Consider the following 144,179-nt stretch of genomic DNA (forward strand, 5'->3'; position numbering starts at 1 on the left):
CGAGATAATCTTTTAAGGTGCGCTGTTAAGGTGGAACCTAAATGTTGCTGTTTCAATTATCTCTCTCTCTCTCTCTCTCTCTCTCTCTCACTCACTCACACACACACACACACCGCAATTATATAAACCAGCCAGTATTGGATGGATCACCTTGAGTGCAACCCTGATTTTTTAAAACCAAAAAAGGAGTAACAACGCGGAGGATTAATGTATTGAAAAGGCAGCATTGTCTGCTTCAGTTTCCAGAAAAGGCGGGTTTTACTTTTGTTTTTCTTGAGGGGGGAGTTGTTGTTGTTGTTTATGTTTGGATCGGGAAGGGTTGCTCTTAAGGTTGGAGTGGAAAAATTGGCAGCTTAATGATGGAGAACATCTAATGAAGGGAAATGTCAAAAAGTCTGGTATCAAAATGTGCGGAAAAGGAAGGAAGGTGGTGAAAGGGGGGGGGTATTTGTCCCAAATCCAGTGTGTTTTGGGAATCAGCAAGATTATCATCCTTTTAAAAATTGATTTATTTTTACTTGTGAGAGTGGAGGTTGAAATTTTGTGGGGCTGTTTCACCCTCTTCTTTTTCTTTTTTTAAGGTTTAGCTTAATTTATACATATTGAAATGATTGCACAGGTAAGATATATTCTCTCTCTCTCTGTCTCTCTCTCTCTCTCTCTCTCTCATCTGAGGTGGAGGAGGAAGAGGACTTGATAACCACCCAAATTAATTTTTTATCATGATTATACAATTATGTCATGTCATCATTTATATCCTCCTATCTGCCTGGCCTCCCTGGGCAGGGGAGGGAGGGTGAGTAGCAGGGCCATTAACACTCCAATCCCACACCTCGCCCCCACTACACAAACACACACACACACACACACACGGGAATCCACTTCTCCGCCCCCCCCCCTCTTCAGCACATAACTCCACAAAGCTCAGGTCTGAAAGCCTGTGTACAGGGAATGGTGCTTCATGCTCTTTTATTCTCCCTCTCTCCCTCTCTCCCTCTCCCTCTCCCTCTCTCCTTCTCCGCACCCTTTGTTTTCAGTTCAATGCGCAGAGGAAGCTGTTTCAGTTCAATGCACAGAAGGTGCGGCATATAAAAGCAATAACTTGCGCAGATCTCTCTCTCTCCCTGCCTCCCCCCCCCCCGCCACCCCCAGCGCTTTATTGGGAGGAAAGGAGGGAGGTAATCACTAATCCGTGCATACTTTTATCTGGCTTTTTATAAGCAGCAAAGCTGAGTTGAAATCCCTGCTAGCGATGACATGTAGAGAGCCGTCGCGCACACGCACACACACAGAGGATGGGTGGTGTTGTATTTTTTCTCTCTCCCCCCCTTCCCCCGGCCACATTTGGCTCCCTTGCCCTTGTGAGGTTGTCACCCGACCGGAGGTTGATTTGGCACACAGCCCTATAGATTTCCGTTCCCTTCCCCCACCCCACACACACCTCCATCCTCCAGCTCCTCTTTCTACACACTTCACTTAGCACATCACAGTCCACCTGACAACTCTCCGAAATCCCCTTGACTGCTTGTCTGCCCTTATCTGGTGTGTGTGTGTGTGTGTGCGTGCGTGCGTGCGTGTGTAGGCTATTATCAAGGATGTGGTAAGCTAAGGGCAAAAGGGCTTGAGGGGAGGAATAGCTGAAGATGTATGGCATAAGACAAACAGAAAGTTTTTCAGAACGGGGTGCTTTGCGTCGTAATTTCAGTTCAGTCAAACTGAAATTTAAAGCACTGCTCTGCTGGGCTTTCCTATTTAACCCCCACCCACCACCCCCACACAATCCTAAGCACATTGACTTGGAAGTGAAGACCCATCAATTCCCATGAAACTCACTACTCAAGGGTAAGTGACTAGGTTCACATGCTGGTTCCACAGTTCTTCTCATATATTACTGCAGGGCTGAGGAGCCTTTTCGGGGGCGGGGAGCAAGGGATGAATTGGTTCAAGGAAGCACGTTGGGGTTTGCAGTGGGTGGGGCCACATCCCATATTTGGAGGATATTGGCCTCGTAGCTAGAAATTAATCAAATACCTGGTGGAGATGAAATGGTGAAGACAAGGGAATCTTTCACTCTCTGCTCCTCTTCCTACATACCTCAAATAACTTCAAGAATTGTCTGGGAGGCCCTTTTGCAGTTGTTGTCTGGTTGGTTTAAGGAATGCTTTAAGGTGGATTCCTGCATTGAGCAAGGGGTTGGACGCAATGGCCTTATACGCCCCTTCCAACTCTACTATTCTATGACTCTATGGCCATAGCTAGATGGGACAAAATCCCAGGGCAATCCTCGGGATTGTCCCTGTGTGCCCACATGATGCACAGGGGATCCCCAGATGATCCCTCCCTTGCCCCAGGATCTCACCCTCCCTTTTGAGCCTGCTTTTTCCATGGTCTCAGGATCCCAAGACCACAGAGCGTGTGTGTGGGTGTCGCGGTTTGTCCCAGTTCCTCGTGGTTAGTCGTGAGGAGCCAGGACCCGCGCACGGCGGATTCCTGGCCCCGCAGCTAGAAATTAATGAAATACCTGGTGGAATTCGGGGGTGGGGTGGGGGGAGTGGGGAAATTAATTTAAAATTTAAAAAAACACTGACTTTTTGCACATGACAGTTCGTGCGCTATTCTTCGTTAACAAACAAAAATGGCGGCCACGACATCCTCTCCCTCCGAGGCCATCGTGCGCCGCATGTAAACAGAGGGGGAGATCTCACGATAAAAAAATATTGTGAGATCCTCACCCCTCTGTCGTGCTAGGTCCAGTAGGTCTAGCTGAGGCCTACAGTTCAGTTAGGATGCTGTCAGTACTGGGGCTGATTTCAGACATGATGTTTAAATTGCTTCTGAGCCTCTCTCCCAGTGTTTGAGTGCATGTGTGAAATAAAGTTTTAAAGGAATTTAAATCTCTCTCTCTCTCTATCTCGTGTGTGTGTGTGTGTGTGTGTGTGTGTGTGTGTGTGTGTGTTTAGTCACATGATGCCCATAAAGGAAGGTGGATTTACACTTGCATTTCAAATTACAAATTGGATTGCCTGTAAGCAGGTGCATTCTGTCACCCAGTTCTCAATCCACCATTTTTTTCCATAGAGCTATAGATATTTTGATTTTTTTTAATGTTTTGACCACTACTAAAGGTACACAGTAGCCCCCTTACCTGATTCCTTCTTCTTGTCCATTAATCTATAAAGCCTTACATGGCTTGGGACCACAATACCTGACGAAACACCTCTCCCGACATGAACCTACCCGTACACTGCATTCAACATCTAAGGTTGATAAAACACTCATCTGTTGAAGCCCTAAGAGAAGTATTGGTGAAATTGGTGATGCTTTTACCATCCTCATTCAGTTTCCTGGGGATGGAGAACAGTGAAGGATATGATGATGGACAGGTGGACATGGAGTGCCAAAGTTGGGATTACTCTCTGCCAGACTGCTCCTAACTATAAACAACTAACACCAACTATCACGATGGAATTGTATTTCTATTTAGCCATGGGGTAGTATGGGCCAGGATCCAGGATAGGCTAGTGAGGAGGGCAGGAGTTTCTTTCAGCTATTGGGTGGTATAGAAATGCAATAAATAAATAATAAATAAATCAATAGTTGGAAGTTGCACAGTGAAAGAAAAGCGTAACTTGAAAATTGTGATATACTGTATATGAACTGAAAGATGGAAACATTCCCAAGTGATCCTTAAAGTGGTTAGAAAAGTTTTCAGACTGGGAGAAAAGTTGGGAACCAGGTTCCTTTCCTGCCTTTTGCAATTTGTGTTTTGAAGAATCACTTTGAAGTCTAGGCTTTGTTTTCACTGAGATAGTAGAACAGTGTTTAGGCTATACCATTTTAGCTTGCTAGTGCGAACTCATGTGAATGAATGCTCCTCAATGCCCACAGAAAGCTGGACTGCCAGGGAGAAGGCCAGGCTAGAAATTTTCTCCATGACATTCAGAGCTCCATCAGACCAGCATTTTATTGCATTCTTGTTCTCAGGCACTCACAGATTTTCAAGGGTCCTTCTCACAACGTTGTCTGCCTCCCAAATGCCTCCCACTTCTTCTGGCCTTCTTCACATGGCAAAAAACAACAACACCCCAGTAAGTCTGACTTATATTTAAAGGCAGAAGTTGCTGCTATCTCCTGCTGTGTGCAGGAGAAGCAGCGGGATCAAAACGGCCCACTGAATGGGCCACGTGCACGTTGTTTACTTCCTCTGTTGAAAGAGGAAGTAATGAGGGACAAATGCATGGGCAGAGAAGTGACAGTAAGCAAGCGTGATTTTCCTCCACGTGAGGACGCTCTTAGTTTTCTGTGCAGAGGCTTTAAACAATGGAGGTAGTATGGAGGTACATTCAAGCATGTGACCCTACCTACAGCTGGAAATGATGCAGTCAAGATACAGGTTTACTACTTCCTCTTTTGTTTGTGGAAAACAGGCCTCAGACTCTCAATTATCTCCTCGGCTACAACCCCTGTTCCAGCTCTTAAAAAATTAGTTACTTCTCCTAGTCTGCATGATGCTTCCTGGATCATAGTCCTCATCCTCACCCAAAGTTTGCCCCAGAGATCAGAGTAGTGGCACTGACTCAGATAACATGAACCTCAAGCTTTGCTTCTGCACGAGAGCCTTCAGGATACTAGCATGGCCTTGAAACAGTGCTGGTGATAGTATAGCTATAGATATGATTAATCTTCACTGGTGTCTTCCAGTCCACAGAAAATTGACTGCACAGACCTCTATCATGACTGGAGCATGCCAAATGGCTTATTCTGCTCCTACTCCATTTTATCCACACAAGAACCCATCAATATATCTTGGGTTGAAAGAGTATAATTGGCCCAAGATCACCCATTTATTTATTTATTTATTTCTTAAGATGTATATACTGCCTCATTTGCTAAAAAGCTATCAAGGTAGTCCACAACAATTTCAGTAAGCTTTGTGGCTGAGTGGAGATTTGAATCCAGGTCGATCTGGGTGGAGATTTAAACCCAGGTCTTAGTCCAATACTCTAAATCAGATGGAGATAACCAGGTACCAAATATCACATGAGTCATTGTGGTGAAGTTGTTAAGAGTCTGGTCTGGGACTTGGGAGATCTGGATTCTAGTCCCTACTTGGCCATGAAGCTCACTGGATGACGTTGCGCCAGTCAGTGATTCTCGGCCTCTCCTACCTCACAGGGTTGCTGTGAGAATAAAATAAAGAGGAAGAGTATCATGTAAGCCACAAAGGCGGGGGGAGCGGAATATAAATGTAATAATATTAACAATAAATAACCCCTGACTACTGACCATGCTGGTTGGGGCTTGTGGGAATTGTATTCCAAAACATCTGAAGGCCACCAGGATGCCTATCCCTGTTCTAAATATTATACCAAACTGGCCCTTATGGGAGAAAATGACAAGAAATCCTGGCATTCCCGTGTCACATCTTGTTTGGCTCTCAGTGTTAGCATCACCTATGTCATATTTTAAAGAGAAATGTATACATGTGTGAAAGCACTCATCACCCTAGTGCAGCTGCTGTGGAAAAGGCAAATTCCATGCTAGGGATCATTAGGAAAGGAACTGAAAACAAAACTGCAAGGTTGTAATGCCTTTATGCAATTCTATGGCGCAACCACACTCAGAATATTGTAGACAGACAGTTTTGGTTGCTGCAGCTCAAAAACGATATTGAAGAGCTGGGGGGTGGGGGGAGCAAAAAATAAGGTAATCAAAATCATCAGGGGAGTGGAGCAACTCCCTATGAGAAAAGGTGTCCTCCATTTGTGTGTGTGTTTATTTTGGTTTTAGGATATTATGGGGTTACATTTTTGTATGTGTGCTAGTCAGTTTCAGCCAAAAGGTTATAACAGTTTAGAGGTCAAAGAATTTAGTTTGAATTAGGGTGACCATATGGGAAGGAGGACAGGGATCCTGTATCCTTAACAGTTGAATAGAAAAGGGAATTCCAGCAGGTGACATTTGTATGCATGCAGCACCTGGTGAAATTCCCTCTTCTTCACAACAGTTAAAGCTGCAGGAGCTATACTAGAGTGACCAGATACAAAAGAGGGCAGGGTTTCAGCTCAGGCAACAGGAACTTGGTTGACAGAAATGAACAAGGAAGTGCCCTCCCGTTGGTTGGAACTGGAGAGAGAGACAGAGAAGAATAATTTTGTAAGATACAAGGCAAAAGCGGAGAAGCAGAGAAGAAGGCCATGAGCAATTCTCCTAGCTATGCTTTCTTTCCCTCAACCACCAATCATATGGTAGTTGCTCAGCCTTTGTGCAGTTTTTCCCCTATTCTAAAAGATTGGCATGCCCCTCCTAAGGCAGAAAAAAAATGCTTTAAGCTAAAATATACTGGTATTTTTGGTGTTTTGATCTTGTCCTTTTTCCCTGCCCACCACTGGAAAGAGTTTCTGCCTTCCTACTGGGCTGGATTGAAGGGAAGAGGTGCAAAAGGGCTCCTCCAGTCAAGGAAGCTTCCAATGTATGGCTCACCATCCACAGTGGTCTTAGATTGGCCCATCAGAAAGCGTCAGCTCTGAAACACCATGCAGCAAAAGTCAACATCGCCATTGAGTTCAGGCTTTCAAGTGGACGACTAGCGGTTGTCCATGAGCATTGTTTTGTATGCAGGACCTGTATCCTGCCTCATCATAAGCAGCCATCTTGTAATTTGGTTCTGCCAGCTGAGGAAAAAGATACTGAACCACCCAGAGAGCTCCGGCTATTGGGCGGTATAGAAATGTAATAAATAAATAAATAAATAATAAATAATACTGCAGGAAGTGCCACGCTAGATTCATCCTATCTTGGAGTTGCTCTTGCTCTATTGCCAGTACCAAAACAACCTACAAAAGAAAAATAATGCAATTTATCTCTCAATCCTCCTACCCAAAAGTTTACAAAAGCTTCAAAATCTATCTCTCTCTCGACAAAATGTGAAATGATTCCTGTTATTTCTGAGCTGTTATTTCTGAGTTTACTATTGGAAGCAGCTGTAGGAACCATTACACATATCTGGCCCTATCTAGTTGACGTCACCTCCCAATTTATGTGCCTTATGCTTGTTTGTGCTCCTTTAGCTGCAGCAGGGAAGTGATAGGCCTCCACTTTTAATCCCGATCAAGCCCATGTTTATTAACCTGTAAAATTCTGCATCTGCAAACTAATCACACAACATGAATAATGTTTATGGGATGCAGCAGAAAAATACACCAAGTTAGCAGGAGGCTGGAGTTTTATAGCATGCAAAAACAAGTAATCATAGAATCATAGAGTCAGAAGGACCTCAAATGCCATTTAGTCCAACCTTCCGCTGATGCATGGAATTCATGCCTTCTGAATCCCTAATATACGACCATTGTGCCTCTGCTTAAAAACCTCTACCACAAAAGCCCCCTAATGATCTGGACTAGGACTAAAGCTCTGCTTTTCTTGAAACCTTTGTATAACTCTCTCCCTTTTGGGGTGGGGAGGGAACGGTACATAAGATGGAAATGATGATAATTCTATATATACAATATGGGTTTGTTGTTGTTTTCATTTTCACGATGTATTTTCTGTTCTGTTTGTTGATATTCACAAATATATATATATATATATATATATATATATTTAAAAAAGGGGACTGAAGATCTGTTTTAAAATTTACTAGGGCTGTGCACCTGATTCAACTGGAGGTGCTTAGAGCCCAGGCTAACCTGCTTCAGATCCAGATCCAAAGCGAGATCCGGACACCAAAAGTGGGTCGGCCATTGTAGGTTCCCAGGCACCCACTGAACAGTTCCTTAGTGGGTGCCCAGCAAAGCCATCAGACTCTCCACCTCCCCACTTGCCCCCTCAAACCCAAAGCCACTGCCCCCACCCACAGGATGGGCAGCCACCCATCCTCGATGAGAGCTGCCATTTTAAAAGAAGATAGGAGCTCTGTCATCAGACTATAAACTATGGTGGCCATAAAAGGTCATTTGCAGAAATGGCTCGTACTGAATTTTAGTCTTTTTCCTGTCTGCATCAGATCTTCAACTTTGGTCAGTTTTAGAATCTTCTTGTCTGGTTCCTCTCTCTAAATGGATGGCATTAGGTTCTAGACATACAAGAATACAAAGGCTTCATCTCATAGTTTCTACAGTTAGAGATGACAATGTCACACAATTACACTTTGATCCATTTTCTCCTGCTAAATTGGCTTTATGGGGCATTCCCGATCTCAAATTTAGTAAGCAAATGTTTTTGTGGCAGCCACAGACAGATGAGGTGATTTTTTTACTTTAGATCCACAGGCGGGTGCCAATGATGAGTTCTTGTCATTTTCTACCATATTTCTTCAATTCTAAGATGCCATCGATTGTAAGACGCACACTAATTTCAGTAGCACCAACAGAAAAAAAGTTTTGATTTGAAGAAATAATAAATGCACCCACAATTCTAAGACACACCCCATTTTTAGAGATGTTTATATGGGGGGGAATGCATCTTAGAATTGAAGAAATACGGTATTCTGCTTGGCAAATATGACTTGCCCACTATGGCTGAATGGCAATACTTGCAATTGCAGCATTTATTAGTATTTAGGTCTCCCCCCCCGCCCCGCCCCCCACTTTTGCAGCATCAGACTGCAACAAAAGTAGTCAGGGATATTCCGGGATAAATGAGAGGTTGAGCAGAGATCATCACGAGAGCAGGGGAATGTCAAGTGTCCTGTTAGTGATAACTAACAGAACCACCCAGAGAGCTTTGGCTATTGGGCGGTATAAAAATGTAATAAATAAAATAAAAATAAAATAAACTGCAAAACAGTCCTGCAATAAACGGCTGGTGTAGACTCCCCCTCAGTATAAGGCAGATTCCTGTGTTCACAGCCATAACTTCCCATTGCGAATATATGCAGGAAAGGAGACACAAGGGCTTTCATCACCCATCACAATCTACACGTGTGTGTGTGTGTGTGTGTGTGTGTGTGTGTGTGTGTGTGTGCGCGCGCGCTGTATGCTTTTCCCAACATCGATATGTTTCCTACGTAGGAAGTCTGGTCTTTCTATATATTTTCAGGCCTTTCCATGGTGCATCTGGTGGGGAAAGATGGCTGAACCGGACCATTAATACGGATTAGTGTCAGGTGGTTTGGATGAAGAACAGAGCTCTCTGGCTTGTGAAGAAAATATCTGAGCTTTCATTCAATGTGAAACGTCTCTCCCACAAATGCACCAGTTCTGTTTCTTCCTGTTGTTCTCTAGAAGAGCTGCTACGTATGAAAGATCTGAAACTGATTTTAAAAGAACAGGGGTGGGGAAAGTGGAGGTGGGGGTGGGGGGAAGGGGGAGGAGGGAGGATATAGAGGTCAAAACTCTCTTCTCCTCTGGAATGTTTATACTGCACAAGCTAAACCAGGCAGGCCCATGCCAAATAATTAATCGTGGCTTTGTTTAACCTCGCAACATCTGCACAATTTTACGGTGAAATTGTTTGGAATTCCATTCTAAGCGAAAGATCCATGGCTTTTGAGAGCCAGAGCAGGTCTGGATAGGTCCTGCTGTTGGATTTCTCTCACCCCTGACAGGAAAATAAAATAAATAATAAATAAAGCTTCAGACTGGCTGTTCAGGAAGTTTATATGGCCAGCGTTTTAGTGAGGAGAGGGAGGGAAGGCTGTTGTTAACACAGCCATTCCATCCTTCTGAAGAAAAAGAAAACTATTGCATGCAAAAGAACGTTGGTTTTGTCTTAATTATTGCCTGAAACATCAGGAAGAGTAATGGCAAAGCTGCATTTTGAAACAATGAAACTATTTTAGGAATGTTAATTTGGTCCCGGAAGTATTCCATGCTTTTGACAAGTTTCCTCATGTCTCCGGTGTCGCATACCAACCAGGGTTGCTGCTACTTTTCAGAGATATTTGCCGGAACCCTCTTAACAACAGGATCTATTCTCAGGCCTCACGTGGCAGTCTGTTGCCAAGTGTCCCACACATGCACCAGCCGAAGAGCAGAATAACAGAACCGCTGTGAAATCATGGCTTCCTTGGCTAGGGAAGTTGGGAGGTTTAAGCCTCATGCCCTCAAGTCATTCTCTCTCAAGATTAGAGAAGTTCCTTCCCTTTTAATGGAAGGAACTTAAGTTAGTCAAGACTAACTTAAATCACATTCATTCCACTGGGTGTACTCTAAATAGGACTTGCTTTTGGTTTTACCTAGTCTCATCTACCTTATAAGGTTGTTGTGAGGATGAAATGACACCGGAGCAGCTGGGAGGAAGAATGGGATACAAATAAAGCACAGGAAAGGCCTTTGAAGGAGAGATTTTGGTGCATATCATCAGGGGTGACTCGGAAATTACATTTGTCACAAGGAGCTGCTGCATGGTGGTGGCTAAGAGTCTCATGTTTTCCCACCATTTCTTTTATCTTTAAAAAAAAAGGAGGGGAAAACGAAGTAGGTGCACAATGCTTTTTGACTGGGAGCACTAGGAGATGTCCATTTGGAAACACCCTCTGTCTCTTTTAATGGCTTATCACGTATTGGCAAATCACTTAATCATTGCCTCCCCTCCCAAGCAGTGCTTATCCTCCCTTTAAAAAAAAGTACAGCAAGGTTTTTAGAGCATGAATGACCTCCAAAGGGCCAGATCTTAGTTGGGTTGATTTCAGTACTTCCTTCCTCCTTATCCAAATAATTATACTAATAATTGTCTTTTAAGGAAGAGTTATGCATATAATTAGAACCTGATTAGTTTGCAAGTGAGAATTTAATGATGATCACTATCTCTGGGCAGGCATGTGGAACTTTGCAGGATCGTGCCATTAATAATTGCAGAGCAATCCCTTGGAGAAATGCTTCAGAAGGGGAACTGGCTAGTGGTTAAAACAACATAGCGGCTCAGTTCTTATAATAAGGCTATCTATGCAGCCATGCTGAGTCTGTGAATCCATTGAGTTTTCCCCTTACGCGTGGCTCTGAAGAATAATATTTTCTTTCTGAGAAAAATGAGATTAAACGGAGAGCTGGTCTGGTCCAATGAATAGCGCGTTGGACTCAGGGAGCATTAATTCAAATCACGGCAAAGCCAACACTAACTGGGTGGCCTTGGGCAATTCACTGCCTGGCAATCCCAATTCTGTCCTCCTGTCAGCTGGGAAAAATGGGGATCTACCTCACACAGTTATTGAGGATGCCTAAAATAAAGGCTATAGAGGCTAGAGGCTACAGCAGGAAAAGACCCATCTAAATTATCAACAAGAGACAAAGATCTGTACAACTAGATCTGTGTACCTAGACGGATTTGGAACTTGTGGTGCTTGAAGAGGTCCAATGGCCAGGGCAGTGTCAAGGGTAGGCGTATTTGGGCACCTGCCCAGGGCTCGCACCCCAGTGCCAACCCCAACCCCCCCCCCCCCCGGAGTTCCTTCTTCTTTTCACCTTTGCAACTTGCTTGTTCATTTGCCTCTTGCCCTCACCTGGACAAGTGTGGCAGTGAGAAGGAGAAGCCAGTGTGGTGTAGTGGCTAGCGTGTCGGACTGGGAATTGGGAGATCCAGGTTCTAGTCCCCACTCAGCCATGGAAACCCACTGGGTGACTTTGGGCCAGTCACAGACTCTCAGCCAAACCCACCTCACAGGGTTCTTCTTGTGAGGATAAACTGGAGAGGAGGAGGAGATGTACACTGCCTTGTGTTCCTTGCAGGCAAAAAGGTGCAATATAAAAGCAATAATAAATAAATGCCACTGCTTACTCTTTCATTCTCTAGCAAGCAAGTGGTAGCAATGATGAGAAAGAAGATAAGGGGGCAATAAGTGCTGATAATGTAGAGTCACAGAGTGAGAGGGGCATTGAAGGGGAATTGCCCAAGGGCCCTGAAAAACCTGGAGCCAGCACTGCTAATGGGAAATTACTTTTGGAACAGAGGAGGTACAGACACAGTGTATGATTGAACATAGTGGTGCCTTTCAAAAGAATAAGTCCTACTGGGCAGGTTCCAGCCTTCAGCATGCATAAAACAGTTGGTTAGATTCTAACACATGTATTTAAGAATAGATGACTAAAAGAATACAGAAGCTTAGCACCAGGTAGGGCCAAAATATTCCATTTCTGGCTACTAGCTGCAAAGGTAGAAGTTACATTTGTTGGTGAGGTTGCAAATCATCCAGGAGATGCACATTCTAACAGACAAATGGAGCCAATGTCTCATTGAGTTCAATGGGATGCCTCATGAGTACATGTACACTGTTGTATCTTTAAGCTGCAAAATTGGTCAAACTTGGGATGGTCATCAAACATGTCTTTCCAAAGGATCTTTGCTTTATAGGCTAAATAGATCTCATTACAGAAGGCATGGTTTTTACACATATCATTTATGGCATTATGAATATGTCATTCAGTTATAGCACAATCTCTGCCAAATATATTCTGACAAAAACTTGGGATGAATGCAGGAAGTATGGAACATAAGAAGGACCGTGTTAGATCAGACCAATGTCCATCTAGTCCAGCATTCTGTTCACATAGTGGACAGCTTGTGGGAAGCCTACAAGTAGGACATAAAATAGAACCTAGTGTTAGTTGAGAAATAAGTTTCAGTTCAGTTTTAATGAGAATTGATCGAAATTCACGAAGTTCTCCATAGTTGGGACAAAAACAACTTGAAATTGGGGGAAAAAATTGAACGTGGGAGAAAGCGAAATTGTCAGATTTGTGCATCCAGCTGAATGCGTGCTTAGCTCTTCAAAGTCTGGGTTTTATTCCATGTGTATGTTAGTTCCTAATCAGGATTGCCACCTCTTTTTTTCAGTCTTTAATAACTATATGGCAGACAAGAATGTCATGGTCCTCTCCATGCTGGGAACATCTATTGAGTTTGGCTTGTGCAGTGGGTGGGTGAGAGAATTTCATTTTAGTTTATTTTTGATAAGAATTTATCAAAATTCACAACACTCTTCATATTCAGGAAAGAAAGAACTTGAGATTGAGAAAAAGAAAAAACTGATTGTGGGTGAAAGTGAAATTGACAGATCCATCCCTAATGGCGCCCTTGCTTTCCCAGGAACTGGTATACAGAAGCATACTGTCTCCAATACTGGAGGTTGTTCTTTAAGACATTTTTTATTAATGTTGGGACTTATTCTGCCAGCACAGGGTGGCCTAAAGTGATGTAGCCCACCTGGAGGGTATAATTCAAGGATAGGGTTGTTCTGCTAGTGCAGCAGCTAAGTGCAAAAGTATTTAACCTCTGGCTACAAGCTGCATATTACAGGCAGACATATGCATTTGAAACGTTGTACATCCAGAGATGCAGGATGCTTTCACACAGATGGCTTCTAGCTATTCCATCTTTCCCTCCTTGATGGTTTTTTTTCCCAATAAGGAAAAATATGGAAGAGAAAACATGGGAGGGTTATGAGCAGAATATGACATCTGAACTGTGCATAATATTTTGCAAACAAACCTGGTTAAATGCCTAATAAAAGCCTCATCTGGCAGTACCCATTTTCTCAGGCCAAGGTGGTAAATCCAGTATCAACGAAATGTGCCTGAAAAAGCAACTTTTGACATTCATCTCAGGAGAGAGAAGTTGTGCTATATTTAAAGGACATGTCCATTATGTATGCTGTCAGAGTTCTTTCTGTGTCCTGGACCCCCTGAGTGATCTCTGCCTCCTTAAGTGTTTCACCTTCCTTCTTCTCACCTTCACCTTCCCAGTAATGTGGGGTTTAGGCTGTAGACGTGGGATGAGTGACACTCCAGATACTTGCAGCTTAATGCAACAGTTTACTAGCAAAGTAAAACAACCAAATTACAATACAGGTATTTAGAGCTGAGTGATACAAAAGGCATTAAAAATGATAAAAGTTGCCAAACTGCAAGTTGTAGCATTTGGCTTTCCCAGTTGTTTCTTCCTTATGCTCTGGTCTTCCCTGGCTCTCTGTGTCACTCTATTATTATTATTATTATTATTATTATTATTATTATTATTATTATTATAGCACCATCAATGTACATGGTGCTGTACAGAGTAAAACAGTAAATAGCAAGACCCTGCCGCATAGGCTTACAATCTAATACCCTCTTCCCCCAAAACATTGTTCCAACTTTGAAGAAATTAAACTTCACGGGAGAAATGAAACTTAACCAGGGAAACAAAACTAATTCTCTCAATGATACCCCCTCCCAACAGAAAGCCCAAGGCCTCTAAGGCCTGACCTTATTACTTTGCCTAAGTAGGCCTCAAACCTTCACACCAGCCATACCTGTTCCCTGGGAAAATCAGGCCCGGGCAGGGAAAATCCTTTGCAACTACACATTTGACAAACATTCCCAAATTCCCATGCTGCCATGCTAAGGCCCCACCCCTCTCTTCAAAACTGTTTCAGGTGTTGAATCATGTCCCCTGAAATGCCTCCCTCCAAAATTGCCACCTATGAATAGCACGGTGGTGGCAGCCATTTTGGTTCAGCCCTAGGTTTCAGCTCCTCTTCTTCATGCTCCCCATGCCTTTCTTATCTCTCCAGGCTTCCAGTTAGTCCTCCAACATTCATGGAGGCAATGATATTCCCCACTGGCATGCTATGCAGATCACTCCTAGAATAGGAGTAGCAAACAATTGGGAAGCTACCTGTGAAATTGCCATCTTCATCCTCCCTGTTGTAGGATTCTTCAGACAGCTTTAACAGCACCCAGTGGGAGGATGCAATTGCTACTCTGTCAGATTGGGACCACCTACTTTGTTACATGATTCTGTGGTCTTCCTAATGGGGCACTCACACTGGGAGAGCAAGAACAGCAGCAGGTTCTCCACCACAATAACCCCAGCAAGACTGGATGTCTGCATCACTGCCAGCAACTTGATTCTTGGAGCATGTGCATGAGGAAGTAGAAGGTCATAGTATAAGGTCATAGCGCCCCTTCTCAATTGCTATTGCTTTGATATTAACCAAGCAGTATTTCTACCATTATCTCATCCCATTCTGTGGTGAACAATATGGTAACATACCAGAAACTGGTAACAATATGAAGGCAGAATAGCAGATTAAGGCAAGAAGAAAATAGGACCTTGGATAGCTCCAAATGGATCCTGTTGTTTGGAATGCTTGCCTACCAAGACAACAGGAAAATGTTGTCTCAGCAGATAGCTAAAGTAATCTGAAGCCTTGTGTAAGTGACAAGATCTGTAGTGTGGGCAGCACCACCTCTCCTGCAGGAGCTGACTGGATTGTTAAAGAGTGATACCTCACCTGATTTTGTAGCATGAGACTTCTGCAAGTATGGGGATATGGAGGTTCTGTCATGGGTTAAGCCACTGGGAGATTACCACAAACTGATCATACTTTCTCCCAAATTCAAATCAATTTTTAAAAATCCTTTCTATCCTGTTTGTGAGAAACAAAATCTGGATTTTGACAAGTCCTTGTCAAAAACCGAACCAAACAAAATTCTCACTCAACTGCAAAGGCAAAATTCAATAGATACTGCTTTTCCCAGTAGGGAGAGGCCCATGATGCACCTGCCTGCCATATAGTGGTTAAAGATGAGGCGCCTGTCAGAATAAAGAGATGGTTCAGCACCACAATCATGGATGAATATACACAGAAATGTGCACTTTCCCCATTTTAAGAGACAAGTACTCAAAGCTTGGGCCTGGATGGACCCCCTCTCTCAAGAAAAATACCTTCTTCCTATCCTCTCTATGAAGAAATCTGTAAGTTTTGATAAGTTCTTATAAAAACTGAACTAAACAACGTCACCCATCCCTTCCCCACAATAAGCCTGCTCCTGTGACGGTGTATTACAGATAGTTGCAATGAAAAGTAGGAGGCTTAGATTCCATTCCTGTTGCCCTGGTATTCCCCTCCCCACCATACACACAAACCCCAAATCGTTGTTGCTTTGGGATTTTTTAACCAGTAATTTCAGAAAGTTTCGAGCTTGTCAAAATTCTCTAAAATGCCGTTTTCGCCTTGCTCCCGTCTCCACTTTTGATCTATTTTTCAGCTCATTCAAATGGGAAGCGTGCACAATTCTGTTCATATTTTTCAAAAGTGCTCTCCCCCGCATCACATTGCCTGAAAATGTAAGAATGGACGTTTTTTCCCGAACGCAACTGCAATTTTTGTGAATTTGCGATTATTCCCTCCTCCCCAAAATGCTACTTCTTGTGCTTGCATTCAGGATTGTGAACATGACATTTTTGCATGATTTGCAACCTTAAACAAAATTCTTGTACATTCCTGCTGTTACTGGCAAAGCCTCCAAAGGTAAGCTTTGCCCTACCTGTATCAGTAAATTCAACATCTCCCCATGATAAGACTTGAACAGTCATCACCTCTTCTGAATTAATTAATTAAGTACGGTAAGTAATGTATTTATTGATAATACAAATATAATTTGATATAAAACATTTCCAAGTGGTTGATATATAAATATTAAAAAATAAAAACATATACATATTAAAAATACATTTAATACACTATTAAAAACTATTTCAATTATTTCAATTAAAGTAACATACAAATACATTTAAAATACAGGATTAAAACCATTTAAAACTACAATAATGATACAAAACAGTACCAGAGCAGTAAAATAGAGCAGCGTATGATTAACTGCAACTATTTACAAGCGAGAGAAGGCCTTGGTGAAGAAGTGCATTTTCAGGAGATGTTGAAACATACCACATTTTTTCCTTCCTGAACTGCACAGTATTTGTGACTGAATGTTGGAGTTGTGGGACTTTTTTCTGTCTAAACGAGCAAAGGATTGCTTCAAGTGCCTTGCAAACTTGTCACCGCATCGCAGTGTTCTTTCATGGGCAGGATCTACACTACTGCTTATAACGGTTTATAAGGGTTACTACAACTGTTCAGGCCCAGGACACAATACATATACAGTTTTCATACTGTTTTAAAGGTGTTATATTGTGCTTGGTGTAGATCGGCCCATCGGCTGTTTTTCATTTTTACATTTGCCCCTCACCCTTGCAATACAACCAGAGTATTCTGAGGAGCATCTGTGTGAGAACATTGTTCTCACGATGTGACTGAAGCACCTTTTCCTGGGGAGCCCACAGGTGTTCAGTGCATGTCTTCTCACTGGGTTATGGAGCCGACTGGTTATTGTGATTCGAATAGCACTCCTGCCTTCCCTGTGTGGTTCCAGATGCAGTGATGGCTGTTGCTGGTATCATACTGTGGGGATGTTACTTCTGAGGTCCATAAGTGGTATAGCAGTGCAGCTACACCATGTGTGACATTGTGCTGGAGCAGCAGTTGCAACCCATCTTAAATATTTATCTGCAAGTCCCACAGAGCTCCAAGGGACATGTTCTTAACTTACTATCCCACATGACAGCTAAGAAGTGGCTCTAAACAGACACCCTCGCATTTGGTGTTACAGTTCGTGCAACAACAGCAGCAACAACAGGGAACTTTGTAGGATGCTTATCATCAGTATCAGTATTTTCTCTTTCTTAAACTGAAAACAGTAAGAATTTAAGGACAGGAATGGAGGAACCTTTCTTTGCTTCCACCTCAACCTTCCTCCCAAAATGGGGCACTTAATAGCAGTATAGTCTCTCCCAATATTTGAAGTAATCTGCAATCCGCTTGATGCTTTGAAAGGATAATCAGTATTTCACCCTCTGTATTGTTTAGTTGCAAAATTCTCCAGCCATATAAAGACCTGAATGACGATCTGGGCCATCAGATTAGTTTGGCTTCAAATACTTTCAACTTTTTTCTGTATTTTTAACAAAGTAAACATCCCCATTTAAAAAAATGCTAGGTATTGGAGAGGGAAAAAACAACAAAATTATCTTCTCAAACTTTTAACAAATAGCATTTGATGCAGTAGTCTAGCTATTATGATTTCCTAGTAAGCCTCGTAAGGTAGTGTAAGGCTTATTACTGAAGATCTACCAGACCGATTTTGCTCATTTTTGTTTTGAATTGAAGCTTAAGCAGTGTAGATGTGCAGAAAATTTGGAAATTTGGAAAAAAAGTTCAAAGCTCGCGCTTCAATGGCAATTAATTTCATCCACGTCAAATGGGCAGGGCAGCACCTCCACCAGTGGGATGATGGTTAGCCCTGCTCAGCCAATAAGGTGGGTCCCAGGTGAAGCTGTGTGGTTAGGCTTTTGCCGCCAGTGGGGAAGGGGCCTAAGGCACACGAGGGAGGGTGTGTGGCCATGCCACATGTAAATTTAAAGAGGGGATTCACTATGCATGAGGAACATTTGCATTATTCATGAGTCCCTCTGTGGCATGAGGACTGAGGGGCAAAAAAGCAGGAAGGGAGCAGTACTAGCCCCCACGGTGACATGGGCTTCACGCTAGTTTCCACAGAAGATGATTCCAAACTTCATAAAAACAGAAAGGCATGCGTTGTCCTTGGATTCTGTAGTCAGTGGCTACAATCCAAGAGAAAGTGAAGCATGCTCAAGCGCATTGATATCAATGGAGCTTAGTGCACTCAGCACTGTGTTGGATTGTGGCCAAAAATGTTTAAGCTGTTTGAAGCTATTCCAGGTGTTGGTAACCACACTATGGTTTTATAAGGTGAAGGAACCTGTTTTTCTTACCTCTTGGAGTTTACAAGCCATCTAGTGAATAGGACTTTGAACAAAGAAGCAGTAAAATAGGGGTAAACTGCTAATGTAGATATTAAAACAGCGCCATAATAGAAACGGTTAAATTCACCTGAGGGAAAATATCAGTTGAGGTTGTAGCTGTTTGGAATGTAATGCCAGCTTTCTATACCTTTCTCCATGCAGATGACTCCAATAATTATTAACTTTCCATTATCCAAACAGGCCAAGTATTGAGGAATTAATTGTAAGGCAGGTCTTTACATCCCCTTGATTCATGCTACTGGATCAATAACTATTTTTAATTATCCAAAGATTTATGTCAGACTTTTGTTTTGTTTTTAAGATGCATTTATAATGGAGCTGAAATGTACACAATTCAGGAGATGTCTGTCAAAGGCTAATAAAGGACAAGAACATTATGTATATCCAAAACTTCATCGTATTTATTGGAGTAAGTATGAATTAAAAATTTGAATCTTTTTGATCATTCTGAATGATTAATAACTTTTATTAATTAAGATCCCTCAAACAAAATCTGTCCATGGAAAAAGAGAGATCTTTAGAGTACTAAATTCCTTTATTCAACAACACAGAAATATCACAAAAACAACTTTACTGGGCAAATTGAATGGTTTTATACAGTTTTGTACATGCCCCATAAGTGATTTGAAATAAATACACCATTTTCCAAAACTGCTTTTTTTTCATAATTGCACAAGCATACATACACTTTACACAAAGATCTATTAGAAAATGTAATAGATAACTGCACAGTTCAGAAATAGGAGAACAGTGTGAAAGGAGTACATTTTTGTGGTCCATGTTTCTGAGGGGGGGGGGAAGTAATCCTAGCTCCCTGCAATTGTGAAAATGGAATACTTTCTCACATTTGAGCTGTCTGTTATTTGCCAGGAATCAGCAGATCTCAGTGTGAAACTGCCAAATTTAATAAAAACAAAATCTGAAACATTTAGCTGCTACATGAGAACCAACTGTTTGATATCACTATGCATCCAACCATGATCAAAGACCCACCACTGTTTTTTGCTGGATGTATTCGACCCTGGATGGTATGTTCATTTAATTACTTTCTTCTTCTTCTTTTTTCATTATTTGATTACAGACATAGCCAGTTTAAAGACTTCATATGCTTTAGTGTTAATTGTATGACTTACATACCAGGGGGTTTTAAACAAAAGGGAATATTTCTTTTCTCTTATAGAGTTGATTATTATTAATTCTTATAATGCCTATGTGCGCTTAGCTTGCAATATTATAACTGAACAGGTTTATCTGGGCTATGGTAAAAGAATTGTATTCAGTTTGGCATACTTAGGGCTCATCTACACCAAGCAGGATATTGCACTATGAAAGCAGTATATAAAAGGCAGGAGCCACACCAAGCAAGATATAGCACTATGAAAGCAGTAAATGGTATGTGTCAATGGGCCCAACAGTTGTCAGTGCACTTCAATACCACTATAAAGCAGTAGTGTGGCTCCTGCCTTTTATATACTGCTTTCATAGTGGAATATCCTGCTTGGTGTAGATGTGCCCTTAGTGCTCAGTTCTAAAAGTCCTAATCCTGAGCTTTACGTATATTGTGAGGCATGCACAGAACTCTTGCATGAGGCATGCTTGGCTTCCCCATTCACTTCAATGAAGCAGGGATCTCTGCAATTGCATCCACTGGTTCATACAGAGACACCCTTTTACCAAAAGTAAAAGTACTTTGGCAAGAATCAGTTCATACTATAAATTTTAAATTATTTACAGCACAATCTTATACATGCCTACTTAGAAGTAAGCCCCACTGAGTTCAATATGGCTTACTCTCAAGTAAGTATATAAAGGATTTCAGCTTTAAAGAGCTTTTGGGGAACACAAATAAGATTCAAAACCCTAACAATACTCTATGTTACAAATAATTTGATACCACACTGAGGAGAAAAGAGGAGAAAAAGCCAGAATACAGATTTCCTTCTTCAAAACACCCATAACCAAAACACTCTAAATATATGCACTACATCATACAAATATTGTGTCAGTGAAATGAAAAATGATGCCGTAAAATTATACTAAAACTTACAAAATAATTAATAATAATTGGGGGAATGAAAGTAAATATATTCATGTTCTTTAAAAAAAAAACAATTAACAGGCTTGGTATTTTTAACAGTTCGGATTTGACATGTAAAACAGCACAATTACAATATACAAATTCATCAGTTCTTTTAAAATCAATCAAAAGAAAAAACAAAAAAAACAGAAATGAAAGCACATTGACACATGCAACATCAGGGTATAAGACAGTTAGTACATTGCTATGAATCATTATACACCTAATGTAGCCTGGACTGAATTCTTCTGTCCCTACTTTTGTTAACAGAGATCACAAAATTCCTCCCAAACAAGGCAAATTCAACAGCCAGACGGGCAAGTAAGGCTTCAAACATTTAATATATGAATAATCAATGATTAGGTTGTTAGTTTTTTTTATTTTGTTTTTTTCTTGGAAAGAAAAAAAAGGCCATGTACAGTGCTCCACTGTTCAACAATTAAGGTAGAGAAGCCCTAAAGGATTCATTCAGGATGGTGCACAACCAGGAGTATAGGAGGGTTCCCCAGGGGCAGGCACCTTTTCCCATGGAATGTCCTCATGAACATCTTGGGAAGCTACTCTACCTACTGCAAAGGTAGAGTACCTACTGTTGTCTAAGGCCCTTTCTACACCCAAGGATTATCCCAGAAAAATGGAGGGATCGTCCCTGCCTCCTCCTGGGACCCCCTGTGTGTCATTTGGATATCTCGGGATGATCCCGGGGAAAAAGGCAGGTGTAGAAATGGCCTAACACTCCCAGTTTCAACCACATGTCACCTATGAAGTGCTAGTGGGAAGCATGACATGTAGCCCAAGGGTCACCACTTTGCTAAAAGTAAAAGATCTTCAAGATCTCTTGTGATGTCACAGGAGATGCTGGGGCACACCTTTTAGATCATTTATAGCAACCACTTTGGGCAGCAAAATCTTGGACCATGTCGTGGGAGGCATCACCTTGGGTAAAACACTCCATGGACCCAGATTCTAGGAATCGGCAATTTCCAGTTTCTACCCTTGATACTGTCTAGGACCAGAAAATCTCAAAAGAAAATAACATCAGGTGCCCCAATCTTTATTGTATTAATGACCTTATACTGAATATTAGAGTGTGGGTTCTTTCCTGCAATTATGGATGTGATACCTCATTGCATGCAGCTCAGTTTTATATACCATCTGAAATGATCAGCAATGTATCAGCCTTCCACCCTGTACAAGTTTGGTACTGTTTCTGCTTCGCCACACTCTTCCTGTCCTTTCTGCCCCAAACAATCCTAAGTTGTTAATTATCTCTTGCCTGCTTGTTTCATGGTTCTTGACCATTTCCACAATACCTGACATAATGGTGTACATAAAAAATGGGGGGGGGGGGAAATACATCAAAGTGCAGCCCATCTGAGAGGTAAACATCTCCTACTAGACATGGGAACATTCGCTCAAACACTTCTCATATATTAGAATTAGCCCTTTCTTTATATTGTTGCAACTCTTCATAGAAAGAATGTACTCTTCCATGTAGGCTTTCTGGTAGAAAACCACACAGAAAATGTTCGAAAAATGTACCACGTTGAGCAGTGCAAAGAATCTGGAATCGCACAAGCTTCATCCATAGAATGTTACACCCACATAGCTCATAGAGACCCTTCTGTTTTAAAAGCACCTTCTAAACACTTAAATTCCACCGATTTCAATGGGATTTAAGTAAGCATCACTTTTTTCGGGATTACACATCATGTCCATTGTCTAAGTGGTGAGAGAGAACCAATTTACACTCCAGGTGTTACCTTACAAATGTTACTTTCAAGGATTAAACAGTCACAAAAATGATACAAAAATAATAATCTAATAATAAAACTCCTGGTTTTAAAGGCAGCTGAAAACAAGTCAGAAACCGGAAATGATTCACAGTGGTGGCCTTCAGCCTTCCCAATCTGGTACCCTCCAGGTGTGTTGGCTATGCTGGCTGGGGATGATGAGAGTTGTAGTTTAACACATCTGGAGGATACTGGAGAAGGCTGCATCATAATACTTTCCTGTTCTCTGAAAGACCTAGAACTCTTCAAGCTTGCAGATTTGCCCTATGGTAAAATGAAAAGAAAACAACCCCATTGCTAACATTTAGAAAGAAAATGCTATGCGGACATATTTTCCTAATAGCGTGTCTGTGTGCGCATTCGAATTCTGTACTGAAAATCCCATATCCTGCATTCTGCAGTAAGAATACATTATACAAAATAGCCAGCTAGGCATATATTTGAATTTTTCTTCCCGATGCAAAATGATGTGTTTTTAATTTGTGGAGGGGGAGGAATTAGGCAACGGAAGGTCTCATGAAACCCTTTGTGTCCAAGATCACATCTAGTTGCTTTAACTTGCTTGGCCAGGAATATCTACCACCCCTTGGTTCTGTACTCACAATTGCAAATGTAGATCAGTCTTCAACTTAAATAAGCATTGCAAAAGTGAGAAAACAAGGGTAGTTAAAAGTATGTTAAGGAGTGACCCATGGATGCTGAACTATCTCATCCTTGTAAGGGAGAGCAATACAGGAGTGTGAGCTGCACGGAATATAAACCTTACAACACCCATTCCCATGATAAGCGCTAGAAACCGCATATAAGCAACCTCCAGCAATCTGCCAGTATTTTTCAAGGTTTTCTTTTCCCTCTGCAATCAGAAGAGCAATATTCTTTTTAAAAGAGGTAAGTGTAATTATTTGTCTGAGATTTTCAGGGGTTTAAGAGAATTCCCACACTTCGCACTCTAGCCGTCTTTAGCACCATTGAAGCCTTCAGCATTCCAAAACACTCCCCACCCCCACCCCCAATCCAAATACTATCGATTGTAAAATTTTAATAACACAAAGCACTGATTTTGACGAGATGGTTACAGTGATGAAGTAATCTGGATGCGGTTAGAAACCCTATGTCCTGTTGTTTTATTTCTGAATGATTTAACTCATCAACAAATCAAATGTATTATAAGGACATCTGAAATTCCATGTTGAAGAATTCCAGTGACTGCCACAGAGGCCAGTGTGGGGAAAATTGGGCAGGGGAAAGTGGGCTGGCAGGCAGGCAGGCAATCACTCATTTTTCAGTTTTAATTTTATTAAAAGTGCTAACATTTGTGAACACCTTGAAAATATTCAGACCCGCATGCCCTGCAGAGACTTCAGCAAAGACTGTCTAAATTTACAAACTAGTCTAAAAACTAAATGCTGCGCACAGAACAAAAATAGTTTCAGATACTTTATAAAGTGTCTCCCTCCACCTCCGTTGCGTGATCTGTAAAGCAACTTCCAGCAGGAAGGTATATATATTGAGTGATAGATCTCTGCTCCTCCCAATATATGGTACTCTTTTCATTTTGTATCCTAAAACAACTTTGATATAACTCTTTGTAAAATGGATTCTGACTGTCCACTTTTCCCAAAACGTTGTGGTGCTGGACAAAATCAGTCGACTTGACAGTGTATACTTTGGAGGGATCCCTATTCTGAAGAGCTCTTTCCAAAGCAATGCAAGTGTGTAATTGCTACTCTAATATAGTGCTCATGAAGATTAACTTTTACAATTTAATGTCTTCCCTTTCATACAACACTCAGTATGACCTGAAGGTACCGGGTGGATGCATCATAAACTTTACTCTTGCACAACTTCACATTGGGTATCAATGGAAGGAGGCATGGTAAAAACAGTGCTGCCGCTCCCACTGCTGCTGCTACTGGATGACTGGCAAAAATAATAATACTTAAAGCTTGAATTTATTGCTCCGGATTTAATTTGCAGAACCACACTGTTGTGTACAAACAGTTAATCTCCATAGACGCTCAGACATGATTGTCTCCTTGTGCCTAAACACACAAAATACAAGCTGCTATCTGTACAGTTTACAGTACTGAAACACATATATTGGAAAATGAAGTATAGATATGGTACTTTGTAAAGATACATTATTTTATAGCAGGGGTTTACCCAAACTTTTTTTTTTACAGCCACTTTAAAAATAGACAACAACTTCACTAATATAGCTAAATTACATCAACGAAAGAATTGGTGTACTGAATGTGAGGAAGCTAGCCAATTCCACAGAGTCCCAGATATGGTGGTCTCCTGATAAGAGAGTGGTCCTCACAATAGCTGGTTAATGTTCTCTTATATTGAGTGTTCTCTTTTTCAGAGAAGAAAGCATGTGGCAGTAGTTAAGATGGGAGCCAGTTGCAAATAATGCAACTGCGTCATTTTGGGAGGGGGGTGAGTTAAGTGACTGCAAGAGGGTTGTCTGAACAGCATGAAAACACAAGACAGTGAACAATGATGCACAGAGAGGGCATATCATTCAGATAAAGTCAGACTGTGAGAATGACGGGACAGGAGCTAAAACAGTACTATCTTATGTTCAGGCATTTCAGTGGGGGCAGTTCTGTTTAACTGCAGAGATGTTCTCCAAAGCTGTTTCCCCACACACCACCCCTCTTACCTGGAGACCACTCTACATCATAATTTGCTGTTTGTTTGCTTTTGAGGAAACCCCTATACATAAATGAAAATAGGATCTGAATATATTCTTCAGTGGTGGACTAAGCAGTTTCTTAAAACAAGACTTTAGCTTGCCATTCATTGCAGGCTGCCTTGAAAATAAGATATACTACTGCTTAAAAGAACCATCGGAATGCTTCAGCGCTGGGAACAGGTGTTCTCTATAAAAAAAAGCAAGAAAACAAGTTAAGCTTTCTTTCCATTGCATTGTAAGATTTGTTCTTTGTTTCTATTAATCTGTTTTGTTTTGCTCTTCCTTTACATGTCGACCATACTTTTGCAGCACAATCCTATCCATATCTTCTCAGAAGTAAGTCTCATTGAGTTCAATGAAGCTTACTCACAGGCAAGTGTGTATAGGATTGAAGCCTTAATTATCTTAGTATTATACAAAACCTCGTGGTGCTTGATAGTTATAAGAAAAATACTCCAATCTCAAAGCTGTGTCGTTTTAGCCATTTTTTAAAAATAAATTCCGTCACCATGTATTTCAAAACAGCTATTGGATGAACCATTGGAAATCAAAGCAAATTCCACCAATGGAACCAAAATATCGCCCCTCTGGTGAATGTGCACATAACTGAGTTGAATTTTTTTAGCCATGAAGCACATATTTCATAATAGGATGTTTTGTTAAGATAAAGAAATAATATAGATATTTGTCAAAGATATCAAAATGTAAATTAAATCAATCAAAAGTCCAATGGCACTTAAAGACCAATATACAGTGCAATCTTATGCATGTCTACTCAGAAGTAAGCACACTGTTTTCAGTGGGATTTGGTTCCGCATACATGCAACTAGAATTCTTGCAAAGAAATTACTGCAGCATGAGCTTCCATGGGGTAGAGCAGGGTTGAGCAGACTACACGTTTGTGGGATCTATCTTGTTTCTTATTAGAATGCAAAGGTTCATCCAATCATGTCGGAAATAATGACCTTGTTCACATGTAATGACAACACAGATTACAGATTGAGTATGGCTTGTCATTGAATTGTGGGTTATTATTGAATCGTGGGTTATCGTTACATGCACTATGATTTCACTATGTGTTGTTTACCATGAGCAACCCAGAGTTTACAACCCAACAACAAACCATGGTTTATTTTACTGGGTTGTTCATAGTTAAACCATAGCGCAGGTTTTGCACATAACAACAAGCACAATTTAACAACAACCAATACTCAACCTATATTCTGGGCTATCATTATGTGAGAACCAGGCCAATGACTTGGGGTCCAACAGCCAGTTGCAACATGGTGATTCAGAAGGTGGGTCTAATTACCCCATGAGCCATACATTAGAATAATCTGAACATTCAAACAAAATAATAATAAACAAGGTAAGAGATACTACAAAATAAAAATTAAAAGTAGATAGTAGAGCTGCTCAATCACCTAGCCAAAGGTAATCAACTAATATTTTATAGGTGTAAAACATGGAGTCTATGAGATAAGGAATTAACACAAGCCCAACCTTGGCAGACACTTTTTTCAATTGTAATTATTACTCAATAGTTGAACTTTTTATGAAGTTTTAACTATTGCCAATTGACGGTAAATAATCTAGATATCTACAAGCAGATCCCAATATACCTCCTGCCTCCTCTCGTCTGTAACATACTTTGTTAAATAAGTTAGAGACAGTTCATGCCATGAAAAAGAAGAAGTTCATTTTTGAGGTGCATAGGACACTTTGTTGTTTTTGCAATTACAGACTAACACAGCAACACTTCTACAAAGGAAATTGTGAAATCACTACCACTGTCTTTCTTGTAATGCTTTCACACATTAGCCCATAACTAGGCTTCCAGGAAGTGCTTCTAAAGGCTGTTGTAAAAGTGAGGAAGCGTGTACTGGGCCACCTTAAACACTGGTGTGGAGAACAGCCAAAGACCTCACAGCCTGTCCCCTTTAAGGATCCTTTGAACATCCATGATCTGCCTACCCCATTTCCCCAAGCCACAGCAGTCACATATGAAGGGAAAACCTTTCCAAATTCACACCTTTCTTTTCCCTGTTATCCTATGGCTGTCAAGTGAAAAGAACCTGCCATCTATTGACACCCCCTACACTCTTACTGGCTCCTGATGGTTGATTCCTAGGGTTCCGCTCCTGATCACATCAGGTAAAGGAGGGTGGGCTGTTTCATATTATTTTGTCAAGGACCCCTTCCTTCAGCAAGCTCATTGCTGTTATTATGTGACTGTGTCTATAGGATTATTTGTTTTATATAGATTGATTTCATTTCTATATCACCCAATAACCAAAGCTCCCACAAATATAAGACAATACAACCCACAAATATAAGATAATAAAAACATAATATAAAATCTTTCACATGCAAAATTAAAAAAGGAAAATTAAACAGCTAAAAAACAGCTATAATAAGATACTAGACCTGATAAAATAACTGACAAATGCCCCGTCATATACTGTCAAATGCCTTAGAATAGAGGAAAATCTTAACCTGGCACCAAAAAGATGACAATGTTGTCACCAGGCAGACCTCAGTGGGCAGAGCATTCCATAACTGTGGGGTGGGGTAGCCCTCAAGAACATCCTCTCCCTTAATTGATACATGCTAGGCAAAATGGAAATCCATGCTATACGAGAAAATGCAAAGTGCGGATTTCTCACCAATGACCTAGCAGCTCTTGGTTATGAAAAAGCTAGAATAACAATCAAATAATGTATTTGGGATGTGGAATTACAACATCATTAGAGTCTGGCTTTAATGTACCCCAAATTTAGAGTCAATGGGATGACATTTGTGTACGCATTTAGAAGTATGTCCTACCAAGAATGCATATGCCCCTGTGAGATAGAGACATAGGGCATGTCTACACCAATCATATATCCTAGGGTTGTCTCTAGATCATCCCTGTGCATCCATGATGCCCAGGGGATCCCAGGGTCAACCAGGGATGACCAGAGACTTTCCCCAGGATAATTGCAACTGGGGATGACCTGTTTTTTCCATGTTCCTGGAACAACCCCGAGGTCTGCAGCTGGTATAATGCAGGCTTCCGAGTCCTCAAACGGGCATGGAGTTGCACCGGGTGGCTCCGTGCCCATGGGGGTGGGGTGGGGGCAGCAATTTCACCATCCCAGGGATGGCGTTGGGGCATTGGGTGCAGAGTTTGGTGGGGGGTGTTACTTAGTTTTTCCAGTGGATCAGGGCCGCATGACCGGGCTCCTCTTCTGGAAAAAGAATGGCATCCACAACATCCCTCTTCCCTTCCGGGATATCGTGCGGCTGTATACACGCTGGGAGAGGATCATGGAAGGATTTAAGTCTGCAATCCTCCCCCCTCCCTCCCGCCACACCCTTAGGTGTAGATGAGCCCATGGAAACAGTAAGCCATGTTTTGTTGTATTGTTCCTTTTATCTGAATTTGTGCCAAACATTTATTATCTCTATCTTACAGTGAACTCCTGGTAATCTGACGAAGAATTTACAGTTGGATGTTGAACATAGTGTCTAGATAGCTTCATATTGGGAAAGGCACTCCATGAGGCACTGCAGTCTTGTGCCACGTAAATGTTTAAAGCCAGCATTTTGAATTGGGCTTGGAAACATACATACATTACAAGCAGGCCAGGATATATGTAATATGCTCAGACTTTATGGTTCCAGTTATTAATCTGGCTGACACATTTTGCACAAGCTGCAGCTTCTGAACAGTCTTCAAGGGCAGCTCAACATAGAATGCATTTCAGCAATCTAACTACTGAAGCCAGGTTATCCCTATCCAGGTAGGTGTGCAGCTAGATCATCAGCAAACCAGTAGAAGTCACTCTGTGCCACTGAGGCCACCTGAGCTTCAAGTGTGGTGTAGTGGCTAAAGTGTTGGACTGGGAGTCAGGAGATCCAAGTTCAAGTCCCCACTCAGCCATGGAAATCCACTGGGTGATTTTGGGCCAGTCATAGCCTCTCAGCCCAACCTACCTCACAGGGTTGTTGTTGCGAGGATAAAATGGGAGGAGGAGGATTATGTATGCCGCCTTGGGTTTCTTGGAGGAAAAAAGGTGGGATATAAATGCAATAATAAAATAAATAAAATAAGTAACAAAGATGGCTCCAGGAGAATCTGCAAGCTATGAACCTGCTCCTTCAAGGGGAGCATAACCGTATCCAGAACAGGATGAACACCCTTCATCATGACAGAAGGATCAGCCACTAACAGCACCTCAGTCTTGTCTTGATTGTGCACATTTTCCAATTCACCTCTCTGGAGGGAGGAATTGTGTATGTACATTTAGAATATATATAACCAAAAGACAGCAGAACTCATGTTCCTTCAATATTTGTGTAAAAGAAAGTATTTTTGCAGAATGAAACTTAATGCTACAGGGAAAAGCTGTGCCTGCTGAAAATAAAAATCCATCTTCTGCTCAGCTTTTAACAGTACAGGAGTCGCTGCAACCTTGACAGGCACAATAGGAGGTCCAGTGGCATTACAACACACACCGTCCAAGACTATGAGCTGGTGAAAAGATGGCTGAATTCCCTCAGTCCCCAGATCCACGTCACTGGGTATTCTGTCAATCATTCCTTTCAGTCTTATCTTGGCTTAGCTACCCCGGAGCTTGCCTACATCCCGCTCCCAATCATAGTGAGAAATCAAGTAAGCAATAAGATTCCGTGGAATGAAAACAAAAATCACAGCTGGGCATCATTAAGGTACTGCTATTCCTTCACTAGAAACTGGAAGGTGGAAACAACCAAAACTCAGATCTAGGGCCCACATTGACATGCAGAAAGTCCCAGGTTCCACCCCCAACATCTCCAGATCCCAAACATTGCTCGTTTGCCCATCCGTACTCCTGGGGAGAACAAATGGTCAAAGGTTCCTAGGATAGGATGGAATCATTTCAGTACTTATTTCCATCACCATGAAAGACCATCAAAAGAAGTTCCAGATTCAATTCCAAAGGGCACTGGGTTGCGAATGTTGCCTCATGTACCTTCTCTATATCTCACAACAGCAAAGCTAAGTCACCATGTGAAAGTGCCTTGGGACAGGTGCCCATGTATCTCAACAGCTTCTCTTTATCACCTCCGGCAGCAGTGAGGGCCCCAACCATGTCTGCTGCCCCTTGCACCTAACCTAGTTTAAATCATCATAAGTAGATTGGTCCAAAAAGAGGAAATGCATCACCCCAAAAGAGGACACCAATGTGCGTATGCTGGTTTTTATATACAGATGCCAATTTAGAAATAATTACTGTGATTTAAATAGAAATGTGATACATCTCATCATAGTGGGGACCACTGACTTAGGCCTTAGCTAGACCTAAGGTTTATCCTGGGATCATCCCGGGGTCATCCCTGTTCATGTAAATGACACACAGGGGATCCCGGGAGCAGGCAGGGACGACCCCGGGACAATCCTGGGATAAACCTTAGGTCTAGCTAAGGCCTTAGTGGAGCAGAGAAAACCTGCCCCATCTCCAGCCAGCCATCCTCTCTGACCCATGGGAGACTTAGGCCCAGTCTGCATGTACAACAAAACAAAATGATACAGTGCAGAGATGGTAGCATGAACTGCACCACATCAGTTTGCAGGTGGTAGTCGGAGTCACTTTTTAAAATGTACTTCTGCATTGAAAAAAAATCCCTGCCAACAGAAAACCAAGCAGAGGTCTGGGACAGAGCCTTTCTACCTGATGTGATAGTTTTCTGTTTACAGAGTGTTTTTATGCTGTGGCATACTCAAACTCAGGCCCTTTCTACACCGAAGGATTATCCCAGGAAAATGGAGGGATCGTCCCTGCCTGCTCCCGGGATCCCCTGTGTGTCATTTGCATGCACAGGGATGATCCCTGGAAAAAAGGCAGGTGTAGAAATGGCCGCAGTATCTTCCATCGGAATAAGTATCCGCTCATTCTACCATCTATTTATTTATGTATCTACTTACTTGCTAGTATTTATAAGATGCGTACATCTACAGATTGCAAAGCGGTGCACACAAATCATAAAAACATCAACACATAAAACCAATACATGGAATATATTGTATCTACATATGCATAAGTTGGTAGGCTAAAATACACAGGGAAAGCTTGCATAAAGAGGCATGTCTCCAACATGTGCCTAAAAATAAGAAATGTCAGCTCATGTCTAATCTCAGGGAGAACATAATCCCACATCGTGTGCCCCACCAAGCTAAATACCCTGCTCCAAAGAATTGCTCCAAAGAACCAGATCTCAAGGATTGAATGGGTCTATAGGGGAGAAGGCAGTATCTGTGGTATGTGTAAACCCAGCCTCACTTGCATGAGACTGGCAAAAAACAAAACAAAACAAAAACCAACAACTAGAGACTGCAACCAAATTTAGGGCTGCACTAAGGAGTACTGAATTCTCATATAACTACAAATGACCATAGAAAAGTCCTTGTACTTTGTAGCGGTATGACCTGATGGGATCTGAGATAGCGGTGACTGACCAAGAGGGAGATCTTGGGGTTGTGGTGGACAGTTCAATGGAACTGTAAACCAGTGTGAGGGCTGGGGTAAAGAAGGCAAACTCCATGTTAGGCATAATTAGAAAAGAATTGAGAATATAATTGCATACTGCCTTTATACATATTTATGGTGTGACCACGCTTCTTGCATGTCTAGTAGCACTGCCAGGAAGCAAAGCTTCTGGTTCCTTCTCGTAGGCCAAGATAGTTTAAAGCACAGCTGATCGCTCACATGCCTTTGGTGGGAAATATCATTTGATATTATTTGAAACAGATCCAGAGAAAACCACGCAAACCTTGAATTCTAACTCTTTTTTGTGGTGCCAAATTGGACAATTTAGGCTGCAATCCCGTCTAGATTTACCTGGGAGTAAATGCCATTGAATCCAAAGGTGCTTACTTCCAATTAGACATAAATAGGATTGCACAGTTGATTGTTTATTGACTATATAATGATGGGGTTGGTTTGGCAACTGGGCCTGAACTGTCAAGAGAGAGGTCTCTTCCTCCATGGCCTAATCTACACCAAGCAGGGTACTGCACTATGAAAGCGGTATGTAAAAGGCAGGAGCCACACCAAGCAGGTATGAAGGAGGTATATGGTATATGTCATGGGCCCCAACAGTTGTCAGTGCACTTCAATACTGCTATAAAGCAATAGTGTGGCTCCTGCCTTTTACATACCGCTTTCATTACTGCTTCCATAGTGCAATATCCTACTTGGTATAGATTAGGCCCATGACAGAATCAGTGAGCAGAAAGGGCAAGAGCACAGCCTCACTGACTATTAGGAGAGTAGGCTGTTTGCCTGAAAGGGAGGGAGGGAGGGAGGGAGGGAGAGAGAGAGAGAGAGAGAGAGAGAGAGAGAGAGAGAGAGAGAGAGAGAGAGAGATGGTAGATTTGATCTAAAACCTGTCCTTGCCCAGTACTACTGTCCTTTAAATGGGGAACATGTGTGGGAGGGTGCTGTTGTACCATGTCCTGCTTGCTGGACCCTGGCTGGCAGCTGGTTGGCCACTGTGTGAACAGAGTGCTGGACTAGATGGACCCTCGGCCAGATCCAGCATGGCTCTTCTTATGTTATTATGTTCTTAAATGACTTCTGGGTTAGGGTTAGTATTGCCAGAGACTGAAACAGGTTTATTTCTTTGGCTGTAAACTGCTCTGTATGCTGAACCTCCTTTTAAATTACATTTCCCTGTAATGTGGGAACTAACAGATAGACAGTGAAAGGGGTGGATTCTGAGAGCTGCAAAGATACTATGGGTGCAATCCTATGCATACTGACTGGAGAATTCTAGGAGTTGTAGGACTTATTTCTGTCTAAACGTGCTCAGGATTGCACCCTTCTTCTGCAAGCTTGGAAGCATAAACGCCCACGATCTAGATTTCAATGGTCTTTGTGTCCTACTGCTCTCTCTACCTTTTGAACATATATCTTTTAGCCATCAATATCATTTGGATGTCTATTCAGATATATAGACTGCTTATATTAATTCATATGTTAAAGATACGAGGGCCAAATCTCTGCTAATGTTATTGCAAACTGACAGTGTCTTTTTGTTACTTCTTTTTCTGTTATAGTTGCAAATATTAAAATTAAAATAATGAAATTCAAATGAAAAAGAAGAAGAAGAAACCCCCTCTGTAATAGCCTATGGCTATTATAGATAAATATGGGGCAGGGGGAGGGAGAGAAATCTTAATAATGTTCTTTCCAAAAACTTAAGGATTTCTTTCTTTCAACAAAGATATTTAGGATTCTCTTTGGTACTTGTGGGTTCCAGGGTGGGAATTTATTTCCTATAACTGTCCCTGTTCTATGCTGATGCACACAGATGTTGCAAGGTAAGTTACTTGTACTAAAGCAAAGTAAACATGCTTTTTCAAAGCGTACCAAGAGCACAGCGCATATTGCTGCCAGACCTTTCACACAGCACCGCGCAGGCTGTAAGATGGCTGCTGATAGTAAACAAGGTACACGGATGTATAATTTATAAAGAATTTGAGAATAAAAGGAGATTGAGTTCAGAACGATGCCAAGCAACTCACATGTGTCCAAATCAAATACAAGGGAACATAAAGGGTGGGGGGAGGGTTTACATGCAAATAACACCTTTGGTTGAGCGTGGTATTTCAAACAAGGAAACATCCCCCCCCCAAATGACAGGATTTAGGAAAGCTTCCCCCAACCCCCGTTGCCATAGAGTCTCTAGTCAGACACGGGGTATCAATTGGGAGTAAGTAAAGGTCAATCAGACCGTGGCTCTGAAAATGCAAAATACCATTTGGAGAGACAAAGGGGCTGTCTATACATCTCCTTTGGCTGCAAATTGGTGCTGCGTTGGTTGTATGATGCAGCCATCAATTTGCAGCATCCATGGGGCTTTTCCCAGAAGCTGTGCATTAGAAAAGTTGGGGGCTGTTCCCTTTGAAGTGAGGTAACCACGGCCCTTTTGCAATGTGACCAAACCCCAGCTTTGAGTGGGGAGGCATTCCAGGACAAACGGCAACCAATGATTAGCTGCTGGAAGTCAGGCAGAGGGCAGGGCCAGTGAGTCAAATGGCCACCAGAAAGCCAGCAATTTAGATTATCTGCCGCCACCCTGCAAAAGTAAAACCGTATGGTTTACTGGCAAAGCAGCATCAAAGCAGCACCATGAAGGCAGAGCCAAAGCTTTTGCTTAATATTTGCGGTGTTAAAAAACTAGATGCAGTAAATTTTGATGCAGGAAGGAGCACAAGGAACTCACTCACCTTTGACCATTTGTTTTCCCCAGGAGTAGGGATGGGCAAACAAGCAATGTTTGGGATCGCTATGATTCTGTGAACATGGTCTCACTGCTCGTCTCGTGCCAGATTCCCAATCACATTTGCTGCTCACTTTGCATGGACAGGAAAACTGCACAAAGTGGACAGCGATCAAATGTGAAATTTGTGCAGATTTCCTCCATAGACTAATGTGGAAGTGACTCAGTCTGCAGGGGGGAATTTGTGCAAGTTAGAGAATTTGTGCAAAATCGAACTGGGAAGTATCATAAATCAAACACGAACACATACCCGGCAATCTGTGAACTTTTGGGGGACCCGTGCTCACAACTGTGATTGAGTTTGGGGCTTTGAACAGGGCATGCTCACATCTTTCCAAGCAAAACCAAATTCTCATACATCCTTAGGAGCAAGGCAGGAAAAGCGTCATCCTGTCAGGCCCTCTGCATGGTAAATTGTCAACTCTCCTCCTCTTTTGCCTTATTTCTCCAACAGGAAATGATGGGGGCACAGCATGGTCTTCTGCGACTCTTGTTAATGGACTGATCTTATCCATTAGATCCAACCCACAATCATACTTAGCTGTGGTTTGGAGATCACAAGCAAGAGCTGAAAACTTCTCATGGGTGTTTTCGTTTAAGCTCCGAGATATAGTGCTCTAAATGAGGAGCCATACAAAGTATAGGCTTAAAGTCAACAGTAGAAATTATAAACACCTGCATTACCCCAAGCTAAATTATGAGCCAGTTGATGTAGTGCAACTATTCCCAACCTGGCGCCTTCCAGATGTTTTGGACTATAGTATTCCTGATGATTGGTCATGCTAGGTGGGGTTGCTGGGAGTCCTAAACATCCAGAGGGCACCAGGTTGAGGAAGGCTAGGGGGATGTGGGTCCAAATGACCACGGATCTTTCTCTCTCTCTCTCTCTCTCTCTCTCTCTCTCTCTCTCTCTCTCTCTCACACACACACACACACACACACACACACACACACACACATACACACATATGCTAACCTACCTCAACAGGATTCGGTGAGGATAAAGAGCAGGAATAATGTGTGTTGCCCTGAACACTTCAGAGGAATGTTAGAATAAAAATGAAACTCTTTTTAAAAACATACACCAGATATCACTGTGGTGACTCTGGGGAGATTCAGCCACTTATTTATTTTAAATATTTCTGGGCTGCCTTTCAGGGCAAAAGCCCTCCCAATTCACTGGCTGGGATTTGGTAAATATAGATCAGTTCGGACATTAAAATTGTCACATGGAAGCTACTTTAAATTGTTCCTAGGCATGTATGAGAAATTTGTTTCGGTTCATTTTTGATCAGGATTTACCCAGTTCGCACCTTTTGGACTGAACACAGACTCAGACCTAATCTCTGATGGTTCTGTGCTATCTCCAGTATTCAAGGCAGTAAGCCGTTGTGCACCAGTTGCTGGGGAACATGGGTGGGAGGGTGCTGTTGCACCATGTCCTGCCTTGTTGGTCCCTGGCTGATGGCTGGTTGTCCACTGTGTGAACAGAGTGCTGGACTAGATGGACCCTTGGTCTGATCCAGCATGGCTCTTCTTATGTCCTTATAATCTGCTGTCAAAGTCCATATATTTCTGAGCTTGCAATGTGATTCACAGATTTCCCCCACCCCCCCAAAAAATTGCATTCAACAGCATAGTCCTGTTCAGATGACACTGAGGAGTCTGTGGTTAGCTTAACCATGTTCCTCTGTGGTTAGCACTAATCACAAGCAGTACTCTCGCACACAACACCATTAACCCCATCCGGTTCCTGGTTTCCTTAACCCAGAGCTAACCACAAAGCAGTTAAATGAGCACCTAAGTCCTCCAAATGCTCCACCCTGTGTCCCATCAGCCCTTGTGCTAAGAGAGCCAGCAGTTGCACGATTTATGCTATTTAGGCTGCTCTATACTGCTAGCTCTATGATTTCAGCCCCTTAACCACAGCTGCATCTCATAAGACACCTTAAACCCAAACTAGTGCTGCTAACCTTGCTGCAGAACTGGGTTAGTGATGCCGACCACAATGTAGTTAGCGGAGGCACCTGGTTAAGGAAAATGAATGTCAGATGACACCGTTAACAGCAGGCTTAACGGTGTCGTCTGAACGGGGGCCATATGTGCATTTGGAAAATACACATGAAACAAATACTTACTTTTGAAAAAGTGTGCACAAATATGCTTTAATCAATAGGAGAAGATGCGTGCACTTCACAGATGTGGAAAATAGATGCATACGTTTGGAAAAATATGTGCAAAATATGCATGTATTTTCATGCAAAAAGAGAAAAACAAAGCTGGCAATCTGATTCAGGCAGGATCTACACTACTGCTTATAACAGTTTATAATGGTTATGACAACTGTTCAGGCCCAGGACTCATTACATATACTGTTTTCATGCCATTTGTGTTATATCCTGCTTGGTGTAGATCGGGCCAAAGACTCAAGTCAGAACGAACTTTGAGATGCAATTCGGAGAACTTTGGCGAGCTCAAGTTTTGCTGATTTGCACATCCTTAACTGGGACAGAGTTGGGACTATTTTTTCAAGCCAGTCGTACACACACACCCAGAGAGAGAGAGTGGCCCAACCTTAAGGTACATCACTGCATACAAACAGCCTACCACTTGACAACAACTGCCACACATTGCAATTTAAAATGGCTTATACATGGCAGCTTGCTATGTATAGACTGACTAGCCTAATTCATTCTTTCTCAGCCACAGTCCATTCTCAAAATGGCAACCACATTGATCTGTCTTACAGATTGCCATTGGAATGAATGACTTAAAGGTTGCATTCCTAAGGTCACTTATAAAGCGGTACGTTTCACTGGAGTAGAGAGGACCTGGTTCCCAGTAAAGATGGTTGGAATCTTGGAACCAGTTAAATGCAAACCAGTCTCATTTATCTCAACAGGATTTGCCCACACACAATTTGTAATAAGTTTACAGGTTCACAAAAGTGCTACATAAAATATTAACGATAACAACAGACTCCTCATTCTGAGATGGGGCATTGCTCTTTGTTTTAAAGTCACAGTCAAAAGTAACAACAACAAAACAGAGGATCGAAACAAATTGAACAAGGTCAATTAAACCCTCTTCTTGAAGTGAAATCCTTTGGTTTTGCCACCATAAATGGACAGAGTTAAAAAGCTGGAAGGAAATCTGCCCAATTCGGTAGCTGAGCGCACCGACGTGGGAAGCTAAAGTCCCCCAACCTGCTGGTTGTATAAATTCAACCGTCCCTGCTGGGGAATCAAAGTCTTGATGAGATTACAGTGAGTTTCTGGATTCTCAGCTATGCTTGCAGCGGGATCATTATCCTGAGTGACAGGAAAGACAGATCCTTCTGGAAGTCGGGGGAGGGGAAGTCAGGAATAAAATTGGAATTGATCAGCATTGTTTAAGGCAGCCTTCGCTGTTCATGCAGGTGCAAATACTGACAAACAGCAGCCTTGTTCCCCAGAGAAAACTCCAAAACCCTGCTGTTTTGGCTTCTGCTAAAAGGTAATGCTGTAAAGCTTTGGCATTCTAGAGAATTTACCACAACATAAGCCTCCAAGCCTACAACTCGCCATTCTCTCTCTTTATTGATTTTAATGGGAAAGGGTATTATTTTCCAAACTAAAATCAAATGAGATAGTGTAAAAACCAAACAGTTTTACATTCTAATTATATTGGCTGTGATGCTTACAAGGTGACTTTGGGCCTAACCCACCTCTCAGAGTTATTGTGAGGGTAAAATAGGACACACCCAAGGTATATCACCCTCATCCCCTTGGGAAAAGGGTGTGGTGCAATTGCAATATCATAATATAACAGCAACATAATACATCATACTTATACATCGGTTCCATATAGCTTTAAGCAGAAGGCAGATTTCGGTTGAACATCAGAAAAAACTTCCTAATGGTCAGAGCAGTCAGACAACTGCCTAAGGAGGTGGTGGGCTCACCGTCGGTGGAGATGTCTAAGCAGACACTGGACAGCCATCCATCAGGGATGCTTTAAACTGGATTCCCTCACTGAGGGGGTGGGGTTGTAACTGATGGCCTGAATGGCCCCTCCCAACTCTACAATTCCCACAAGCCCTGGCCAGCATGGCCAAGTATCCAAATGTCTGGATGGTAATCAGGCTGCCTATCCCTGTTTTAAGAGTCTAGTTAATTACATTTGGCGTCTGCAGTTTCAAGTTGTAAGAATGACAATGAAATGTTATTTACTAGGAAAAATGTGATTTTTAAGCAATACGGTTCTTGCTCATAAATGTCCCAGAACAAGGACACATCTGGATGTGCCCAAGAATAATCTAGAAGTGGGCGTTCTTTGCGGACATATATATATATATTCAGTTAAAACACTGCATTTCTGTATTGACCCAGGGCAAATCACAACATGCCCAATTCAAATATAGAAGCATGCTGTTAAATCTCCAAATCTGTTCCCAAACCATTCTCTCTTCTGCATCATATATAATTGAGCCTACATTTTGAGGATCTTCTGTAACACACACACACACACACACACACACACACACACACACACACCACCCTAACCTGTCTCATATATCAAACAAAATGATTTGCTGTCATGAGTGTTATTCTTCCTCTACTTAAACTACACAATAGTTTTGCTGTAAAAAATGGAGGTTTTTTTTTTTTTTATAAAAAAGTGCTTATTTTATGCTGCTGAGATAGGCGCAGCTCAAAAGCAGAGTTGTTATCTCAGCCCATGGCAACTGCTAATTGCCTTTTTAGAAATAATTATCCATGGAACCAGGGCAAAAAGTTCTATATTTCAAAGGGATTATAATAGCATATGGGGCTCTTTCACGCAAAAGGGGTCAGGGAAAACCTACGTTGTGATGGGATTATTATTATTTTACAATAAACTTTCACTATGTTGCACTTTGCAGTTTAATTTCCACAAAAAATAAAATTTTAAGTCCTTGTTTGTCCACACATCTCTTGTTTTCAGCTAAATAGTTGTGCACAAAATTCTTCATAGTTCACACAAACTGAGGCTATTTTTCCATTCTATCTAGGATAAAACATAAAAACGTGTGCAGGTTAGCACATGCAACCTTTTTACACACCTATTTCATTGAGCGTACATGAAGTAAGAAGCCACAAGTAGCCACAGCTTCTCAGTTCTTGTTCACATAGTGAAACAGACACATGATCTAAGCATGGTTTACATGCTTTTTTTCTACACAGAAATTTGACATATTTTGAAACTACCCCAAACTACACCAAGCAGGATATAACACTATGAAAGTGGTATGAAAGCAGTATATAAGATGCAGGAGCCACACTACTGCTTTATAGTGTTATTGAAGTGCACTGACAACTTTTGGGGCCAATTGACACTTACAATATACCACTTTCATAGTGCAGTATCCTTCTTGGTATAGATCTGGCCACAAAGTAGTATAATTAAACCAAGGCTCCAATTTGCAAACCACAAGAGGTAGACAAATGGGTCAATTTTAGTTTCTCATTTTTTCCATCTTAAGTTCGTTCCTCCCATTTCCAATTCAGCGTGCAACTTAAAAACAGAACAATTCCACACACAAAATTGTATGCATTTTGTGTGCATTGGGCAACAAATTCCAAAGGAACAATTACTAAGTGTATGGGTTAGGAGGACATGGAACAACTTCCAATCAGGCCAATTGGATGGCACACACAGGGCACATGCCATAGCAAATTACAGGTTAATTAATTAACCCATGATTTGCCACTGGTGTGTGTGAACAGGACTATTCATTCTGGCATAAGCTTTTGTCAACACTGTCCACTTCATCAAATTCCTGTTCATCACTATCCACTTCTTCAAATTCCAAAAGGGTGCCATTTCTCCACAATTAACCTCCATCTTGTTAAAAATATGAGCGGGGCTGTGACAAAACCTCAAAAGGAGCAGCAAAGGCCAAGCACTTCACAGTAATATGCGGAAAGGGCAATCTGCCATAGAAGAATATCACCAGCAAATTCTTGAATACTGTCCCATTGCTAAGGGCTTTTGAACTACAATGTGGTTCCTCTTGAAACAAAACTCCATTTTGCATTATTTCCCATGTTAATTAAATTATGCATTTTGGAATATCAAGTAGAAGTTCTCTACTTCCTAACATTAGTAAGATCATGGGAAACTGGTACTGTATCAGGATAGAACCATGGTACTGGGCAAAGTTCTAAGGGAGTACTAACAAATGAATATACTAATTTATATAAAACAGATCTAGTCTTTCTTAACATACTTTAACCAGTAATATCGTTTCATTCGTACAATGTATTGTTACAAAGCAGTAAAATAACAGCCTGTTTATATTTTTCAAATGATGTTTAAATTCTGGGGTGCTCATTTGGATCTACGTTAGTGACGGTGGATAAACATTTCTAGTCTGATATGAAAAAAGAGATTAACAAAGGATTATGCATCCATAAATTCAAGGGGGAGGGAAGTCCATTGGCCCAATCGAAAGACACACACACACAAGCAGAGCAAAAAGCTATGTGCTCACTGAGTGTCTCTTCTCCCCTCCCCCACTACTGAACAGATGGTCAGTGTGTTCATCACATGTGGGGAGAGGAAGTAGAGGGGCTTGGAGTTGGGGGAATAAGAGAGGCTCTGAAGTGATCTGCACCATCAGAGCTAAAAATTCTGATAATCTGTAGGGCACTGAAAGAGCACTTGTCATGAAATTCCAGACTTGGATGGAGAGCATTCCACACAGCCACTCATAACAGCTTTCCCCCACCCCACAACCCCCTCCCCTCCCCTCCCCACACATATTTGGGGGAGATCTGTGGAAAGAAAATGCATCTATACTTAAATTGTTTTAAATTCCTGGCTGGTACAAACAGAAGCCCGGTTAATGCACGTTAAGGGACAATTCATCCTCAGTATAAGATCCTGAGAATGCAGCCTAAATTCTAACCCATGATGAACAGGCCATTCTAACTGTGCTAGTAATTGTGGGCATACACCTAGATTTATTTCTTTTCAGTTAATTAATCCACTATACCATCTTCTGGATGTCTCCAAATCATGAAAAGATGCAGCAATTTCAGATCCAATGCAGTTCCATGAAAATTTAAGCATCACCCTTTTAATTTTTTTAAATAATATATTTCTAGTCCATATGTTTACCAAAATAGGCTTCAAAGCATGTGGGCAACACCAAGTGGCCTCTCCAAAGTGGGACAAATGAGGATTTCTAATAATCAGGCTTTAGTGCTCTGTACAGTGGTTTCATTCTCAGCATAACTGGTAGAAGAAGAATACATTATGCAAAACAAGCGAATACTGTGTGTACAACTTAGTTTGGCTTGCAGAACTTCTGCAGGTGACAACACCCAGCTGTTAATGATACAAAATAGGGCTCTGCTGCTAGAGAAATAGCAGAACACACACAGCCATCACCGGACACTTCTTATGAATGCTTCAATCAAAGTGCCAATCCATTAGTTTTTGTTTTCTGATGGGGCTCTCTCTAATTGGTTTTGCAAGGTCCTGTGGGCTATATTTCACACACACCAGCACCTTGACCTTCAGGGCACATCTGCATTGCAAGTGTGAATATACTTCTGCTTGCTGCAGTATTGAAACTCTGCACTGAATTCAATGCTGATAGGCCATGAATCTGTATTACCCCTCAATGTGGGACCACATCTTGGTCTGCATACAAATGAGTTACTCAGGAACAAATGGACAGTCTCTAGGTGATACTTTGCTACCAGTTTTCACACATCCAACCTTCCTTTGTTTATTTTTTAAATCTCTATTGAGGACTGCACAATTCCACGGAGTAGTGAGAGGCGTGGGGGGACCCACCCATATATTATGAATTTTAATTCGGCTTACTTCCTTTTTACTTTTTTTTTTACTCCCACATGTTGAATATGCAGAACACATTTGGGCAGTTCCAAGAAATCTAATCAAGGAGGAGGCTGGAACAATCCTCCACTTTTTCCGAAGGAGTAGACCACAGTGATAGCTGCAATATCAGAATCTGAGGATTTCCATCCAAATAGCTGTTTGAAATGATGTAAATGGATGTGAGCGATTTTGTTCTTCAACTCAGCACCATCCACGGTGTCAAAATATGAATCCCTTTCCAATTCCTCTATTTTGTCCCTGTGAATGATTCCATGCAGGTGGAGGATAGATTCAAGGTTATCATACAGACCCATCAACACAGATGAGCGTAACAGATGAATTAAATTGGCTGAGACCTGTGGCACACATCCAGCAGAACTTTCCTGGAGATCAAACAGGGCTGCGTTTGCCATGCCTAATACAACACTGTACAAGACACCTAAGAGGCCTACATCGAGGGTAGAGCATTATGCTGTCATCAGTGTGCCTTAGAGCATTAATGGGTCAAAAGTGAAATGGCATTTTTCAGTAAGGGGTGGATGAAATGAGAAGAAACAATACACATCTCAATAAGTGGTCCCCTTAGTTAATATTTTGGAAACTGCTATTCTAAGATGCTCAGGGGTCCTCTAGAATCAAAGACTTGCTGGAACAAGGAATACTTCATAGAGATTTGTAGAATCTTTTCTCACTGAAACTGAACCATAGGAAGGAAACGGGACAGGCATATTTGTTAGTTTTGCTTTCCCCTGCACTCAGGTATTTAACATCTCGGGTTCTTTCTCTTCTGAATATGAAGAACTTCATGAAGTTTGGTAAATCCTTATCAAAAATGAACTGAAATGAAATTCTCACCCATCTGCACCAGGCAAATTCAATAGATATAGCTATTCTAAGCATGGAGAGGACCATGTGTACCTGCCTGCCATGTAGCTATTAAAGGTGAGTAGCCTGTCAGAATAAAAAGGTGACAACCCTAATTCAGCACTAACATAGCTGAATAAACAGGAATTCAAACACAGACATCTAAGAGCTCCCACGTATTTTTTTTATCTTGAGTTCTTTTTGCTCTGAGTATGGAGAATTTCATGAATTTTGGTAAATTCTTATCGAATTCAACTGAAAGAAACTGTTTGTGCATCCCTAGGAAGGCACAGAGTATTGTTAATGCATTAGAGGGCATTCTTCTCTTTCCCAAATAGAGCCAGAATCCAGATCTGACTTATTCCTTTCCTTCTGCCTTTCCTGAGTGGACAACATTCAGTTCCCTTTGGGAGTCCAGCTTAACTCTGCAGGGAAAGACCATATAAAGCTCACATCTGCACCTACTCTGCATACAATAATATCCCACATGGCAGAAATACCGCCGTTCCGCTTAACTGGGACAACGCTTAGCTTGTGGGAGGGCAGAAAGTGAATCAACAATTGTCAGAGCAACATTTTAACAATCAAGTGCACAGCAAAGCTGTAATGAATGTTCTACACAATGACCTGCAGAGCTGTGACATGCTGAAATACAGGCACCCATTCTGAATGGTAGTGCTGTGATATTATGAAAGGAAGGGCAATTCTGTGAAATCCATATGTTTAACATTCTATGCCAGGATGCAGAACAGAATTCTGCCAAAATCATTCCAACTGGCATATGAATAAACCAATCCCTATCAATGCACAGATAGGACATATCTCCTTCTGAACATTTGGAACTATGCAGAAAGTGTAAAAGAATTCTGTTTCTGACTATTTTATTCTAGAAATCAGTAATACAAGGAAGCCATGAAACATGCTGCAGATGTGCTTAGAATCTCCTTTGTTTTGCTCCCTTTACATTAATAGCTGCCATTGGGAAGTGGGAGGTGATCAAATTGGTTCCATAACAATTTTGGAGACAGTTTGACCCCTTTCCCGGCACCATTCTCCCAATTAAAATAACTTCCTGCAGTTGCTATTTTCCCTGTAAGAAAAAGCTTGTAGACATCCCTAGCAAACCTGTAAAATGTTCCCTTACAGGGCAAATAGCTTTGGAAAGGGGTGTTTTAATTGGGAAAACAGCATGGGAGGGTTATTATTTTCCCCCTTTGCCCAGTGCTGTTGTTCACATCTAATTTTGGGCCCCACTCCAGTTAGCAAGGAGGGTCAACTGTAGGCATTCCTAATCATGGTCTAATCTCCCACATCACTGTCTAGTTTGTACCCCAAGTAATCTACAGGTCCTGTGTGCTCACATTTTATTTCTGCTTCCATCACCTTCTCTTAGAAAACAAGTTCAAACATTTTTTAAAAAAAACCCTGCAAGAATCATCTTCCTGGATCAAACTAAACATTTGTCTAGTCCAACACACAGCCTCCAAAAGTGGGCAGTCAGCTCCCCTAGGAAACTTAGAGCAGGGCATGATAGACATAGCCTTCTGTTTCTATGCTCATCAGCTAGACTGCCTTTGAATGTGGAGGGTATCTTAACTAATATCCACTATGAATGAATATATGAGTTTGTCTTTTCCAAAGCGAGCTAAGTGAGAAGCCCAGAGCATACTATCACCACACCTTGGGTCACTGGCTTTCATTTACTGTGAAATCATGGCATGAAGAGCTCCTAACTGTGCAATGCTCCTAAACCAAACAAAACCAATGGGACAGATTAGTTGTGTGGCTAATGGAAGCCCCATTGATTTGAATGGGGCTCAAGTGCAACTAGCATTCTTTAGCCAGAGACGTAGGAGTTTAAATGCTTCTATTAACATGTGACTAAATCCTAAAACCAGTGAGTTCTACTACCTTTATAGCAGTCTTCGCCAGCTTGGTGCACTCCAGTTGAGTTAGGCTCTCTAACTCAGGAGGGCACCAGGCTGGGGAATGATGGGTGTTGTAGTCTAACACATCTGGAGGGCTGCTTTAGAGTAATGGTGAAGACAGATGCACACAGTTTCAGCAGTGATATGGAAGCATATTTGCTGCCATTTGACAAACACACAGTTCTCACCTGGACTATGTTCAGGGGGAACCACTTCAGGTTTTTTTGACAGTAGTTGGATTTGCAGCATGCTGCTTGGTCATCTCTTGCATCAAGTGCAAAGCCAACTTCCTCCCCTTTCAAAACAGTCTTTAAGGTGTATAAAACAAATGTGAAACCCCTTTACAAAATTTAAAAGTGTCTCATAAAACATTTGATAAGATAAGAGAGCCACTTGCGAGGAAAACGATGACAAAAATACAGACAGAACCATCTGAAGCATGTGGAGAGTGGTGAGTCAATCAAAAGTCAATCTCCAGGCTATATATGTATCAAAGGCAAAGGGAGGAGAAACCTTGCACCCACTCTAGTTCACAGGTACAGCTATCTGCACCCTTACTTATATTACATATTCCAAAATCTGGCTTAATATGGAACCAGTCAAAATAGAATCAGGTCAGAAATTTGAGGCAATCCCATACACAGAAATTGCATATTTCTGTCTAGCTGCCACCTGACATAACAGTACTGGGACAGCTGTTTACAAAAACTTTATATGGTGCTACAGTCACTTCAATGAATATTTGCCAACATGTTCCTGACACCTGGCTTATTCTCATTTTACTTTTAGTATTCAAATATATTCAGATGCGAGGGAGACTGGAGCAGGCAGGCACCATCGGGGCCTGCTTCAGTTGGACCCCCCCCCCGGGCTAACTGCCATCTTCACCCTGTGGGGAAGAAGATGCGAGGGAGACTGGAGCAGGCAGGCACCATCGGGGCCTGCTTCACTTGGACCCCCCCCCCCCCACAGGGCTAACTGACATCTTCACCCTGTGGGGAAGAAGATGCGAGGGAGACTGGAGCAGGCAGGCACTATCGGGGCCTGCTTCAGTTGGAACCCCCCCCCCAGGGCTAACTGACATCTTCACCCTGTGGGGAAGAAGATGCGAGGGAGACTGGAGCAGGCAGGCACCATCGGGGCCTGCTTCAGTTGGACCCCCCCCCCCCCCAGGGCTAACTGCCATCTTCACCCTGTGGGGAAGAAGATGCGAGGGAGACTGGAGCAGGCAGGCACCATCGGGGCCTGCTTCACTTGGACCCCCCCCCCCCAGGGCTAACTGACATCTTCACCCTGTGGGGAAGAAGATGCGAGGGAGACTGGAGCAGGCAGGCACTATCGGGGCCTGCTTCAGTTGGACACCCACTCCCCCAGGGCTAACATCTTCACCTTGTGGGGAAGAAGGCGCTGTTGGTTTGCCCCTCCATTGGGAGATGAGAGGATGGAGCAGGGCCTTCCCACCAGCCTAAACAGTCTCCTTAATTTCTTTTTATTTTCTCCCTCTTCCCTCCCCATCCACTTTTCCTTGTGTGTCACGTCTTTTTTTTTAGAATGTAAGCCTGAGGGTAGGGACTGTCTTCTTTATTGATACATTGTAAGCCACTCCAAGAGCCTTTTGGCTGAGGTGCGGGATAAAAATACTCTAAATAAAATAAATAAATAAATATGTATACCTGAGTGCAAAATACATATGTGCTACATCACATGTGAAACGTGTGTGTGTGTGTGTGCATTTGTGCTTGTCTCTTTAAAATATATGTGAGCAGGAGCCCAGGGGCAAAAAAGAAACCCATGAATGAGCACTGCACATTGGCTGCAGCATGCATTTATTTCATAATGCCTACACATACATACACACACACTCTTAAAAAGAAACTCCACCTTTTACGGAGTCCGATTATTGCTCTGTCTAGCCCAATATTGTTGAAACTGTCTGGCAATGGTTCTGCAGTTGTTTTTCCTACCTTACCTGGACACGTCAGTTATAGCACCTGGGACCTTGTGAATACAAAACTGGTTCTTTACCACTGAGCTATGGCCCCTCCCTAAATTGGCCTTGAAGCACCTTACTACACTTTTTCCAAGTCAGATCAGAAGCATGTTAGAAATCAATTGCCACTGAAATTAGCAGACCATCTCACTAGGAAGAGAGATGGTGAACCTGTGGTCCTCCAAATGTTGTTGGACTCCAGCTCCCAACAGCCCATGCCAGCATGGCCAATGGGCAGAGATGGTGGGAGGTGTAGTCCATCAACATCTGGAGAGCCATAGGTTCCCCATCCCAGCACTAGAGGAAACTGTATGTAATTGTGAAACTGTTCTTGAGTATTTTTCAGATCAATTGTAAAGGAAGGCATTAGATGCATTTTAGAGGAGAAGATGGTTAAAACATTTTTGTTTTAACAGTACAACACACTTAAACTCTTCCTTATCTGAGATTTACCACTGGTGTTTTTTTAAAGTGGATTTTGTTTGCATTGAAAAGACATGGATCTACTCTTTGGCAGCTCTTTTTCCTCTGCTGTTATGTATCTCCAATATTTCATTTGACAGAAACCAGATATGGAACCTCATCTAAATTTCAGCTGCATCATGTTAATACATAGAGAATAAACCTTAATTTTTCTTCAGCCCGAACAGTACTTTACCCATAAAGTAATTCCTGTGATGGCAGTGCAATGATTTGAGAAATGAAATCCTTTCTTCCACTAAACACAGTGCAACTTTCTTCCAAGCAAATATACTTAAAATTAGGGTAGAGATGATAAAAAAAGGAGTAGAGGAGCTATCAGTGATTACTTTGAGAGGAGATAAACTGCTTTACCTATTCAGAAAGCATTGTCCTCTTTCTCAATGGGTTTGCTTGCTCTCACTGATGTCAACACATAACCAAATCCCATTGTCTCTGTGATACTATGATGTCATCTCATTCATTATGCAATCCCTAATTAGCTAGGATCATTTCTATGAGTAATCCAGGAAACATTGCTCAGACTGTGAATGGGCCTCATTTCCCTGCAAAACTTCAACACAACCAAACTTGATTGGCTATTCAGTGTCACAATGTTGTCAACTTTTCAACATGATCACTGATTGGCTAAGATCACATAGGAAGGAGAAAGAAGTCCTAACAATGACAAATAAGCATTGAAACAGCAGTAGATAAGAGAAATAAATGACAGTTAACTGGATTGGGGAAACACATATTAAGGCTTTGGAGAGAAATACTGGGGATGGGGGAGGTAAAGCAGGTCTTCAACCTAAAAATAAAAATAGGAGAACATTTGGCACAGCAAAGATGCCTTAATCTGTAATCAGAGCACTACAGAACTATTAAAAATTACTATGTCAAATCCTATCAGCATGACAAAATTAACCTTTTATTTTATGTTCCAAATGTGCATGGTATAATCCCACAGCTGCATTTTCTTTTACACACAGAAAATTAATGTTTAAAATGTTCAAGAATGTTGGATTAAGTTAATTTGGTAAGAAGCATTAAACCTCTGTGATGCAAAAATATTTCTGAAGCAAAACAAAGGAATTCTGGGGTCTTGAAAAGCTTACTGTCAAGGAATCATAAAATTGTGAGTTGGAAGGGACCACAAGGATCATCTAGTCCAACCCTCTGCAATGTGCAGGAGTGTAACTCAATGCATTAATTGTGTGGCAATGGAAGGTTTTCAAACAGGCCTAGAATTTGATCAATATACCTATGCTTTCAAAGTCCATATAGCCCCATTGCATCACTCACATCAGTATTCTGACAGCCTATGATGAAGATCCATGGGAAAGCAACACAGTACAGATGAAATGAAGACGTGGTTCTAGCATCCCAAAGCATTAAACCATACTATTTTCCTTTCTTCCCTGCGTGTTGCTTCTCATGCCCAACTTGAACCCAGCATAATGGGTTGTATCCAATGTAAGTTTAAGTTGAGTCTCATTCATTTTACTGGATTGAGCCTAACACTGGATACAATCCAATTGTTTTCACTGAGTCCAATAGGATTTGGTTCAGAATTTCCATGGAAATGCCAGGGGCATAGTCACAGCTAAATCCCATCAATATTAGTGGAACTGAAGGGCATATTTAGAACTATAGGTCCCACTGATTTCAATGGAACACAGTCACACCTATGGACTGGCTTCATCACTTGATGACTGCATGTGTGAATGAGCCACCACAGGTTAAGTGCCATTGACATTATTTCCTTATTGCCTCAAATGCAAGGCATTTCTGTAGAGTCACTTCACACAGCTATGAGTTATCAACTGTTCTGTAACCAAGTAATGATAAATCAAGTAATGTCCATGCATGCATAGGCCATGCCCAAGTGGCTCCCAAAAGAACAGAGAGAAAAGCACAAAAGAAAAATGGGTTTCACAACTGGGCTGTTGGCAAGAGCCAGTGAATGATACCCAGGCAAAGTCCCAGTTAGGACCTTTATAGTCCTTCCTGGTCAAGAGAAGCAAATGGCTAGCCTGGATAGATTGGAGTAATTCCAGAGCCCAGGAATCTCTTACTGCCCAAGAAACTCATACTGCCCTGTAGCCTTGGTAGTCGTCGTGATTCCAAGACCTCCCGCCAAGATGTGAAACAATAAAAAGGTCTGCCATGCAATCCACAAAGCTTTCTCTGTACCTGTGAATGCTAGGAGCTATCCTCTACGCTTAACTAGCCTAACAAAGCAAGGTAGTTGCCAATCAACTAAATGGGCAGTTTTCCACTTTGCCCAACAGGCTTTTACTGGACCCATCCTTCAGGGAGGATCTTCAAGAAGTAACCTCCAGTGTGTGGCTAACCTACTGGACTACCTCCCACCTCCTCTTGACTCCGCCTGCTTGACCCTCTGGTGGACTCTGGGAATTCCAATGCTCCCTGTCCCCCCCTCTGACAAAGACTAAGTTCCCAGGGAGTGGGAGGATGATCTCTGAGCCTGGGCCTTCTGTTTGATAAGCTCCTGGGAAGATTCCTCCTTGACTCCTGGAGAGTCTTTGAGAATTTCCTCCCCTCACTTCTTGTCTTGGCTGGTCTACTTCTTCTTCAGACTCCAAGTCCAATTTGGGATCCACACCAAGGATCCCAGGCCTGATCCTGACACCAGTTCATCACATGGGACAGCATCACACAAATATCCAGGCTTGTGGTTCTAGTTCCAGCAGCTCACGACAATGGGACAATTGTGAATAGTGAAATAACCAGCAGTCACTCAATGTGACCAGTTCAAATGTAACTTGATGAAAACATTGTTTCCCAATATGAAAACAAGTCATGGGGAACCTGAGGCTCCCCCACTCCCTGTCCCCTCTCTTTCTCTTTCACAGCAATGAGGAAACATACACTTCTGCTTTTAAACAAACCACCATTCCTTTATATCTGAACTCATAAGAATGTAAGAAGAATAACACCAAGGCCTATCTAGTCCCAACGTTCTGTTCACACAGTGGCCAACCAGCTGCTTGTGCAAAGGACCTGTGGTTTGTTTAAACTCTAGTTAAAACTCTGAAACCATAGTTTGATCCTGGTTTCTTCTCACTACCTAGAGTTTAAACAAACCACAGTTCTCTGAGTTCAGACCATATTTTTTTGCAAGTAGAAGCGAATACTCCCAATGTCCTTCTTATGGCTCACTAATAGCAGGAAACCATGGTTGGACTGTGAACTGTGTAGTTGAACTGTGTCTACACCTTGTTTTTCTTTATGAGAAAAGAGTTTGTTGGAGTTCTTTCCCATGTGACCTCACCTTTGTGCAGGGTTAAAATCAGAACTCCGCTATCACCTCACCCACCTGCTTCTGAGGAGAAATACAGTCCTGTGGCACATTTAACATGGCAAAAGCTTTTCAAAAGTGCCCAGAGCTCACTTCAAAAGACACATGCTACAGGTTTTCTTTATCACTTTGAACCCGAACCCCACCTCCCAAAAGGAAGACTGCACTGGGTAACTGATGCTTTTATTTCCCATCACATTCTTTCCTGAACCAAGATATGCCAGTAATAACATTTCCCCACAAAGAAAAAAATCAACAGAAATTGGAAGGCTGGATTTATTTTCCTCCATCATATACTTGCTAACTAAAATTTTCTGATATCCTTCCAAACATGCTGTTTTTAATTCCAGCTGATTTGATGCCTTGCAATGCTGAGCGCAAACGCTGATCAAATTGCCAGTGACAGCTACCACACAGCAGCTCACTCAGAACCTGTTAAATAATGATCATAATAAACAACATCAACATTAACACAGCATCTCAAAGCATCTCATCTTCATGGCTAGGGACTGGGTGGGATTGTGTTAATTATTATTCTGTCCATCTGTGAGATGCTGATCAACAGGCAGTTGTTCTCCTTCCCTAAATAACCTTGAACTCACTGCAGAAAGCTAGCCAGGGAGAATTTACAGCCATACTGATCCTTAAGCCAGACTGAGAGGTGACAGCAGGCTTCACCAAATTGGTGCTCTCCAGATGTTTTGGACTTCAACTCCCATCAACCCTAGCTAGCATGGCCATGCTTGGAGTTGTAGTCCAACACATCGGGTGTCAGGTTGGTGAAGGCTGGATCACGGAAACATGCGGTCCCTTAATTGAAGATTGAATGTGCATATATTGAGAGCTAGTGTGGTGTAGTGGTTAGAGTGCTGGATTGGGACTCAGGAGACCTGGGTTCTAGTCCCCACTCAGCCATGAAGCTTCCTGGGTGACTTTGGGCCAGTCACTGACTTTCCGCCTAACCTACCTCACAAGGTTGTTGTGAGGATAATATGGCGAGGAGGAGGACTATTGGCTCATCTACACCAAACAGGATATTGCACTATGAAAGCGGTATATAAAAGGCAGGCGCCACACCAAGCAGGATATAGCGGTATGAAAGTGGTATATGGTATGTGTAAGTGGGCCACAACAGTTGTCAGTGCACTTCAATACTGCTATAAAGCAGTCGTGTGGCTCCTGCCTTTTATATACCATTTTCATAGTGGTATATCCTGCTTGGTGTAGATGTGCCCTATGTTCCTTGCGAGAGGGAAAAAAGGCAGGATATAAATGTATGAATAAATACATTTGCAATAAATATATTTGCAATTCTGTCTACAACCAGATCCTGAGAAATGTTTTCTTCTCCAGGGGGCACATAAGACCAATTCCGGACTGCTTGCATTGGCTTCTGAGCCCAATTCAAGGTGCTGATTTTAACCTATAAAGCCTTACATGGCTTGGGTCTGCAGTACCCGATAGAACACCTCTCCTGACCTGAACATACTCAGACAACTACAGTCAACACCTGGGGGAGGGGCTCTGCAAGTGCCTGCTCTGAAGGAGGCTTGGAGGGTAGTGACAAGACAAAGGGTCTTCTCTGTGGTGGCTCCCCTCCAACTATGGAATGAGCCACTCAGGCCCTGTCCTCTTTTCGGTGCCAGGTTAAGACTGCCCTCTATTCCCAGGCATTTAGTGGCATATGATGAACCGCCCAGAGAGCTCTGGCTATTGGGTGGTATAGAAATGTAATAAATAAATAAATAAATAAATAAATGATGGGGAATTTATGCCAGTCATCTAAACAGGCTTAGTATTTTATTGGAACTGCTTTTAGCAGTTTAAATTCTTTTAAATTTTGTATATGTAAATTTTTATGCTATTTTTCATGCTGTATTTTTATATTGTATTTTATTTTATGAATTGTTGTAAACCACCCAGAAAGATTCAGCTATTGTGCAATATAGAATTGTAATAGTAATAATAATAATGATAATAATACCTGAATACAGAATAAACAAGACGTGCAACAAATGTGAATGCACTTGTGCATGCATTGATTCTTATCCTTCCATTTCACCCAAACGTGGCACTCAAACCAGCTAACAATAATAAAACTAAGAATTAAAACAAAAACTTAATTAAAACAACTGTTCTTAATTTGGCCACCATGCACATGCACTTTAAGGAGAAATTGGGATAATAATGCATGCAGGTGCAGTTCATCTGTGAGGTTTCACTTGTTCATGTTGTACCCAGGTGCACAAACTCAAGTACAGAACATTTTGTAGCAACTGGCCCCGTAAGAGTAGAAAGGGGAAGTCCAGTTTTCAAAAGACACAGCACTGCTACCTAGCAGCACAAAGAATGTCTTTAGGGCATGTCTAGATGGGGCGATATCCCGGGGATCATCCCGGGATTGTCCCTGTGCATCTACATGATGCAAAGGGCATCCCAGAAGCCCCGGGATATTGCCCTACCCTTCAATTCTGATTTTTCCCTGCGGGATGATCCCGAGACTGCAGGACATGTGGCTCGCCATCGCATTTTTGTCCCGGCTCCTCATGAGTAAATGCGAGGAGCCAGGAAACCAGGCATGAGGCACAGAGCTCTTCAGGAGATCTGTGCCCATCGGGCGTGGGGAGTGCGAGGGTTTCTTTTTTAAAAGAAACTTACAGTTTCGTTCGAGCGCTTGTGTGCTCATTTTCCTTTTTTAAAAAAATCCAAAATGGCGGGTGCGACATCCTATTCCTCCTGGGACGTAACGTGCCGCGTGTAGGAGAGGGGGACGATCTCGCAATCATAAAATTGCGAAATCATCCCCCTCAACTCCCCTCGTCTAGCCATGCCCTTAATGTGAGCGGAAGGGATATGACTTAGTACTTTCATGTGATCCTGGTCAAACTTTGTAACAGCATTACTAGATTTCTGCAATTAGTGATGACTTCTTCAACAACAAAGGTAAGAAATGGTGGCGTGGCTTGTCTGGAAGCCCAGTGAATGAATGCTATACATTCAAAGTTATGGTACATGAAAAGTCTGCTTTTTATATACTGCTTTCATAGTGCAATATCCTGCTTGGTGTAGATTAAAGCTGCTGTAATATTCCCCATGCCAAAACAATGTGAACGAGTTTCATTGGTAAGCAGATACAGCTACCCAGAGGACTTCCGTTGACCATGCACACTCCCCCTCTCTTTATCACTTAAACCAAGAGTGATTTTTTAGCCTTTCAAGATCTCTGCTAGGCTGAAAGCTTTTCCTCCTTTTAGCCTGGCCCTTTTTATCTTCTGTGTCTCTAGCATGACCATCTCCTGGTGGTGAATAGCAGTTTATAGTTAATAGCATACTTCCTGGTCTCTAAGCAAATGATCCCTCTTTTTCCTCTGCTTGTTTTCAATCATTCTTTTGATGCCCATCAATTATTCTACCTTTCCTAAGACCAAAGGCCTGGTGCTTATGTTTTCTGTGTTATTGTTGGGTTGCTCCTTTTCCTGTTGTTTCTCTTTCTTTTCTCACAATGGCAGCTCCTGGCAATGCCATAACATCCGAGTGGAGAAATCTATCTATGGCAGAAGTCTATTTCCTGGATAAATCCCACAGGCTCATGTTTCTGATTCCACAGTTATCCTCTGCAGCTCAAGCCTCAATTTTGCTCCAAAGATCAAAGTCTTTGGCAAGAAAGTTGTGCTCCGAGCATTTTGCCCCTGGATTTTGATTATCTCTTCATTTTCCTGCACTCACTCCAGAATTCTTGAAAGAGGCTTCTGCTGAAATCTTTCCTGATGCAATCGCTATTCCATTCTCCAGTTCATGTGATTTATTATTCATCTCTTAATTTATTTTTTTAAAAGTCTATCCTGTTTTCCACCAGCCATGGCCAAAATGCAGCATTATACCAAAAAAGTGCAATAAAATATACAGAACTGTATACAACGTAAAAAAAGAGAGACAACCTCTAAAAACCAATTATCATCTCCCAGCAGCTTACCCTTTAAAGAGTTATCTTCACTGCCTTTCTTTTAGAAGGCAACCAGTCAAGACGATCTTCTGGTATGTAATTCCATCTAAAACACCCCACTTTTTAATACAGGCCATTTTGATGGCAGCACCATCAGTTTCCCTCTTTTATTATGTGAATCCAACTATTTTGTGTGTACACACACACACACACACACACACACACACACACACACAGAGTTCTGAGCAGGAAAGCCATGTCCAAATATACACAAAGAGCAGAGGCGGCCATGCTCCCCCATAAGATCAAAATCCAAACTCCACAGTAAGGAAAAACTTTTATAAGGAACAACCAAAATGTCACAAATTAGTGAGCATGTTTTCGGATTCTCCAGAGCTGACTGACCACAGCAGTTTATCTTCCATTAGTATATGGAATCTGGTAACTGGTTCAAGCCCCTCATCATCTTAGCTTAATGCTCTCTTTGAGTTTAAGACAGCTGTAAAGACTAGTCCCTTCCGGCAGGCCTATCCAGGTGAATTTTAAACCTAAGAATGTTAAGATGTTGTGATTGTTATTTTAATATTGTATTGGTTTTATATGCTCTTTTAACTAATTTTATGTATTATGTTTTATTTAGTGTTGTTCCCCACATCAATCCAGAGAGAGAGAGGTGGGTAATAAATACATTTATGATGACGATGATGATGATGATTCTTTTGAAAGCAAATTCCTTGCCCTCATTACTGAAAATGTACAAGCAAATTCTGATGTAGGGGTGCAATTCCTGTACCCTGCACTGCAAACAGTCCCTTGAGTGAAAGCACCTCATGAAGCTCTTCCACCACAGATGCACTGTTACCTTATGTGGTTTGGCCTGGTTCGCACATGCATGTTCATGTTCACCACTTGATGCCTTCAATGTGTTTACCAATAACTTGCACGTATGGAATGGGCCATTATAGATCTAAATAACATGGATGGAATTTTCACATCATCTCCAATGCAGTAATTTCCTTTTCAGTGTAGTCAGTTCAAATATCTAGTTGCCAGTTATCAAGCATGGAGATATCAAATAAGATCCATACCTGTGTAAAACAGGCTCATGTTGAAAAAGATTCCAAAATCTACAACAATTCAAATATCTGAGTTGATAATATGATTGGCACATGGAGCAGGATATGCAAAACAAGCTGCCTAGCAAAAATTTAAATGATTTGTGTAATTTATGCTATAGGTAAATTTGGATTTTGTTTTAAGAAGTTGAGTTTTCTTGGGAAGAATATATATATATATATATATATATATATATATATATATTGTGTAACAACCATCTTGCACATACTATCACCTGTCATTTGTCTCAGCATCTTCTGAATGCCAGCCAGAAGTGCTGAGTCTGAGAAACATCTATTCATATATACATTCCATCCAAACCTCTCTTTCGGCTCATTTTCATCACCAGTTCTTCTTTGGTTACATTTGAATCGTCTCTCTCCTTAAAATTTGCCAAGGTTATTTTTTGTATCCATTTCATCTGGAATGTGCTTGCATAACCTACTATGAATCATTTTCTCCTTATTCTCTCTACTTGAACATGAGTTCCTTAACAAAGTTGTCTAATAAAGAACAGAAGATGCTGTGCATAGTTCTGGTCACAGCACCTAGGCCTTAGCTAGACTTACCTCATAGTCCGCGACGGAGGAGGGAAGATCTTGCGTTGTGGTTAATGCGAGATCCCTCCTCCGTTTACATGTGAGGCGTGATGACCTCAGGAAGAGAGGCGTCACACCTGACATTTTTTAATTTTTAAAGGAGAAGCAGCGCAAGAACGCTCGTGCGCTTAAGGTAGGTCTTTTTAAAATTTAACTTAATTTCCCCACTTCCCTCACGCTACCCCCAATGGGTGCTGTGCTCCTGAGGAGCGCTGTGCCCCGTGCGCGGCTCCTAGCTCCGAGCGAGGAATGGCGCGGAGCTGGGTCAAACCGTGACAATGGACCACACGTTCCGCGGTCTCGGGCCCGAGACTGCAGAAAAACCAGGCCCAAAGGGGAGGGCTCTACCCCGGGGCAAAGGAGCGATGATCCCTCCCTGATCCCGGGATCCCCTGTGCATCAAGTGGACGCACAGGGTTCGCCCCGTGATAAAGCCCAGTCTATCTAAGGCCCTAAACTGGATATTGTAAAGGTGCAGAAAACAACAACAAAAATGATCAAGGTGCTGGAACAACTCCTTTATGAGGAAAGTTACAACACCTGTGACTGTTTAGCTTGGGGAAATGCTGAGTACGGAGAGAGATAACAGAGGTGTACAAAATTATACATGCGGAGAAAGTGGATAAGAAGGCATTTTTCTCCCTCTCTCATAATACTAGAACTCTGGGTCATCCCATAAAACTGATTGGTGGGAGATTCAGGTCACATAAAAGGAAGTACGTCTTCACACAGTACATGGTTAAATTAGAAAAAAATCACTACCACAAGATGTAGCAATAGCTTTAAAAGGGGATCAGACAAAATCATCGAGAATAAGGCTATCAATGGCTACTTGTCATGATGGCTATATACCATCTCTGGTTTCGGATGCAGTATGCTTCTATATGGCAGTTGCTGGGGAACACAAGCAGGAGGGTGCTATTGCATTACACGTCTTGCTTGTAGGTTTCCCACATCTGATTGGCCACTGTGTGAACAGAATGCTGGACTAATGGATCCTTGATCTGAACCAGCGTGGCTCTTCTTATAGTGTTATGCTATATGTGAAAAATAATTTTCAAATTGTCACTGAGATGATGAGGAAGGATTTCTAAAACTTTGGTAAACCACTGCTAAATGTCTGATAAAGATGTTCAATGAGGGGCATAAACTCTGCAGTCATTAAATAAGAACTTGCTTGTTCCTTTTACAACATGGTATATAGTATGAAATGTACTATTTAAATCCAGGAAAAATGGGATACTTAGAAAATTGTGGGGGAGGGGAATTCAATATGCTTACCACATACTTGGCTATGGATTTTTATAGCCTTAAAATAAATTAATCGGAAGCCCATGGATTCCAAGGAGGAGAAAATATTTCCCATAATGTTTCAGAGCAGAAGTTAACAAGCCTGCTGGGATCTTTTTAGCCCCTGCAGAGCTAAGGCTTCAAGATTATTAAATGGCTGTCGCGTCTGAAGTATGGTGCAACATAACTCAATAAACAAGAGAAAACATATGATCCTGAGTGAGCGGAAGCTTTAGATTACCCTGCAGAATAATTCAGTTTGAGGACAGGTGTTTCCATGAGAGAGGGTACAAGATGCAGCAATATGAAAAAAAAAAGACAATAAAATAAAAGCCACTAAAAAGAAGACTGGCACATGAACACAAGATGCAAAGAGCTTAAATATCCAAACCTACTGTTTTAAAGGAATGTGTGAATTTCTATTTACACCTAAACAGGAATCTCAGAGCAACACACAGAATCAGGGTGAATGCTTTCTCTGGAAGAAGGATATTTCAGTAACTAGGGTGATCATATGAAAAGGAGGACACGGCTCCTGTATCTTTTTACCAGTGGTAAAAGAGTGGATTTGTGTTTTGGAGCTCTGAACCCATCTTTGCATTTAAAGCTGCAGGAGCTGGCCCTCTTGATCGGATACAAAAGAGTTTAGGGCTCCTGCAGCTTTAACTGTTGTGATGAAGAGGGAATTTTACCAGGTGCTGCATGCATACAAATGACACCTGCTGAAATACCCTTTTCTATGCCACTGTTAAAGATACAGGAGCCCTGTCCTCCTTTCCATATGGTCACCTTAAGTAATCAGTGCTCCCAATATCTTGGTAAAGAGTTAGATAATACAACTGGCTATGAGTATCAGCAGACCATGCTCCCCACTGTTGCTTTTTTCTTCCTCTGCCTCAGTCTTCTTCTCAGTGCTATTGGCTTGACTATTCTGATTGAACAGGGCCTGGTGTTACCCTTGCAAGTGAATCAGCTGCTTGGCCCTAGGCTTGCAAGGCCCTCTGTGACATTAAAGGACTTGATGAAAGTCCCTCTCCATGACACAGCCCCTTTGGCTGCCATTAGCTCAGCTTCTCTGATGTCACAGAGTGAGGCATGACACCTCAGGCATGGCAGCTGACTGCTGAAAAACAATGGGGAAGCCTTAGAATTTCAAGGTCCATACGGTCATGCATAGGATAAATTAAACAGTGCTGGTGTTTATTCATTCCACAGACTTCCATACAGTGACATCTTGCTGAAACAGATCAGTTGAGTGGCCCTGGACCTTTTTACTGGAAAAAATTGTAGAAGGCATTTGTGGCTCTTTAAAGCCAAGATACAATAAATGAACAAGAATCTGCATTTTAACAAAAGTCAATGATTCTGTACCTATCTGTGCTAAAATCTCATTCTTATGGCCACCTTTCTTCATGGTATTTTCTGAACCATTCCACTTTATTATATAAGAGAAGGATTAACATTTAAAAAAACAAACACTGAAGTGCTGAAACGTCCAAAGTAATTTATAATTCCCAACTGATATTATAGGACAAGAGGGTCTATGATCACTTTATTATTTCTGTTGAATAATCTTCCCCAACCTAGTGCTCCCCCACATGTGTTGAGTTGCAGCCCAACACATCTGGAGGTCAACGGGTTGGGGCAGGTTGTTCTGTAGAACTTGTCAGTGCAGAGGAGACTTGATGATATATATGCATTCTCACAACAACTGCATCAAGTGTTTGGGGCTGAAAAGGGACAATGTCTTCACAGCCAATGGGCTTAATAATCAGATCTGTGAGTCCCGCAGCCATACCCAATGCTGTTTCCCCTGCAGCTCAATGTCCTCCTTGTTTATTCATTCCTGTTACAGATGCTATAAAGCAGGGGCGTTCCCCACCCCCACTATAAATGCACATCTGAAAAGACCCAGTCAGATAGCCTTGCAAACGTACACTCATGTGTTAACACACACACTTTCGTACATGCCAGTTCATAGTTACATTGGAATAAAGTAGAATAAATAGATAAGATCTAATCATCTTACACAGGAGCAAAAAGAAACCCCACTGCTAAGCTCCATCAGAAAAGAAACCTGACTCAACTATCCTGGCTGGTACAAATGAAAGTGCACTCGTGGGATATCCTAACACATGTTCAAGAATTCCTAGGAGGGAAATAACAAATTAAATCTTCCAAGAGGCTAGATTTCTAAACATTCCTAGCTAGCATGAGTTCTATTGCACATGCAAAAACCACATATTCCAACCCAATGAAAAATGACGGTCAGTGTCCAAAGAATGAACAAGAAGAAACAGACCAGACCCACACTACAATATTGACCAGTTTTACTTTCATGACTTCCCTAAGTATCCTGGGGCCTGTAATCAGAATCCTGTTAAAAACTGTAGCCCTTCACGATATGACAATGCCTTGAATTTCAGGGGTGGGGAAGGCAACTGTGACATTCAATACTGATTTAAATGTGTAGTGTAGACATGCTCCAAGTTAAGGGTATTTTCACACTTCACTCTAAATGAACCTTTGAGCAACTCGCATGCTGTTTATATGAATCAGAGCCAACAAGATGTAATAGATAGGTGTTGGACTTGGTTCAACTCCCCTGCTCAGCCATAAATCAGACCGTCTCCACCACAGGGTGCAACTAGAAGTGATGGATCTAATCATGGATTCTCCATTATTTAAAGAAAATAGCTGCAGGAGTGGGAACTAGGAGTGGGAATCAGATCAGGATTGTGATGCTGGAAGCCATAGCGACAGTAGGGAAATGCAAAAATCTACCCATCTGATGACACACTTTCAGTTCTACTGCCTCAAAAATAGCTCACTCCATTGACAACATATAGGCTCATAACAGAAGTCTGAAATTTGGTGGACACATTTGAAATTTTGAGAGAGTGTCATGGGCACTCTCACAAAGTGGCTGCCATGGGGGTTTGCTCATTAATAAAATGGCTGTCACAGAACACTCATTTTTCAGAAGGCAAACTAGTGAGACTGAAGGAAAAGTAATTTGCCCAATAAGGTAACTACAATGCAAAGATGGGTTCAGAGCTCCAAAATACAAATCCACTCTTTTCAGCCCAAATAAAAGATGGTGCTGGAGGGTAGCACTTTGCTTTGCAGAATGGCAACCTCCCAGTTTTAAAAAATTAAAGAGATTAAATTAATAAAACTAAACATGAGAAGGGTCAAGGAGCATGGCAGGCACCAAGAGAGACGTCTCTGGGCATTATGTTGGAGACACAGGGCAGATAAAGAACAGCTGCTTATCTTGACAAAAGATGATATGGCATATATGGCAACAGTCATGACTACTGTTCTGAATGATTAAGATAAATTTGCATCAACTTTTCTGTGATGAGGACTACACTGTGCAGGAACTGTGAAAAAGACTCCCACTAAATGGAAAGAAGGTAGCCTTGTTCTCCAGTCTGATCCTGCCAACTTTTTTTTTTATGTATAAAAAAGGGAACAATGTGGCCTCTTTTAAACATGGTTGATACCATAAGAAGAAAGAAGAGAATTGCTGGAAGCCCTTGTTGATCATAGCAATGGGAGCTTTTTATTTCAATTGTAATTACTGTTTATTAGAGTGGATTTTCTACATGCTCAAAGTGTTCTGGTGTCACAGTATGTATCCTACTCTTGCAAGTGGGGAGCTCCCTAGACAAATAGCTCATCACTGGTAAAATTGATGCTGGTCTGTACTGTTACTGAATGCCAACAGGTAACTGAATCATTCAATGCTCCTTCATGGAGAAAAAATCCTGCACATGGGAAGCTAATATATCAGGCTTGTAACGATACAAAAGAATTGCTGGATTCAGCCTGAATGGGTGGCACTTCCTGGGAAGAACTAGGAAGGAAGGAAGGAAGGAAGGGTAACACCCACTGCTTTGGGCCTGAGGAGAGAAAGGTACAGCCTGAGAGAGCACAGGATGAATAAAACATGTATCTTTGCTTGGAAGGCAGAGTCTGTGGGCTGCAGTCCACCAATTTTGAAATAAGGACTGCTAGTTTAGAACCATTCTTCCTCACACCTAGTTTTCTTTTGCACAAATAAGGATGCTTTTTTCTAATATTGGATAACAGTCTGAATGGTACCATCCAAGAACACCTTTACCATGCGATAAACTGCTGCGTGTCTCTTGATATGAACATCCTATGTACGCTTAGTCAAAATTAAGTCCCATGGTGTTCGATGGATTTCCCAGGAAAGTATGCATAGGATTGCAGCCTGAGTCAGTTGCCTGGCTAACCTTGGAGTAGAAACAGGATTTCACCAAACCCAGCTAATTGGATTCTTTGAAATGGAACACAATATTCCTAAGTGGTAGATAGATTCCATAACCATGGAGGGAGTGTAACATATGTCGTTTGTCTCAAGTGATTCTGGAATGTAAAGATAACAAATCAGGAAGTACATTAAGCTGATGCTAAAAGCCAGGAAGTAGCTCTAGCTGGCTAGAAAACATAATTTTCTCTGGTAAATTATGGTGGGAAAAGGCATGCAAGGGCCCTATTCAAGCATTTTAAAAATGCATCCATGGAGGGGCTGGAGGGCCTCACCCTTCCACCCCAACATGCATTATCAGAGTCCCAGATCAGTTGGATGTGCTTACAGTCCCACTTCTGTAAGCACATTGCAAGAAAGCCAAGGTTGGAAAGGGGGGAGGGATCTGGTGCACATGGCCCTACAGCCCCTTCATGGATACATTTCTGAATGCCTGAACAGGGCTTAGGCCCAACAGAATGTCTGAATCAAAACTGTTGAATACAGCCAAGAGTAGGGATGAGAGAATCTGTCAATCTCTATTTTACTCAGGTTCTATTTTTTTTCCCCTATGCTAAATTTGTTCTGTACTGATTCTGTATTGGATCTTGTTTTTAAAAAGTTGCTATGAAAATTTATCTCTATTCTCATGTACAGTTTTCTAAAAGATGCATTTTTCAAATGTACACATTTTTGTAATGACTTTTCAAATATGTGCATTTTGTCAAGCATTTTTTAATCAATAAAGTGGTTTGTGCATTTTTAATTTAAAAAAAACCCTACACACTATTCTGCTCATTGTTTGCATATTTTTAAAATGTGCCCATTTTTAATGCATGTTATTTTTGTGAACTGCATCACAAACTTCAGAACTCTATGAATTTCAATGCAAAACTTTCTTCCCAGTTCATGTTTAGATTCAGGAATTGTAAATTTGGTATGTTCGCATAGAAATCTGAACCGAACAAATTTCTCACCGATTCCTAGTCAAGGACACTTTGGAATCATAGGGCTCATCTACACCAAGCAGGATATTCCACTATGAAAGTGGTATGAATGCGGTATATAAAAGGCAGGAGCCACACTATTGCTTTGCTTTATAGTGTTATTGAAGTGCACTGACAACTGTTGGGGCCCATTGACAAATCTCCACCAAGCAGGATATAGCACTATGAAAGCAGTATGAAAACAGTATATGGTATGTGTGGGCCCCAAAAAGTAATTCTCTTACTATAATCTCAAGGGTACACTGGGGCAAATCATAACCCTTTAACCACTTTCAAATTAATTTATATTTGGAGAAGCTTTTAGCCCCTCCATCCATTTGCCTTATTCAGCTCCAAAGAAAGACCTAATTTGATCTGCTGGGTCTTCCAACCCCACCCCACCCCACCCCACCCCCAATATCTTATGAATGGACCCTCTCCCTTAGGACTACTTTTATAATGTTTCAATCTAAGCAGTAAACATAAAGCAAGAGGATAACCGGATGAGACAAATTCAAAAGTAAATATAACAAACTACTAGCTCCTTGTATTAGTGCTTATTATCAAATTGGCCATGATATCTTATGGCCAAACTGGAAATGAAAGTATGGTGAAAGGAGGTTTAACTTTCTTCCTGTCACTATTCCTACAAACATTGCCAAAGCAGGCTATTCTATCATTGCTAATCACATAACAAAAAATGTGTGTGTTAATTGCATCCATGAAATTAACTTCAAATCTAACTTGGCCCTCAACTTCAAGGCCAACTTTAGGGCAGATGTAAAATACCTCTAGTCTGTAATCCGATGCAAACTCCCCCAAAGTGCATCACAATGAATCCACTGAACCTTATTTCTGAGTAAACAGGGGTTGATTCGGGGTGCACAACTTTGAAGAAACCTGATTAAAAGCCAAATCTAGTAAACAGACTAGGAAAGGCTTACCAATTCATTACAGGTCAATTAGGACCTCATTCATTGTTTATTTAAGCAAAACTTCAATTGACTCTTTGAGTAACTCACTAAATCTTGAACACTACTAAATAAATCAACCAAATTCTATTCTTATGTAAGTCTAGTTAACATGAATAGGAGGTTGAATTGGCTCAGTGCTTGTATCCCCTAAACTGCCTTCCTCTTCCTAGTCCACCAGTGTGTGTGAATCCTATAAATATCAGCAGGAATTGTGTATATAAAGCTGTGTCCAGCCTAATGGTATCAATGAATAAAAACAGAATTGGGGACATCAAATGAATCTAGAAAATAGTACTTTAAAATAATAGAAGACTCTTAGGAATTAGTTGTGTAACTTTTATCTGAATTATGAAAGCATAATTGACTTAAAAACATAAACTAATTGTCTTAAACCATTCATGGGAGTATAGCTGACAGGTTTTAGCCCAATGTGTACACACTGATTTATCTTGCCAAAGTACTGCATATGGATTGCTCTTGGCCAGGATCAAAAGAACCGTGACTGGATGGAGAAGATGTATTTCTGTTTCCTGACTTGGAGCTGAACAGAAGCAGGGAAGAGCAGCTGGCCCAGCTCAAGTAGAAGCTATAAAAGTAAGCCAGTTCCCAGAGAGCGAGCGAACAGGAAGAGCAAACAGGAGTTTGACAGGGGGAGTGTAGGGGAAGAGGAGACCAAGGAAAGGGGAAGAAGAGTAGCCTCAAGGAAATCCAGGAGGCTGCCAATTCAAAGAGGCCTTGTGCTTGCCATGTGCTCCTGAGTGCTGAGTGAAGAGGGTCAGTGTGGAGAGTTGCTGCAGGATCTGAAGGGGATGTGGCCTGATTGCTGATTGTACTCTGTACTCAGCAATCAGTGGCCTGATTGCTGTTGATTGTTGTTGGCCTCCCAGTGACCTCATTCTGTTTCCTGACTTGGAGCTGAGCAGAAGCAGGGAAGAGCAGCTGGCCCAGCTCAAGTAGAAGCTAGAAAAGTTAGCCAGTTCCCAGAGAGAGAGCGAACAGAGAGTGAGCTAACAGGAAGAGCAAACAGGAGTTTGACAGGGGGAGTTCAGCAGGGGAGGTCAAGGGGGAGGCCTTTAAGAAAAAAAAAAAAGAGGGGGAAAAAACAAAGAAAAATGTAAAGAGAAAACCCCCCCACAAAACCACACACACACAAAAAAAAAAAACCCAACCAAAAAATCTTATTTTCCCTTGAGACATACTCATATAGTTGTGTACCTTCAGAGAGGACAGGACAAAGCAAAGGCAATTTCACTATAATCAGAAAGGAAAAAATAAAGCAGAAATAGACAGTATGGATGGAAAGGAGCCCCTAGAGGTGGTGACCTGCAAAGGGTGTGCAATGTTCATGTTTCTGCCTGAGTGCAACATGGCGTATACCTGCAACAAGTGCAAGCTGGTGGCACTTTTGGAAGAAAAAGTGAGAGGACTTGAGCGGCGAGTGTCGACCCTCCAAAGAATAAGAGAAGACGAGGAGTTCTTAGACCGAATGGTGGAACTGCAACAGCAACAAGAAGCACACGAGATTGAAGAGCAACAGCCAGCTGAAGCAGAAGTGGAGTATGCTGAGGGGAGGAAAGCCAATGAAGAGGAAACTCTCTGGAAAAGAGTGACAGTTAGGAGCAGAAGAACTAGAAGGCATTCTGCACCGGTGGAACCATTAGAGTTAAGCAACCGCTTTCAGCTTCTGGAGGATGAGTCTGAAGGACAGTTTGCAGAGGAAGAAGTACAGCAGACACTGTGCAACAATGAACAAGAAGCAGAAGTTAGGTCAACCAAGAAGAAGAGAAGAGTAGTCATTGTGGGAGACTCCCTGCTGCGTGGGATTGAAACCCAAGTATGTCGTGAAGACCCATGGACTCGCCAGGTGTGCTGTCTCCCTGGAGCACAGATTACAGATGTGACTGAAGGGTTACCGAAGCTCATAAAGTCCACGGACACATACCCCTTTCTTCTCATCCATGTGGTAACAAATGATGTCGCCAAGCAGAGCTACAAAGAAATCATTTCAGACTTTGAAGATCTGGGAAGGAAACTGAAGAACTTTGGGGCCCAGGTAGTTTTCTCATCCATCCTCCCGGTTCTTGGAAGAGGATTAGAAAGGGAAAGAAAAATACTCCAGATGAACGACTGGCTACGAAGGTGGTGCCGACGTGAGAGTTTTGGATTCTGGGACCACGGGCTACGCTACTTGGAACATGGACTGCTGGCAAGGGATGGGTTGCACCTCACAAGGGCTGGAAAGAATGTGTTCGGCCACAGCGTGAAGAACTTGATCAGGAGGGCTTTAAACTGAATCTTACGGGAGCAGGAGACGTAAACCTCGAGGCAACAATGGATGAAGGCCAAGGCACCACAGTACAGAGAACAGCTCCAATAGTGCCCCAAAATAGTGTCCGCAATAATGTAGGAACAAAGCCAGACTATAAAACACATGGTCTTCAATGTCTATATACCAATGCCCAGAGCATGGGAAACAAACAGAACGAACTTGAACTCTTATTACATGAAGGCAAATACGACTTGATAGGTATAACTGAAACTTGGTGGGATGACTCCCATGACTGGAATATAGCAATTGAAGGATATAACTTGTTCAAAAAGAACAGAAGAAATAGAAAGGGAGGTGGAGTTGCACTATATGTTAAAAATACCCATCCCTGCACAGAAATACAGGCGGATCAGACTGGGAGCCCCATCGAGAGCATCTGGATTAAAATAAATGGGGCAAGGAATAAAAAGAACAAGAAAATCGGAGTATACTACCGACCACCCAATCAAGGAGAAGACGAGGACGAAACTTTTGAGAAACAAATTGCCAGTGTTTCAAGGAAGTGTGATGTAGTAGTGATGGGGGACTTCAATTACCCTATCTGTTGGGAGACCAATACTGCCAAAAGCGGCCCTTCCAAGAAATTCCTGACATGTGTGGTTGATAACTTTCTCCTACAGAAAGTGGAGGAAGAAACTAGAGGATCGGCAATCCTTGACTTGATATTTACCAATAGGGTTGACTTAGTGGATAAAGTGGCAGTTACGGGAACTCTGGGGGAAAGTGACCACATCATACTTGAATTCTTGATTATGAAGGAGACAAAAGTTGAGTGTAGGCATACACGTACTCTGGATTTTAGGAAAGCTGATTTTAATAAACTCAGAACTATGATAAGTAAGGTCCCATGGCAAATGAGCCTAATGAGAAAAGGAGTGCAGGCTGGGTGGGAGTATTTAAAAAAGGAAATTTTAAAGGCACAGTTACAAACAATTCCAACAAGGAGAAAAGATAGAAGACAACAGAGGAAACCAATGTGGCTCCACAAAAAGCTTAGAGATGACCTGAAAACAAAAAGGGACACACATAGGAAGTGGAAGGAAGGCCAGGCTACAAAAGAAGAGTACAGACAAGTGGCGCAGAAGTGCCGAAATGGCTTCAGGAAGGCTAAAGCTCAGAATGAGCTGAGATTAGCGAGGGATGCTAAAAGCAATAAAAAGGCTTTCTTCAGATATGTGAGTAGTAAAAGACAGAGGAAAGAAATGGTGGTTCAACTGCTTAAGAAGGATGGCAAATTGATAACAGATGACAAAGAAAAGGCTGAAGTGCTCAATTCCTACTTTGCCTCAGTCTTCTCCCAAAAGCAGGTCTATGACCCCCCTGGAAAACGTGAAGCAGAAGTTGAGGGGGGAGGATTATAGTTTGAGATTGATAAACAAACGGTCAAAGAACCCCTAATTTCCTTGAATGAGTTCAAATCTCCAGGGCCCGATGAACTGCATCCTAGAGTAATGAAGGAGCTAGCGGAAGAACTCTCAGAACCTTTGTCTATTATCTTTGCAAAATCATGGCAGACGGGTGAGATGCTGGCCGACTGGAGGAGGGCTAACGTTGTCCCTATCTTCAAAAAGGGCAAAAAGGAGGAACCTGGGAACTACAGACCAGTCAGTCTGACATCCATCCCTGGGAAAATTCTGGAGCAGATTATAAAGAAGTCAATCTGTAAACACCTTGAAATCAATGTGGTGATCACTAGAAGCCAACATGGATTTTTCAAGAACAAGTCCTGTCAGACAAATTTGATCTCATTTTTTGATAAGGTAACCTCCCTTGTGGACCGTGGGAATGCTGTGGACGTCATATATCTTGACTTCAGCAAAGCTTTTGACAAAGTACCACATGACATTCTGATTAACAAACTAGCTAAAAGTGGGCTAGATAGAACAACTATTAGGTGGATTCACAGTTGGCTACAGAATCGGACTCAAAGAGTACTTATCAATGGAACCTTCTCAAACTGGGGAGAGGCAACGAGTGGGGTACCGCAGGGCTCAGTCCTGGGCCCAGTGCTCTTCAACATTTTTATTAATGATTTGGACAAGGAAGTGCAGGGAACGCTGATCAAATTTGCAGATGACACAAAATTGGGTGGGATAGCTAATACCCTGGAAGACAGAAACAAACTTCAAAGTGATCTTGATAGGATGGAGTGCTGGGCTGAAAACAACAGGATGAAATTTAATAGGGATAAATGCCAAGTTCTACATTTAGGAAATAGAAACCAAATGCAGAGTTACAAGATGGGGGATACTTGGCTCAGCAATTCTACAAACAAGAAGGATCTTGGAATTGTTGTAGACTGCAAGCTGAATATGAGCCAACAGTGCAATATGGCTGCAAGAAAGGCAAATACTATTTTGGGCTGCATTAATAGAAGTATAGCTTCCAAATCACGTGAGGTACTGGTTCCTCTCTATTCGGCCCTGATTAGGCGTCATCTAGAGTATTGCGTCCAGTTCTAGGCTCCACAATTCAAGAAGGACGCAGACAAGCTGGAGCGTGTTCAGAGGAGGGCAACCAGGATGATCAGGGTCTGGCAACAACGCCCTATGAAGAGAGACTGAAGGAACTGGGCATGTTTAGCCTGGAGAAGAGAAGATTGAGGGGAGACATGATAGCACTCTTCAAATACTTAAAAGGTTGACACACAGAGGAGGGCCAGGATCTCTTCTCGATCCTCCCAGAGTGCAGGACACGGAATAACGGGCTCAAGTTAAAGGAAGCCAGATTCCAGCTGGACATCAGGAAAAACTTCCTGACTGTTAGAGCAGTACAACAATGGAATCAGTTACCTAGGGAGGTTGCGGGCTCTCCCACACTAGAAGCATTCAAGAGGCAGCTGGACAAGCATCTGTCAGGGATGCTTTAGGGTGGATTCCTGCACTGAGCAGGGGGTTGGACTCGATGGCCTTGTAGGCCCCTTCCAACTCTGCTATTCTATGATTCTATGATTCTATTACTGCTGTTCCATGAATTTTTGTGCAAGCTAGTTGGAGACTTCTCAAAATGCACCACCACAAAGTGTTAGGGGTTGTGTTGCAGTATGAGCAACATCGTATATAAGGAAGATATAGGTTGTATCAAATAAATTCTAGTGGCTGGTTTGTTTGTTTTTTAAATCTTGAGAGGAAATTGTGCAAATGAAAGAATCTGTTTGGACTTGGGGATCATTTCTCATGCAACAGACTTTTGGCTGATTGGAAACAGCCCTTCTGTGAATGGAAGAGACTTTCTGCTAGTGGAAGAAACTTTCCACTAGTGGAAGAGCACCTTTGGATCCGAGCCATTACGTTTATTTCTTACATATTAAAAGGAAGAGACTCATCACCAACTTCAAACCAGTCACTGCATCAAAGTAGGAAACCTGATTTCAGTGGGGTGACACTCATTTGAACTTTGAGGGTTCATCTACACCAAGCAGGATATTCCACTATGAAAGCGGTATATAATAGGAAGGAGCCACACTACTGCTTTATAGCGGTATTGAAGTACACTGACAACTGTTGGGGGCCATTGACACATACCATATACTGCTTTCATACTGCTTTCATAGTGTTATAATCTGCTTGGTGTAGATGTGTCAAGGCCCCCAACAGTTGTCAGTGCACTTCAGTACCACTATAAAGCTGTAGTGTAGATCCTGCCTTTTATATACCACTTTCATAGTGGAATATCCTGCTTGGTGTAGATGAGCCCTGAGTGATTCAGTGCTGAATTAGCCCAAATGTTATATTTGTCAGTATCTTCTAATTATTGAGCCATGTGCAAGTTCTGAAACCTGGGCACATCCTAAGATGAATGAGACTAAAAACCAGAGCTGAAATTAATATTCAAAACACACCACAAAATCTCAATTCCTCCATCTCTAAAAATGGAACAGGCATAGGAATTAGCAGTAAGAACAATCTTGTTAACTCACATATTTGGGATGAAGTTGCACTATATTCACAGCAAATTCTGAATATGACCATTGCCATAAACATGTGGTGATGTACATTCCGATTAGTAAAGGGAACAAATACTTTGACCCTGTTCAGATGACACACTAAGCCACGGCTGTTAAGCATTTTGACCTAAACATTATGTCATAGTATGTCATGTGAACCATGACTTAACATGTCGTGTGAAATATTCCTAACCATGGTGGCTACATAACCACAGTTTAAACATACTCACTAATGCTGCAAAAGGGTTAGCAGCCTAACCATGGCTTAGTGTATTGTCTGAACAGGTCCAGTACAACCGCTCTCCAGGGTTTCAGGCAAGACTCTTTACAGCCCTGCCTGGAGATGCTGGGGATTGAACTTCAGACCTTTGGTATATAAAGTATGTATTCTACTCCTGAGCTACAGCTCCTCCCTAAAGTAAACTTATATAAGAACATGCTACACATAATATAAAGTGTTAGATCGAGATTTTGGCATATGCAAGTGGTCTGGCAGAAGTGGGCTTCCCACTCTATCCTTTCCATAGCAGCTACACAGTGGGTCAGGGGACCCTGCTGAATGGGGTGAACTGTTGCATGATGAGGGAGAAGATCCCTCAAAATCAAGCAAAGACAGCTACCATGAGCAAAGCCCTTCTGTCCACGGAAGGCAGATCCTGGATCTAACCCAAGCAGTAGAAGTACAGCATGATTCAGAGAGCTACAGATGCTTAAATTCAGTTCAGTTTAGCCACACGTATTTTTTCTGGGGTTGTGCCCATAGTCATTGTCATCTGTGGCAAACCTTGTTGCCAATTTTTATTGGAATTCCGAAGATCACTCTAATACATGGGGCACTAGCGCAGAAAACCGAGCCGCAGCTTTAAAAAGCTCAATGCATTTTCAGATCTGGTGTTATTCAGATCTGATTTTACTATAAACTGAAACCAAATACTAAATTTGTATGAAAGTTGGAAAAGAAAGTATCAACATGTTCAATGGAGCTGATATCCAAACTTTTTATAAAACTAGCCAGATTTGTTTGAAACTAGTGTTATATTGGTGACTTCATAAACTAAATGGCTTAAAATTATGGAGTGAGACAGGCACCAGACACAATCTCTTTGTGTCACAGTGTTAGGTGTCACAATGTAATGCAAAGAAATTCTAAGAACAGATTGTGTTTAATAGATGTTATATTACCATATTTATCTGTTTGACTCATTAAACTGTCCGTTTCAAGCATCCAATTTTGTTGCGATTTTATACCATATTTTTTACAGTATGACAGGCTATGTGTATTGATGAACCCAGATTTCTGAAGGCCCTTCAGCAAGACACCTTCCACCATGGGGGGGGGGCTTCCTCAGTGAGTCTACCTTCTCACCACCATTATCACCAGCTGCTATTGCTCTAATTCTCTTTCCTACTGCTCCTCTTCACTACCGCCATTGTATGGACCAGAACAAGAGGCGGGGAAAACAAGGAGGTTGCAAGTGTGAAGAGGATAACCAAGTCCATAGGGTTCTTGTCATTGAGTCCTCAGCAAGTGCCCCACCATGCCTACCCTTGGTGCCAGCCCTGGCTGAACCTCATTCCTGAGGGTCCTGTACTCTATCCACTGATGCTGTGCTATTTTAATGTACTCCCAAGTCTTTCAAATATCCCCCACTCTGCACTTTTGATTTCTCCTCCTCTGCCTCTGTCCTCCTTGCTTTCTTCTTTGACTATTGGCTGACTGGCTCTGATGTAACAGTGGACGTGTGCTAGCAGGGTGGTTATAGCCCCTCTGGCAGCCGCTGGCTTAACTGCTCCAGTATCACAGGACAGCTGACCAATTTTGATGCAGGCAGCTGAGCTGTTTAAATGCTCATTTATCATCTTGGAATCTAAATTCCAAGATCCACAAGTGTCCTACGTGAAATTAAAGCATTTCATCTATGGCAGAATATCATGCATTGGCAAATAAACCAGGAGGTGCAGATCAGTTAAGCAGTTTCTGTATTTTGTACTGGAAAGGGATAAAGGACATTGGCAGTTTATAACGAAAGGGTACTGAAGAGGAAATCTATTTAACTTCAGCATGTATTTGATTCAAAACTTACTCAGTTCATGAACTGGGAAAGAGGGAGTTGGTTCTCTTCTTTCAGGACATTTACATACTACGGATGTCTAGTAGAGATGTGACAGCAGACAAGCTATTAAAAACTGCTATGAGCTTAGTAACTTCCCTGGAATTATCTACTGAACTGATTAAATTATTTTGTTCCTTTCTTACAAATTAAATAGATACCTACATCTAGGATTTAATAGCAGTTTGCACATTCCTTTCTTTAAGAACAGGGTGGGGGAGAAAGAGTCTGGCATTTTATGGGGTACAAACCCCCCATGTAACACCATCACCATTAACTGAAACTGAATAGATCTAAACTGTGCCTCGACAGAATTCCTTTCAGCTTATTTAGGATATTTTCCTGATGGATTGTGTCCTTTGCACACCTACTCAAGAACACTAATATATATGCAGCACATACATCTTTAGTATACATGCAGTGTACCCTTCTTTGGCTTTTGTTTGTTCGAAAGTTTCATGTGTAGACTAGATTGCTATAATGCACTCTAGCTGGAACTGCCTTTGAAGATGTTTCAGAAACTCAGTTGGTGCAAAATGTGGCAACCCAGATGTTGTTGAAGGCCAGGAGTTCAGGGCCAGGAGTTCATTCTCCATACCATGCATAATTTTGTACTCCTCTATCATGTCCCCTCTTAGCCTCCTTTTTTCCAAGCTAAGCAATCCCAGTTGCTGTAACCTTCCCTCATAAGGGAGATGCTCCAGCCCCTTGATCATTTTAGTGGCCCTTTTCTGCACTTTTTCCAGCTCTACAATATCTTTTTTAGGTGTGATGACCAGAACTGTACACAGTGTTCTAAGTGTGGTCACACCATAGTTTTGTATAAAGGCAGTATGATACTGGTAGTTTTATCTTCAATTCCTTTTCTAATAATGCCTAACCTGGAGTTTGCCATCTTTACAGTGGCTGCTCACTGGGGCCTTAGCTACCTAAGGTTTATCCCGCGATCATCCCGGGGTTGTCCCTGCCTGCTCCAGGGGTCCCTTGTGTGTCATTTGCATGAACAGCAATGACCCCAGGATGATCCCAGGATAAACCTTAGGTCTAGCTAAGGCCTGGGTTGACATTTTCATCCAGATGTCCACCACAACCCCAATATCTCTTTCTTGGTCAGTCACCACTAGCTCAGACTCCATCAGGTTATACTTGAAGTTGAGATTTTTTGCCCCAACGTGCATCACTTCATTCTTGCTTATATTGAACCACATTTGCCATTTGGATACCCATTCTCCCAATTTAGAGAGATCCTTTTGAAACTCCTCACCATCCCTTTTTGTTTCAACCACCCTAAATAATTGTGTGTCAGCAGCACTATAAGAACCAATCTGTGCTTTAAGAGGAACCTAGGAGGCCCTACTTGTAAGTCTGCAAAAGAGATCTATGAGGATGGCAGGCACAAGAAATAGGGCCTCTTTGGTGATGGCTCCCTGGTTGCGGAACTCCTTTCCAACAGACTTGCATAAGCCCCTTCAGTGCAGGCCTTTGTCAGTTGCATTTTCTTGATGTTTTGTTTGTTTGTTTTTAGTGCCAATAGTTTACAAATGATCTGAATTAATTGAAATTGCTTAATTTTTAATTTTATGGAGTGGTAAGAGGAGTTTTAAGCTGCTGTTTATATCATCGTTTTGACACTGGTTGCATTGTGCTAGATTGGCTATTTTAGTGTCTTTTTACATGTTATGATTGTCTCTAAGCTGCAATGTGTGAGCTCCATGTTTATGCCACTTTAGGTGGTGCAAAACCATTTATATAAATAATAAATAAATAAATATAGAAATTGGTGTGAATAAAGTAACTGAATAGAAAGGACTGAATTTTAGCTCTCTTTAAGAGGATAGGAGATCCTCTAAGGATTTTAAAGATCAAGGGGACAATAAAACAGCGGATCAGCCAAGGAACTATAGATCTGATCCTATTGTTTAATCCATTGGCCTGACATTGCCAGGTGTGTAGTCATCTCCCATGGCAATATTTTACCCCTCTCAACTCTCCCCCACTCAAAAACATCCAGGCTCATAGAGGAAAATCCACGAAAATCATTTAAATAATGAACCAGATAAAGCTGGGTAACTCTCAAAGTTTAGCATGAATCCAGCTCCCATTAAAGTCAGGAAGGAAAAAAGATCATTTTAATTGCCACAGGCATTGCTTCATTATTTCAGAAAATATGCCTTGAAGTAGGAAGATGTGCACAGCTTTAGTGAGATCTCAAATGGCTACGATCTGCTTATTAATTCAGGATTCACACATTATTGTAACATATCGTGCAGACTGATGAAGAGTACAAAAATTAAACATATGTGGCTTTAAAAAAAAACCTTGCCTTTACTCACAGTGAAATTTGAGGCTACTTGTGCTCTATTTAACAGGTAAAATTGCCCAATAGAAAACCAATTTTTGTTCTGCAACTGACAAACAAACAATTAACTTTACAACAGCAGAAGTGGGCATATTTTAGATTTGTTTCCTCTCCCCCATGATGCATAAATTCCTTCCCAACAGGTTAGAACCCAGCAATAATGCAACCACATCTTGACATTATGAAAGTTTCACCAATGGGAATTGGCTGAAAAAGTTGGAATATCAGGCCTTAGCTAGACCAAAGGTTTATCCCAGGATCGTCCCGGGATCGTCCCTGTTCATGTAAATGACACACCGGATATCCCGGGAGCAGGCAGGGACGACCTCAGGATAAACCTTAGGTCTAGCTAAGGCCTCAGTCTAATCATGAGGTTATTATGACTATAGGTCAGCAACTGGGGTACTACTACTACACGGTTCCAATTCAGGCCCAAACACTCAACCAATATGGGTGTGTTGGTTGGATGTTTTTCTCACAGTAACATGGTGAAGGAGCCAGAAAGCAGGGGGTCTTTTCTGCTGACTTTCCAGTTAGTTACCCTAATCATGTTAGCTGCCTGTTCTGTTTTAGTCTCCCATAATCTCCCTACACAGCTGACTGCCATCACAGAATGCAATCTACAGCTATAGAAATCTCCTCTGAGATTTCTACAGCTATCTCCTCTGAGGCTCTTCTTAATTGATCCCTATCCACAGAGCTCAGTGGTGTTACATTAACAACATTCTCCAGAAAACCAAAGAGCAAACAGTGCACCACCAACCACAGGACCACTTTGTCTCTAAGGTCCATGCCATATGATGCTACATTTTAAGTCTCAGAACTTGCTGCTGCTTCCATTTCAGTCAGTAGGTGAGAATCTGGTTCTCAGTCATACCTGGCCAGCTTAAATAAAAGCAGTTTTGCACACTGGTTCTAAAACATATGAAATTGTCTCAGTACGAGTCGAAGTATCTATTCCAGTGTTGTCGGCACTGACTGGCAGCAACTCCCCTGGGTTTCAGGCAGGATTCTTTCTGAGCCTGACCTGGAGATGTTGGGGCTTGGACCTGGAACCTTCTGCATGCAAAGCAGGTGCTCTACCCCTGAGCTACAGCCCTTTCCTTGTTACGGTCATGTTATGATCATATATTCCCAAGCAGGCTCATTGTACTTACTTCTGGGTGTGATTAGAATTGAACCTTCCTAATATCTGAAATACAAGTTTGTCACACTGAAAGGTTTAATCACCACAATTATGTCCAATGTGAGGTTAGGAGTGGGGCAGGAAGAGAAATTGACTAAGCCATGGTAGTTAAGCATTTTGAGCTAAACATTACAGCTTAGCATGTCATGTGAACTGTGACTTAGGGCTCATCTACACCAAGCAGGATATTCCACTATGAAAGTGGTATATAAAAGGCAGGATCTACACTACTGCTTTATAGTGGTACTGAAGTGAACTGACAACTGTTGGGGCCCATGAAACATCATACCACTATGAAAGTGGTATGAAAGCGGTATGTGGTATGTGTCAATGGGCCCCAACAGTTGTCAGTGCACTTTGATACCGCCACAAAGCAGTAGTGTGGCTCCTGCCTTTTATATACTGCTTTCATCCTACTTTCATAGTGGAATATCCTGCTTGGTGTAGATGAGCCCTCAGAGTGCCACGTGAACCATTCCTAACCATAGTGGCTACATAACCATGGTTTAAACACACTCACTAACCATTTGCTGCAAAAAGGTTGGCGGCCTAACCATGGATTAGTATGTTGTCTAAACAAACCCATTGTATTTAACGTGGAGGCTTAACATAATGAACATGTGAAGCATTTTAAGAAACTGTTTTTTGAAAGATTAAGACCCAAGTCTAGATTTCCCTGACTCTGCTCCATTGGAAGCTAAGATGCATAAATGTGGGCGTCAGGAGGCTGAAATTGAAGACTTTGGACAAAAATGACAGGCAAACTGAACCAGACCCTTTGATTTTTCAATTCATAAGAGAGGCAATGCTAGCGATGCCCCTTAGTCTATAATTTACAGTCGGAATTATATTAATGTACACTAATGGGAGGCAAATAAGTCTCTCTGGATAAATAATGATTATGCCTTTTTAAATATACCATAAATCTAAATGAACACTGTGGATGGGTGTGAATACACAGGGTTCTACATGACATCAATCTTATTTTATGTATTTACTACTATTAATTGCATGTGTTGGATTTTTGTTTTATTATATGTTACATGTTCTTTAAAAATCAATCACTAAAGTGCTCTTATGATAAGATTCATATAAGAAAAATAAAACCAGCTTGGTTTTTTTTTTGGTGGGGAGGATGTTAGGAGGCAACACTGCATTCAAAATATAACAGCCAGGCATAAAAGCTAGGTTTGTAGACAGCTACTTATATATTCGCTTGCAGCTAATAAGAATTGCCTCCAACTGACCAACAATATTAGTTTTTGTAACAGAAAGAGAGTTGCTTCATTTTTTCCCTACCTGCCACAAATGAGATTAAATCCAGAAAAGACAAAAGTGCTGATGGTCAGTAGAATGCCTGACTCAGGGCCCAGGATTCAGCCTGTTCTGCGTGGGGACAGGCTCCCCTTGAAAGATCAGCTTTGTAGCTTGGGAGTGCTCCTAGATCCTACACCATCCCTGGGCCTTCTGGTGGAAGCAGTGGCGAGGTGTGCATTTGCACAACTACGTCTAGTGCACCAGCTGCAACCATTCCTTAGACCCTCTGATCTGGCGATAACTGCTGTCTATGCCTTGAGTTCCATCACTGTTAGACTATTGCAATGTGCTGTGCTTGAAGACTGTCCAGAAGCTTAAATCGGTGCATAATGCAGCAAATAGGCTGCTAACTGGAGCATGCTATTGTGATCATATCACCACAATACTAAAAGATCTGCACTGGTTGCCAATTATTTTTCAGGCTCAATTCAAGGTGCTGGCTTTAAACTTTAAATGACTTATTGTTTAGCTATCTGAGGGAGCATCAATCTTGGTATGAACAAGGTTAGTTCCTAAGATCAGCAGGAAAGGTCCTTTTGAAGACACTCTCAATTACAGAAGCCTGCTTGTCATGCAAGTGGGAAAGTACGTTTTCCTATGTTGCTCCTAGACTCTGCAATGCTAGGATGACCATATGAACAGGAGGACAGGGCTCCCGTATCTTTAACAGTTGTATTGAAAGGGGAATTTCAGCAGGTGTCATTTGTATGCATGCAGCACTTGGTGGAATTCTCTCTTCATCACAACAGTTAAAGCTGCAGGAGCCCTGCCCTCTTTTGTTTCTTGTCACTCTAGTAAAGCTCCTGCAACTTTAACTGTTGTGATGAAGAGGGAATTTCACCAGGTGCTGCATGCATACAAATGACACCTGCTGAAATTCCCCTTTCAATACAACTGTTAAAGATACAGGAGGACTGTCCTCATGTTCATATGGTCACTCTACGCAATGCACTCTGGCAATTGGTCACCATTCTCTCTGCATTCAGGAAGAGGGTCAAATCACATCCTTTTGACTTTTACATTGTTTTTTTAAGGTTGTTTTTAAAGGTCTGTTTTCTCTTTATCTGTTTGTGATTTGGTCTACTATATTTTAGCTGTTTGTGTTTCCATTTTTGGAAAACAGTCTTGATTGGTTTTTCCAGAAAGGCAGTATAGAAATGCTTTTAAATGAATAAAATTTAAATAATTGACTTACACTTCTATGTGTAAACAGGAAGGTTAGTCAAAAACAATAAAACAATAAATAAAAATGTGGCTATAAATACTTGTAAACTTATTTGCAAATCTAAAAGGTGGGTGAAAGCTTTGAGCCCAGTTCCCAGACTTGCTGCTCCTGCACGTAAATATTTAGCTCGGGGGTATACCATAATGCAAAGTCACATTATCTTGCCATTGTTCCAATTTCCCTAACAAACACACTGATGAAAATGTGAAGCAGCCTTAAACTTGACTACTCCAATCTTACAACTCAGCAAGGCTCCACAGGTGTCCAGAGCTACCTCAACAAAGAGTCTTGTGGCACCTTAAAAGACAAACAAATTTATTCTGCAATAAGCTTCCATGCACAAGATCTACTTCATCAGAGTCGGAGTCCACAGAAGCTTATGCCAAAATGAATGTGTTAGTCTATGGCACCATAAAACTCTTCATTGCTGTTTTCTGCAACAGACTAGCATGGCTATCCATCTGGAAAGTGCTACCATGCTTGCTCAGGAGATTTACATGCCCAAAAGGATTCCATGAACAAAATTTCCACTGCTCATTGAAGTGAATAGGAAGTCCCTGCTTAAATACCACAGCCTCTGACTAGAAGAAGATAATGAATAAGTACTACTTGTGGGTGGGGTGTACACTGTCTAGGCAATGTACTATGTATTTTACGATGAACTGGAAAGCAGTGTTCACAATTTCTAAAAACACACAACAGAAGTGGAAAGCCCTATTCTTCCTGCACCTTTTCCATCAGGAGCCCATCTAGACTGCAATGAATCACTGCCGGCCCCTGTGTTGATTGACAGAGACCACAAGCCAATCTCAGCCTGAGACGCCAGTTCAGCGGGGAGACTCTCCTCACCCACCTGCAACCACAGCGAAGGCTTCAATTCAGTTATGTAGGCCCTGTCAGTCTCTGACATGCTTCCAGCTGGTTGCCTTACAACCAGACCCATGTCGCTGCACATGTGCTCCAGGCGGTCATGCTGTCACTCTTTATTATTCAATTAAAACAAAACAAAAAAGGAAAGGAAAAGGGGGGAGTGAAGAAATAAAAAGGGTGGGAACCTAACGCAAATAGAAAATGATTCAATTTGAAGCTCTTTCTGACTGGCGAGTAATGTGCCTCTAAGGATATTAGCCACGTGCTATGGTATACTTTGTGACAGCTTACAATCAGTGGAGAAGTGAAAAGGAATCAACTTCTTTCTAACCCTGGTAGAGCAGTATAGTGCGTGTGTGTGTGTGTGTGTGTGTGTGTGTGTGTGTGTGTGTGTGTGAAGGGAGGAACCAAGTACCTAAAGAGTGAAAGAAGGTGTTTCGGAAAGTACTACAAAAACCATGCATTTTGCTAGCTACACTTATTAAGCAATTTTAATAGACAGTGATCTCATATGACATGCTTGGGCAATTTTTAAAGGTACAGGGCCTCTCTGTCAGACAAATGTGCCTGGAGACACTTGCCAACTCCTCCATTCATAAATGAGCTTTTCTCTCCCTTCTTCCCCACCAGTTCCCTCACTGGCTGGACAAGCTCCACGTTCATTCCCAGAAGCTACTTTACAATCATATTTTAGATCTAAAAGTTTAAACCTAAGTTGATAGGGAGTAAATCTAATTTAATTCAGTAGGACTTATTTCTGAGGATTTAGTTAGGACAGGGTTATAAACATTTAAGATGGCCCTATGGGAAGGAGGACAGGGCTCCTGTATCTTTAACAGTTGTATAAAAAGGGGGATTTCAGCAGGTGTCATTTTGTATGCATGCAGCACCTGTTGAAATTCCCTCTTCATCACAGTTATAGCTGCAGGAGCCCTGCCCTCTTGATCAGACACAAAAGAGGGCAGGGCTCCTGTAGCTTTAAATGTTGTGATGAAGAGGGGATTTCAACAGGTGCTGCATGCATACAAAATGACACCCCTTTTTTATACCACTGGTAAAGATAAAGGAGCCCTGTCCTCCTTTCCATATCACCCTATAATATAAACTTTACGAAAGATCGCAGACCTGATGGAAGTGGACGTTGGCCTCAATCTAGTGAATGTTAGCTGTGACCGAGGATGGAAATAGCGGTTATAAGGGCAACCTGCAGGTCTCAACCCTGTGTTTCCTTCGTATCCATCACCCAAGGGTGGAGGGGCAGTTACAGAGGAAACTGCAGGACAGGAAAGAGTGCTTAACCCTTTCCTCCAGCTGCCAATCTCCCTGCTAATGCACCCCAGGTTGCTTTCCCTCAATGTGGGGCAGGAGAGGGGAGTCATTTGCTGGTGGCAGTCTATTGATGCAGGAAGGGTTAAACTTTCTTCCCCCTCCCCCCACCCACCACTAGTATTCTCAGTACCTCAGCAAAAGTTGTTTTAGAAACATGCACTTGCCAATCCAACATTTAATTCAGGCTTCCCCAACCTGGTGTCTTCCACATGGGCTAGACAACAATTGCCATCATCTACCAGCCAGCATGCAGGATGGCGGGGATCATGGGAGTTGTTATCCTACACATCTGGAGGGTGCCAGGTTGGGCTATAATCCTAAACACATTTACTTCAGAGTAAACACCACTAAACACAGTGGAATATACTTCTGTGTAAACATGCATAACATTAGGTTGCATGTCCATATGTTAGTCATTACTAAGTTGTTTCATTGGTTTGAATGGGACATTCATCCTGAACCTTTCCATTTTTACTCTGAAGTCAGTCCCACTACATTCAGTGGGATGTACTTCCAAGTAAATGCATTTAGGATTGCAGTCTTACCTGAGGCATACCTAACTAGCTGGATTAGGGCCAAAGTGTCTAAGCAGGAGTATCACAAATTGCACAATAGATTACACTTGATGCCACCAGGAACAGAAAAAAAATTCCTTTTTAGTTATGGTTTAGTGTTCAAATCCAGCATTTACTGTTTATTGTAAAAATCACAATATACATTCTTTGAAATGTTCTATGAAATAAACAGGAGTGCATTCGCAACCAAAAATAACAGGCAAATCTATATACAACTGATTTCTACCATCTGAAATATAATCCATAGAGGTTGTTGCATTGGTGTGATATTGTTATCATATATGCACAATAAGCAGCTATAGGAAATATAGAAAGAATGAGTTATTAAACTTTCCAAAAGGATAGTTCAATCTTTCAAGGGCAAAAGAAATTTAATATCACCCAAGTATTTTTTTTAATGAAAACCTTAAACTTAGTGGTAACATTAATACCAATAAAATGCATCCATTTATAAGATAAAACTCCTATTAATCACAATTGTGATTCTCACTGTATGGCTAGTTTTGGTGACTTTACATCTCTCAGCCAGTAATGTACTTTTCTGTGCCAAATAAGCTCTCCCCCACCAAACACAGTCTCATCTGATATGTTCATCTAACCAGCAACACTATAATTTTAATAATGACAGGGGTTTAAATATGATTACAAGTCTTTCCTCTTGTTTTCTTCCATCTAAAAATAATACTATTAGTCATTTTACACATTTTTTTTTGCTGTCTGCTAGACTAAATACATGAACTGAAATTTCCACAACATCCCCTCGTCTGTCGTTTGTATGTCTACCAATCTTGAAAACCTATCTTTACAGCTCTGTGATACCAAATACATTGTCAATTCTGAGGACAGATTTTAAAAAATAAACGTATATACATTTCAATCACACGTAATAACTTCAGTCATAGGTGTACTTTATCCGATTATAAAATATGCCACAAAGGATTATTTTTTGGTAAGGATGCATTGCCAAAAGTATATTAATCTTGGCATACTTCACCTTCACCTTTACCTCTACCACCAATGGTTTTCTCGCATCAAATTACCACCAAGTCACCCCTAAAAAGTCACCCTAAAAATTATCTAGCAATTAATTTGTTTTGAACTTATAACATTTATAAAAATTGGGGGTCAACTAAAAACAAAACAAAAGAAAGTTCCCTGGCCTAATCTCCAAACAAAGCAAACTCCACACAGCAGACAAAAAGGGGGGAGCGTCCCTCATAACAGCCACCATTAAGTTAGAAAGGAAAATAAATGCTTCATGTGCATTTAAAAATATTTCAGGTTTTCAAAAGATTCACCCTTCACCATTGGTTTCACATCAGTAAAAAATAGTTTACATGTCACCAAACAGAACTTTTTATAGTAACAGTTAAAATATACAGAATTTGTTCAGATCAATTTATAGTGTAATAAACTTGTGTAGAAGTTTTTGTTTTTTTAAAAAATCTTCATATAATGGGATTATTATATTATTATTTTTAAAAATCCTTCTCTCTGATGTTAAAAGATTTTGTCAGCCTGTGCATTTCCAAACATCAAGCTAAAGAATTTCCCCCTCTCTTAGAAAACGCAATCCACCCCAAAAAAACCAAAACCATCCTAAAGTGAGGAAACTCCTAAGTCCCCCTGACATGTTTTCTTTATTATTATTCTCATTATTATTATTCCAGGGGACCTACCAGACCTCTTCCCTTTCAAAACTGGGTTCAAGACAAGTCCAAACCACCAATGGGTCTCTGTGTGTGTTTGTGTGTGGCTACGTTGTGTGCGCAGTGAGGCGGAGAAGCAAACCCAACCCCAAAAGGGTGCGTGCGTGTGTGGGCCGTGTGTGTGTGTGTGTGTGTGTTGTGTGTGCGCAGGGGGGCTTCCCTTCCTCCCCTCACAACCTGAAGGAGGCTTCAGAAAAGGGATGCTGCATCTTGAAACTAGACAAGAAGCACTGGAGAGGTGGGGGGAGGGGGTTCACGAGGGACGGCGGGAGGCTGGGAAGAAAGAAATCATCTCCTCTGACCTCTAGCGAAGTGCCAGGTTTTTTCTTTAGCTCTTCACATTTCCTAAATTTGCAGATCTGGTGTCCCGTTTTGCGGTTCCTGCAACTGCTGCAGACGCCACAGTTGATGAGCCTCTTGCAGGGCACGCAGACCCCGCACCTTTTCCTCTTCTTCTTGGCAGGGTTGCCGGCTCCTCCTCCTCCTCCTCCTCCTCCAGCGCCGCCGCCGCCGCCCCCTCCTCCTCCCCCGCCTCCTCCTCCTCCGGCGGCTCCCAGGGAGGAGGAGGACGAGGAGGAGGAGGAATGGCTCTGCGGGCAGTCTGCCAGATTGGCAATTTGAAACGCACTGTCTGTGACGGCTGCTGAGGCTGCTGCGGGGGAGTGCAGGGCTGTCATGACGATGACCCCGGGAGGTAATGAGATGCCCCCTAAAGCCGGGATAGCGGAAAAAGTCCCCACGCGCTCGGGGAGATTCATTATCTCTGCTTCAGCAGCGCCGCATTTGAGCTTGTTCATGCATTCCCCAGCCAAAGGTCTGCAGTGTTCAGGGGCTAAGGTGGAGAGGAAATTATTATTTGCCATTTGCAACGAGGGCTGCTCGGCTGGCGCGCAGCCAGGCTTGCCCAGCCGCTGGGACTCGTTCCGATGGTGCAGGCTGCCGCCGCCGCCGCCGCCGCTTCTGCTGGCGGCGTGCAGGGAAGAGGCGGGCGAGGACGACGACGACGCGGCGGCGGCGGCCACTGACGAGGCCGCAGCGGCGGCGGCGGCGGCTGCAGCAGCGGCGGCGGACGAGGACGCTGCTTTGCGGGCCACGCCGCCGGCCGCGGCCGCCACCGGGTTGGGCCCGCCGACGCCCGCGCCCCCGCCGCCCGCGCCGCTGCCCCACAGCATGGCGGTGGCGGCGGCGGCCGTGGCCGTGTCGCAGTTCCAGGGAGACATGCCGATCCGCGCGGCGGCGGCGGCGGCGGCGCTGGGGAAGATGGGGGTGGTGATGCGCGCGATCTTGGCCGCCTGCGGGAAGGCGCCGCCGTTGGTCTTGTAGAAGGTGGCGAAGGAGCGGTACCTCTCCATCTCCGAGTTGTAATCCACAAGGCTGTTGAGGGCGCCGTCGGGCAGGTGGTTCTCTTTGGGCAGCCCGGGCGCCTCGGGGTTGGGCCCCGTCTCCACGCACACGTTGGTGTTCATGGTGCCCAGGGGGTGGGGGTGGGCCTGGGGCAACAGGGTGGGAGGGAAGGAGGAGGGAGAGGAGGAGAGGAAGGGGGGACCGGGGAGGGCCAGGGGAGGGAAGGGCAGGGCGGGGAGGAGGGCCACTGGAGCCGTCGGGGGGGCCGGCACGGGTGCGGGGGGGCCGGAGGGGACGGGGGGAGGGGAAGGGGGGAAGCGATGCCCTCTAATCCTCTTTGGGGTGCATCTCTCCAGACGGCGAAGTCTCACGCAGCCTCCTCGCTTGCATTCTCCGCCGCCCCAGGAACTGTCACAACTGAAATAAAGAAAGTCATTTCGGGAAAAAGGTCTATAGATGTGCACGCCAGAAAGGAAAACAAGCCCCTTCTTCCACCCACCCCAAAAAAGGACACGGTGTTTGTATGGTTTTGTTTTGTTTTTAAAAAGACACTACACAACACATGCGGAGCAGAGATGTGCATCAGTCATTCCAGTCCCTTTGCATAACAATCAATGAAGACATGATCCGGCCACCGCAGCCGCCTCCTCTTCTCCCCCCTCCGCACCCCGCAGGCTACCTTCCCTTAACCTCCCCCCTCCTTCCCCCGCAGTAAATGCTTTAATAGCTGGGAATAGCGAGGGAGGGGAGAGGCCTGACAAATGCCAAGGGAGAAGGGGGCAATTGGAGTGCTAAACGCATGCAAATGATGGGTGGGAAAAAGGGCTCGAAATCCTCTTAACCAGAGGGCGTCGGAACATTAGGAAATGTGTGAACAAGACGGGTTGCCAGGGCAAGCCGGTGCTGAAAAGCAGAAAGAAGCAGCAGCCTTGAAGGAGAAAACGAGCAGGAAATTAGCAAATGGAGTGCTGAGAAGGGGGAGGAGGGAATAATAATAATAATAATAATAATAATAATAATAATAATAATAATAATAATAATAATAACAATAATAATAATCTAGTCAGGCGTTAAAAAAGTATGAACTGTAAGCCAGCACCAAGTTGCTAAGAGCTTGGCCTGCTCAGTCGGAATATCTACAAAATATTTCTTTCTTCCTGTATCACCGGCTGCCACAGTGCCCTTGTCTATCTGAGGGTCATTAGCACTGCTGGTGCTGTTACAGGGTCCCAAGGCCAGGTCTCTTATGGTGAAGAGCTATCCAAGGTGGTGCTGTGCCCCAAAATTAAGTAAATGGGGGGGGGGGAGTGGCCCAGATGGGAATATGTAGCAAGGCAATTTCAAAGGTTTTTTTTATCTAAGATCCTACAGTTGCATGGGGACAGAATGGAGTTTCTGAACATGCTGTTTAATCTTCAAGCCAGAGAGGCTGCAAACAGCATTCATATATCTGTAAAAGTGTGTTTTTTGCAGACACATCTATACACTACCTCCTAGGTACATTATCACGGGGTCTCTTTTAAAAAAAAAAAGATTTGCAAGGTATATATGGTTACCTGCTCCAACTGCTATTAATATAATGGGATAGTCTATAGGTTTGTCCTTTTAATGGTTAGGGATTTTGCATAGGCCATAGGAGGCATTTTCGTTTGTTACAGAGAGAGAGGGTACACTCTCTCAATCTTCAAGAAGCAAAACAAAAACGAGACACAAGATACAGTTCCTGGTCTTTGTAATCCAGAATGTGGTTCTTCATCCCAAATGTTTTTTTTCCTACATTTCCCACCCCCATGCTGTTATTACTTCTAAATGGGGTATTAGGTCCTCTGGAGAGACTAAAAAGGGCCCAGGTACAGTTTTGCACACCATCCCTCTGGTTGAGAAATAGTTATCAATTATACTAATTACAGTCATAATTAGACTAATGAATCGTTTGTAGCCCATCCTACCAGCTGCAAAAAACAAAACAAAAAAATCCTTCATCTGGGATATAGTAAAAAAAGAAAAGAAAAAAGCAATGTTTAGGTTAACTAATCCAGATGATGAGAGAAGAAATCTAGAAAGACACCTCAGCTTTGCCTAGAGTAGGAGCCAACATGCATCCTTCAATCATTGAAAGACCCTAATCAGACAAGAACCACCTCTGCATTTTCACAACAGGAAAAAAATTGAAACCATTGCTCCCTGTAGGGATTTGATGGCAATGAGGAAGTCTTCTCCCTACTCGTAACACACACACATACACACACATAAAAATAAGGCTACTTATTCCACGTTCTATATATACAATAAGGTTACTTTTGAGAAACAAAACGAAACTGTAGCTTCATGTTCATTAACAGTAACTACTTAATAAAAGTAGTTTCCCTGATTCTCTGCCAGTAATCGATTCACATGGGTAGGGATAGTAATGATTGAGCCTTTAAAATATTATTATTATTATTATTATTATTATTATTAATAATAATAATAATAATAATAGAGGCTCTAAATAGAACACACGTTCATGCCCCATTTTTCGTAGCATTAAAGTGGATTTTCTCCACAAAAGCTGTCTTTGCTACCATTCCAGTTCCCCCATCCCCAAATCCCCTTGCAAGGTTTATTGGTACCAGAAACGAGAAAATTATGGTGCCCACCAACCAGGTCATTATTATCTAATCGATGCATCACCAGAGCGCGAAAGAGGTCTCTAAGACGCAGCTATTGATTTATTTTTTTATTTATTTTAAAAATAAATAAAGCTATCACCCGTTTATATATATACACAAAAAGATAATTAAAATCAGCTAAGAATCCACGATTTGCTCGTTGTTTAAGCCAGTGTGACTGTACATGTTCCAATATTACATTTCTGCTCTGCTAGAGACAGAGAGATCAAAGGTCATATTTAACATTCAGGAGGAGGGGCTGGTGCAGATTAATTAATAAATTAATACAGCAGCGCCTTTTATTGCCCAAGCCTAGCATTCATCTACTTTAACAACCCCAGCAGTCCAAGAGGCGGAAAAGAGCGAGTGAGCGAGCGAGAGAGAGAACAAGAGGGGTGGGGGGAGGGAGAAGAAGCAAGAAAAGAGAAAGAAAGAAAAAAGATCCAAAAACAATCACTTACCAGTCTCTGTATTTTGTGGGGAGGGGGCTTGGGTTTACAGACGCTTAACCCGTCTGTCTGTCTTTAATTAGTTGCACATCACTCCCTAACACAAAGAAGAAAGGGGTAAAAAAAAAGAATATCCCGATGTGTCTTTGGCAGCTCCTCAATTACAACTTTGATACTTGTAAACAAACTGTAAAGGGCGGTGATGAAAGGGGGGGGGAGATTGGTGGGGAAGAAATAAAGACGCCGATCCACTAAGCAAATACCTGTAAGTGGCTTTTTTTTCTTGTTGCAGAGAAAGGAGGAGGAGGAGGAGGAGGGAAGGGAGGGGGGAAGAGAGGAAAGAGCTGGCACTGAATGTGTGTGCGTGCGTGTGTGTGTGTGTGTGCGCGCGCGTGTGCGTGTGTGTGTGTGTGCGTGAATGTGTGAGAGCGCTTGGCTGTGGTGCTCGGTGGTCTCCTCTCCCTGCGCGTTGCGCTCCGTCCGTCTCTCCAGTCGCTGTGTGCGAGGGAGGGAGGGAGGCAGCCGGGGGAGTCTCTCTCTCGCTCTCTCTCTGTTTGTGTGTGCCTGCGTGTGTGTGGTTGCTGGGGGAGGGGAGGCGGAGGGGGAGGGAGAGAGAGCCGGCTGGGGGTGGGAGAGAGAGCGAAGGCTGAGCCGCGCCGAGGAGGTGAGGAGGATGCAGGGATGTGGACACCTACTGATGATTGGCTGCAAATTACACCGGGAACAAGAGGCGCGCACGGGCCACTGCTCCTCTTTTCCTCACAAATCCCCTCCCCCCCCCTTTCCTCCTCCTCCGGCGCGCTCAACGCAGCGAGCGGCCACATTTGGCCGCCCCTCCTTCTTCAGCAGAGAGGCGGGGGAGGAGGAAAAGCTGCCTGGAGGCTCATTTGTAAGGAGCGGGCACTTGCCGTGGACTCCAGCCTCTTTATTCCCCATTAACTTGCCTCTGTGCGTGCGTGCGGAGAGCGCAAGGGAGGCCGGGGCAAGGGGGAGGGGAAGGAACGTGGGGCGGGGGGAGGCGGCGGGTTGGAGGGCGGGCTCGAGTCGACGGCTTGTGCGGCGGCGGCTGAGGGAAGGCGAAAGAGGCCCCCAGCCGTTGCCGCCACCGCTGCTGCCGCCGCGCGAAGTGGGAAGGTCCTCCTCCCGGCTTGTTAGAGAAGGATGCTTTTCATGAGCCCCCCTCGCCTCTCTCTCTCCCAGGCCCTCCTCTCCACACGCACACGCACACGCCCTCCCCCTCTTAACCATTTGCAGGCGGCCGCCAGGAAGGAAGGAAGGAAACAGCGTTGGCTCTGGAGAGGCTGTTTAAGAGGAGGTGGAGAGAGAAGGCGCCGCTGCTGCACTGGGAGGTCTTCCCCCGACCTGCACTGAAAGGCTCTTGGCAACCCTGAATCCCAGAAGTTAAAAAGATAGCAAAGACCCAGCGGGTTTTATTCCTCCCTAAACATTAAGCCTCCGTGAAACCCCAGGAGACCTTCCACTAGGTTTCACCTCATGGAGGGAATGCAGGTGCAAACACCCCTAAATGCCGAGCTGTATCATCATCATCACACTAATTGAGGGACTTGCAGCTGATGCTTAGCTGCCTATTCTCATACGAAATCGCCTGGTGAGGTGCAAGGATGTTCATGTAAAATGCACTCCACAAAGTGTGCATAGCCACAAGTTTCTCTTTTTGCCTTTTCTTCTGAAGCCGAAGACCTACAGTTTATGATACTTTTTTTGTGTCAGTAAAGCAACTGGGATACTAGCTAGCTAATATGCCGAAACAGAGTTTTGAGCATTGGTAGTATAAATGAACATGTTTGCTTGCTTCTCTGCAAAAGATCTTGGATGTTTCAGTGCAGTACTTTATCTGCGCTTGTATGCTAACCAAAGGTTTAAAAACAGGATTAGGAAGACAAGGAGGAAGGGTGTAACATGCAAGGGTGAATACTTTCTGCTAGGCATAGTTTATAGGAAAAAAGGGTTAAATTAGAATTATTTTAATGCAGTTATCTATGCTACCAAGATATTTCATTTCAATAATGGAGGGAGTAATTAAAAATGAAGGCAAATTTAGAATTATATAGATCATTGAATCAAATTGTGCTACCTATAATATATTTCATTTAAACAATACCTAATTAATAGCTAATAAAATGATTATTGGAGATCTATATACCTCAAGCCACCCAAATGAACAGATTGTAGGAGAATTTCTTCTCATCCCCTCATTGATGTCTGTCACCTTCCTCTCACATGTGATCTTAACTGCAACCCCATTCTTTATCCCTCTTCTCCTGCCACAGATGCCATTTCCCTTCAAGTTCCCAAATCCCAAGATCTGTCTTTCCCACTCCTTCCTACAGATACCATTTCCCCAAGTTCCTAACCCAGACTTAAGCCTTTCCTCCTACTCAGATTCTGTTTCCCCTCAAGACCCTAACCCAACTTCATTTTTGGTCCAGCTCCCTTTCTCTGGATTCCATTATCCCCTCTCCTCAATTCTAAACTCCAACCACTGTTACCCTTTGCCTTCTATAACAGACCTTCCTTTTTCTTATCTCAGATCCTACTTCCAGGATTCTGATGGGATTCTCCCTTTTCTTTCCACTCTCTCTTACCCTGGATCCCATTTTCCCTCTAGTTTCCTAGCCACAGCCCCACTATTTCTGATACCACCTAAACCCCATTCCCACAAGCTTCTATGAATTTACTGTCTCATGTTCACCATTTCCCCCCCCCCCCCATTCTCTGTCTTTGCCTCATTATCTCTGTCTTTCCCTGCACACACATGCTTTGTTCTCACAAGGCTGCACTGCCACAAGTCCAATACAATATAATGTATCAGCTACTTTTAAAGCCTAAAATAGTTCTTCTATCATCTAGTGTTTAATCTAGGGATGTCCTACTGGCAACCTTTGGGTTGCACGTCAAACAGTGGTGCAGCTAGGTAATTGTAGACCTTGGACACAATGGTTTTACGTGCCCCCTTTTGACAGCCATGTGTATTACTTCAGTTATGAAGCACATAACTAATACTTCTCTCCTTTCCCTTTCCTCATTGCAACCATTCCATGCTCTACAACTGCTTCTACATTCATAATATGTTGCAGCAAAACCCTCAAATCAAAACACTGAGCAAAACCATATCCCTATTCACTCCGTCCTCACATGTCCCCCTTGCTCCCTGCATTGCATTACTGCTGGCCCATTCCTTCAACCCTCCCCATGGGCCGGGGGTGGGGAGGTGTTCTGTAGCAGGGAGTGTGCTATGCTCATCTCGACTCCTTGCACAATTTAGAACCCTGTGTGATCAATAGAATCCCTCATGCTATGAGCACATCTCTGCTCCAGCGCTGTGCTGAAAATTTCTTCCACATTTCCCCCCCAACCATTCTCATTCAATTTGATAGAAAAGACAATGGCTTTTTGAAAAGAAATTCAGAGAAGAAGAAATTTTGGAGAAGTCCTCCTGGGTTCATGTGCTTACCTTACTTATGAGACAGCAAAGCAGTATATGTGTGCATGTCCTGTCTTTCATTGTACAATAATCTCTGTGGCAGCCTGGAGCCTCCTCAGCTTCCTGTGCTTCACTTAAAGCCCAGGGGAAGACATCAAGAAGTGATTCTACATGTGGGGCTTTTTCAGTTCAGGATGTGCCCTGGGAGATGCAAAGCAATGGAGAGATGTGCAATAGAAAGAAGGGAAAAACCCATACATAGCACCCATAGCCACCTCACAGTGATTTGGTGTGCTCAAAAACACCAGCAAAAGTCATTCAAAATGAATTATAAAATGCTCTGAGAATGAGGCAGAAAAGTGGATACCTCAACATAGGGCATATCTACACCAGCCTTATATCCCAGGGTAGTCCTTGGATCATTCCTGTACATCCAAATGGGGGCAAACTGGGACAACCAATGGCTTTCCCCGGGATATAGGGAACCACGGAAAATCCAACTTTACCGCAGTCCTGGGAACACTGTGTGGCCACTGCTCCCGGGTTCTCCTATCATCCCCATGTGTAGTGGGGACCATAAAACGGGAATGGAGCTGCACAGGGGGCATGCTGTGCCCATTGGGGTAGGGTGCAGGGTTAGCCCCCCTTTTTTTACCTTTTTTGTGCACTCCTCCTCCCACTTCAGAAAAAAATGGAAGCTACAACATCTTTCTGGGACATTGCACAGCCATCAAAACACTGGGCAAGGATTGCAGAAGCCGGTAAGTCTGTGAACTCCCCTCCCTCCCTCTACAACCTAAGGTGTAGACAATGCCCATAGTTGGCTTACAATGGCAGTGCAAAAACCCTTAGGGAAAAAAGAAAGAAGCTGTACTACAACCCTTGCCTATGGTAAGCTCTGTCTGCAAGAACCTGCTGAAGAATCTCTCCTTGCCTCGGAAAAATTCTGTGAAATTGTTTCCCCAATTTCTCTGCTCACAACTTGGCTGAAGAATTTTGAGAGGCCATTTGTGTGATAGCTCTACTCTGCTCTCCCCTCTCACACAATGGGGAAACTGTAAAGGGGTGTGGGTGGGTGGGTGTGTATGTGTGAAAAGAGTCTGTATTGTTAATTCATACTGGTGATGGGCTAGGAGAGGAGGACTGGGAGCAATAGGGGCCAAAGCCATTACTTCCTTCAACAATATTGAAATATTAAATTATAATAAACTGGGTCCACAGATGCACCCAAATATATTCAACCTATTCATGGGCAGTGAAATAGAGGGGGGAAGAGTTTGCTGAATATTATCTGGGAGAGGAGGACTGAAATTGTACGACAGTTCAGGGGTCACCCCCAAAAATATGCAATTCTCCGAAATTGCATGAGAAAATTCTTTTCTGAGAATTTTTGGCTTTTCTAATAATGCCAGTCCAAATCTACAAGCAGATGGCCTACGTAGGTACTATCCAGTATCCAATGCATTATCTAATGCTTCCCATCTGCTGGTGGGACTCAACGCTAGCACAATGGGAAGCTCACTGATCCTGAATTAAACAGCAACAAGTGGAAATGCTCCTTTCCCGAATGGGGCAGGTCAGGAGAGCTTGCAGAAGGGAGATCTGCTGACTTGTCCCATTCCGGAAACTAGTATTTCTGCTTATTTACAGGGTTGCTTTAGGAAAAGCTATCTTCCTGGTATTAGCAGTGGGGCACACCGGTGCAACAGAAACAACAGGAGTGCAGCAGTAGTACTGGATGCTGCCCTTTGAAAACTGCCAGTCAGATGTTTGCAATAAGAGGAAAACCAGGAGAGTAAATCAGCTCCCCACTTCCCATCCCAATTGTGGGTTTAGGGCTACAATCCTGCATACACTCACCTGGGAGTAAAGCCCCTTTGAAAACCGAGCCTTCTGAGTTAACATGCACATATGATTGTGCTGTTAGAATATCTAAAAGGGACTAACTGCACAGTTCTGGTTGCTTGACTGGGAGCAGAATCATATGCACAGAAGAAGAAGTTTGTATAAGCAATTCACCAACCAGATAAAGGTATGCAAATATGGTCCCTCAGCTTGATTGGGTTAAATGTGTTTAGGATCAAGTTAGTATGAGATATTGCTTTTCTGGAAGCAAAGTAGCTTGTGGGTAAGTGCCCGTTATGCTCATAATTCTCTGAACTGAGCAAAAATCAGAACTGAACTGTGAATAGTACACCAAATGTATAGGACAGATGGTGTGGTGTAATGGTTAGAGGGTTGTTGTGAGGATAAAGGGTGAAGGGTCCCAGCTGCCCTGATCTGTCTGGAGAAAAGGTGGAATAAAAATGTAATGACTAAAAGCCCCATCACATCTAGATCAAATGTGTGGCTCCCATCACTTCTCTGTCGCCGCTCCGATGTCACTTCCTGAAAACAGGAAGTAATTAGCTCCATTCAGTCTGGTAGGAGAAAGCAGCAACTGTTATTATTATTATTATTATTATTATTATTATTATTATTTATTTATATAGCACCATCAATGTACATGGTGCTGTACATAGTAAAACAGTAAATAGCGAGACCCTGCCGCATAGGCTTACATTCTAATAAAACCGTGATAAAACAATAAGGAGGGGAAGAGAAAGCAAACAGGCACAGGGTAGGGTAAACAGGCACTGGGTAGGGTAAAACTAAGTATAAAGTCAGAACAAAATCAAGTTTTAAAAGCTTTAGGAAAAAGAAAAGTTTTTAGCTGAGCTTTAAAAGCTGCGGTTGAACTTGTAGTTCTCAAATGTTCTGGAAGAGCGTTCCAGGCATAAGGGGCAGCAGAAGAAAATGGACAAAGCCGAGCAAGGGAAGTAGAGGCCCTTGGGCAGGCGAGAAACATGGCATCAGAGGAGTGGAGAGCACGAGCGGGGCAATAGTGTGAGATGAGAGAGGAGAGATAGGCAGGAGCTAGACAGTGAAAAGCTTTGTAGGTCAACAGGAGAAGTTTATATTGGATTCTGAAGTGAATTGGAAGCCAATGAAGAGATTTCAGAAGTGGAGTTACATGGACTTTCTCTGGGTTTTTTTGTAGTGCAACAAAGGCCAGGAAGGGCAGAAGACGCACGAGACGCAGACAACATCATGTGAGTAATCGGTGAGTGCCCAGTAACGAGCGTGCAGTAAAACGCTCATCAGATGGACCCATGTAGTAGGTTTCATAGTCTAAAATCTTAACCTCAGCCAAAAATAAATCACTCACTGACTTTTGCAAGACACTACTCTTTCATCTTTATCCTAAACACATTTTGCGAAAATAAATCCTATTCATTTCCTATGGAACTTCTTTTAGCATAAGCGTGCTTAGAGAGTCTCAGAAGGACGACTTCTTGACAGCTAGTCCTAGGGCTCCAGGCTATGGATTCAGTATAAGGAAATAGATTGCAGAAATTCACTATATGGATCAGTTTTAGATATGCATTGACTTGAATTCATATTCCTTTTGTAGGTCTATCCAAATTTTTTGTGTGGTCATTAGCACCAATGACTAACAAAAAGTACTTTTAAGCAAATATACTATCTCCACTACTTGAGGTTTTCATAGAAGCTCCTCTGTTGAGGAATTGCTGTTGAAATCATTGGCTGGTGGATTCGTTTCAATGAAAAAACAGGATTCTGTCCTTTGGGGTGGGGGATCAGAGATAAATACCTTGACAGAACGAATATGTCTGTTTTAATTTCTATAGTTTGCTTTTTTTTTTCAAGCACAAGTTCATTCTGTCCCATTTCAGTATAAGTTAGTGAATATTTGTTTTCTAAAAGTCTACATGATGATTTGTATGCATTTTCAACCGCATGAAAATTCGTATACATCTTAGTACATAATTTCCCTTAATCTATGCATTTTTTCAATCTCTTTTCCCTAATATGTGTTTTTGTATGCTATTTTCTCTAATGTATGCTTTTTTTGTATTCAATATTCCCTAATGTATGCATTTTAAAGATCAGAGAACAGTATTGCAAAACTGGGTCAACCAGGAAAACCGTAGGATAATCGTGTTCTGGTTCGCATATTAGTTCAGGAAGTGCAAATTAGGTTGGTACATATTAAAATGTGGACCAAATAAATGGTTCACATTTTCCCAATGGTTGGCTGGAGAAGACTATGAATTGTAGGAATTATTTCTGTCTAAATATTTGTATTGTGCCAAAAATTTCTCCCATGTTCCTTTCGACCACTATCATTCAATTTGATAGAAGAGAAATTGCTTTGAAAAGAAATTCAATGGTGAAGAAATTTTGGAGAAATTTTCATGGGTTGGGTTTGGATTTCTTGGACTTAACATACTTAGGAAGTGGCTAAGGAGTGAGCACAAATGTGTTGTTGTTGTTGTTGTTGTTTATTTTACAATCATCTCTCTGATGGCCTGTAGCTTCCTCATCTTCCCACACTTCAATGCTCAGGGGAAGCCATCATGAGGTAATTCTCTCCATAGGGCTTTTTCCGATCAGGAAGTGCAGGCAGCCTGGGAGGCTAGCTGTGATTAGATAAACTCAAAACACCACAAAAAGAAATTAAAAAACACCCTGAGAATAAAGCAGAACAATGAAAGACCCTTTCATGGAGGAAGAAATTTTCCAGGAAATTAGAGGACAGATTTTGGCAAAGCGTGAACACCATCACATCCCTGGAGCTAGACACAACACTGCCCACTTCCTCACACCTGCATCATGGTGGATGTAGGGATGTCAAAGAAATCTGCAATGGAATCAAATGAGTTTGGATTTTTATGAATACGACCCATGGATTCTGCAGTGGACTGGTTTCCCCCACTCTGTCAGGCAAATTCTGCAGACTTGTGGACCATTCTTTTAACCTTTGGGAATTGTCATAGAAAACACACCAAAATAATAATTAAAAAAACTGCCAGAAATATGCATTTCCCACATAATGGACCCCAGAATTGTTGTTTTTAAATGGATGCTGTTGTTTTTATACTGTTTTTTATGTTTTTGATGGTTTTTAAATTTTGTATACTTTTAATGTTTACCATTTTAATTGTTGTAAACCGCCCAGAGAGCTTCAGCTGTGGGGTGGTATATAAATGTAAATAAATAAATAAATAAATAAATAGCCAAAAGCGTAAAAATTGAGAATTTTTGGAGGAATTTGCATATTTGGGGGGAATTTGTGCATGCACAAATTTATGCAAATTTAGAAACTAAAAAAAAATCTGTGCGGACGACTGAACAAAAGGCTACTGACAACCCATGAAGCATGGCCAGAATGGATTTTACACAATCTGTACATCCCTAGGTGGATGCAAAATGGCAGCCAACCTGCTAACACAGTTGCTACATTGCTGCTGTTGCTGCACCAAAAAGAAAAAAAAAGAAAAAAGAAACACCTTACCGAAAAACAAGCTGTGCTACAAGCCCTGCCATTAGGCAGCCCTACCTGTGAGAAACTGTTGAGAATTTCTCCTCTCCCTGGAGAAATTTGGTGAAATAACGTCCCAAATTTCTCTGTCCATAAATAAGATGGAGAATTTTGAGAGGCTCTACTAAATATGCATAGGATGGTACCCCAATAGGTAAAAAAAACCCACATGTGCACATTAAACCAAATGCTGATATCCAATTCATAGACTTGGATCCAAACATTTGTTTTGTGAGCAGAACAGAATTCAAGTTCTCACCTCAGGCTTCTGCACCACTCAGAAATCTCAGAGTCTGGGGACCCTTGGGAATGGTGTAGGATATAGTGCTGAGGGCTGAAGATAAGATGGAGGCATTACTGGAAATTGCCCCCATCACTGCCACCACTGTTATGTGAACAGAGGAGCAACTTAGGATCTAAGCCATAATGTTTTGACATTTCATATTGCAATGAATATAAGTTTGATCACTTTCCACAAACACATTTACTGAAAGTTAATCATTTTTGTCCATCTCAACTATTTTCCCCCATCTGTCTTAGTTTGAGATCAGAAATGCAAGGAAAAGACGGATGCCTTAGGGAGTAATCTTATACATGTTTAGACAGAAAGAAGTCCTACAAGTTCCAGTTTGGCCCAGCCAGCATGGTTAGCTGGGGGCATGCTGGGAATTGTAGGACTTCCCCCACACACCCCATATAAACTTGCATAGGATTGCACCCTTATTAGAAATACACTTCTAACAGTGGAGTGCTATCTAAAAAAAACTCTTGTAAAGACACATTTTCAGTTTCTATTGACAGTTTTTCTCCTTTTATTATCTTCACTCAAAGCACTTTTTTGCCATTTAAACAATTTAAATTTAAATTAAAAAGGGGGCCCTTTTTAGCAGGTGAGTTTATGCAGATTTCTTTGACATCCTAAATGTTTATTGTTTTGAATAATTCATTCATTTGTTGAGGAGAAAGTACTTTTTGGTTATCATTTTTTCCAACTATAAGAAAGGCTGAGTGTAATCCACTTCTCGTTCCTGAAAATATGGCATTGCTCTGCATACATTTGCCTGACACATGAGTAGGCATGTTCCATCATTCCCATTACAGTTTTCATCACTGGAGTAAAATGTGAGAGCACTCCTTTGAACAAGAAATCATCAGAAGAGAAGCGGACCCTGGCTCAGCACATACCAGGGCAGGCTGGTGGTTCTGATTTGGGTGGGGCTGCGAATCCATTCTGAGTCTCACTAGCGGTCTAGTGGGATGGAGGGGTGAAGATCGTGTGATATTTTTCGTGAGATCTCCCCCCCAGTTCACACGTGGCACACGACAACCTCAGAGGGAGAGGCGTCATGCCCACCATTTTGTTTTGTTTTTTCTTAAAGAAGAAGATGCGCACAAGCTCTTATGTGCAAAAGTTAAGGTGTGGGATTTTTTGAAAAAATATTTTCCCCACTTTCCCCACCCCACCCCCAATGAGCTCAGTGCCCCTGAGGAGCTCTGTGCCCCATGCGAGGGTCCTGGCTCCTCGTGAGGAACCGGGACAAACAGACGCCCACACACATGTTCCACGATCTCAGCCTGAGACCGCAGAAAAAGTGGACCGAAAGTGTAGGGCGAGATCCCGGGGGAAGGGAGGGATCATCCCTCCCTGATCCCGGGATCCCCTGTGCGTCATGTGGATGCACAGGGACGATCTCGGCCCTGGGATTTCACCCCATCTAGCTAAGGCCTCAGTCAGAAGTAGCCAGAACTCTAAAGGAGTTCTCCAAAGTGCTGAACCCATTTTGGGGATAGGGTCAGTACCTTGGATAGATCCTTCAGAGTTCTGGCTGGTTCTGACTGAAACCCAGGATGAATTCACAACCCCACTGAAATCGGAGACACCAGTCTCAAAGGGTTAAGACTAGCAGCCAATCTAGTTAAGTGTGGAAGTTTCACAGGCTCCAGGTTATCCTCTAAACTACAACTTAGACAAGTGGGGACGTGTAATAGACACCAGGTAATAAGTAATATATTGCAGGTCTAATCTAGTGCTCTTTGCTAGTTCTCTCAGGATCTGAAATGTTTAGTGATGGCTGTGTGCTTGCTCAGAAAATGCTGGATGTGCAAGTCCTTCTGCCTCTGCCACTGTATGCACCACATCCATCATTGTTTTACTGAACTTTCTGTGACTTTAGTGCCCATTGAGCAGAAAACAAAAAAGTCTTAAACTGCTTTTCATTCATCAAACCCCTGCAACCCTTGTTCTGAAATTTTTGCAAGCTTTTTGCCTAGGGATGCCTCTATGACATTTTCATAGAAACTGCCCCCCTCAAAAAATGGGGGCAGGAAATTAATCACTTATTTCACCACCACCACTACCACCCACACACCAGTATTTGAATGCTCCTCTTCCATTTAAAAAACACAAAAACAAAAAACACTGCACCTGTCCTGAATTTTTTTACTTTTTTAAAAAAATCAATCTAGAGGCACTGCTCTACTGCATCTCATTCTCATAAGAATTTCCCTCAAAATTCCTAGGGGGATAAGCACATCCTTCTTTGGAACCCCCACTCCATTCTACAGACTGTTCTTGTACAAAATCCCCTGTGCCTGTTCATCTGAAAATGAGCAGGCTAGATCTGGCCAGTGCACTCATTGTCTATTGGCAACGTCAGAATGGCACATAAAGGTGTACAAAGCATTCTTAAGTATCCTGGGACTGAACCTCAACAGCATGGAGGTCTTTATAGATTCTTTATAGCTTAGAGATCCATATCATTATGCACATTTAATTGTGCATAATGTCTACACTGAACATTTCATAAGGCTGCAATTTCCTGCAATTTAATCTGACAGTAAACTCCATTGAATATAGTGGGTGTTACTTCTGCGTAAACATGCATCGGATTGCACAGCTGATATTTATTTATATTAGATTGGATCCATTCTATTGAAATCAATGGGACTTAAGTTAGATGATTAACTTAAGTGCCATTGATTTCAATGGATCTGCTCTGATTAAGTCTGGCTCTAACCCAAATTATTTTATTTTTAAATTGTCTAGATCACCCTAATAGATTCCAGAGCAGTGTACAATTAAAAAAAAATACACAATATATCTTTCATAAAACTGCGAGACAACACAAACAGCAAATAGAGGCAATAAAACCAATTTAAAATTCCTGGGCAAATTGGCCCTGTGCTGTGGAAAGATTGTAATAGATCTTTTAGAAGGGATCCATTCCCCAGAAGACAAGCAAATATCTTCTCGCACCAAGGAAGTGATTCCAGGGGGAAGGGAGCAGCAGCAAGTGAACTTCCTCCCGGTATTGTTGTTTTTAATAATAGTAACAGCAAATGAACATTCTCAAGGTCCCCCCCCAAAAAAAGTTTGGGTGCCACCACAGAAAAGGTTCTTTTCTTTGTACAAATACAATGTCCTTTACCAATTGCTGGTCCTTCATGAAGGGCCTCATGTAAAGATCTGACTACAAAGGCAGGAAAACATGATAGGAGGTGCTCCTTCTGGAGTTTGTGTCCCAAGCCATTCAGGGCACTAAAAGTAAGTAGTCCTGATGGCGAAATACAGCCTCCAGTATCTGAGGCTGTAAACCTGTATACACTAGTTGTTGAGGAGGTGCTGTTTCATTGTATCCTGCTTGTGGGTCCCTGGTTGACAGCTGGTTGGCCACTGTGTGAACTGAGTGCTGGACTAGATGGACCCATCGTCTGATCCAGCATGGCTCTTCTGGTGTTCTTATCAGCACTTTGAATTGGGCTCAGAAATGAATACGCAGCCAATGCAAGTCTTTAAATATCAGTATGGCTCCAGACAGCTAAACCACCTGGCCCCAATGACAAAGACAAAGGGAGCTGAGCATTGTCAGAATGCTAGTGGCCAAATTCTGAACCAATTGAAGCTTCCAAGTCATCTTCAAGGACAGCCCCAAGTATAATGCATTGGAGCAGGATTGGGCATCTTTGGCAGATCTGGTGCTTGTTTCCCCTGGAATCCACCAGGGGATGCACCACTCCTTGCCACCACCAACGTTTCCACTAGGGCTGTGCTCCGCTTCTCCTCGGACCGGAGAAGCAGAAGTGGATTGGGGTGCTTCACCTCCCCTTAAGGCAGAGGTGAAGAGGATCGGGGGAGCAGCGGAGCGTCACAGAGCGGATTGAGGTGAAGGCGGATCCTTCTCCTCGATCTGGAGCTCCACAAAAAAGATAAGGGGGGTTTACTTGGGCCTGCTGCTGCCGCCGCTGCCCATACGGTGACAGTGGCACAGCCAGGTAAGGGGGCAAGGGGAAGGGGGCTCTTACCTGCGTCTGTCCACGCCCCCGCAGCTGCTTCAACTGAGCCCAAGGAGTCAAACTCCTCGGACTCAGTTGAAGCAGCCACAGGGCCACAGACGGACACAGGTAAGGGGGAGGAAGGAGGGGGTGGTTACCTGGCCCTGTCGTCACCGCCTGTGTGGTGACAGCAGCAGAGTCAGGTAAGGGGGCAAGGGGGAGGGGGGTCTTACCTGCATCCATTGCGGCCTGTTGCCAGCTTCACTAGAGCCCACGGCTCAGCCCGGAAGTGTAGGCCGCAAGTGGGGCCTACAGTTCCTGGTTGAGCCGTGGGCTCTAGTGAAGCTGGCGGGGGGCCAGGATGGAAGCAGGTAAGGGGGAGGAGGGAGGGGGTCTTACCTGGTGCCCCCCCCGCTGTGGAGCTCCGATTCAGAGCCGGAGCTCTGCAGTGGAGCGGAGCAGACCCTAGGCGGATAAGGCGGGGTGGAGTGGGCCCATTCTGCAATTTGCAGAGTGGGGGGGGGGGTCCATGCACAGCCCTAGTTTCCACTGATGCTCCACCGACCTTGTCACTGAAAAACAGTCATGGGGCAGCAGCCAGTGATTTTCCTTTAAAACAAGGCACATGGTGAGTCTGTGCTTTGTTGTTGAGCAAAATTTCGCTCCCAGGTGGCTTCATGAGCACAATTTTTGATTGAAAGCAAGACACATGCTCCCCATGCATGTAGTTTTAAAGCAAACTAGCACATTTCCACCCAATTTCAGCAGCACACCTCAAATTTGTTCTGGCTGCTACTGCATCCCTACATTTTGGTGGTGGTAGTAGCAGAGTTGGGAAAAAGGGCTAGGGGCTGCATGAGGCATGCAAGCTGCACATCCCCCCCCCGTGCATTAAAGTAATCCAGTTTTGGGGGGGGTACCAGAACATGGGTCACTAGAGCCAAGCGACCCTTGTATCTATGAAATGTGTTCTACAGGTTACAACAGTCATTTGTCTTCATACAATTCAGATCCTGTGGAGAGAGTGGAATGGCACCTTCTGGCCCCACCCCCTCCATTGTTCCTTATGCTGGCCCAGCACACACCCACACCCCATGTATCCATGCAGTTGGGGCCAGTGGACCCTGGTGGTTCAGATTTCAGTGGGGCTGTGAATCCATTCTGGGTTTCAGTCAGTAGTAGCCAGAACTATAAAGGAGCCATCCAAGGTGCTGAAGCTATTTCGGGGGGATAGGGTTTAGCATTTTGAATCGCTGCTTTAGAGTTCTCGCTGGTTCTGACTGAAACCCAGAATGGATCCACAGCCCCATCGAAAAGGGAGCCACCCACCTCTATTGGTTGGGGCATTTCTGCCACAGGGAAGGCTGCTGAATGCGCAGAGGCGCTCCTTGCTAGCCAGAACCCTGCATGACTGGAGTTCCAGCGCATATTCAGCAGGCTTCCCCATTGCTGACATGAACAGAGTGGGGGTCAGGACAGTAGGGGTGGAGCCGATGGGCTCCACTCATTCTCCCCACACAATCATAGTCATGCAGGGATTGAAGGGAGGAGGCTTGTGTCTGATTCTGTTTTGTAATAAGTAAGCAAGAAAATAAATAAATAAATGAAACTCTTAGAAGCATTGCATATCTCCAAATAACAGTATGAGAGAGAGAGATGACTGCATTTACATATCTTACGGACTCTGAATGCTTCTGTTTTCATTGCCACTTTGATTTGCTCTAGCTTCCGCATGAAAATTAACATTTAAACGGGGGCAGATGGAGATCAACTGATTTTGACTTCTATGAAAATGCACGCTGGAAGTGACCAAAGATATGTGGCTTTATCATTAGGGTTGCAACATTTCACTGATTCATTGGATAGATGAATCATCCCCCCCCCAATGCTTTTAATGGACAAAAAAGCTGCCCACAATTAATCGGGCAGAGGTTTTTTTAACCTATTATGTTTAATGCAAGAACATATAAGAGCTGTAGATGTGTGAGCAACATCTTCGAAGAAGAATTTCCTCTTCTCTCATCCACAGAAAGGAATGCCGTCTAAGAGGAGGCCTGCCGTGTCATATATGCATTACCTAAAACAAGGAAAATACACTTTTTTTGCCTCAGAACTATTGCTTTATTTCTACGTAAAATTATCAGTTAATCAAATGATAACTAAAACTCAAATAAATAATTAATCCAACAAGATTTTTTTAGCCAGCTGAGATCCCTGATTGTAATGTGGGATCACAATCCACATTTCCTTTCTCCTGTACTTAATTTCCATCTGTCTCAGCCATCCATTCCCAGTTCCTTCCACTCTGTCCAGTATTCTCTGCAGTCCTTTAATGCCTTTATTGCTTTCCTCCTAATCAGCCTTTCCCAACTTGGAACCCTCATGGATTCATCGGACTGCATGGCCCATCATTCCCTAGCTGGGAATGATGGGAGTTACAATGCATCACATCACGAGGGTACAAGGTTGGGGAAGGGTGTTCTAGATCACCTAAACTTTGTTCATAGAAAGTAAAACTTGAAGCGGCCGTTCTTTTAAGAGTGCGCCAATGCTAAATTCTATGGATCTTCTGTGTCCTGTTTTAGATGCTTCATTGAATAGAGTTCACATGGCAGCCTTTTTTCATTAACAGCACAGCAAGCTATTACTTAGGAGCTCATTATTAGTCAACGCCTTTTCCTTTTCATAGTGCATGTTTTACCTTTCTTCTGTTCGGATTCAGAACAGTGCAATACTGAGCTTGCACACCACTCCAGAGAAGATGACACCGACTTTGCTTCTCAAGGTGAGTTCTTTTATCAGAGGATCACTGCACCTGTGCACGTATGCATACATACACATACACACTAGAAAGGTATGGGATATGGCACAGAGGTCTACGAGAGGTAGGCTGGAATTGATGAAAATTGGATGCCCAGCCTTGGGCAAGTACAAACATGTTGCACTAGTAGTACAACGCTGCCATTGTATGCAACCTATTTAATGATATGCTAAAACTGTAATACCTGTGAAGGGCGTAGGACAGGGGTATTGGACCTCTTCCAGCCCAAGGGCCAAATTCCATTTTGGAGAAGCTTGTGGAGGCTGCATTCCAGTGGTAGGTGGGGTCAAAGCCAAAAGAGGAGGGGACAAAACACAGCACAGAATTCAAAAAGGATTATTAATTTTTTTGTAGGCTTTAACCACACCCACCCACACACCCACACACACCAACAAAGGGGTTGGGGGGGTCAAGGAACTTGGATTTTAGATAACAGACAACAAGAATAAATACAGACAGACTCGGATTTAAAGATAAGGGATTTTTTTGGATCTCTTTTTTAAATTTCTAAGTGGGGTAATAGGATTGAACAAGAACAAACACTCGCTCACTCACACAAAGGGGAGCATGGGATGGTACTAGTATAAGTTGCTTGGAAATTGGGGATTGGAATTGAAGAACTAGCAGTCTAGCATACATACCAAATAAAAGCAGACAGAGAGACTGCAAATCAAACCCAGCAATCAGAAGCGCTCTCTCTCTCTCTCTCTGACTGATTCTCTCTTTCTAACCTCCTTCCTCCTAAGTTCTAACACTCCACGAGAAAGGAATAAGTTTCAGAGCAAGGACCATTGGGAAACAAAGAAAAGCAGAGAGAAACTGCAGCTCTGTCTCTCACACACTCTTTCTCATAGGGCATGTCTAGACCAGGGGAGGAGGGGGGAGGATCTTGCGTTATTCTGCTCACAAGATCCTCCCCTTTGGACAGACATGCATATAATGAAACAGCACCTCCTCAACAACTGCTCCCCCACCCTGACCCTGATGGGCATGGAGCACCTGGAGAGCTCCGTGCCCCATGCCTGGTTCCCACCTTCTCACGTTTACTCATGAGGAGCCGGGACAAAACCGGGATGGCCGCCCACACATTTCGTGGTCTCAGGACGATCCCAAGACCATGGGAAAAATCAGGCTAATAGCTCTCCCAGTTATCCCAGGGACATGGAGGGATCATCCCTCCCTGCCCCTGGGATCCCCTGTGCATCATGTGGATGCACAGGGATGATTCTGGGATGATCCCTGGGATAAGGCATGGTGTAGATATGCCCTAACACTCCACAAACCAGGAAACAAATGAGTTCCAAGGCAGGGACAAATGAGGTATATCATTTGATTGGAGGGGGGAACAGGGAGGAGACTGTGGCTGTTAGCTACAGATGTCAATCTCAAAACTCCCCCCCCCTCACCCTTCGGCATCTTCCTAATATGGAAGTCTGTTCAGTTAGCTGTCCATCAATATGAAACATGCCCACACATCACCTAAGAAACCTTCAGACCTACAGATCCACTCGGGGCTCTGAATGATCTAACCACACTGCTAGTTTCCACTGGTTTTAAAACCACTCCCTAATAGTACCACAATTTCAGAGGTTTGCCCAGATTTTCAGTGCGGAGTACACACTCCTATTATTTATTCATTTATTCTATCATTTATCTGCCATCAACTAGCCAATAATGGCTAGCACAAAATAAACAAAACATTAAACACAATTATAAGAACGTAAGAAGAGCCACGTTGGATCAGATCAAGGGTCCATCTCTGTTCACACATTGGCCAACCAGCTCTCAACCAGGGACCCACAAGAAGGATACAATGCAACAGCATCCTCCCACCCATGTTCCCCAGGAACTGGTGTATATAGGCTTACTGCCTCTGATTATGGAGGTAGCACAAAGCCATCAGGACTAGTAGCCATTGATAGCCTTCCGGTACAGGAATTTATCCAACCTTCTTTTAAAGCCTTCCAAGTTGGTGGCCATCACAACATGTTATGGTAGAGAATTCCATAGTTTATCTATGCACTGTGTGAAGAAGTACTTCCTTTTATCTGTCCTGAATCTCCCACCAATCAGCTTCATGGGATGACCCTAGATTCTAGTATTATGGGAGAGGGATGCATATTTTTGTACACCTCTATCAATCAAAAATCGAAATGAGTTTTCAGAAGCCATCACAATGTTAAAGGGACGGGCTGGGACTCAGTGGTAGAGCACCTGCTCTGCATGCAGAAGGTCCCAATGTATCCAGGTTGGCTGGGGGAAAGAAATCCTGCCTAAGCCCTGGGCATCTGCTGCTAGTCAATGTTGAAATTCTGGGCAAGATGGACCAATGGCCTGACTTCATGATATGGCAGCTTCTTATGTTCCAACGAAAGACAAACGACAATACCCGTGAAATACCCAGTGCTACCAGTCTGATTAAATCCTTTTGAAACAAATATTTTCACTCATTTCCTAACAATACCTAGCAAGGTGACCAGATGATCCTCCTTCCTTAAGGAATTCCATATGGAGGCGCTGCATGAAAGGCAGCTCTACTCTGCATTGCCATCTGCCTTGTCTCCGATGGCTGCAGCAGCCAGGGTGGAATGCAGGTATCGGACCTGGAGGCACTGCTTCAGGTATCCTGGGGCTCACACAGTAGAAGGCTTTAAAGGTCAAAAGCAGCACTTGGATAGGGATAGACTGTCCATTTGGGTTTCTCTCAGTTTCTCATTTTTTCTTCTTCTTCCCAAATTTTAAATTCAATAAGTTCTGTTAGGCACTGGCTGGGAATGATGGAAGTTGTAGTTCAACAGTTCTAGAGGAAGATGGTTGGACAGCTCTGGAGGCAGATGGAGTCCTGTTAGGCACTGGCTGGGAATGATGGAAGTTGTAGTTCAACAGTTCTGGAAGCAGATGGTTTGGAAAGGCTGGGATATGGATTTTAGAAATAATTCCCCTGTATAACCCCTAACTGCAAGGCAAGTATCCTCTTCTCACTTCATATATACCACATATTTATTTTATTTTTTATTTATTTACACTATTTATATCCCACTCTCCATCCAGACATTTCAGAGTGATGAACAACAAATGGAATAATAGAATATTCCCTAGCTGTCACATGTTAACAAAAGTTAGGATGTAATCCCTTGCATATTTAGGCAGAAAAAAGTCCTACAACTCCCAGCATTCTCCAGCCAGCCATGCTAGCTGGGAAATGCTGGGAGTTGAAGGACTTTTTTTCTGTCTAAATGATTACACCATTAGTGACTTCCAGATGAACAATTTTTTACCTGTCAACTAACAATAAGTGTTCAAGCCTGCTGTGCCCCTGCCTTTCTGTTCTCTGCAAATGCTTATTAATGACAATTCTGGCCTTTTTTTACCCCCTTCTTTTTACGGCATCCATTACCGCACCACTGAGAGGCGCCCTAAGGCAGTGATTTTCAAACCCAACTTTTTGGTGGTCTCAGTTTGCAGCCATCAACACTTATTAACTGTGCTGTTTGTTCTAACCATCGACCAGAAGCATAAAGCAGGCACTTTACAAGATTTCTCTAGCAACAGTTAAAGCCTGGGTAATTTGGTGTCTGGATGCCTGTTTTGTAGGTATGCACATATAATTGTCCCATTTCCATAAAATGGACCTCGGTAACCAGCTGCACATGGAAGCCGACTAAGGTAACAGTTGGTTTAGGGAAGGAATTGGATGTGAATCGGCGAGAGGCTTTGGAGGCCTCACATAACGAGATCCCAGAATGTGCTCTCACACATGCTTTACCCTGATTTGTATGCCATGCGTACCTTGCCACATGGGCTGACTCAAGGCAATCTCTGCTTGAACTTCCACCTTTCGCTTACTGGAACTTCACCCAGCTGCTGCAAAGGTGTGCAAACCTTTACATCACAGTGGCAGACTAACCAAAGAAATCACAATACAGCCAGGCTTTTCAAACATGCCCACGCTGAGAACTTGAAATAATGCTAAGAAGCCTTCTTGTTGGCAGTCGTACCCAGGGCCAGGCTACAGGCCAAGCCACAGTTGACACAGCACTACAGGTATCCCATTGTTTGCTGCAGTAAACAGATAAAGTATTAAGCATAAATAAACACATGTCTCCAAACATCCAGGAACACATTGGCCAGGTTTGGACTCTCTACTAGCCTTCCACAACCTGGCTTCCTCCAGACATTTTGGACTACAACTCCTATCATCTCTGCCAACTGGTCACAGTGGCTATGTATGATGGGAGTTATTGTTAGGGATGTACATAGTTCATTTTATCCATTCTGTCTGCATTTCACAAATTGTCAGATGTCTTTCATCGAATGTCCACTGATTGATAGAATCAGATTTCTTTACTAGCGTTTCAGTCATTTTCAAATGCAAATTTGCACAAATGCAGACTTGTGCAAATGCACATTAATTCTAGTGCACAATTTTAGAGCAAATGGTGCATGCATTAGAGCAAATCCACATTTGCAGGTGAATAAAATTGCAAAAATCCAATAATAATAATAATAATAATAATAATAATAATAATAATAATAATAATTCCAAAAGTCCATGGAATCTATGCAGCATGAAAAAGCCAGTCCACTGAGGAATCTTCAGGTTGAATTCATAGAAATTCAAACTCATTTGAATTCCTTGCGGATTTCTCCGACATCTCTAGTTGTAGTTTAAAACATCTGTAAAACAACCAGGCTGTGGAAAGCTGCACTAATTGCTCCACCAACTAAGAATGGCCATGCAGCTCAAGAAAGAGCTGTGTACAAAGGGCAGGGACTTACTCAATGTGAGCTTATGACCCACACTTACTGGGAATTCCTTGTTCATGGGGAATAATTGCAATCCCCAATCCCCATTATGAATATAGGTTAATCGGTTCCCTGCACCTGTTGGAGTAGGGTAGAGGGACAAGTGGTGTTTAGCCATTCGAAATTGGTCTGCGATGCCCTTAGGTTTGTGATATCCTTAGATGGGCCCGATCTACACCAAGCGGTATATAACACTTTTAAAAAGTTATGAAAACAGTATATGTAATGTGTCCTTGGCTTGAACAGTTGTCATAACCATTATAAACTGTTATAAGCAGTAGTGTAGATCCTGCCCAGGGCTACACTGACTGGCTCAGTGTGTGTCTACAGATGCAGATAACCTGTTGAATCCTATTTGTGATAGAGATCGGGGATTGCAATTATTTCCCATGAACAAGGAATTCCCAGTAAATGCGGATCATCAGCTCACACATTGATTAAGTCCCTGTCCTTTGTACACAGCTCTTTATCAATTCTGAAGGCTGCACTAAAACATAGATTAGAATTATTAGAACGAGCCTGCTCAAGCTCAGCCACAAGTGCTCTCCCACCCTTCTTCTGCTTTTGTGCAGCTCTGAGGAGACTGCAGGCATTTGCTTTCTGGTTAAACTATGCAGTTTGTTATCATGTTCGAACCAGGAATTGTGGATAGTTTAAACCATGGTTTATTGAAACAAGCCAACATTAAACCATGGTTTCTAAACTTGGCTTGTTTCAGTAAACCATGGTTTAAACTAACTAGACTTCTTGGTTCAGACTTATTTAACCCATAAATTGGTGAGGGTAAGTGAGAACGAGTGAGCATGCTGCCTCCAGTGTGCTCCTCACTTTCCTTTCAATTAACTACCTACAACTGCCCTGTTTTTAAGTTGTTAGCATGACATCTGAACACAGACAATCCAGGTTGCTTGGGGGGGTAAACAACCCACAATTAACCCAGCAACAAACCATGGGTTAATTCTTGATTAAATAAGTGACAAACCTGGAAGTTGTAGACCTGGAAAAGGAGCCACTGCCCTATGAGGAAAGGTCACAATGATTGGGACCACATAGTTTAGGGGGGTAAAGGCAAGTAAGAGCTTGACTAAGGTGTATAAAATTATCAATGAAGGAAATAAATCAGGAGAAGTCCCAGCCCCCCAGAACCTGGGGTCAAGCCATGAACCTGAATGGTGGGAGACTCAGGACAGATAAAAGGAAGGGCAATGCATAGTTAAATGATGGAATTCACTACTACTACTACTACTACTACTACTACTACTACTACTACAAGATGTAATCATGGCCACCACCTTGGATGGCTTTAAAGAGAATTAGACAAATTCATGGAGAATAAGGCTATCAATGGCTACTAGCCATGATAGTTATATGCTACCTCCAATATCAGATTTAGTATGTGTCTGTATGCCATTTGCTGGAGAACATGAACAGGAGAGTGCTTTTGCACTCAAGTCCTACTTGTAGGCTTCTCCTGAGCATCTCACTACTGTGTGAACAGAATGCTGGTCTAAATAGACAAATTCACCTTACCAACCCTAAGCTTCTATTCTCCATAAGGCATGGACTTATAAGGCATTTTGAGTCTCATAGCTGTGTTCTTCTTTATCTGTTGCAATCCTATACACACTTTCCTGATAGCGTGTCCGTCCCATTGAACAGTCCCAAGAAGAAATGCATAGGATTGCGCTTTGGATAACTGTTCTTACTTTGCAGCAAAACAAAGATGGAATTCATGGGGGTGCACAAAAGCATCAAGAAAAGTTTATTTATGGGTTTCTTTGGTTGGTTTGTCAGAAATGAGTTTTAGAAACTGCAGTCTGTGTTTTGCGAGGTTTGCTAGTGGATGGAGACAGCTCAGAATTTGCTGTGCATTTTAAAAGGGTAGAAACTTCCCCCTTCCCTCCCAAAGAAATTTGCTAGCATCTGTCTCAATCAAAATGCAAAAAGTTATAATAAGGCAAGTCTCTTGGAAATAGAGAACTATGTTGCTCCCCGAATGTATATTTTTTTAATGACTGAATGCTGCAGATCATAGCCATTCCATAGTTATTTATGAGGAAAGCATCACTGTTATTATCTCAACTAATTGAAGATAGTGTCTGCCACCTACAATTTTAGTGGTTGTGAGAAATAAATGATACATCTTGACATTTTCATGCTATTTATCCTGGGTAAACATTTCTTTTCAGAGGCACTGAAAAAGAGGCCTCTCACGATTTATCTATATTAGTGGTTGCTCAATTGTCTTCCCGAGAGAAATTTAGTTTAAGTTGGTATCAGGTCTTAGAAATTAAGGCATTTGTTTTTAAAATATTATTTTAGTGCAAATGACAAAAATGGGACGGTATTACCATTTAGCATCTGTTTTGCTACAAAATGTTAAAAAAAATTATGGGCACAAATGGTGGGGGGCGGAGGAATTGTCAGTGTCAATGATATGTGTGAATGGGAGAGAACTTTTAGAATTAATGTCATTGCAAGGAGGGTTTTTTTTTAAAGGACCATAGTGTTTATTTCAACTAGAAGTGGTTCTGAAATTTTGTACTAACGTCTCTCAATTTTGCAATTTAAATACATTATGTAAATCAGGATAATTTTAGATACTTTGACTTTATTTTGGTGGTGCATTTGTCTTGGGTGACAATTTGAAGATGGAGGGGGCTAATCCTACAAAATCTCTCTACACACACACACACACACACACACACACACACTACCAAATGTCAAGATATGAAGATAGTGGTTAGGAACATGTGGGGAAAGGCTCCCACATCTGATGCTTTTAAGTTTAGAAGTAAGGTGACTAAAGGGGAACATGATAGAGGTATATAAAAGTATGCACGATGTGCCATTTTTATCCCTCTCTTTAATATTAGTACCCAGGATCATCCAATACAGCTGAATGGTGAGAGATTCAGGACAGTGAAAAAGAAAGTAGATCTTCACGAAACACACAATTAATTTGTTGATTCATAAGATGTAGTGATCACTAAGGTTATATGGCTTCAAAGGAGGGATTAGTCAAAGTCATCTATCAGCGGCTACTAGTTATGATAGTTGTATAGAACTTCCAGATTCAGAGATAGCATGTGTCCAAATACCAGTGGCAGGTACACTGTTTACTGATCTTACTGCAAAGATCAGATGCAATCAGAGCACATTCAGAAAACTTTTACCAGTCTGATCCCTACCCACCAGGCCACCATTCACAAAGAGTATGAGGTTGTGCTTTATATACCACATTTGAGTATTTGTCAGAGCACCCATACATCTGTTTTTTGTTATGAAACATAATAAAGGGATCACAAGAAACATTAGAAAAATACAATGCGCTGTGCAATTTACAGTGCGATCCCATGTACAATTACTCTGAAGCAAACCCCAATGTGTTCATCAGAACATAGTCTCTAGTGCAGGGGTGGGGAACCGCAGATCTGGGGGCCAAATCCGGCATTCCTGTAGTCCCAATCCTAGCATCTAGTGTGCGTGTTTAGGATTACACTATCACTCTTGAATATATCAAGATATATTGAATCTTGCTTTGAATTCCCCCCCTCTCTCTCTGAAATCTCCCCACACAAGCATGCATGCATGCATGCAGAGAGAGAGAGAGATATGACAAGACACCTCTCATCCCTATGCCAGTGTCTTGCCATTAGTGCAGATGACAAGAGAATAATGGGCCATGTAGCCAGTAGCACACTCTTCTTACTATCGGCTCACCCAAACATCTTCCAAGTATTTAGCAGAAACTATATACATGTTTTCAGGATTTTTGCTATTAGCAAGAGAACGATGAATTTGCATGGGGAGTGGGGGAACATGCAAGACAGAGAGAGGGAGAAGACAATCATATTTTCAAGATTCCACAGCGGATAACATAATTACTGTGGAGGCCATCTTCTATGTCCTGAAGCATGATCAAGGTTATGCAGATTTGTGGAGCCTTTACTGGGCATTTCCAGCACTGTGCAGTTTTTTATTTATTTATTATGAAAGGATAAGCTTGATCAGCCAGTGTTAATAGCACACAGCTCTTTTGCTTCTAAGCAACCACATAGGTGAGATGAATAAAGGGAGAATGGAAAACAGTGCTGGCTGGCAGGATGGGGGTGGAATTCACTGACCACAGTCAGAGTTCAACTATCCTGAGCTCTTTAGGAAGGGAGAATATGAAGGATGAAGGATCATTTTAAAAATCATTTAAGAAGATGTCTCACCTAAGAAGGTGATCTGAAGGGCACATTAGTGGTCACAAACAGTCTTCAAGATAGTGGAATATCTGCATTTCCCCCAGGGCCAATGAGGGTGGGGAGGAAGCTGGTACAAATTACCAGGGCCCGGCAGTCTGGAAAGGAGTCCAGGGCCCAGCAATGTTGCATAGCTTGGAGGGGCCCAGAAGCACTTGCGGGTCAGGAGCAAGAATGAGGAAGAGGCGGCCAAGGGCCCTGCCCCACCCAAGTGCCGCGGGACTCACAGCACATCTTTCACCACACAGGGCGTCCCTCGCCAGCCAGCCATGTGCCCAGGGGAGACTGCCACCAGGGGTCTGCCAGTCCTGCTCCCTGGGTTTCATCGAGGGCCGGGGTGAGGGAGTGGGCAGCCAAGCAGGCCTGCCCAAAGCAAGGGGAGTGTGGGGTACTGGCAGGCCTTACAATGGTGCCAGGCGGTGGGGGGTGCCTGGGGGTCAGGCGGCCTTCCTCATCCTGGAGCCTTCCTGCTGCTTGGGACAGCAGCTTCCTGCCCACGGGCCATGCCAGCTAAAGACTTTTAGCCAGTCCACCTTTGCTATGGCCCCTGGGGGGAAAAAATTCACCAGGGCCTGAACCCACTCTCAGCAGTCCTGATTTCCCCAAATAGCTGGAACAGTCCCTATACAAAAGACCAAGTCTTGGTGTGAAAGAAAATTAGAGGATAATCTAAACAATGTCTACTCTTGTATTTTTCAATATTCTCCCATGAATACTCAGCACTTTAGGGCACAATACTATGCTTGTTTAGACAGAAAAAAGTCCTACAGCTCCTAGTATTCCCTGGAAATCCATGCTGGCTGGGGGATGCTGGGAGTTATAGGATTTTTTACGGTCTAAACATGCATAGGATTGCACACTTCTTTTCATTGCATCACCGCCCACCCCATGGAAATACATCCCTATGAAATGGTAGGGAATCTATTTTTGCACCAAATGCTTTTGCTCCCTCCAAATACAATATTTCAATATTTATATAAAGACACAGGACTGATTCACTTGCTCCTTCACTGGAGCATTAAGATTGTTGGGGATGTTTCTCTCTCACTTGCTGAAAAGCTGGAATGTGGTGCACACATTAGCCAACACCATCTAATTAATAGGATCAGGAAGAATTCTTGTCACTCCCCCTGCCCCCCCCCTCAAAAAAGTTTATGGTATTTTTACATTGATTAGAAAGATGGAATTTGGTATGCAGATAATTCAAGGCATCTTGATTACTAGGAAATCCTGAAAAAGGGATTAAAAAATATTTCATGCCAAAACTCACTATATGAAGTCTGAACTCCAGCACAGAACAGATCAAGGCACACATGGACAGAATGCTGGACTTTGGGTGTTCTGTTTCCCCTTCTTGCACTTAAATTATTCTCAGGCAAGTAAGACCGTGACGAACTGTTGCAATGTGGAGTGCTGCTCTTCAGGATTCTAGGCAGTCCATCCCATCCCATCCCCCATCTGGTTTTCTTTGAACATATTAAACCTATTTTGTTTGAGCTAGATTGGTTACCAGTGTGTTTCTGGGCTAAATTCAAGGTGCCGGATTGAATCTATAAAGCCCTAAATGGTTTGGGATCAGGATATTTAAGGACCACTTTCTTCCATATGTTCCTCCCCACATGCGTCATTCAGTATCTAAGGCCCTGCTCCAGGTTGCTTGGCAGTTGGTGGTGAGGAGAGTAGCTACTGGAGCAGGGCCTTTTTGGTAGTGGCACCTAGCCAATGGAATGCCTTTCCAAGTGAGATGTAGTGTTGTGTAATGTTGCATACATAGCTGCTTTACAACCATCATTTCCAGAGGGTTTTACAGAAACACACTTAAAATGGGGACCCTTGAAGAGGTGCGGACAGCTGTCCATGCTCACGATGGGTCCAGGTAAGGAACAGGGGGCTCATATGGCCCAGCAGGCATGAGTGGGAGGGTATGGGGGGGAGCACCTGTAATTGCACAAACATCTGTATATTATTGAGAATGATATTTAAAAATGCATTCAGTTAGGAAAATTGCTTGCCACAAAAAGATGTATATTAGGCAAAATTGCATAAAAATACATGCAATAGGAGAAATGCATACATAAATTTTAAAAATTCTGCTAAAATTATTTCAAATTAATGTGAAAATGGGACAAACTAAACGTAAGATTGGAAAAATGAGAAAGAGGAGAAACTGAAGTGGACGAATTCCATCCCTAGTTTTAACCACCAGTGGGATGAAGGAAAAGGATTAACCATAGCAGTCAAGAATGTAGCTATGTTCAGAAATTGCCAGTTGCATTTATTAGTCATAAGACATTCCCATGGGACTCCCACACTCAGGTGGAGTATCAGGTGCAAAGGTACTCTCTCAACAAGCCAAAAGCCAAAACATAGTACTCACAGAGATGTACAGTTTTTGTTAAATTTGTTCCATCTGAGTTTCGTAGATTGTCAGGCATTTTTCATCCTGTCGTCTGCTCATTGATGGAATCGGGGTTTTTTTAACCAGAATTTAATTCTACTTGTGTTAATTTGCATTAGAACTAATTCACGTTAGTGCTTGCGCAAATGGGCTGATGTGCATTACTGAATGTGAATTAGTGAATTAGCACAAATCACCTCCAAAAGTGAAAAACCCATCCACAAGCCTGTGGAATTTGCATGACTTGGAAAAAGTCAGTCCTCTGAGGAATCCGCGAATCAGATTCATAGAAATCTGAACCCACTTGAATTCAGTGTTGATTTCTCCAACATCCCTATACAAAGTCCTCCACAGCCTGAATGCTTCAGGTCTGAAAACAGTTTATTTATTTTTTAACCTCTCTCCCAAAAAGTCTTGGACATGAATTCTTCAGGCTTCTCTGTGGTGAATCATAGCATCATAGAATAGCAGAGTTGGAAGGGTCCTACAAGGCCATCTAGTCCAACCCCCTGCTCAATGCAGGAATCCACCCTAAAGCATCCCCGACAGATGGGTGGACCCATGTCTTTGGAATCCTCCTTCTTGCAAAGTATATGCAACTGCATCACACTATTGGGTTCTTAAAAATACTGCAGTACTTTAAAAAAAAATCACAAAACTTTCTTTGGAATCTGAAGGCTGTACACTGTTCAGCTGCTGTTATGGTATGCATTTAAATTGGTATAATTGTTTGCTTTATTTTGGGTTTCTTGAGGAATGTTATGGTTTTGGAAGTTACATTGGAGATACTTTTTTAAGTGCATGTAGCTATTAAAACCCAGGTATCTGCAAAGGTTAGATCAGGATTTACTGATAAGTCTCCACATGGTTTGCAATAGAGGACTCAAAGTTTTCTGATTCCCAGTATTTTAACAGCAGTGACCTCAACAACAAGATCCTGATTTCTCTGCAAAATTCAGTTACTCAAATCAACAAAGCTTGCAGTGGGGGTGGGGAGATGGAAAGATTATATGGTTGTGTGAATTGATTTCTGTGTAAGTTCCAGTTATGGTACTCAAAACCAATTCCTCAGCTTGAGTATGTGCTCAGTACCCTTGTTCCACGAGGAGGTTTTGCTGGTCATTCCAAAACAAATGGAATGTTGCCATGAAGAACCTTGACAGTGGGCTTTCTCTGTAGCGGCACCTACCCTCTGGAAAGCCCTCCCTCATGCGGTTCAGGAGGCAGAAAGTGTAACACCTTTTAAATGCCTCCTGAAAATTCATCTTGCCTGAATTTGAAGGCAAGCTCATGCTAATCTGCATCTCTCAGACTAATAGGCACAGCAGATCAGAAAGTAGTTTTCCTTTAAAATCCGCATTGCAACATTTTTTTTTTACAAAGGCTACCTTTAAAATAAAAATCATCTTTAAAAAATAGGTTATAGCCACTCTACACAGTTTGAAAGCACAATTGCTGCTGTGCACATTGAAAATGAGGATAGATAGATAGATAGATAGATAGATAGATAGATAGATAGATAGATAGATCATGAATCTTACTGGTTCTGGATTTGCAGCCCTGAAGATGTAAATTTCATCCTTTTCTTCTAGGATTGAATGCAGCTGAAGCTTAACCATCTGTACTTTGAACTATGGAGTATGTCCCAACCCCAACTATCAAGGGCGATTTCCACATGAACTGATGTGTTACCTTTCTAAGATGACCTTTCCCTTGCAGCTGGTGCCTTCCTCACAAGACAAACTCAGCATCTTCAGACTAGTAGCAACCAATGTGTGCCAGCTGTGATGACAACAATGACAATTATGATGCTTGCAGTTATGCCAGCGGCAAATGCAGTTCTCTGTCTATGCATTGCTTTGGGCAGACCTGTCCAAAAGGACAACAACAGTTTTCCGTCTTGCCAGTCTGCTCATGAAAAGGAACAGGACTCCTTCAACATTCTCTGCAGTCTCCTCTGCATCCAGAGGAGGCTAGTGGCTCCCATGTCCATGAATCTGCTCTGGGTTTCAGTCAGAACCAGCCTTTCCCAGGGAGAACTTTAATTTCAAAGAAAAAGCTGCTCTGGGGTCCTGATCTGGATTGAGGCCATAGGCCAGTTTCCTGATGGGAATTGCCCCCCTCTCTGGCTTTTGTTTGCCCCCAGAGGTGCTGTTTTATTGCAAATAGCTCCTACACCTGCATATAGCAACTGTAGATGGGGGTGGGATTTGTAGAGTTGCAATTGGAGAACCACAAGTTCCTGATCTCTGATTTACAGGTGTGGTTTTTTTAAGGTGTCTGCCCTGAGGAAATTACAATCTAAATGTCAATAATGCAGAAGACAACGAAGCAAAGGCACAGCTAACGGGGTGAATTTGCACAGGCCAAGCAGCACATACCTAAGCTTTGTTTCAATTTGAGGTGAGGTGGAAGGGGTTAAGCTAAAGGTGTCCCAATCACATACAGACAACCAGGGTCTGTGATTAGCAACAGGAGTCACTTCAGGTAAATAAGGTTGTTATTAACAAGCCATTGACACATCGGAAAGTAGTGACGCTCTAGAAGATGGATCTCCTGATGGTCACAGTCTGCTGTAAGCAACTCATGCAGTCAAATCCATTTTTAATACCCATCATTGCTGGAATCCAGTAGAGTTCTGCATTTCCATTCTCCTTTTCTTTCAAAAATAATAATAAATTGCACCAATTTCTCTTTGAGTACAAGAGCTGAGCATTTAGAAACTGCATGGTCATATTCAGTGAAAGAGCAACCTTGCCCATCAACCTTTTCTTGGTCATATTTTAATTTGGTTACAGCCTCAGCCCCCCCCCCCCCTTTCCAAAAATGTTGCTATAATTTTCATTAGCTCGGGTCGTTTGAGTTGCTGTCAACCAGAGGCTGCTGGGGTGGGGGGGAAACAAAAATAAGTAAAGTGACCAGAATCAATATATATCACATTTATTACCCATCAGGCCAGTGTACATGGAGATTATCTTCTTTTTTTATCCTTACAACAACCCTGTGAGGCAGGCTAGACTGAGAAAGAGTGACCAGTCCAAGGTCACACAGTCTGTTTCGTGGCTAAAGAGAGATTAACCATTTCACTGCACCACACTGACATAGGCCACAGGGTAGCTCTTCTAGTTTTTGCATCTATAAGCTGCTTTACAGTGTTTTTTTTTTTAAAAAAAATGACAGGGGTGGGGGGAATAAATACCTTAAATGAATTCATTTAATTGTTTATTCAGTGTATTGATATTGATTGCCCTAGAAAGGTTCCTGCAGCTTTTTCATCTAATCTTCTGTCAGGGTCTTCTTTTATTGATTATAATATCACCTAGGAAACACAGTCACATATCAGACCATCTTTGTATTCAGTTTTCTGCAGATGATTCACCCTCCATAGTTCAAGAGTGATCTCAGAGCCAATACATGTCTACTTCTGAGTAGACATGCATAGGGTTGTGCTGCAAATCATGCTTAAGTCCCATTGACATCAATGTGGCTTCAGTTTGTTGAAACTACTGCAAAAGTGAATATCCACAAAATATTCAGACGTTTTGTGGTTGAATTTGCTTTGCTTTGTTTTCAATTTTGCCGTTCACAGATCTGAATGAGAATTTTTGAAGCAACTTTTCAATGTACATAGTAGAATTATTTCAATCAAAATTCAAATAAGAACATTATGTGCTTAAACAACAGGAAGAGATGAAAGGGTTTCATGGGCTTTCTGTGCAAACATATCAGGGCACAAAGTAGAATTCAGAGAACTCTTTTGATTGTCTTCTCAGCACAGTGTTTTATACATTAAGTGTGCAACTGGTGAAATTCCCTCTTCATCACAACCTTTAAAGCTGCAGAAGCTACACTGGAGTGACCAGATACAAAAGAGGGCAGGGCTCCTGCAGCTATAACTGTTGTGATGAAGGGAGAATTTCACCAGGTGCTGTATGCATACAAACGACACCTGCTGAAATTTCCTTTTCTATACAACTGTTAAAGATACAGAAGCCCTGTCCTCCTTTTCATATGGTTGCCCTAAGTTCTAACGGCCATTTCCTAACAGCCATTTCTAAATACGGCAGGGTTTGTTTTTTTAAGCATAAGCTTGTCTATGAGGTAAAGACTAGGATGGAAAGTTTGGATACAATGAAATATTGCTAGCATATATAAAATTAATGTGGCGTCCTTTTCTTGCAAAATGCCTGCCAAAGAGTTAAGAGTGAAGGCCACTTAATGATTTATGCAGCAGTTTGATTCAACACTTGTAGCAGGGGGGAAATGGAATTGATTTGAGTCAAACTGAATGACAAGAAAGGCATCTCTTGTTTATATGCCATTTTGAAAGGATGATGTGTTGCATTATATCCCATAGTGCAGCAGTTCCAAAAGTTTTTGCTAAGGCAAAATGTCTAGATATTTTTTTTTTCATTCCTTTTACCCTAACCTAGGATTAAACTCTAACTCTCACCAGAATCTACTTGGGTTCTTTGATTTTCCATCTCATCATTATTATCACTCTGCTCCAATTCTTGTAATAGCCCCAGTTTCTTACTCAGGGCACTGCCAGCAACAGAGTGGAGGTTGAGGGTCAAGCTACATATTATAGAGAGTTCAATGCAGCTTGTCCGAAATGCTTGTGTTTTTTGTTTTGTTTTTTTTTATGAAAAGCAGCCACTGCAAGGTACCATCAGAAATGGAGGAAGGGCTGGTGGGAAGGGGTGCTTAACCCTTTCATTCCCAACCATCAAAACCACATCTTCAAACTGCCTTTCTACCCAAAGGGAAAGAACTAGTTGGGGTGGGGAGCAAAATGTTAAAGGAAGAGCAAGTACAAAATTGTTATTGCCTTTTTGGTCATTATTATCATGCGGCAATAGCACTTTCAAGCTGCAGTTGTGGAAAGTTTGGGTGGTTGTTGCTGAAAAATAACAAACTTGTGTCTCCTCTTTTAGGAGTGTCAAATATGGCCTTCCCCAACCTGGTGTCCTCCAAGATGTCTTCAACTATGTGCTGTCTGAGGATGATAGGAGTTATAGTTCAACCCATCGGAAGATCACCAGATTGGGGAAAGGTGGTTTAGTAAAAGGAAGGAAAGGAACCTCTTGTGCAAGCACTGAGTCATTACTAACTCTTGGAGGGACGCCAGCTTTCACTGACGTTTTCTTGGCAGGCCTTATAGCGGGGTGGTTTGCCGTTGCCTTCCCCAGCCATGATTACCTTTCCCCCAGCTAGCTGGGTACTCATTTTACCAACCTCGGGAGGATGGAAGGCTGAGTCGACCCGAGCTGGCTGCCTGAAACCAGCTTCCGCTGGGATCAAACTCAGGCCGTGGGGAGAGTTTCAGCTGCAGAAACTGCTGCTTTACCGCACTGCGCCACACGAGGCTCGATTTAGTAAAACAACAGGCATAATATGACATCATTGCGGTTCCAATAAGCTGACATAGGAAGCTGCCTTCTCCTGAGTCAGACCATTGTCCATCTAGCCCAGTATTGTCAACACTGACTGCCAGCAGCTCTCCACAGTTTCAGGCAGAGTTTCAGAGTTTTTTCTGCCCTACCTGGAGACGCTGGGCATTGAACCTGGGACCTTCTACATGCAAAGCAGGTGCTCTACCACTGAACCATGGCCCTTCCCCATAGGAAACCGATGGGGTCTGGGGTCTTGGAGCACACCAATTTTAAGTCACGTGATACTAAGAGACAGGAGGAGAGGCCCCTGAGCTGCTGTTTTTGGCAACAGCAACAGACTTCCCATAATGCTTCAGCTTGCCTGTATTGAGGAGTATGCCCTACCATATTTAGTGAGGAGGGAACAGAACATAGCTTTTGAGAAGCTTGATGAGGTCCTTCAGCTTTCCCCATCCTGAGGCTCCCCAGTTGTGTCAGATTCCAACTTCCACCATCCTGAAGCCCACCATGTCCAACATCTCTGGATGGCGTCAGGTTCTGTACTGCACTGCACAGCAGTCATTGCCTGTGGCTCACACATTCCTTTTGTGTATGTGCACCGCTCGATCTCTCTCCACACTTGACCTGAGTGGCAGCTAGGGACCTCATTTCCAAGGGGCCAAAGGGGAAGTTGCTCAGTGGTCCCCACTGCCATAATCACCTGAGTGAGGATTTGAACCTGGGCCTCCCTGATCCTATTCCAACAGGACCCTCAGCTTCCAGCGCCAGCACAGTCAAGCAGATAGTTTCATTAGAACAACAAATGCGTTTGGAACATCCCATTGAATAAAAAATAGCCTTAAAATGAAGGTCTCGGTCTCAATCGACCTTTTGACAGACGTATTTCCTAGTTCTACTTGAATGTGTAAATCCTCTCTTCATTTCCTAGCGCTGGATATTAAATATACCTTTAGAGGATTACGTGACAGATCTATTGACAAAGCCCTTGTAGGAAAACAATCACCAGGATCCTGTAAGACCAACGAGTAACCCAATCATCTTCCCTTCCCTTTCTATTTCTCAAGGAGAGGATAGTGTTAACCTACCATGCAGTAAAAGCACCGATTTCGTGTTGAGGTCTCCAAGTCGGTGAATTTACATTTCGTAAGAACACCCCGAGGGGCTTTCAGCTACTTTGCTTAAAAAGGCAGACAGATACATTTACTGCAGGGAAGGCAGAGCTCTGCGCCATGGCATGGTCTCTTGCACAGCCAGGCTCCTTGTGGCACATGTGTGTGCTAAGGGGTGACTTACTTTTAAGTGGATAATGCGCAGGGACACTTTTATGTGTTTGCTGGGAATAGCGCTCAGTAAAGGACCTGACTGTAATTACTGGTAACGAGGATATAAATTTCTGGTCCCTGTTTCTGAGCTGAATTGTGCTAGCATTTTTTTAAAAAAAAGCATTTACATTTTGCAATTGCTTTATTTACAGCTTGGCTGCAAGGAGCCTCGTTTTTCATCCATGCAGGATGATTTTAACCCTTTGGCCACCAAGGTATTTCCCCTTCCCCTTCCTTTCACTAACATTTGAAAGATTATTTTATTTTTAAAAACATTTTTTGAACACTATGAGCCCACTGGCAAAGGCATGTGTTTTGTTTTGCTTTTGTTTTTATTCCTGTAACAGTGCCTAACCCTTCCCCATCCTGCTGACCTCCAGGTGTTTGAGACTACAACTCCCATCAACCCCAGCTAGCATGGCCAACAATGATGGGAGTTGTAGTCCAAACCTCTGGAGAGCTGAGCTGGCATATAGGAGGTGTTTGATACCCTAAATCTCTTTGAATCCTGCTACACACCTTATTTTGGAATGTGTTTTTTTAAAAAAATGTCTTGACAAAGTTGGATACAATGGGCCAGGATAGTTGTACCCTCCGAGGGGACCAGGTCTGCCGAGTTTCAGATGAATAGGTGTAGGAAGCTTTGTACATGAGCAGCCTTTTCAGTTTGGGAGTTTCCAAAGAGGATGCCCTTATCCCCTATTTTTTGTGGGAATTTGTTATGAAAATAAAATATAGCATAGAGGTGGCCCTAATAAGGAAAAGGAAAGGAACCTCTCGTGCAAGCACTGAGTCATTACGAACTCTTGGAGGGACACCAGCTTTCGCTGACGTTTTCTTGGCAGGCCTTATAGTGGGGTGGTTTGCCGTTGCCTTCCCCAGCCGTTATTACCTTTCCCCCAGCTAGCTGGGTACTCATTTTACCGACCTCGGGAGGATGGAAGGCTGAGTCAACCCGAGCCGGCTGCCTGAAACCAGCTTCCGCTGGGATCGAACTCAGGCCATGGGGAGAGTTTCAGCTGCAGAAACTGCTGCTTTACCGCTCTGCGCCACACGAGGCTCATGGCCCTAATAAAGAACCATGAAAAAATGTCAGCACCTTTTGTGGAATGGAAGTGTTCAATTTTAGATTTTTATTTTTTTACTTTTTTTTGGAAATGTCATATGTCATAGAGGTGTCCCTTGGTAATAAACTTGCAGAATTTTGGAAGTATAGGTATAGGAGGTTTGCCTGCAGAGATTCCACCTGCAAACCACCTTGAATTCCTCCAGCAATGGGGCTTAGCCTCCAAACCCCATCCCTTGGAGGAATTCCCAATGGAGGAATCCCCAATGTTATCTCCAATCTGAAATTGGAGATAAGAGCTGGGATGTGCAAGGGGCTTGTCCAACACTTGGAGGAGTGACATGGGAGAGAGACCTAAGTGGAATCTCCAGTAGCAGATGCTGTATGCCTTGAAATACCTATTGCTGGAGCTGATACTGCAGCTATTAAGTGGTGCTGGCTGAAACCATCATGGCCTTCTAGGGGCCTCCCAGAAGGCTCTGACTGGCCACTGATCGAAACAGCATGCGAAACTAGATGGACCTTAGTCTGAACCATTATGTTCTTATGATGCCACTGCCAGTGCCCACATACTAGCAGAGGGAGGAGAGAGATCAATGCTGCATGGCACTACCCTGTCCCAGAGTGGGTGGCTGCATCCAACACAGTAGTGGTTTAATTTCTAAAGGCACATTTCTGCTCCACTCATATCCTAGCACACAGTTTGGGCATCACTCTTCTACGTTAAGCACCATGTGAGGGCAAGGCAGGATACAACTGTAAATAAATAAACAATCAATCAAATAAACAGTTTTGTATTCTTCTTTGCCAGAACAGAAATTCTCCCACTAAATGGCATGGCTTGAATGCTGCACACCAAGTTGTTCTCTGCTTGTCCATTCCCCATCCCAGTATTGCAGCTGCTGTCCATCAGATTCCTTTTTCCAAGCCTGCCAAAGGTCTAGAGCAGCCGTGAGGAATGTATCGCCCTCCCGATGGTGTTGGACAGCAACTACCATCATCCCTCACCATTGGCCATTGCTGTTGGGTGTTTCATCTAACAGCCTCTGGAGAACCTCATCTTTCCCACTCCTGTACTAGCGCAACCAAAATTGAAATAAAATGGAGGAAAGGAACCACAGGACTCCTCCGCTGTTATCCATCTATAGCAACAATCAATATCTATAATGTTGGAGAGGGGTTTTCAGTTCACCTAAAACATTTTTTTACTTACTAATAGATAAGAAAGTTTGCAGCATGGCACATCTTATCCAACGGAGAGCTTTCTGGAGTAAGAGTGGAAATGTAAATCATGTCTCTTTCCACAAATCTCAAGGCAGCTGCTTTTTCATCTTTTGTTCAATCAAGAGCCTGTGAAGATACTTTTATAAAGAGCACAAGAATGGCAATGTTTTGCATGGCCCCAGAGCTGTTCCTCCATCTTACTGCTCCAGATTTTTGACAGACTACTAGTCCTGAAGTCATCTGCGACCCCCACCCCACCCCTTTTAAGACTGAAGGATCTCTGATTTTTCATGCAGCAAACCAATGACATGTGTGTTCCTCATGGAAACAATTGTGAAAGGGAAGCAGTTGAAACTAGCTGTTCACAAGCCTTTTTAGTCTTTCTTTGAAAGGCAATTGGGAAAGTGGCCTGGAGGTTACTATTGTGATGACATCCAGCTTCACCCACAATTCACATTTGCACTTGTGATCACGGCTTGCTCTGCATGAATGAGGAAATTACACAACTTGAGCAGCAAGCATGAAATTTGCACAACTTTCCCCTGTTCAATTTGCACAAATTCCCTAACTTTAAGCAACTTTTCTCCAGGGACTAAAGCAGGTTTGATTCAGTCTATGGGGAAATGTGCATAAATTGGAGAGCCAGTGTGGTGTAGTGGTTAGAGTGTTGAACTGGGATATCAGAGATCCAGGTTCCACTTGGCCATGAATGTTCACTGGGTGACTTTGGGCTAATCACAGACTCTTAGCCCAACCTATTTCAAAGGGTTGTTGTAATAAGGATAAAATGGAGAGGAGGAGGATTATGTATGGCCCTCCCGGGTTCCTTGAAGGAAATGATATAAATGGAAATGTGTGTACATTTAAGAAATGTGTGTAAATTTAGGAAATTTGCACAATCAAACATGAGCACTTGTTCAAGACTTTACAAATATTTTTGATGGACATGTGCTCATGCTCACAATCGCATTTGGAGTTGCAAACAGGGCACATTCACATATTTTGTGAGCAAAAATTAAATTTTCATCCATCCCTAATTTCATTAAGTGCCTCTTGGCCTGTGTGCCATTGCCCCTTGTGATAAGTCACTGTGGGCTGCACTGAATGAGCAGTTTCTCTTAATGCTCTGCCATCGATCCGTCCACTCCAAGACACTAGGGATGGGTGGGTCTGTCAGTTTTGATTTCCCCCATATTCAAATGGTTGTACATCTCAAGTTCTTTTCATCCTGTGGATGATGTGCAAATTGTGGTAAGTTCATATCAAAAAGTGACGCAAATGAAATGCGCAACCACTCTGCTCAATAGGTACAGCTATTCCCAGCACAGAGAGGACCATGTGGTACCTGCCTGCCGAGTACCTGTTAAAGACGAGGAGATGGTCAGAAGAAAGAGATGGCAACCCTAATTCAGCTCCACAAACATGGTTGAATATGCAGTGATTCAAACCCAGACCTTTAAGAATGAAGCACTCCAAGCCATGGACATGGGTGTACAAATCTGCCAGTTTCGGTTTCTCCCACATTAAAAATGGGTTTCTAACTATGGGTTGTCTGTTCCCCTACAACCCAGAGTCCCATGTTTGGACATCACAATCAACAGCTCAGGGATGGAACATCCCCAGGTTGTTTATGTCAGGTGTGTGGGTGGGAACAAGCATCTACACGCACTTCCACACATCTTTTCATCAACCCACAGTTTGATAATTGTGGGTTGTTATGATGAGCAAACCAGGTCACCATTTAGAATCCACTATCTTTCAACTCCATCTGAAAAACTATACACAGATAGAAAGATCTGAACCATTCAAGTATGCATTCTCTTTTGCCACAGATTCAGCATCACTGTGAACATTTCACAATGTTTAAAGGATCAGCTGACTATCTTGTCTGAATAGCAGAGCATTTCGAGAAAGTAATCCATAATCCTTTATTTTCATTTGGAGCCAATTTGTGGAATTCATATTAATTTTTTTTTTTTTTTGGTCCACAGCCCTCTAACTTAAGCTTATCTTCAAAAATAGGCTGTACTTGACTCTGCAGCATCCGTCACTTCCTAGGTAGGTTTCATCTTTGCAGAGACTGCCAATCATAACAAATTGCATCAAATTGTGCTGTTAGAACAATTGTCCGTATAACATGTAACTATCTCTTGCTGTGACTTAAAAATGATTAAGGGGCAGCTCTCCATTGCCAATTGGCTATAATGTATTACCACCCAGGTTTTCAGCATTTTCCTTAATGCATACATTTTAGCAGTGGCCTGAGAAAGGTGTGCCATGGAATAATGGTATCTGACTTGAGACCTCCCAAATGCCATGCCCACCACGAACTCTGCTAACGTCAGCTTGTTAGTAACAATATTAAAAACATCAGTTTTCTTAGGGGGATGAGAAGAAGAAGAAGAAGAAGAAGAAGAAGAAGAAGAAGAAGAAGAAGAAGAAGAAGAAGAAGAAGAAGAAGAAGAAGCATTCTATCAGAGCAGTCTTCTGCTATTACAAAAACAAAACAAGCATGTCATCTGTGGGCGGTTTTTGTGAACCACCCAGAGAGCTCCGGCTATTGGGAGGTATAGAAATGTAATAAATTTCTTACATTTAAATGAAATAAATAAATAAATAAATAAAAATAGCCCAGAGTGGGGGTGAAACTGGCCATTGATCCATAAAAATTAATAAATTAATATTATTACATTTACATTCTGCTTTTCGTTCCTGTTGCAAGAAACCCAAAGCAGCATAGATGATCCTCCCCCTCTCCATTTTATCCTCACAACAACTTGCGAGGTAGGGTAGGCTGAGAGTCAGTGACTGTCCCAAAGTCACCCATTGAGCTTTATAGCCAAGTGGGGACCAGAACTGGATCTCCCAAATCCCAGTGCCACGCTAATAGGAACGTAAGAAGAGCCCTGCTGGATCAGACCAAGAGTCCATTTAGTCCACCACTCTGTTCACACAGTGGCCAACCAGCTGATGACCAGGAACCCACAAGCAGAACATGAGTGCAACAGCACCCTCCCACCTGTGTTCCCAGCAACTGGTATATAGAGGCTTTCTGCCTCTGATACTGGCGGTAGCACATAGCCATCAAGACTAGTAGTCATTGATAGCCTTCTCCAGGAATTTATCCAACCCCCTTTTAAAACTAGCTGAATTGGTGGCCATCACTGAATCTTATGGTAGTGAATTCCATAGTTTAACTATGCTCTATCTAACCACAACTTTCCTCAGGTTCTCTTTTGTAGATGTTGTTAAGTCACATAAAGCTTTCTTTGCTAAAAGCAAACGCCATGGGTCACTGCAATCATGGGAAGAAAAACCAGAGTTGGGCAATTTGCTGTCCTCCAGTTGGCCTACAATTCCCATCATTCCTCACCTAGGTTGGGTGGGAATTACAGGACAAAGAACAAGTTGCCCACCCCTGTTTTATATGGATAAGCCACTGGATCAGACCTTATTGTCTTGGCATCAGCATTGAGCTCAGAATCAGAAGAGGATCAGCCAGCCAAGTTTGGAGCTTCTCTAACACAAGGCTCTTGATGCTGAACCTGGGGCTGGCAGTCAGGAACCTGCAAAATCCAGCACCTGTAGAGCTTGAGCCGGGACTCTCAACTCACCTGAGGAGCCAAATGCCTCCCATACTACTGTGTCTGACCAATGTTGCAGGCAGCAGACCAGTCAGAAGGTTACCAACAGGGGAAGAAGCACTCCTCTTCAGACACTAGCAACAGGACAGGATCCTCCATCATACCTTGAGGCAGCAGGATAGCTTAGAGGGCACAAGGTAGCCCAGTGGCACACACAGATCTGTCCTCCAACACTTCGCCAGCACTCCCCCCACCCTCAGGCATGTATCACCTGAGACAGTCACCTCATTCTACCGAATGGTAAGGCCAGCCCTGAATGATCATAAAGGTTCTGTAATTCCTCCCTCCCTCTAGTCCCTTCAAGGGACAGCTGGTCCGAAGCCTAACTGGCTCTTCTTTTTCTTCCCTGGAGCCACTGTACCAGCACCAAAAGTTATGCCTGAGTACTGGGAGAACCGTTTAAATCTGGAACTGTAGTGATGAAAAACCTGCATGACTTACTGACTACTAACCACATGGGGCATCACAGATGGGGCTCCACAAGCCCCATCTCCACCATTGCACCAACCTAACTCCAAAGTAAGGGACTAGGAGGTAAACCACTTAAGCAGAAATGCTCTCCTTAGTTATCTCAAGGAGTGCTCCAACAGATTTCCATGTCCTTTGATGATCATTATAGGAGCTGAAAAGTAGTAAACAACACAGCTATTTCCCTGTGCTGGCCAAGAAAAGTAAAGACAATCACCACATTATGTATAAGTCTGATTCTACTTCCGACAAACTAAATTCCCCCAAGTTAATATTGTAATATAATTTTCACTGACGTTAATAACATAATTTTCTGCCATTTCATCATGGCATACAATGAGAATTTCCAGGATATGGTTTTCAGCTCCTTTTTATTGCATGCTTCTATTTAGCAGGTCTAATGATGGCATTCCATTCAAAATTAAACACTTAGGAAGATTGGCAGGAAGCGCTAAAATGGGAAATGCCTTTGTCTGTGTGTGTGTGTGTGTGTGTGTGTGTTTAAAAAAATGGGACGGAAATGAAGAAATCCAAGTGAGAGCTTTCTCCAACGTATTAAAAGAGGATGGCTAGATGAATCTGCACGGTTATTAGGGGGTAGGAATGGGCAGTCAGTGACAAATGAAGCCAGAATTACTGAGAGGCTGAATGAGCATTCGTGCCTGTGCATTTATGAAAGAAGCTTAAGGTCACGTTCCGGATATTGGGATCCATTTGGGGGAAATGTTTATGATCACACCAGGGCAGATTGTCAAGCAATTAGGACTATTAATTAGAGCTATTAAGCACTGACAGGGTGCAAGGGCCCAGATTAACTGCAGTTTTAGAATGGTGAAAGGAAATATTAAGAAAAGCAAGGAAGTCTTTTGCAGGGTTGTTTAATCTCCTTAAAAAGAAAGTTGTCCTTCTGTAAGTGTAGAACGCAGTGAGGAGGTTCAATAACATGGGCTCAGGTATGAAGCTACCTTAAACTGAGATTATCGAGAACAGACTTGCCTGCTATGGCTAGCAGCAGAGATCTCTGACGTCACAGTCAAAGGTAGGGATTGACAAATCTGTCCATTTGTTTCTCCCAATTTCTTAATTTTCCAATCTTAAATTCATTTTGTCTCGAACCTGTATGCATTTTTGCTGAATATTCACCATTTTTGCAAGACATTTTCCTAATACAATGCATTTTGGAACATTATTTTTTATTAATACTGCCATTTTTGTGTTGCACCTTCTCCTGATATACACATTTTTGTATACATCTTTGACTGGAGAACGCCATTGCAAAATTCGGAGGAAATGTGAATTTCAAAGGAGAGACAAATTTCAGTTAGGCAAGCTTGCATTAAAATGTGAACTGAATGAATTTCTTCCCCAGCCCTGCTTTCAGAGCAAAGCAATCCCAGGATGAGGCCAGAGCTCAGAGGAAGGGCTCCCTTAATGTGTGATACAAGACACTCAAGGAGGAGAAGAAACAAATGCTTATAGTTGCCACTATTATTGTTGTAGTTTACTTGTGTAGTACCTTTCAGCCCAAAGTGCCTCCAAAGAACTGAACAGCATAATAAAAATAAAATGCAAGTAAGATACGACAATAAAAGACAATGCGTTGGATCCAGATTTAGGCATGTGCATCTGTGCTGGTGGAAGCAGGCTTCTCCCCACAGCAGCTCATCCAGTCTGAGGGCTGGCATCAAGGGTTGAGCACCTACTGAAAGCCCACACCCCATGAGAGCTCAGCTGACAAGAGCCCACTGGTGTTGCTACTCCCCTTCACCATGGCAACCTGTATCTCCACCTGCCTGTATCTCCACTGCCCAGGCAATGGGGGTGGCCAGAAGGAGCAGATGCTGCTCCCTCCTTACTCACAGCTCTGCCTCTCAAGCAAGCAAGTGGTAGCAGTGATGAGAAAGAGGGAGAGGAGCAATAGCAGCTGGTGACAATGGCAGTGAGAAGGTTGAGGGAAGGGCTCATTGAGGGCCTCTTACCAAAAGGGCCTTGAAGGACCTGGAACCAGCACTGTCCAGCTCCCTGAAAATGCTGCACAGACGGTTGTGGTGGACCTTGCTGGCTGTGGTGGGCTGGCGTGCAGAGGGGGAGGCAAGATCTCCAAAAAAAAAAACCAGGCAGACGCACCTTCACAGTAAGTGCCTCGATGCAATTTGGCAGTGTTCTGCTTTTCCTACACACCCTAGCCTAGCCTAGGGTGACTATATGAAAAGGAGGACAGGGCTCCTGTATCTTTAACAGTTGCATGTTAAAGGGAATTTCAGCAGGTGTTATTTGTATATATGGAGAACCTGGGGAAATTCCCTCTTCATCACAACAGTTAAAGCTGCAGGAGCTATACTAGAGTGACCAGATTTAAAAGAGGGCAGGGCACCTGCAGCTTTAACTGTTGTGATGAAGAAGAAATTTCACCAGGTTCTCCATATATACAAATGACACCTGCAGAAATTCCCTTTTCAATACAACTGTTAAAGATACAGGAGCCCTGTCCTCCTTTTCATATGGTCACCCTAGCCTAGCCCATCCAGCAGCGCCACTCAACTAGGAGTATGGGAACATAGAAAGCTGCCATGAGTCCATTTAGCACAATATTGTTGACACTGACTGGCAGCAGCTCTCCAGACTTTCAGGCAGGAGTTTTTCCAGCCTTCTCTGAAGATGCCAAGGACCAAACCTGAGATCTTCTGCATGCAAAGCAGGTGCTCTACCGCTGAGCCACAGCCCTGTCTCCAGCTACCATTTTCAGAGTGGGGGTGGAAGGGCTAATTTATGGAGAAAGGGGGCACATCGACCCAGTTTGCACTTGCCAAAAACTGGATCCAGCCTAATAAAAATAAAAGAGAACAATCACACACACGTAAGTCACAGAATCAGGTGATGCACTTACAGTCTCATTTACCGGGTGGGCTTCAGCGGCCCCATCTAGCTGGCGCCATTGAAAAACGATGTTGGACTTAGATAGGCCTTTGGTTTTGTCTTATGCTCTTATCAAAGAAAACGGCATGGAAAAGGACTGATCATTGAAAGGATCAGTGGGATGTGCCCAAACACACTTCATGAGGCAGACCATTCCAAAGGCTGGACACTGCAGTAAAGAAGGCCACATCTCACATACTCACCAATCCAACTTCCAGAATTGGTGGAATGGCGCGCAGACCCCTCTCTGGTGATCTTAATTGTTGAGTACACTCAAATGGCAGCAAGTGGTCTTCTGGGCATGCTGGAGTGAAGCCATTTAGGATTTAAAGATAATAACCAATACTTTGATTTGGGCTCAGGTTCAAATTGGGAGCCAATGAAGTTGGAAAAGTATTTGAGTAACGTACTCCAAATTACCAGCCTTCGTCACCACCCTGGCAGTCGCACTCTTTACCAGAGGCGGTTTCCAAACACTTCTTTAAAGGCAGCCCCACGCAGAGCACATTGCAGTAGCCCAACCTATGCAGAGCATGTTACAACAGCCTTCAGAGCAAATCGAGTTCTTTCGGTAAGGTCATGTGCTTAGGGTGACCATATGAAAATGAGGACAGGGCTCCTGAATCTTTAACAGTTGTATTGAAAAGGAAATTTCAGAAGGTGTCATTTGTATATATGGGGAATCTGGGGAAATTCCCTCTTCATCACAACAGTTAAAGCTGCAGGTGCCCTGACCTCTTTTAAATCTGGTCACTCTAGTATAGCTCCTGCAGCTTTAACTGTTGTGATGAAGAGGGAATTTCACCAGGTTCTCCATATATACAAATAAACCCTGCTGAAATTCCCTTTTCTATGCAACTGTTAAAGATATAGGAGCCCTGTCCTCCTTTTCATATGGTCACCCTACATGTGCTCCCTGTCAGCTCACTTCTGGGCCTTCTACAACCAAGTTCTTATTACAAAATAGAATTTAGAAAATATTAAGCTTCTAATTTAGATATATGAGGTTTGAAATAAGGTTCTCATCTCTGTAGAGCCTAACAGTAAATATGGGAACATGCATTCTCTTCTGACTGACTAAGAATGCTGTTCCCACCACCACCACAAATATCAACCCGAAAATGTGCACATATATATATTTTTTTAAAAAAATAAGTTCCTCTAAAGATAATCAAAATATACCTCTTTCCATGAAAAATCCACTCTGCTTCCACAATATCACTGCAGTTCAGGGATATCGAAATTTACCATGTCCAATTAAAAACATGAAATTAAAATCTGGATTAAGCATCCAAGTAAAAACCCTCCAGATGGGTATATATATTATCTCTCTGTCTGTCATTATTGCTTAAGTACAAATCCCAGGCATTTATCCTAGCATTGCACTTACAGACAAAATTGAGAGTGTGTCTGCCTGGACATGTGCATGAGGCAAAGGCGAAGGGTGAGTGGGGGAGGGTAAAGGCAAGCCTCCCCTCCAAAACGCATGCGCCAACAAAAGAGATGTCAAAATGCTTATTTTCTCACGTGCCACACTGCTTAGGCACTGGATTACCAGAAAACATGACAGCAAACACAAGCTAGATGAAATATGTGCAATGCAAAGGCCTAAAACCTATTTCCCAGGCTGGTCAGTTGAATCTGGAATGGAAAGGTCATTAGGAAGAGAAGGAGAGATAGGAGATAGAAGAGAAAGGAGAGCTGAGGTTCAAGTCCCCAACAGGGTGCCCATGGGCTGCAATGTGCCCACCAGGCTAACTGCCCCTGCGGATTTTTATTTTATTCCTTAAGATGATTTATTTGTTTGTTTATTTATTTAGTATTTTAAGCCATGAATCTGGCAGCTACAAACCAAACTGCTGTCTTCCAGCAGAATATTTATTTGGGTTGAAAATAGTGGTTTTGTGTTTTGAAGCTCAGGCTCCACCCCTTCCTTGTACTTAGGTTTCTTAGCATGTAGGGGTTACCATTGTCATTTCTAAGGGGTATTTCTGTGGTGAGTGCAGGGAGGGAAGTTGCAACACTAGTAAGTGTGTTGGCAACCTGCCCCCATTTTATATCCTTCACAGTGTCCCATCCTGGCAGGTATGCTTGTTCCAAAGCATTGTGGGGGTGGGGGGGGGGAGTGAAGGTGGCCACCATATAAAATTAACTGAAGGAAGCTACAAGCTGCAGTCACCTCATAAGTAAGGTAAGCACAAGAATCCTGAACCCAACTCATGAAAATGTCTTCCAAACTTTCTTCTCCTTTGATTTTCTTTTCAAAAGCAATTTCTTTTCTCTCAAATGGAGAGAATGGTTGAAGAAATGTAGGAGACATTTTTGGCCCAGCAGTATTTGATATATTGTTGTTGCTGGGGGAAAAATATGATTCTTTGTTGAGTTAGAGGAGCAATGGCAGTTTGGTGCCCTGCCTGGTATTTATTTATTTATTTATTTATTTAATTACATTTATATACCGCCCCACAGCCGAAGCTCTCTGGGCGGTTTACAACATTTTAAAATAGTAAACATTAAAAGTATACAATTTAAAAACACACACACACACACACATAAAAACAGTATAAAAACAACAGTATCCATTTAAAAACAACAATTGTGGGGTCCATTAAAAACAAACTTAACGTTGTTAAATGCTGTTAAAAAGCTGTTAAAAAGCTGTTAAAAAGCTGTTAAAAATGCCTGGGAGAAGAGAAAAGTCTTGACCTGGCGCCGAAAAGATAACAATGTTGGCGCCAGGCGAGCCTCATCGGGGAGATCATTCCACAGTCGGGGGGCCACCACTGAAAAGGCCCTCTCCCTTGTTGCCATCCTCCGAGCTTCCCTTGGAGTAGGCACTCGGAGGAGGACCTTAGATGTTGAGCGCAGTGTACGGGTAGGTTCATGTCGGGAGAGGCGTTCCATCAGGTATTGTGGTCCCAAGCCATGTAGGGCTTTATAGGTTGACCAGCACCTTGAATTGGGCTCGGAAACATATAGGCAGCCAATGCAAGCGGGCCAGAATCGGTGTTACATGCTCAAACCTCCCTGTTCCAGCTATCAATCTGGCCGCCGCATTTTGCACAAGCTGCAGCTTCCGGACCGTCTTCAAAGGCAGCCCCATGTAGAGGGCATTGCAGTAATCTAATTTGGAAGTTACCAGAGTATGGACAACTGAAGCTAGGTTATCCCTGTCCAGATAGGGGCGTAGCTGGGCCACCAACCGAAGTTGGTAGAAAGCACTCCGTGCCACCGAGGCCACCTGAGCCTCAAGTGACAAAGATGGTTCTAGGAGAACCCCCAAGCTACGAACCTGCTCCTTCAGGGGGAGTGCAACCCCATCCAGAACCGGTTGAACACCCCCCATCCGATCAGAGGAACCACCCACCAGCAGCATCTCAGTCTTGTCTGGATTGAGCCTCAGTTTATTAGCCCTCATCCAGTCCATTGTCGCAGCCAAGCACCGGTTCAGCACATCCACAGCCACACCTGATGAGGATGAAAAGGAGCAGTAGAGCTGCGTGTCATCAGCGTACTGATGACAGCGCACTCCAAAACTCCGGATGACCGCACCCAACGGTTTCATGTACATGTTAAACAGCATGGGGGACAAGACCGATCCCTGCGGAACTCCATACTGAAGAGTCCACGGGGCTGAGCAATGTCCCCCAAGCACCACCTTCTGGAGCCGTCCTGCTAAGTAGGAGCGGAACCACTGCAATGCAGTGCCCCCCACTCCCAACTCAGCCAGACGTTCCAGAAGGATACCATGGTCGATGGTATCGAAAGCCGCTGAGAGATCAAGGAGAATCAACAAAGTCACACTCCCCCTGTCCTTCTCCCGACATAGGTCATCATACAGGGCGACCAAGGCTGTTTCCGTGCCAAAGCCGGGCCTGAAACCCGACTGAAATGGATCCAGATAATCAGTCTCATCCAAGAGTGTCTGGAGCTGGCATGTGGCTGCATGAATGACAAAGAGTAGGATGACCATATGAACAGGGCTATTGTATCTTTAACAGTTGCATAGAAAGGGGAATTTCAGCAGGTGTCATTTGTATATATGGAGAATCTGGTGAAATTCCCTCTTCATCACCACAGTTAAAGCTGCAGGAACTATACTAGAGTGACCAGATTTAAAAGAGAGCAGGGCTCCTGCAGCTTTAACTGTGGTGATGAAGAGGGAATTTCACCAGGTTCCCCATATATACAAATGACACCTTCTGAAATTTCCTTTTCAATACAACTGTTAAAGATACAGGAGCCCTGTCCTCCTTTTCATATGGTCACCCTAAAGACACCCATTGGATGGTGTCTATGATATCACTGATGATGAGCAACGCAACTACCCTAAAGTCACATGTGGGAACCATAACTCCAGTGCTCAGCTTGCAAAAAAGGGCCACTTACATGAACAGGTAACTATCCTCAAGGCCCAAATGAGCAGTACAGATAGGGGAGAAATTTGTTCAGTTCAATTATTATTATTATTATTATTATTATTATTATTAATTGCATTTTTATACTGCCCAATAGCCGAAGCTCCCTGGGCGGTTCACAAAAACTAAAACCATTCAAAGTATAAAACAAACAGTATAAAAACATGATATAAAATGCACGTTAAAAAGTGATTAAAAACATACCACACATGATTAAGACATCTTTAAAACATCCTTAAAACATTCTAAAATTTCACTCGATAGGCTTGCTGGAATAGATCTTACCTAATTCTACACTTTTAAACCAGTACCCAAACTGAAGTCAGTTATTGTTGGAAATTAGCACTTCTCTGAGTTATGCAACAGAGTCCTCCAATCAAAAATGCATACAAAAATGCATACAAAAACATTAAGGAAATTGCACACATCCATATATTCATGAAAATAGTGTTCAAAATGTTATATGTTAAGAAAATCACTTACAAAAAAATTGTATATTATGTACAATTGCATACAAATTACAAGTATTCAGGGGGAAATGGACATAAAAATACTTACCATTTTTAGGCAAACTTAAAGAAATCAGTCCTAATGGCCTGTTCAGACAATGCACAAAGCCATGGTTAGTGCAGCAAATAGTTAGTGAGAGAGTTTAAACCATAGTTATGTAGCCACCATGGTTAGGAATGGTTCACATGACAGACTAAGGGCGTTACTAGACGAGGCTGTAGCGCGCGTTACCTTCCGCAGTCGTGTCGAGGCTTCCGGATGACGTTCACCAGGATCCGTCGTTATCCTGCGGTGAAGCCTCTTTATCCCGACTTTAAAAAAGTGAGTTCTAGTGCGCCTTTTCCTGCCAGCCCACGCTAATTCGGAGTAGGTGTGGGAGGATGTGAGGTCACTGCGGTCCGCACTGGCCAGGAAAAGGCGTGCTAAGGGGAGTGGCCAGCGGCTTTGGTCAAGCCGCCTCCACCATTTGCGCCCAGTCCGCCAACTGGGGCAGCGCAGCGGAGCGGCTTTTTTTTTTATTCCCACAGTGGCAGTTTGTGCAGGAACGGAGGACCGGAAAAGTGGCTGGTGTGCTGCTGGGGGTGTGTGGGGGATGAGTGAGGGATGTGCGCCTGTTTTTTCTACTTCAACCTCTGCGTGGGTCACTTTTCGGAAAGGCGGGCATCCCACAGTCATGGGAAGTTGGTGACTCCTCGGGTGGACAGCCACAGCGGCCGCATAATGGCGGTGCTGTACGCTGCGCCGAAGATGTAAAGGCTAGCGGGGACTGAGGGGGACGGTCCAGGCATGAAGGGCTGTGTGCCTGTTGGTGTGGGTATGCGGCTGGAAGAGGGCACAGCTGTTTCTGGGCTGCTGCCATGCCTACGCCCAGATGTGGGTTGGGTCCGTGGGATGGGGGGGAGGGCACAGAGGCGGTCATTGCCACCGACACTTCAGAGGCATGATGGGAGATGTAGGCACAGAGTGCCCATGCAGACGACTGACCTTGGGTCATATTACACCTGCCACGACCCCCATCAGGAAGTGACCGCATCAATGTTGACCCTCAACAGCGGCACTCGCTGGTGCCTGAGGGGGCTGGTACGCAGCAGCAGCAGCAGCAGCAGCAGCACTTCAGCTGGCACTGCCACTGACGACGACGCTGCCACAGCGGCATCGCTGACGGCTGCACAAGCGATCTACGCTGTTTGCGGTCTTTCGGACTTGCGCAAACCGTGCGGCGAGCGAAAAAAAACCCACGGAAATCAGGCCGGTGTGGCAGCGCAACCGTGCTCAAGGCGGCAGCAGCACAACCGGCGCAAACTTCCGCCACAAATCTAAGGAAGGTGTGGATCATGAGGCGTCACGACTGAATGGGAAAATCCGTTTTCACCACTCCTCAACAACGGAACACCCGGTAGGTCTAGCAAAGCCCTAAGCCTTAATGTTTAGCTCCAAGTGCTTTAACCACTGTGCTTTAACCACTGTGTTTTAGCATGTCATCTGAACAGGGTCAATGTTTGGAATGACCCAACCTTAAGATTGGAAAAAAAATCTCCAACTTCAGGACAAACCGCACTTAAGATTGGGAAAATGAGAAACTGAAATTGACAGATCCGTCCATTCTTGTGACTTTAACTTCATGTGCGGAAGACATTCAAACTGAGTGTATACAAGAAGGAGGGATTGGAACCCCAGCTGCTGGTGAGATCCCGTCACCTTTGAACTCTGCTTATTGATTGTAATTTTGCACATAAGAAAAGCAATATTCCTAGCTGTACTTTATTATGCAAACAGCAACAGGCAGCCCATCACAATCGAGTTGCTCAAAAGGATCTTGAGAAAGAACCACAACCAAAGAGAAAGGTGATCATATTAACCTCATCATAGTAACCTGACATAACGCCTCTCCCAACATGAACCTACCCATACACTACCCTCAACATCTAAGGTCTTCCTCCAAGTGCCTACTTTGAGGGAAGCTTGGAGGATGGCAACAAGGAAGAGGGCCTTCTCAGTAGTGGCCCCGACGAGGCTTGCCTGGCGTCAACATTATTATCTTTACGGTGCCATGTCAAGACTTTTCTCTTCTCCCAGGCACATAACAGCATATATTGAGTTTTTCTACCTTTAGGTCTGACTGAGAGTTCAAAATCATTTTTAAATGAATGTTTTCTTTGTATGTTATCAGTTTTTATGTTTTTAAATTTTGTGTATTGATTTTTAATGTTTTAATATTTTTTAAACTGCCCAGAGAGCTTTGGCTATGGGGAGTATAGAAATGTAAATAATCATCATCATCTTCCCATTGAGACAATTCCAGAGGTTTGGTTTTCCAGGATTTTGTCCTGATATATTTGTACTACTCAGATATCCATTTTAGCAGTAGAGCTGGTTTGTTTCAACAGCTTGGTTGACAGCCAAAACTGAAAGAAGAGAGCTCTCTCTCTCTCTCCTGCTCCCCACCCCACCCCATTTCCAGCTATCTTTTTATTACTTCCTTCCCTCATTACTCTTCTTAAAGACAGACTTGGAAAGAAATTTAGTATCTTTGTGACTTTAATCATTATTCATTTCATCCCCGTTCTTATTTATTAATAATCCCATACTTCTTCTCCTAGTGATATATTTATGCATTCCATTCTAATTCCTCGGGGTACCTTTCACTAAAAAAATATACTTTTTTTTTCTAGAAATGCTAAAGAAATGCTAACTGCTTTTCAAAGAATGGGGTGTGTTTTTAAAACGTTCTACGCACACATATACATACAAACTTCCAGAAGGGTAGCCATGTTACACAGAAATCCTGAGTATGAGGGTGGAGAGACATATGTGGTAGAAAATTCACCACTTCCAGAGGACTGCCAGCTCACTACATACAAGGCTGAAGAGGAAGAAAGCTCTATCTATCTATCCATCTATCTATCCATCCCTCTGTCTACACACACACACACACACACACGTATGTATGTTCATTCAAGAAGAAAGAAAGAACACCTGAAGAGGGCTAGACAAACAGACATGTTAGGGCTGTCGCCTGAATTAAAGGAGTCTTAGCTGATTATTCAGGCATTTTATAATGTAATCCTACGGATCTTGACTCAGAAATAAATTCCGATGTGTTCACCAGGGCTTACTCTCCCTAGAGTTTTAAGTTTTCAGTCTTGGTCAATTAATCACTCAATTAAATCTGGATTAATTTACATACGAGAATTAAGCTGACCTAAGTATTTGTATTTTTAAAAAAAACCCAAAAAAGTTGAAATCTATGGACTGATTTAACCAGCAGCATCCTTATAGTAGTGAAATGCAAAATAACTTCATTGCGATTTGGAAATGGGCAGCTAATGTATTAGTCCTGCTTCATAAACTTGGATGAAAGCTGTCCTACGTTCCAGGTTTTCAAACCATAGCCAGATTTGGTGTATGTGTGTCACTGATATGTGCCTTAGACATGTGGTGTGTTTTGTGGGGGGCCAGAGAATTTCTCACCCATGGCCTGGAAGTGGCCCACTGAGCCTCCCCTCCCTCACATGTACCACACACACACACACACACACACACACACACACACACGGAAATGCCCCTGAAGTACACAACAATGAGTCTTGTAACATACACACACACTATGACCCTAATTGGCTCCAAGGGAAGGTTTTTTCCCAAGACTAATTGCAGCATAGTGGGGTGGTATGTGTGTGTGTGTGCGTGCGTGTGAATGGCCATGTGGATGCATGGGGTGTTCTTTGTATGTTGAGGGTGTGTGCATTGTGTAACAGAATTGAAGAGTGTCTGTGTTATATGTCAATGTATATTTATGTGAGGGTGCATATTAATGTGTTTGTCTCTATAAGAAAGAGCCAGTGGCTGCTGGTGGCTCCGATTTTGGTGGGCATGTGAAGCTATTCCAGGTTTCAGTCTGAACCAGCCAGAACTCTAAAGGACCAATCCAACATGTTGAATTGATTTTGGGGTTAGGGTTTAGTGCTCTGGATAGCTCCTGTAGAGTTGTGACTGGTTCTGCCTGAAACCCAGAATGGATCACAGCGCCACCGAAATCAGAGCCACCAGCCTCCACTGGAAAGAGTATTGGCTCATCTACACCTAGTAGGATATTCCACTATGAAAGTGGTATGAAAGCGGGATATGCAATGTGTCAATGGGCCCCAACAGTTGTCAGTGCACTTCAGGACTGCTATAAAGCAATAGTGTGGCTCCAGTTTTAAAATCTCTTCACTGGCTGCCAGTTAGTTTCCAGGCGAAGTACAAAGTGTTGGTTATCACCTTTAAAGCCCTACATGGTTCGGGTCCAGGCTACCTGCGCGATCGCCTTCTCCCGTACAATCTACCCACATACTCAGGTCCTCTGGGAAGAATTTACTCCAGCCAACAAAAACAAGGCTGACAACTATTACCCAGAGGACCTTTTCTTCTGCTGCTCCCAGTTTGTGGAATGACCTGCCAGGAGAGATTCGTCAACTTAACAGTCTTCCGGAATTTAAGAAAGCTATAAAGACTGATCTCTTCCGGCAGGCCTACCGAGTTGAATTTTAAATTTGCCATTTATTTATTTATTTATTTATTTATTTATTTATTTATTACATTTTTATACCGCCCAATAGCCGAAGCTCTCTGGGCGGTTCACAAAAATTAAAACCACAGGTTAAAAGCACAATTACAAAATACAAAAGTATTAATAATGTGCTGCTTTTAATAATGTATTAGTTTTAATTTTTTTAATTAGTTATATGATGTTTGCATTCGTGTTATACCCTGCCTCAATCCAGAGGGAGAGGTGGGTAACAAATTAATTTATTGTTGTTGTTGTTGTTGTTGTTATTATTATTATTATCCACTTTCATAGTGCAATATCCTGATTGGTGTAGATGAGCCCATGTATGCTGTCCCTGTCCGTTTGAGCTCTGACCATGCCCCCTTTTGCTTTTATGGGGTGAGGCAGGCACCCAGCACTGGGGTTCATCCTCCACAAAGTCAGCCACAAGGGGCCAAAAACAATTCTTCATCCCTGGTTTAGTGCATCAGCCCTTTTCCACCCCTGTGCAGTGTGACACTGTGCACCATGGTGCATTGTTCTCCCATTGGTTGTTGTCACATGTGTTTTGTTTACAAACAGATTGACATGGAGCCAACAGCTGGAGGCAGCAGCTGTGAAGGAACAAGCAGCAGAAACAGAAACAGCCTCATCTGTAATAAATCTTTGTTCTAACTGCAAATATATTACATTTTTGGCACATCACATTCAGGAGTCATTATACATACCAGAATTACGGACAAGCTAGATTTCTAGTATGGACTTGGCAATTATTAATTTCAGTGGGTCCGTTACTTTTTAGTCAATTAAAATGTTTTTAATTGATTAACCTAATAGATTTATCTAATCAATGCTGTAGCCTGGAATCAATTTTGATAAAGGGTGTTACAAAAACGTTTTAAATAAATGAATAAAGACATGGGGGGGGAGAGAGAGAGAGAGAGAGAGTATTGTTGCAAACTTTCTGGGACTTCGTGCAGAATATAATTTGTGTTAGCTGTTCTAAATTCTGCAGCTGCCTTAATCCTGACGCACACCAAAGAACAAACTTAGCTATCATTTAGAGCAGGATCAGGCCATCCTTTTGCCAGTGAGGGCCACATGCAAGGAGGGGCCGCAGGCCGGGGCCACGCCTGCACATGAGCACACATTAGGGTGCAAATCACCAAATGACAGGAAATGTATCACCAAAATGGAGGAAAAAAGAGGGCTATGATTTGCAGAAAGGGGCAATAATTTGCATAACATTTACATATGTTTATTTATATGTATAGGTACAAATTGAGAACTATTATAATTTAAACAAAAATATGATACATCTTACCATGGTGTAGAAGACTTTGACCAGGTAACCTGTATGTGCCGTGCTCAATCTGCTGTCCAGGTGCTGCAGGTAGGCAATTTCAAGGCCCAGCTCTTCCTTCTGATAGGTATCTTTAAATCATTCTTAAACTGGACACCCCTTCAAATAGGGACAGCTGCTAGTCCTCTAGCAGCTCTTCAAATAGAAGACTCTCCTCAGTAAAAGAGGAGATGCTAGCACACACATACACACAGAGCCTCCCTCTTATACACTCTCTGTCACACACACAACAACAACAACAACAACAACTAAGTGTACAGGTAGCTCGTGTCATTTGCATGCCAGGGGATTTTCATAATTACCTCAGCAGCACAGCTTGTCATGTATGCAAACCTAGGGTGACCATATGAAAAGGGGGACAGGGCTCCCATATCTTTAACAGTTGTATTGAAAAGGGAATTTCAGCAGGTGTCATTTGTTTCTATGCAACTGTTAAAGATACAGGAGCCCTGTCCTCCTTTCCATATGGTCACCCTATGCGAACCCAGCCAGGGTGGCTTGTTGCCGTGGGTAACATGCCACCTAGAACCCATGGGCTGTTGTAGGCAAAGTAACAACCTTGTGAGCATGCAAACCAGGTCATAGTGTGGCCACCTTTATTTGAGACATAGGGTCTATGCCTTGACCATTTACAGCACAACTAGCCAAAAGATTCCTCCATGCTAGGGATGTTCATCCTTTGAAAATCCAGCCCTTTTTAGGCCCAACGGATCCCCACTGCCCACCCAGCTCAGTTAATATTCTTGAGCCAAGCCACAAGGTTTTCCAGAAGTCTAGGAACTTTTTCCGGGAGAAGGGGGTTGGTTAGGGTGACCATATGAAAAGGAGGACAGGGCTCTTGTATCTTTAACAGTTGCATAGAAAGGGGAATTTCAGCAGGTGTCATTTGTATATATGGAGAACCTGGTGAAATTTCCTCTTCATCACCACAGTTAAAGCTGCAGGAGCTATACTAGAGTGACCAGATTTAAAAGAGGGCAGGGCACCTGCAGCTTTAACTGTTGTGATGAAGAAGAAATTTCACCAGGTTCCCCATATATACAAATGACACCTGCTGAAATTCCCTTTCCAATACAACTGTTAAAGATACAGGAGCCCTGTCCTGCTTTTCATATGGGCACCATAGGGTTGGTCAATATACATAGTTGCACTACATGGATGGATTCCTCCAGCCTCCCTGCTGCATATAAGCTGCTGCCGTTTTGCTGGCCATGATTTTGTTAAAGACACAGCAGCTCTTTGAGAGAGGGGGAAAGTGACAATTCCACTGCTTAATAATTAGAGTCTATGGAAAGGAACATGGGAACAATGTGACAATGTGTGCACTAATGACACCACAATGAGAACCAACTAATGTGCCATGAATATTCATCAGGCAACAATGATTGGTGAGAACTGGATCTCAATGAAAGCAAGATGTCTGCAGCCCTACCTAAGGCAAAGCTGCCAGTGGATACAACCCAAATAAATACCACCAGATTCTAAGCCATTTTCTTTTTGAATTGTTTCTGGACCAACTATCTGACTCAATTCCGGCTGTTGTGGCATGGTCTCCAGAACACTGCCCTTGTCATAGCTGTCTGAAATGTTGATGCTTGACCTTTGCTTTCCACGCTGTCGAATTGTTGTCAAGGTCAGGTTTTAAAAATTTCATGCATCAGCATGGCAGATGATGTAAACTCTTGTGCACCTGACATCTCACGCATGCATAGCTTAGCCATGGCGTGGATGAGTCAGTGCCAAATATAGAAACAAATAAGAGCTGTCCATACGCAGGGAAGGAGAGTGCTGCACGCAATTGTATTTTAGTTTTAGTTTTTTTTGCCATCGGAACTGTCAAGGTGTTTTTAATCTCAGGCTCCCTCATTACATAGCCTCGTGCTCTGAAATTATGGACTTCTCTGCCTGTACACTCGGAAACTATGCCCAAAGTTTTCTTCCACATGATAATGGGTTGTAATCTATTCCTGTTTCTCTTTAATTCCCACCCCCTCCCTCCCTCCCTCTCTCTCTCTCTCTCTCTCTGCTAGTCAGAATGCTGATTGTTCTTTCTCTACTAGGCAGATATAATCCTTTTCATCCTACGTCACATACAAAAGCATAATCACTGGGATGAGCCATGTTTCCTCTGAGGACGTGAAGCCTCCTAAATCAATATTGTATACAGGATTGGGTGGCGGGGGTGGGGGGATGGGTGGCTGGCAAAGAAAGGAGAGAAAGGAAGAGAAAGGAGCAATTGCATTTGCAGGGGGAAGGGTGTGAAAAATAAGGATTTCACAGGAAAATGTGTGTTGACTTTCATATGCCTTGAAGCAAAAAGGTGTTGTTGTTGTTTTTGAATAATCGTAGTACTGGTGAGTTGGGGCTGGGGGTGGACTGAACTACCTTCAGTCTAAACACATGGAGAGAAAATGGCCAAAGAATTCCAGTGTTGC

The 144,179-nt window shown here is 42.8% G+C and overlaps 1 protein-coding gene across 2 annotated transcripts; it reads right to left on the bottom strand.

The window, feature by feature from the left end:
- Positions 1-25,119: 25,119 nt before the first annotated feature.
- Positions 25,120-84,543, bottom strand: CXXC4 (CXXC finger protein 4). 2 transcript variants are annotated; one of them, XM_063135662.1, is made up of 3 exons: positions 83,626-84,543; positions 83,367-83,550; positions 25,120-25,361 (listed from the first exon to the last, which is right to left on the bottom strand). In XM_063135662.1, the coding sequence occupies exons 1-3, from the start codon at positions 84,528-84,530 to the stop codon at positions 25,317-25,319; spliced, it is 1,134 nt and encodes a 377-aa protein (XP_062991732.1). In that variant the 5' UTR covers positions 84,531-84,543; the 3' UTR covers positions 25,120-25,316. The 2 variants fall into 2 exon arrangements, with proteins under 2 accessions (XP_062991732.1, XP_062991731.1); XM_063135661.1 differs by lacking the exon at positions 25,120-25,361 and having other exon boundaries at positions 81,459-83,550.
- Between the last annotated feature and the right edge of the window lie 59,636 nt (positions 84,544-144,179).

This window comes from Elgaria multicarinata, chromosome 10, assembly GCF_023053635.1.
Source record: "Elgaria multicarinata webbii isolate HBS135686 ecotype San Diego chromosome 10, rElgMul1.1.pri, whole genome shotgun sequence".
NCBI classification, from domain to species: Eukaryota; Metazoa; Chordata; class Lepidosauria; order Squamata; family Anguidae; genus Elgaria; species Elgaria multicarinata.

Coding starts and splice junctions, on each gene's coding strand:
- CXXC4 (XM_063135661.1), bottom strand. CDS start 84,530: ATGAACACCAACGTGTGCGTGGAGACGGGGCCCAACCCCGAGGCGCCC. Junction 83,551..83,625: donor TCCTCCTCCTCGTCCTCCTC/CTCCCTGGGAGC, acceptor TGGAGGAGGAGG/AGGAGGAGGAGGAGCCGGCA.